This window comes from Ptychodera flava, chromosome 15, assembly GCF_041260155.1.
Source record: "Ptychodera flava strain L36383 chromosome 15, AS_Pfla_20210202, whole genome shotgun sequence".
Lineage (NCBI taxonomy): Eukaryota > Metazoa > Hemichordata > Enteropneusta > Ptychoderidae > Ptychodera > Ptychodera flava.
This window is the reverse complement of record NC_091942.1, coordinates 24,723,900-24,868,078: the sequence shown is the minus strand read 5'-3', so window position 1 is coordinate 24,868,078 and position 144,179 is coordinate 24,723,900. Positions and strand designations below refer to the sequence as shown.

The following is a 144,179-nucleotide window of genomic DNA, read 5'->3' as shown; positions in this document are numbered from 1 at the left end:
AATCTAATCAGACCTAAGTCTCATCATGATAATACCAAATACCAAATTGCATGACATTGGACCTAAGGGTTCTTAAGTTATGAGTGGAACAAAATCTGTCTACGGACGGACGGACGGACGGACGGACGGACAGACGGACGGCGGACAGACGGACGGACAGACGGACACACACACAGACATTGTGGCGACAAAGGACACCTTTGGTGCTTCGCACCACGGTGTCCAAAAATAGAAGCCAAACAAATGAGGAACATTAGAATGTTTTCATTCAGTACAACTAACAAACTGTGATAGGATTCATGACACAGGTTAAGTCTCTTACCCGACAAACCACAGAAAGATGCAAGCCAGCCAGGTCACAGAGCCCACTTTGAAGTCCACCACGGTCACTATGTTCTGCCGACAGTGCGGGCACGTACAGCTCTGCGGAACATCTCGCAACATTGAAGAATTGAACACAGCCACCGTTGCAGGCGGTGGGGCGACCACGACAGTTGTGTTTTGCATGCCAGTTGAGGTTGGATAAGCTGGCTGCGCTGGCGCATAAGACGGTGGTGGAGCAGGTGGCTGTCCTTGTCCAGGATACATAGGTGCTCCTGCCGGCGCTGGTTGCGCCTGCCCAGAAGCGGGGTATGGTGGCGGTGGTCCAGTCGGCTCTGAATATTTCGTGTTATAGTCTGTACCGTACTCCATGTTGCCTGGGTGTAAAGCAAATTAAGAATCTTGAAGGACAACTGGAAAGGTGTTTGATCCTGGGATCTCCTTAAATGCTGTGTAATTCTTTTCCCATTTGCTAGTACATCGACAACAATATGAAAAGCATAAACCTTCTGGGTTCATTGTATTTGATTGTTCTGTCAGATTACTGATATAATTTTTAATACATTGTAACGATAATTACTTTTAGGGTTCTCCAACCACGGATTTTGATGGGTTAATAACGGCTGAAGCAGCTCCATGTAAACATAGGGACACAAGTGAAGTTTATCTGGCAAAGTCACTGATTGGAAAGCTACAAAACTGTTGAACTACAAACACACATAAAATGCTGAATTAGCCATACATTTGCTCGACATTCATTGCCAATTTCTTGGAAGAGGCAATGTGGGCTGCCACAAATTTATTTGGCAAAGTCCTGCTGTGATCGGAAAGCTACAAAGAATACATATGAAATTCCAAATTAGCCTCAAATCTGCTTGCCGTTTATCACCAACTTCTTGGAAGAGGCAGTGCTTATCAAGAAGAAAATCACACAGCTGCAGATGGGGAAGACTCCCTCTCCCTTTTAAAGAGCAAGATTGTGCAGATGCATATTGTATCCTGGGGCAGATATTCTATTTGTCAGGCTTGCTTCATAACAGACATGTTACTGACATGGGCAGTGACTTACTTTTGATAATTATTGATACTTCTGTTCCAGAAAATGATACAGTGTTTTTCTTCAGCTTTTTCCACACAAGGGGAGGAACATCCCCTCCTCCTGAAAATTTAGGGGGATTTTGTTCTGATATAGGAGGAATCACAATAATTATGCAAATTATAAGATTATCAAAGTATTAACAAATTATGGTTAAAGTGTAGATCAAATATTAAATTAGACACAGTCTCTTTTTCTTCTTGTGTTGTCTGTATAGGTAGCCCATCCCTATAACCCCCTTGTGGAGAATCCTGTGATACTGTGTAATGAAGAATGGTAGTACACTTCCTCCCACCCTGGGGGAGAGACTGTGGCAATGATATTGGTGACAGTTGAGTTCTTGTCGGGACTTAAATTAACCAACAGAGCACACACATACCATGTTGTGTTCACAGGTCAAGTACAAAGAATTTTGACATGATTTGAGTGGGAAAAAGAATGGTGAATTTTGCAAAACAATACATTTGAATGGAAAGAATAAATTGAACAATGGCCTATTATAGTGGACCTTTGAGATTACTTCAGTCGAACACCTAACAACAAGTACAGTACTGTTTGTATGGGATGCTAATCTGAATATAGTTTTAAGATACCTTGGTCCATCAAGGGAGGTCATTTGGCTGATATTTATGACTTAGACTTTGGTAAAACAGTCCTACTTTCCAGCGGCGGAAGTAGAAAAAGATTACCGTTCAGAGGTGGGTACACCCATACCTCCATAGTACACCCGTACTGTATAGTTGAGTTCGAGCCAGGCTCGCTCTTGGACAGTTACGTTTACAGCCTAGCCCAGTCCTTTTGTACGGCGTTTTGTTTCCTCATTTTGAAACTTGAAAAAATAATAAAAATGTTTAATCTGACGGAACACTAGATTAATCATTTCCATTATTTTTTTCTGAACTGGAAGAACATATGTCTCCGTTGACTTTAATAATAATACGCTGTAAAGTAAATAAAGTCACGCCAGTTGTTCCGCAAGTGGCAGCAGATCATGCAGATGACCCTGTATTCTTTTATCGCATATGGGTCAAGATGTCCGAACGAAAAACACATAGGGCATACCTGTCAAGCGAAACTGATTGGGTGACACCATTTCTCTCACAGAGAGACGAAAGTGCGCTTCCGATTTTATGACGAACTGGTACACTAAAGCTTTAACGAGTCAATAATCTAACAAAACCTGTTTTTTCTGTCATAATTACAGCTACTACCGGCATATAATTCGACGGGACTTCCAAATCGGGTTGACTAAATTATTATATTAATACACGCGGTCTTATTAATAATGGCGGTCCATGGCGCCCCGACCTTTTCTCTCGCACGTCATACTTCTCTAGTACTACTGAAGGTCGATCGGACGGTAACTAATGACGCCACTGAAAGGAGAACTTCAACTTCCACTGACTAGATCTCCGCGACAAAAAGAGTGTTGCAGGGTTCTAGTTCCTTGAGGCACCGTCGCACCGAAGACGACACAAGCAGATGGCGTAGCTGGTGCCGTGCAATGGCGTAGTGCAAATAGATTTCACCACTTCCCGACAACAATAAACTGCTCCTCGCTACGCTATCGCTTGGCGCAAGGACTACAAGAGCTTTACACAGTTCTTACACGCCCTTGTCTCGAACACAGCACGCGTAGACACCAAAATGACACCAGATCTTTAGAAATACTTACTATTTGACCCAAAAGAATGCGACTTCTGGAAGTAAAATTTGGTATGTATGAAAGGCGCAGTCTCCACCTTGTACCACACAACAAGCCTATTTGTCACCAGGGGTAATACAGTCAACGAATATTGGTGTCATATTCGTGTGAAAAGTGTTACACCATTGACACAGCCCTCGAAGAGATAAAACATAATAAGCACGTCGCTTCACGTTTTTCTTGCAGCAAATTAGACAATTTTCCCCGGGAAGCAAATAATGATGTGTTGACACAAATTGCAGTGGACATATTTGCGTTCGTCTGCAGTTATATGTAAGCGTTACAGTAGCTTATACTGTGGACCCCCGAGTAACACTTTCGTTCGATCGTTCTCGCCGCGCCGGCGGTGTGTATACGTTGTTATGTAATCACTGAATAGTACCCAACGAACGTCATTGCGTTTCCCAGCCTGTGCGATCCCGGTGCTTTTTAAATGATTCATTAATTATTTACTCCACCGAGATCAGGTTCTACGTTCTAGGACTTATTATATTGCCTCATTAAATAAATATTACAGGTAAACATTTATACGAAGCGCAGGCCTTGTGTGTTCCTATCACAGGCGCTCGTTCGCTGGGTAGTCTGCTTGATCGATCGATTTTCTGCTCGATCTATCGATCCTGTACTAGATCTGCCAGCCACTGGAACCTTAGAGACTACCCAGCGAACGAGCGTCTGTGGTTCCTATACACAACATGACACATGTAGGTGGGCTACACTATCTCCGTCACTTGTAATATGTTGTAGGCAATTTATGGTGTCTTATTCGCCTTCGGTCGATCTGTCATGTGAAAACCTATCACAGATAAACTAAAATACCTGTTTTCTGAGTCTGTTAGGCAGTTTGCAAAATTTATTGAAAAAGCAAAAACGAAAAGAAATTTTGTTCAAGTAATGCCCTTACTTTCATCTCGTGCTCACTCACTCGTTTGTGTATTTTTATGCTTCTTTGACACCTTCAACTATTTGTACCGTATAGGCTAAAAGTTAATTGAATGGTGACTTATAAGCCCATGGCAACTCATAGAGTTGCAAGTCACAATAATAAACAATTAGTACTATATGTGACGTGTTTCACAAAAATCCATCTATTTCTTGAGACCATATCAGAGACTTGTTTTGATGACTCGGGCCACAGGGGGAACTGTTTACAATAATGACAGAAATTAACTGCTTATCAACAATATACTTATAAATTTGTCAATAACAGGGTCTGTACTACAACTGCGTGAATTTGGCATAAAAACTGATCGACATTCAGGATTCGAGTGCAGTTTGGTACTTTAGCACTTATGCAATAATGACAAAAATATCATTTTAATCGACAATATTGGCAATGATTAATTTATCAATAACATAGCCTATATAACTTTTTACACTTTTGTTATGACCTATTTGTGCGTGCAAGGTGTATGACTTTGACCCAGAATAATGTCGTTTCAGCATAATTTTTATCAGTCGTGAAAAAAAAATAGAAATGACAAAACGATTTGTCGAGCACTTGTGCTTGACGCTGACTGATGCGACTGTCACTTGTAACCATAAAAGACAGACATCACTCTGCCCCGATCCCACATGAAAATTCTCTGAAAATTGTTGCAGCGCCCCCTATGGGCAATATTATTTTACTTTTGTTTCTCGTTCTGTATTGTACCAATCGAATGAATCAACAAGCTTTACATCTCGAGTAACATTTAACCCAGAATGTTAGGAGATATGGTTGATGATGTGATAATGAAAAGTACCTAACAACAATCAAATTGATCCACAATATGTTAATTATAGAGATACTGAATTTTCATCAGCAAGAAAACATGTTAAATCGTCTGCAAATGCAGTTTACAGGTATCGTTGATAGAAGCACTTTGAAATTTGTTGAACAGACCATTCCTTAACCAAGAATGATGTACGGGATGGGGATGTGAGCAAGGTTCTGGGTCAGTATAATAACTGGATCGACACCCGAATCAGCGTTCAACCGCTTTATTGACTAGAACTCAACAACACTAAAACTACTACTGAACAGTAACATCTAGCACGTGAGAAAAGTATCCATTTTTGGCGGGATACCGCAACATCACAAACTCGACGTGATTGGCTAATGAATACTGAAAGCTGATTGGCTATCATAGTTCAGAGTCTGAATCCGCACAACAAGTCCACGAAAATAAACTTTCATCTCCGATATTTCTCCCGGGCCGCGGAATTTTTGAGAAATAGCTCAATCAATATATCGAATGAAACATGAACATTGCTTTATCTAAACACCAACTGAAATGCTGAAATGTGTCTTTACTCAGTTCTTGTAATGCACATTAATGAGAGCAAGAGTTAACTTCTAATGGGTAAAGTTTGTTCACGGGTCTACTTGTATGTCCCATGGCTGTCTTAATTTCCGCTGATCTTACAAGGTTGTCGCGTCCGTAGTTGAGTCTTTCAACTTTAGCCAAACTCCAATTTAGGCGTCGCTTCACGTCGTCCTGAACAAGTACTATGTCTCCAACCTTGATGGCATTTACAGTTTTTCCGGACAAGTTATGGCTCTCGCGTAGAGCTGGTAAATACTCCGACACCCATCGACGCCAGAATCGCGTGTGAAGTGTAGTTAGCAGGGTATAGCGTTTGTTTAACTCATCGTGGTTGCCATATGTAGGGTCAGTGAGTTCGTCATCATCAACAGATAGATATGGCAACGTAGTCAAGGGACGACCATGCAGTAGATGAGCTGGAGTTAACGGTATATTGTCTCTAACGTCGGCAGAGACGTAAGTTATCGGCCGGTCGTTCAGCATTGCCTCGACTTCAGTTAGCAGGGTGTTCAGCTCATCGTAGGTTACATACGCACGTCCCAGAGTTTTCTTTATGGCGTTCTTCGTCAGCCCAATCAATCGCTCCCAAAACCCCCCAAACCATGGGGCTCGTTTGGGTATGAATTTCTATTCAACTCGTTTATTCACCAAGTAGTCCTTCACTTCAGGCGCGTCGAATAATCGGTTCAATTCGTCCGATGTTGATATGAAGTTAGTCGCGTTGTCCGAGATCATTTTACTAGGAAGTGAACGTCTCGCTGCGAAGCGACGGAAAGCTTGCAGGAAACCTCTCGTCGATAAGTCAGTGACTAGCTCTAAATGAACCGCGCGTGTTACTGCACAGGTGAATAGACACGCGTACACCTTTGTGTCACGTACATTTTTCGTAGATTTGATGTACAACGCTCCAGTAAAGTCTACTCCTGTCACAGTAAACGGTGGTGTAATGTTTACACGATCTGTTTGGAGAGGTGCCTGTACTGGATATGTGTACGAAGTTCCGCTTATCTTACGGCATGTGACGCACTTTCTCAGGAGAGACCTCGCAGTATGTCGTAGTTTCGGGATCCAGAATCGCTGCTGTAAGTTTGTTACAGTTGACTGTACTCCAGCGTGAAGAAGTCGTGAATGTGCGTCGAGAATTAAGTGATCGGTAAATCGATGATTATTCGGCAACAAAATCGGGAATTTCACATCGTAGCCGATAGGCGCGTTCTGTAATCTTCCATCGCATCTCAATATTCCGCTTTCGTCGGCGAAAAGTTTCAGCTGTTTCTGCGTTGTAGCAAACTGTCCTTTCTGTTGCACTGAACGTCTGCCGTAAGTCTCTTGTTGGATGTGTTTGATCCAAACGAGTTCCGCGTGTTGTATTTCATCTGCAGTGATGGGTCCGCGTTTCCGAACAGCTGATTTCTTCAAATTCGATACGAATCTTATGACCAAGGCAGACATGCGAAGGAGTTTTGGCAGGTTGCTGTATCTGTTCGCGTCCACAATGAATTGTATACCAGTCGCTGGCATTTCGCGTTCCGGTTCGTTGACAATTTTGTTATCTCCTGTCTGATCTGAGTTACCAAGGAGATCGTCGTCTCTTGCAGCTGACAGTGAAACGTGGTGTATGGCACTGTCAAACAGTTCGCTGATTGGCCAGTCGCCGTGGTGTAACCAAGAGGGTCCATTCCACCAAAGTTTGTTTGTCTCTAGGTTACGCGCAGAAATCCCTCGGGTTAGCAAATCTGCTGGATTTTCCTTTGTAGGACAGTATTTAGCGGTACAAGAAATTCCTCTGATTTCCTTGACGCGATTGGCAATAAAGACTGGAAGTTTCTTGTCGCTGTTTAACCAGTGTAGAACTATCTCGCTGTCTGACCATAAAATACACTGTTGAATACGTAGTTTATCCATAAATGCGTTGCACAAGAACTTGATTAGCCTTGAGCCAACCAAGGCAGCCATCAACTCCAACTGAGGTAAAGTTAGTTCTTTGAGAGGCGCAACTCGAGTTTTGGCCATGACGATTGCGGTCTCGTTGCCATGACGAAGGTATGCGACCGCACCATATGCCTTCTTGCTTGCATCGGCAACACGTGTAAGAACACGTGTAAGTCGTAGTCTTGGCTGTCAGGCTGAATTGGAGAATCGAAGTACTGTCGCTTGAATTTCAGCTCTGTAGTTTTACTGATATCATTCGCTATATCTGTCCACTGTTTACACATTTCGTTACCAAGAGGTTCATCCCAGGCCAGTCCTTTCTTCCATAATTGTTGTATGAACACCTTTGCCTTGACATGAACTGGAGAGAGGTAGCCAAGAGGGTCGTACAAGCTCGCTGTTGTTCTGACGACTTCGCGTTTCGTGGTGAGACTATCGATCGGTTTGTGATCTTTCTTGGCGTACGTTAGTTCATCTGTTTCGGTCAACCAACGGAGTCCAAGTGCGTTTACGGTAGTGTCCGGTTCGAGTTTATTGTCTCTTTCTGCAAGCACGCGAATATCTTCACAGTTAGACGACCAGCTTCGTAGATTAAATCCGCACGATTCAAACAGGTGGTTTGACTCCTCATAGTATTCGACCGCATCTTCGTTACTATCGGTTCCGCTGAGGATATTATCCACGTAAATATTGTTCTCGAGGTCGGTCGAAGTTGGAGTGCGTTCGTGAGATTCTAAGTGGGTCTTTACAACCGCGTTGAGGATGAATGGGGAGCTGACGGCGCCAAAGAGTATCACCTTGAAACAATACGTTTTGAACGGACTTTCCGGGTTCATTGGTTCGGATAACCACAAGAACTTTGTAAACTGACGGTCACTTCATCCAATCGCACGTGTAGAAAGGCCTTTTCGATGTCGCTCGAAAAGGCGATGCGGTTTACCCGAAATCGAAGTAGAATTTGCGTTAGGTCGTTCAGTAGAGGCGGGCCCGTTAGTAGGCAATCGTTCAAGCTCGGAGAATCGGTCGACTGCTTGCAACTACAGTCATAAACAATCCGTATTGGCGTCGTGGCTGAATCTTTCTTGACTGGGTGATGTGGCAGATAGTGGCCGCTGCGACGCTCACTTTCATCACTGTCGTTTCTTCGATGAAATCCCGCGCCATTTGGTCGGAAATGATTTTGTCATAAGCCTTTAGAATGTCCGGTGTCAGTCTGCGAGCCATAGAACGCGTACGCATCTCCGCGATATTGTAGTTTGTAGGTAGGGCCGGGTGGTCTGGTTTCCATGGTAACCGTGCTACATACTTGCCATTTTCAATGCGTAAGTGAGTGTCTCTGTACAGTTCGAAGTCATCTTTCGTTTTATTGTTTGCGAGTAGTTCGTCTTTGATACCGATTGTCTCGAGATCCCAATAAACTTTGAGCTGAGACTCTTCTTCGCAGGTGTCTGTGAGAATGTGTAGAATCGTGGCTGGGTTTTTGGTCGCCTTTCCTGAGTGAATGGGACCGGAAAGGAGATATCCGAACTTTGAGGACACGGCGGTAGGTCCTGAGCCACGAATCACGCGATCTTCTACAAAATCCCAATAATAGTCCGCACCGATCAACACAGATATCTCGAACGAAGTGGCATCCGAAACAGGGTGAGCTAGGGTCAATTCTCGTAGGTAGGGTACATTGATGAGCGATCGTGTGACAAAGTTAGTCATTCTTGTGGTGATCTGAGGAACTATGAGCACAGAAATGTCTATTTTCTGTCCAGAGAGCGTATTCAGTGTAAGCGTGGTTACATCGATTGATCTTTCGCGAGGTTGATTGTCACCGAATGATGTCAGCCGAATTACTTCAGTGCCTTTAATCTTCAACCGAGTTTTTGTAGCGAAAGTTCTCGTGACGAATGAACGCGTAGCACCTTCGTCGAATAACACCGCAGCGTCAACTGTTTGGCGTTTCGTAGAGACTGGAACGACGGCTGTTTTGAGAAGGATTGGTCCGTTTCGCGAGTTACTGGCATTGTAGCTCTCCTCCGTCTTTGCAAATTGAACGTGTGTCTCAGTAGCTGGGGTATTTCCGGTTGCCTTTGGAGTTTTATCAGTGTTATTGTCCGTGTGATCTTGATGAAGAGACGTGTGATGTTTTCTGCGGCATACACGACAACTGAATCTTGATTTGCACTCACTGACTCGGTGCTTTCCCAAGCAATTGAAACAAAGTTTATCGCGTTTCACAATATCAAGTCGCTTGGCGCGATCTGAGACGACAATGCAGTCGTTGGGAAAATGAGAGTCCTTACAATAGGCACACGCTCTGGATTTCTTGGGTTTAGCGGGTGAAGCTTTGGCGTGAAATGCGGCAGTCATGGATGGTTTGTCGGAGGAACCACAGTCAAGTTCATCGGTTGAGTATCCAGCCTGTAGTGCGTCGATTTCCTTGTAAATCGCTTTCCGTAGATCGGCTAGATTCCATTCGTTGTTACCGTGTTCCCGTGCGATTTGTTTGCGAGTATTTACTGGAAGTTTTTCCAACACTATGGGTACAAGTAAATCTCCGTAAGATTCTTCACTTTTCCCAAGAGATTGAAGGCCACGAATGTAGCTCTCAAGGGTGTCGTAGAAATTTCTGAGACTACTGAGTTCTCCTGTAGGAGTAGGCATGTCCCACAACGCTTTCATGTAGGCGCTTATTATTTTGGTACTGCTCATTCAAAAGTTGAAGTGCATGTCCGTAGTTTGAACTTGTGAGAGATAGACCTTCGATGGTCCGAGCTGCCTCACCTTGAAGCTGAGCGCGTAAGTACTGGAATTTCTGTACGTCTCCCAGATTTTTGTCGTCATTGACAGCAGACTTGAAGGCGTCAAAGAAACTCACCCATTTCAGTATGTCCCCGGAGAAGGTGGGTAGTTGAAGCTTCGGTAGACTAGTGGTTTTCACAGAAGTAGACTGAGTCGTGGGTAAAGCTCCTCCGTTGTTAGATCTGACTGGTGATGAGCTTTCCGAATTTCTGTCGATAAATCTGCATATCTTACGTTTCCTGTCGAACACGTTATGGAGATAGTCGTCAGCCTCCTCGATGACTCCTTCGAGTGCACCCTCGTCAACACTTTCGATTATTTTCAAATCTACTGATGCAAGAATATCGTACTTAGAGTTTATCAACTCACTTAGAGTGATGAGATTGTCGAGGGCAGTAGTCTTGTTGGCTTCAGAGTCGAAAGAGGCGATGAGATTTTCGGCTTTGTTGAAGAGTTTGGTCAGCGAAGCCCGATGGCCTCTTCTCGTTCCCTTCAGTCTTGTGAGTGGTGTCGATACGGGTTGCTCCGGAGCGTCTGCCATCCTGGTCTCGGCACCAAAAATGTACGGGATGGGGATGTGAGCAAGGTTCTGGGTCAGTACAAATAACTGGATCGACACCCGAATCAGCGTTCAACCGCTTTATTGACTAGAACTCAACAACACTAAAACTACTACTGAACAGTAACATCTAGCACGTGAGAAAAGTATCCATTTTTGGCGGGATACCGCAACATCGCAAACTCGACGTGATTGGCTAATGAATACTGAAAGCTGATTGGCTATCATAGTTCAATCTGAATCCGCACAACAAGTCCACGAAAATAAATAGTCCGTGGGGTGGAGGGGCCCACCGTGCACCCCCCCCCATAAACCTACTACATGGGTATTTTTTTGTTCTTTGGGATCTGCTGAACTAGAAAAAAGATGTTAACATTGGATATTTTGGGATGCACTACCTGTCTGCACTGGTTTTTGATTTGTATGTACGGCAAAAAATGGCGAAAAATGGGTAGGGGTAAGGGGTACTATATCCTCCCCTAAATTGAGTAAACTAGCATGAAATAGCACAAACCTTACATTTTTGGAAAGCTCAGATACTGCACTTTCTGAGGAATACCAACTTTAGCAAAATTAATTTGTGTACATAGAATAGGACGACTTTAAAATGAATTTTTTTGACAATTTTGAAATTTTTTACCCAAAATACCATGTAACAATTGTGATCTACTTTTTATTAAGCAAAATTTTCACAACTTTTTGTGTTTAAATTATTTATTCCGACATATTAAACAAGAAAAAAAGTGTTAACATCAGATATTTAACTATACACTACTTCTCTGGCGTCAATTTTGAATTGCGTGTATCTGTATGGGGTGTGCAAAAGCTAGGGGTAGGGGTACAACATTCTTTCCTTGATGAAGTAAACTGGCTTGAAATGCCATATACCTTATAGTTTTAGAAAGCTTAGATACTGGCCTTTCTAAAATGCATAGGTTTTTAGTAAAAAATATGACGTCATAGAATTGGATAACTTTAAATCGATTTTTTCTGGTAATTCAGCAATTTTAACCGGAAGAAAATACGATAACTATTGTTTCCTCCCAATGAAGCAAATCAAAGAGATTTATGGATGTTATTTACTAATTGCAATGTGCTGAAGAAGAAAATAAATGTCAAAATTGGGTATTTACAATCCATTATTGTCCCTGCTCACTCAAATTGCAAGTTTTGCTACATTGGTATATCGTGAATGGGCATTTTATTGTTATGCAATGAACTAATGCACAGCCTTAAAAAGAAGATTTTAAAACGCACACACATAGTCATATTGCCATTTTCTCCTTAAAGTAAATATATTGTTGATGACTGTCTATTTTTATAATTTACTTTTTAAATATTTTCTATGAAATAATTTTGATAAGACGTATTTGGAAAATTGTGTATGCCTCCTTGTCTTACTTATACAGCAAGCATTACTAACAATCTATTAGGCCGTGGGCTAGAGGGGCGTCTACGTGCACCTCCCCCCCCCCCAACCGCACAGGATAACAAACCTGTATTTTTCAGAAGCCTTGGGATCCCTAGAATAAGAAATAGGATTTTAACAGACAAAATATAGGGACTCAATAGCTGTTACGGTCATGTTTTGAAGGGTGCCGCAAAATCACGATTTTGTGACCCACATGGATTTTTGTCAAACCTGTCTTCATGTACGTCATCTGCTGAGCTTACTGTTTAACATGACCTGGCTTATGGGGTATCATTAGAAAGGTTATGTATTCTTCTTGATAATGTTATATAGCAATATGCAATATCTTCTATAGTTTTTATGAAATAAGGCCATAATTTACCCCATACCCCAAAGTTTATGTTGCAAATTACTGTCAAAACTAATCTAAATTCTACCAATTATTTACCTAGACATAATACAAAGGGTAATGCTGTGTATTAACTTTGTGTTATTTGCTACAGGTACATGTTAGAAACCTGAAATAAACTTTTGACAGAAAAAATATTGGGATCCTGCAGCTGTAACAGTCATATTTTGAAGGGTTCCGCAAAATCACAGTATTACTGAATCACATTCGTTTTTGTTAAACCTGTCTTCTTGTAAGTCTTCTGCTGAGCTTATTTTGAACATAAAGAGGCATATGCGATATCATTTGAAAGTTAATTTACTTTTCTTCAAAATGATATATTGCAATATGCAATATCTTCTATAGTTTTCATGAAATGAGACCAAAACTTACCCCATACCCCAAAGTTTTATGTCGTAAATTACTGTCGAAACTAATCTTAAATTCTACCAATTATTTACCTAGACATTATACAAAAGGCAATGCTTTGTATCAAATTGTTTTATTTGATACAGGTACATGTTAGAAACTTGAAATAAACTTTTAACACAAAAAATATCGGGATGCTGTAGCTGTAACAGTCATATTTTTAATGGTACTGCATAATCACAGTATTGTCAACTCGCATACATTTTCGTTAAACCTGTCTTCTTTAAGTCGTCTACTGAGCTTATTTTTTATTATAACGTGGCAAGTTGGGCATCATTAGAAAGTTAATTTACTCTTCTTTAAAATGATATATTGCAATATGCAATATCTTTTACAGTTTTCATGAAATAGGACCACAACTTACCCCACACCCCAAAGTTTTATGTTCCAAATTACAGTCAAAACTCATCTCAAATTCTGCCAACTATTTACCGGGACATAATACAAAGGGCAATAATTTGTATTAAATTTAGTTTATTTGGTACAGGTTCATGTTAAAACTTGAAACGAACTTTTAACAGAAAAATATTGTGATGCTGTAGCTGTAACAGTAAATTTTGAAGGGTACCACAAAATCATGGTATTGCCAACTCGCATACATTTTTGTTTAGCCTGTCTTATTGTTAGTCATCTTCTGAGCTTATTTTTTAACATAAGTTGGCTATTCGGGTATCATTAAAAAGTTTTTTTTCCTTTGATATAATTTTTTGCCAGAAAGCGACTGACATATTGTAATATGCATTGTAATATTGTAATATCATCTTAAGTTGTAATGAAATAGCAAACATCTCATCACCCCAGCCCTTAGTTTGATTTGCAAACTACATCTGTTCTAAAACTTTGCAGTTTGCGAATTTGGGATATGGGTAAGTGTTGGTGGTCCTATTTCATGAAAACTATTGAAGATATTGCATATTACAATATGTCGGTCGCTTTCTGGAAAAAATTGTCTTTCCAATGATAGCCCATAAGATAGGTTAGAGTAAAAAGTAAGCTCATCAGATGACTTACAAGATAACACATTTAAAAAAACACATACGAGTGGGCAAGACTGTGACTTTACGGTACCCTTCAAAACATGACAGCAGCAACCATTCAATCCCAGTATTTTGTCTGTTAAAAGTCTATCTCATATTTGTGACATGTCTATGTAGCAAATAAAACAAATTTCATACAAATCACTGTCTTTTGTAATATGTCTAGGTAAAAGCTTGGTAGAATTTGAAATCAGTAGTGACAGTAATTTGCAATATAAACTTAGGGGTATGAGGTAAGTTTTGGTCTTATTTCCTGAACACTAAAGAAGATATTGTATATAACAATATGTAATATCAAAGGAAAAAAACCTTTTTAATGATACCCCAATAGCCAACTTATGTTTAAAAAAAAGCTCAGCAGATGACTTACAATAAGACAGGTTAAACAAAAATGTATGCGAGTTGGCAATACCATGATTTTGTGGTACCCTTCAAAATATTACTGTTACAGCTACAGCATCACAATATTTTTTCTGTTAAAAGTTCGTTTCAAGTTTCTAACATCAACCTGTACCAAATAAACTAAATTTAATACAAATTATTGCCCTTTGTATTATGTCCCGGTAAATAGTTGGCAGAATTTGAGATGAGTTTTGACTGTAATTTGGAACATAAAACTTTGGGGTGTGGGGTAAGTTGTGGTGCTATTTCATGAAAACTGTAAAAGATATTGCATATTGCAATATATCATTTTAAAGAAGAGTAAATTAACTTTCTAATGATGCCCAACTTGCCACGTTATAATAAAAATAAGCTCAGTAGACGACTTAAAGAAGACAGGTTTAGCGAAAATGTATGCGAGTTGGCAATACTGTGATTTTGCAGTACCATTCAAAATATAACTGTTACAGCTACAGCATCCGGATATTTTTGTGTTAAAAGTTTATTTCAAGTTTCTAACATGTACCTGTATCAAATAAAACAATTTGATACAAAGCATTGCCTTTTGTATAATGTCTAGGTAAATAATTGGTAGAATTTAAGATTAGTTTTGACAGTAATTTACGACATAAAACTTTGAGGTATGGGGTAAGTTTTGGTCTCATTTCATGAAAACTATAGAAGATATTGTATATTGCAATATGTCATTTTAAAGCCAAATAAATTGTCTTTCTAATTGCAGCCCATAAGTTAGGTTATGGTAGGAAGTAAGCTCAGCAGATGACTTACAAGACGACACATTTAACAAAAACATATGCGAATCGGTAATACTCTGCCTTCACGGTACCCTTCAAAACATGCAAGTAACAGTCATTCAACCCCAATATTTTGTCTGTTAAAAGTCTAACTCATATTTTTGACATGTCCTTGTACCAAATAAAATATATTTTACACAAAGCATTGCCTTTTGTAAAGTGTCTAGGAAAATAATTGGTAGAATTTGACATTAGTTTTGACTGTAACTTGTGACATAAAACTTTGGGGTATGGGGTAAGTTTTGGTCTCATTTCATGAAAACTATAGAAGATATTGCATATTGCAATATATCATTTTGAAGAAAAGTAAATTAACTTTCAAATGATATCGCATATGCCTCTTTATGTTCAAAATAAGCTCAGCAGAAGACTTACAAGAAGACAGGTTTAACAAAACGAATGTTATTCAGTAATACTGTGATTTTGCGGAACCCTTCAAAATATGACTGTTACAGCTACAGGATCCCAATATTTTTTCTGTCAAAAGTTTATTTCAGGTTTCTAACATGTACCTGTAGCAAATAACAAAGTTAATACACAGCATTACCCTTTGTATTATGTCTAGGTAAATAATTGGTAGAATTTAGATTAGTTTTGACAGTAATTTGCAACATAAACTTTGGGGTATGGGGTAAATTATGGCCTTATTTCATAAAAACTATAGAAGATATTGCATATTGCTATATAAAATTATCAAGAAGAATACATAACCTTTCTAATGATACCCCATAAGCCAGGTCATGTTAAACAGTAAGCTCAGCAGATGACGTACATGAAGACAGGTTTGACAAAAATCCATGTGGGTCACAAAATCGTGATTTTGCGGCACCCTTCAAAACATGACCGTAACAGCTATTGAGTCCCTATATTTTGTCTGTTAAAATCCTATTTCTTATTCTAGGGATCCCAAGGCTTCTGAAAAATACAGGTTTGTTATCCTGTGCGGTTGGGGGGGGGGGGGAGGTGCACGTAGACGCCCCCTCTAGCCCACGGCCTAATAGATTGTTAGTAATGCTTGCTGTATAAGTAAGACAAGGAGGCATACACAATTTTCCAAATACGTCTTATCAAAATTATTTCATAGAAAATATTTAAAAAGTAAATTATAAAAATAGACAGTCATCAACAATATATTTACTTTGGCAATATGACTATGTGTGTGCGTTTTAAAATCTTCTTTTTAAGGCTGTGCATTAGTTCATTGCATAACAATAAAATGCCCATTCACGATATACCAATGTAGCAAAACTTGCAATTTGAGTGAGCAGGGACAATAATGGATTGTAAATACCCAATTTTGACATTTATTTTCTTCTTCAGCACATTGCAATTAGTAAATAACATCCATAAATCTCTTTGATTTGCTTCATTGGGAGGAAACAATAGTTATCGTATTTTCTTCCGGTTAAAATTGCTGAATTACCAGAAAAAATCGATTTAAAGTTATCCAATTCTATGACGTCATATTTTTTTACTAAAAACTTATGCATTTTAGAAAGGCCAGTATCTAAGCTTTCTAAAACTATAAGGTATATGGCATTTCATGCCAGTTTACTTCATCAAGGAAAGAATGTTGTACCCCTACCCCTAGCTTTTGCACACCCCATACAGATACACGCAATTCAAATTGACGCCAGAGAAGTAGTGTATAGTTAAATATCTGATGTAACACTTTTTTTCTTGTTTAATATGTCGGAATAAATAATTTAAACACAAAAAGTTGTGAAAATTTTGCTTAATAAAAAGTAGATCACAATTGTTACATGGTATTTTGGGTAAAAAATTTCAAAATTGTCAAAAAAATTCATTTTAAAGTCGTCCTATTCTATGTACACAAATTAATTTTGCTAAAGTTGGTATTCCTCAGAAAGTGCAGTATCTGAGCTTTCCAAAAATGTAAGGTTTGTGCTATTTCATGCTAGTTTACTCAATTTAGGGGAGGATATAGTACCCCTTACCCCTACCCATTTTTCGCCATTTTTTTGCCGTACATACAAATCAAAAACCAGTGCAGACAGGTAGTGCATCCCAAAATATCCAATGTTAACATCTTTTTTCTAGTTCAGCAGATCCCAAAGAACAAAAAAATACCCATGTAGTAGGTTTATGGGGGGGTGCACGGTGGGCCCCTCCAGCCCACGGACTAAAACTTTCATCTCCGATAAATGAAAAGAGCTGGAGATACTCGCCACACTGATGCACCCCTCTATTAACCCATTGTGAGCCCACAATTCATTGCACAGAAATCTGGATGAGAGTTAAATCCACTTCAATGAAAACAGGCCGAAATTGAAACTTTCAAGAGACGTTAACAAATATGACCATACCAAGATATCCATAGCCATAGGAATGCCTTGAATATCTCAAAAACACGAGAGACATTATTTGGAAGGACTATTTTCAGACGCTTTACAATAGCCATACATTTGGCATCAACTTTGTAATCTACGTTCAGAAGTGTGACTGGTCTACAGATTTCAAAGAAACTAATCTCTTCCCCTTTTTTCAAAGTGCAATAACCACTTACTAGTTTTGACTTTTGGAAAGTTTGCTCTTTTTGTAAGATTCATTGAGTGCATGTACTACAGTGTGGTCAACAAGAGGACAAAAAAGCAACATAGAATTCGGCAGTGAGACCATCATTACAACTTTAATATTTTTTGGCATGGTTTGCAGAGATTTAAAGCTTCTCCATTTGTTACGGCGCAGCTTCTCAAACCATATTGTCTTTGAAAATTTTCACTTTTTCAATCCTTGGCAATGGATTCAGCCCGTTGTTAAGTTTGTGTGGGTGCGTTCACAGCAGCTGTATTTGATTTGAAAAGAAAAATTCATATTGTTGCTGAAATCTAAGTTGTGTGTTCATCACATTCTGTTGTCATACTTCAGAAGGAAACTTTACAGACGTTGCTTTTGATTTCACACTATCTCATTCAAAAAATTCCAAAAGATACAGCTGCTGAGGCTTTAAAAATGATCATATTACACATTTTACGGTTGAAGTCCAGTTTTCAAAAAAGTTGTGTGAGAAACTCGATCAACTGCAGAAAGTGATTTCTTATTGTTTTTGTTATACTGTTTCATCTGCAATGGAAATCAAGCATATAATTGTCATTTGCATATAAAACCAAAAGAATTGGTATGGATATTATTTAGGACAAGCATGTAATAAATAAAACCAACACAGCCTCAAAAAGGGACATGTGCTCTTGTGGTAGGCGACATTTTGCTCTACTGATGTTGGGCAAACTTCCTCTTGGGGGCTAAAATATTTAACATACACACAAACACACAAATATTACATTATGAGAGAGAGAGAGAGAGAGAGAGAGAGAGAGAGAGAGAGAGAAATCCAACTCCTCAAAGAAACATACACATTGCTGTCTGACATAAAAATGTGGTTTATTTCATCATGAGTTCTGTGCTTTTTTAAAAGTCTGGTATGAGAAATGATGGACTCAAACACTGAACAATGTTATTTGTGTAGCAACTCTGAATGTGATCATAATCAAATCCATCTTTTCAATAGCTGTTTGCACTGTGATGAACACATCTTGTAAGTTGTAGTGTGCTACATGTAACTTGAAGGTGACAACAGCAAAATTGTACTGAGAATGTTTGCTTGAGTTAAGGCAACAACATATAAACTAATATATATTTCTGGTGCACTACCTCATTAATCAATGTTCACCCATTCTTTCAACACCTGAAGAGGTTTCCCTCAGTAAGTGCTTAAATTATTCAAAAAAATAATATGCAAATTGTCAGGTGACTGTTTCTGGCCAATCAGCAGACTCAGCTGACCACTCTATTTGTTTTACCATCATATACAATACTTTACAAAGTATGAATAATTATATGTCATTTTTTATCTACAAAATTAGAGAAACAACACTAAACATTATTTAATTGTAAGCCATGTGAAAAATATCTACACATTTCCATGAGACAGTGTGGTACATACTGCAGGAGAAATCAACATGATTACCTATTCAAACCAGGCCTGCATAATGCATTCAAATATAAGGTTACATTATACCCTTGTGAGCATACAATACAATTAACAACATTTTTGTCCTTTTTTTCAGTAAATCAAAGGAATAAAATATTTTGCTTTGCGCTGAGTAAACACAATCTTGTACATCAGTCACTACGTTCTTATTGGTCCACAAAGAATCTTGTTTTTTATATTTTTATCATTCACCACACTATCACCTTTTTTACCACATTGGTTTTACCACGCCCTATTGTTATCTATGGCATGAAATATGACTTCTACAGATCAAAAATGGAGAGAAAGACTGAATTCATGTGTGCATGAATGAAATAATTCACAGACAAAGTAGTATCAGATTAGTGCAATTGTCCAACACATTCTCACAGCTGGCTGTTCTATCTGCCCTGAATGCACATTGACTCAACAACATCATATCCATGTATCATCTATGCTGACTAGACACGCCACAGACTGAGAAAAGTTCTCTAATAGACTTACAAAAATTTTACATCTCGCATATGATCTGGTATAAGGCTGACTCCTAGAAATTTTGGTAAATTCCTTTAGTCTGAGAGGTAAGCACTCACGCTGCAGCTAGGGAAACTGAACAGAATATACCTGTATCTGCCGACTGAACAAGTCTGCTAGACAATGCAAATCTTATGCTTTTTCAACACTGACAATCTTGTGAATAAGACTGAGAAAAGGAGAATATGGCTTCTGTAAAACATTTCCTTTGACGTCATTCACCTGGGTGGCAAGAGTAAGTTGTGGAAACGCCATAAAAATGTTAAATATTATAATTGGTTGCCAGAAGAGCCATGGAAAGTAGTTGAAGAACATTCCAAGAATATTTATCCTGTTTATATGCACAAAGCCTGATTCAAAAAGCTGCTGAAATTTCAATGCTCTTCTTAGAAACTTATCCTGAATGCTAGGGAGTCCAGTCGAATCATGTGATTGCACTGATAACTACAACTATGTCAATAAAATAATTAAAAGTTTAAATTCTATTTTTGACCCAAACTGTGATGTTTATCCACACAAATATACCAATGATAGATCTTCCTCTATTTAAATCTTTGTAAATAGACAGGAAGAGATAGCCATGCACAACTACAGCTGTAAAGTGTAATTCCTTCTTGTTACCCTTCTGCCAATATCCTATTAATATTAATGTGACCCTTGTGACCTGCATCTCCCTTTACTGGTTGGCCAATCAAACTATCCATTGATTGGCCAATCAAAAATACTGACCTGCATCTCTTTTTACTGGCTGGCCAATCAAACTGTCCATTGATTGGGTAATCATAATACTGATTGGAAAAAAACCCAATGTTTTTTCCATAAAATCACGTAGCAGGATGTACATGTGGAAACTACCAATCTGACCGTTAATAATGTGAATGCAGCAGTTTTGTGCCGGACTAATCCATTGCAGTCTTAATTTATAACACACTAAAAGTGTTACAATTGGTCACTTCTCTTCTCTCTGACTGACTGACTCAAATAATGAGGAAATTTACAGTTTGATCATAAATGTTCATCAATATTTGCTAGTCATGACTGTTCTTCGGATAAAAATGAAAAATTTTGAGTTGTGTAAAATATTGTGAACCGAGAAAGTAGGAAGTAGGAACTTGTCTGACTGGAGGCAGGTCAATTTGTGGCAGGTACATGGCATGAATTTTCAGTTACCTGCCCGATGGGAGAACATTATTTCTGATTTTTATTTTTGTTTCCAGTAAGCAAATTTCCACTCATTTACAGGCACAGTAAAAATCAACATTTTGGTTTACTGAGTTGAGAGGTGAGGTATATTTCTTCATACGCAAAGCATACCCAATTATCATTGGGGCAAAGGGAAGTAATACTCTGCTCGGCAAGGAGACTCTTATTCCCGTGAATTTCCTACACTGTATCTATTTACAGACAACCTTTGAAACAGCAAGGGTCCAACATAGAAAAATGCACGTAAATGTAGAGATATTCTATCTGATTTCATGATTGTAACATTCAGCTTGGAAAATCTGTTCTATTGAAAGGTAAGACCCCCCCCCCAAGAAAATAGTAGTGGGTCTTTTGTGTATAACTGTTATTTAAAACTTACTCGCATTCTGGTACATGATGTTTTGGGAGTCTATGTAGGCAATTTCGAAGTTTTGTACGGAGATCAACTTCTTACTATCGAGGTCATAGACTCAGAAGAGAGTAATGTATGACAGACGATATGACAATGGGTCAAAAGTTAACTTTAAAAATTGACAGCAGTGCGTTGAACTGCAAGCTAAATTTGAGCATGCGGGCTTTTTCACATGCGACTCCAGGTTCCAACCACTGCCGAGCAATTGGGACATCTATGTACACAGTCCTTGAAGTCGTCCATACAGAACGGTATCAAACAGCACCCCATATCACACCTGTAACAAAACGAGGCAAAGAAATCAGGCCATTAAGTATACGACAGAGGTTAACATTATTGCATGGTCAGATTTATTAAATGCTGAATGTTTCTAAGGAAAAACCACACAAGGAGGATAATGGGATCAATTGAGTTCTCAGAATCATGTTACTCAGTGGAAGTCTCATTACCACGTACACCGGTTGGTATAAGCAGAAACAAAATTTATTCTAATCAGTAATACTGAGTAAGGAAACATTGTAGAATGCGCCTCGAGGACAGATATTCAGATTCACAAACTTTTATAATTATAATTTTTTTGTCTACTACTTGAAGGGTTTCATTTTGAAGCTGATCATGGCAATAAGTTTTTACCAGCTTATTTGCATGTATGAAAATAAAAAAAATTCACTTTCCTCATAGAGTATAAACAAAAATGCAGCCATTATGAATTTCAGGTGTCTGTAATTATTGGGGAATTTGTGTCTCTTGCACCAAATTTTGCATGTTGACCCTTAATGTTTATCCTAGATTTCCAAAGGGAATGGTTTAAAGTTTTCTTAACTGAAAATTTGAGCAAACGTTTAAGAATTTCAATTTTGTGGTGCCTACTACCTTATGTGGGGGTGACATACACATAACTTACCCAACTAAACAACACAGGACACAAACGAGAATGGTGCAGGTTCCGGACTCATATGTTATATCTGTGACGATATCCTTTTGGCAATGCGGGCACCTTGTCTGTGCTGGAACGCTTGTAAAATGTGTCATGCCGGTACTGACGACCGTGGGCTGTGTGATCACCACTGTGCTGGAGCTATGCGTGTACCCTCCAGGGGGTGGCACTCCTATGGGGGGAGGTGGCGCTCCGGGCTGGTAGTACGCTGATCCAGGGGGAGGATGGCTCGGGTAGCCCGCAGCAGCAGCTGGTGGAGGCGGGGGCGGGTAACCATAGCCAGGTTGAGGTGGCGGAACATAACCTGGTTGCCAGGGCTGGGGCTGGGGTGGATACCCTGGGGGTAAGGGATCTGTAACAAACAGAAATGAAAATAATCTGCAACCATTTCAGACTAAGTTAGACGTTCCCAGAGCCAAACTTAAAGCCCCAATAGCTGTGAATTTTATGCATTATTTTAACGAGTTTATGTTCAAACCAGAGTTGATCCATGTAAATGTACTAACTGAAGGATATGTATAGAAGTGTCACTGCTTGCTGATTTTGACCATGCCTACGTGTTTTGACAGGTTAAATAATAAACTGGTGCCGCAGTCATGAATTATCACCCCACAGAAAAGTACAAAAAATACCGCAATTATACGGTGTCGCTCACATTTTATCAGAATTGGTACATATTACCAGTATGGGTACCAAAGATCAACCAGAAAAACAAGAATGACAAAAGCAAATAAGGTCTGCAACTTAGGTACTGGAGGTCATCTTTAGGAACATGCATATCAACTTCTATAGCAATGGGACAAGCAGATCCTACATATAAGCAAATGTCAACAAAAAATTAGCCAGAGAAGCTTGACAAAAAGAAAAGGTGGGAGAGTGGGGAAAAAAGAGTACATGTAGGAAAAAATATAAAAGGGATCTTTTAAAAAGGAATGCTACCTCATCAATCTTCTATCCCCTACCCCCTCCTGAATATCAAATGTTCCACCCCTTGATCATGTTTACATAAGACCAGCTGACAGTATATTTACAACTTTGCGGATGTTTTAATTAATACCATGAGTGCTATCATTCAAATGTAAACAGCACTTAAATCAGTTACAGATAGTGAAATTCCTTCCACTGTTGGGGGAATTATGACATCTGGAATTATCCTGGATCAAAATTTCTCATCAGTTCTTGTGTGTCTTACATGCGAAAGGTGCAAAAATTGATTCGCAATGACAAAATTTACCTCAGCTCTGTTTTCAGGATCAAATTTTACTACAAATTGATATTAAACAAGACAAAATTATGTTCACAGCCTTCGGAACTGTCTCACAACAAATCCTTGGTTGGTGTAGGTCATTAAAGGTCACAAAAGAAAATTACCTAAAATATAAATATTTGGGGGTTTCACAACACTTTGAGCAGAAAATTTATCTAATAACATCCCTTGGGACTTTTGTACCAACTTACAAAGCTATTGGACAAGTAATTTTGAGAACAAGTTTTCTTGACCAAATATGACAAAATTGTCTTAAAAATACAAATTTGTATATTTCACGACAATTTCCACATATCTAACTTTTGTCATCCCTGGACATCTGTACACCAGATGTAAAAGCCGTCTGTCCTGGGGCTTTAAAATGAAAATATTTTTTACGAATCTTTGACCAAAAATAACAAAATTGCCCTAAACAGTTATATTTCCAATTTTGTCGTAATTTCAACAATTAGAAGGATAACACCCTTGCAAACATCCAATCTAAATTTGAGAGCAATTGGGCTAGCGGTTTCAGAGAAGAAGAAATTTTACTTAAAATGAGAAAAATAACCAAAAAATTCAGCAAAAATATAAAATTCAAGATATCTTCACGATATTCATCAAACTGATTTGGATCAACCTTAGTAACCTGTATACCAAATATCAAAGCTATCAGATTAATTATTCTTGAATAAAAAAAATCTTGACCAAAAATTCGGAAAATTGCCCCAAAATTACAAATATAAAAATTTCAATTCAATTTGTATACACTTGACTGATGTCATCCTGAGGAACATGTATACCAACTTTCAGAGCAATCAGATGAATGGTTTCAGAGTTAAACATTTTTTTACTAAAAACTGAAAAAATTACCTGAAAAATAGGAACATGCAAATTTCATCCTAAATTTTACACACCTGCTTTAGAATACCTAAAGGAACCTGCACACCAAGTTTCAACCCTATCTGGCCAACGGTTACAGAGTTTAACAATTTGCAGGGTTTTTCCTTTTTTCCCCCTCATTTGCATATTTTTGACACTGACAAGTTCATTTGAAGAAATTCACATCTCCACCCCTAGGTGCACCTGTACACCAAATACTAAGACAGTAGGTTCTGCCGTTTAGCTGTTTTTGATGTGGACGGACATACATACATACATACATACATACATACATACATACATACATACATACATGCGTACATACATACATACATACAGACATGCAAATGGGATGCAAATGAACTGATTCAGCTTATACGATTACCTCACATTGGTATACCAAATGTGAGCTAAAAATGCAGTATTTCCTGCACATATACATCCTGATCATAAAAGAAGCAAGCATGCCATTTACCGTTAGATGCACAACACACGATAGCCTACATTTTGTTGTTGTAACCTTTATTTTCTCTGTCACATGATTAGTTTTTGAAAATGGCAGGAAATCTAAAATGATGTTAAAATATTTGAATTTACATGCAACTTTCCACACTTATGACAGTGTTATACACCTTTTTCAGTCTTTAATAGGTCTTATTCAAAGAAAACTCTTGGAAAACTCAGGATATTTTGAGCTCGGTTTATTATGCATTCACAGCTATTGGGGCTTCAACGATTGTTTTTAACAATGCATGGTCTAGATAAGGTGCTACAGAATGGTATAAGCTGAAAACAAGTCCCATATTGTCTCTTTCAAAACCAATTATTAGGAAGAATTTTAGATCTCTTTTATTTTATTTGTAACTGTTTGGACATTGTATGTGTTTCTTTTAATATTTTGAAGCTAATGTATTTTAGATTTTTTAATTTTGAGGGCCTTGGAGCCTCAGTGCATCTGCCCAATATTTAGTCCACCTGTCTCCTTTATCCTGTCAGTCCTGTACAAGCAGTCTACCACTTATTTTCATGAACATGGCATGGTATGTCAGTAAAAATCATATTTACAGCACTGTACTATCTCTGTTTTCAGGCAGCTTCAAATCTTCAATTTTTGTGAAACCGGAACGTATGGGCTATGTTACGCCTCAGAGGTTTTAACCGACTTTGACCAGATGAACTTGGCAGGATAAGGGTTTTGGAGCTAATTATTAACAGCCTAAATCCGTGGTTCTCATATTAGTATGACTCTTCTCTGCATCATGCAGTTTCAATCTTTTCAATCTTAACCACATTCACATAACATTCCCACTGCTGATTACACTCGGCAACTTACAGATCTTTAGAGCAATATTGGTGTCTAAAACGACATACATGAATGGGAACGTCACCTACCTGCTGGAGGGATGGGTGCCTTTTCACCTTAAAACAAAAAAAAGAGATGATAGGTGTCAGTAAAAGAAATCACAGACCCTGAAAAAAGATACTTTTCTCTTACTTCAGAAGTCTGACTGTCATTGTGTTGGAAAATGCAAGTCTTTCAGTATTTCTAAAAGCTACATTAAAGGGACAAAGTCGGCCATTTTTCATGAATTTTTGTTTGATAAGAGATACTACTTATATTGTTTGACATGCTGAAAGATACTGAATGAATGGGTGACTATGCATATATTCGACCCTGGTTTCAGACAAGTTAAATGAAACCATCACAAAAATGAATTAAAGGTCATCATTATTAATTCATTTTCGCGATGGTTTCATGTATCGTGTCTAAAACCGGGGTTGAATATATGCATGGTCACCCATTTATTCAGTATCTTTCAACATGTCAAACAATATAAGTAGTATCTCGTATGATCAAACAAAATTCATGAAAAATGGCCGATTTTGTCCCTTTAATGCTGCTTGTGAAAGCTAGATGATAAAAAATTAGTCTGGCATCTCAACGTCGTCTTTTCGGTCCACACTCAATTTAGTCGTGAGGTCCACTTTTAACGACGTAGAATGCAAAACTGCTCATTTACATGTGAATGGGTTTCAGCAGAGACCATGATGTCACTGGCATCCCTTTGAAAGTCAATCAGTTAAAATTAACTCTCATGTGACTAATTATGTTCAGGTTGGATCTACAGAATAAATATAATGTGCAACACCCATAGGCCAATCATCAAAGGACCATTATGTGACTGATTGATTTCAAAGGGATGCAGTGACATTATGGTGTCTCCTGGAGCTCATTCGCATTTAGATTAGCAGTTTTGCATTAAAAGTGGACCTCGCGACGACACGAAGTATGGACGAAGGCCGAAAGATGATGTCGAGATGATAGACAATAAGAAGTAATTAAAACAAGCATTAAATTTGCAAATGCTGAAAAACTGCGGTATTTTCCAGCAGTACCCCAAACAATGACAATCAGACTTTTGGATCCAGACTGGGTGACTTTTAGGTTTTGGGTGAGAGCAGTCAAAGATGGGAAAAACAATTGTACATAGCAAATAAAAAAGGGATTTTGCAGCTGAAGAGCTTTTTTTGAAAGGAAAACTTTCATATGAAGTTCAATTAACAAATCACCGAATTATGGGAAAAAGGTCACAGTACACGACCTGAAAAAAATTGTTAAATTTTAAAGTGCCCCCCAAAACGACACATCAACATTCTGACCACCCCTCTTTCATAATCTAATGATCCATCTCAAATTTCATCTCCAGTATTGTTCCAATGGTACCATTCAAAAATCTAACGTGCTGTCAGAGCAAAACATGACATCTCCTTCATACCTGTCGATCAATAAGATAAATTAAGGAGATTCACATGACAATATACAGATGATATATACCGTACATATATATATATCAAATATATATATGTATTTTGCCCTTTCTCTGTGCATCTCACAATGAAATACTTGTAGACCAGAGGTTTCAATAGTTCTATTTTTCAAACAGTGAGTGAAGCTAAATTGTACCGAGTATGTGACAGGAAAGCCAGTGTGATTAAAACGGGCCCCAAGAAATATTTTCCTTTTTTTGAAGTTTAGGTAATGATGTGATGTGAAGTCACCGATAAATCATGTGAACCAAATTATTGAGCACAGTGGTGTTGAATTAACCCTTAAAGCACCAAAGTCTATTTTTGTCACCTTTAAAAAATTTACCCTAGTCAATTTTTGTCAGATATTTGCCTAACTTTTGATAAAAAACTGTAGCAAATGAAATGTGATGCCCATTTTGTCCAAAATTATCAAAAACATTTCAGAAACATTCATAAAAATTGGTGAAAGGTTGCACAAACATTTTGGCGGGAAAAATTACAACACCCAAAGGGTTAAAAGCTCAGTTCATATGAGCTACAAGATGTGTAAGAATTTCAATTACACATAGTAATTTGAAAACTTGCATAATAAATTCTTGCATTTCTAAGATATAACGAAGCTGCTTTGGTCCCGATTAAATACAAAATGAACGAGTATTCTGGAAATTTTGACGGTGTCAATGGAAACCATGGCGACATACTGAAATGTACATAATCTGTGTGTTATAAATTTCTCTCTTCGGGAATCATTATCAGGGCTTCATTGCTGTCATCCATACATTAATAGGAACATTGAATGATTGAGTGATGATGAACGAAAATATTGGCTGCAATCCGGTGAGACACTGAAATCGGGAATGGATAATTACATCCCAGAGGATTCCTTTGTCATTCAAATGTTATTATCCATTAGTTTGTCACGACGAGCAACGCATAACACCTTCTATCAATCAGCACAGGATTGGGAAGTTATATCACAGATAATACGACTGATTAAAATCTGATGCAACTTTGAAATTGCAGTCGATGCAATTGCTGTGAAGCAAGCATTAATTACTGCCAAGTATGCATGTAAGAGTCAAGTATCTAGATACTGTCCTAGGATTGATAACATCAACTTTCAAAAGATGATACAGTGATGAACAACTTTGAGTCTAAAGTGGATCTAAGTGTCTGCATTTTAAGATAGTGGCAAACATGAAATCTGAGATTAGCTTATGTCATATTCACAGAAGAATTACACTTCGACACTGGGAATTTCAGCCAAAAAGCTATTTCAGAAATCAATTGAGGATCTGCATTTGTATGGTAAAAAGGCATATCTTTTACTATTACAGTATTATCATAGGCACTTTCAGTGGTATCTATAATTATTGATACGCATTCCAAATCAACTAGTAGTGCGTAATTCCTGTTTATGCATAATGGAAATACAGTCAAAACCGAATGTAGCAAACCTCTCAGCAGTATTGTTGATAACAACCGGCAAAATCTCCTCAATGAACTTCAAGAGCTGGATCGCAAACATATTTAAACTTCATAATTTACACAAATTAGCATCAAACTAGGCCAAGGAACCTCCTTCACAAATTTGAAAGATGCATATACAACAAGCACTTATGAAGATAACTGTCTTAATCATAAATGTAAAATAAATTATATTGGCCCAGAATATTTGCATAATCAAATTTCATGACAATTTTGACCAATGTGAATGATCTCATCTCTGAGAAAAATATGAAGCAACTTTGATAACTATCAGTCTACTGTTTTGCAAAACAAAAGGTGTTTTGACTGAACAGCAGGCAATTTGCCTGTAAATTTCGAATTTTGCAATTGTACTTTAAAAAATTGAATGACAGCGTCCTACAGAACAAAAAAAAAGTATTAAAAGCTATCTGAAAGTGACTACAGGAAAAATAAAGTTTAAATTAATGAAATACGAAGAAATGTTCTAAAAAAGTTACATATGCAAATTTACCTAATTTGAATATATGCAAATTTCCAAAATTTGAATGAACCTGAGTAAGGGCATTCCAAGGAATATATGTAGGAAAATGTTAAACAAACTGAACCTGAAGTTCTTAAGTGTTTCATTGTTATCATTTTCAAATTTTCTGAGCTCACTTGCATATTTTGGGGATTTATAATGATCATTGGCCAGAAAAGCAAATATACAAATCATTAAGTGCATGTACATTTACACCATAGATTGAGGTGATACATGCTGTGATGGAGGGACATATATACAACTGTTACGTAAGATATTCTGACATACATTGTAAACATATTTCTCACTTCTATTTTAATCCACTTCAGTTGAATTTTTAAGGAGAAGGAACTTTGAATACTTTACGGACAATTTTCTGTGGCATTTTGTTGAATTGCTATAGACTTTTTATGGCCCATGTCAAGATGCCTGTACTTTGAGTGCGACGTTTCACAACACCCTTGTATTTCTATGGAAGTTGATAAATTTTGATGGAGAATGTGAATAACAATGTCACTGACATAATATTGCCACTGAAAAAAGACAATTTCTATGAAATATTTGAACAAAGTACATGTAAAGTGACACACGTGCGAGCAGATCACCCAATGCTCTAATTCTGGACTTTGCCCTGTACAGATGAAAATATTTGATGACCTGTGAATCATAAACGTGTCATAAATACGGCAATTCATACACTACATGTGCAGATAAGTGAATGCAGTTTCCATAAATTATGAATAAAGCAAACAATTGTAAATTTTACATGACAGAATGTGATGTGTAACAAGGAGTGCATTCATGCCTGCAGTAGTGTCTCACTCACATATTTACCCTTTTCAAACCCATGCTTTGGGGCAACTCTGCTGTTTTCTGATACTTTAGATGGCGTTACATCTATACTTGAAGTAAATCTACGGGATGAAAGGGCAGTAAACTCCATGACTGTGACAAACAGTCGATGAAAACCTGAGCTGAAAAAATTTGATTGATAAAAGAGAGACTGTGAATATTGCAAATAAACAGCACTGTTTCTCATCCAAATTCTCATACAAAAAACAATGTACAATGACAGAGTTTGTGATTTTCCCTTTCTTGAGCTACCGAAATCAAACTATCCGCATGAAAAACAACTAAAATAGACTCCTTGAAATATGCAAGTTATTCCATTCCCACACCCAGAAAGATGACAATGATAAGTTCACAGATCGGAGGCGAAGACAATTTCCTCAATTTTGGCCTTAGGGAGCACCTTCCGATAATTAATTAGTTTGCGGAGTTTGATTATCAGTGACACTGGGTTATTACAATTATCATGATGAGTCTTTGCATAAATGCTTGTGGAAACTGAGCAATTTGGAAGCATTATCTTTCTCTCACAAGTCCTTGCATAATAACTGCTTAATTTGACTTTCACAGTCCTGATGAAGAATTATCTGAAATATGTAAATTGCAACAACTGATTTGTCTCAGTGAAACATACGTCCATTCACTTCTGTCCTCGATAAATCTACGTACAATATTACCTACATCGCACCATGGACTGACTTAACTATTTATTCTGCAATGCCAGCGCTGACAACGTAAAGCACATTTTCCAGGATCTTCAAGGCGAATATGACATTGAGATGACAAATTATGTTAATGAAAATATTTGACAGTTATAGTGCACATTACTTTAAATTATTCAAAAGGCCATTGTACTTACTCTAATAGAAATTTTTAACACTTACTATATCGTAATAATATCACAATTTTTTACAAGCTGCTGTGCAAAATTATAAATCTAAGTGTTATTTTACCACACACTGGGAAATACACATAATGAATTGAATATTAAATATTCACAGTAAAGCTTCGCATGAAATTAACCTATTTTGGTGCATTCATGTAAAGCCAATATTTCAAATAGACAACAAAAAATTAATAAATGTGAAATACTGCTTCCTAGAAATTTCATTTTTAGCAGACGATCACTCACTAGTTCCAAACTATACATAATACGTGTCAAAACAAAATATGCCGATTATAAAAATTGTAATTTCTAAAACCGAGAAGAGTCTTGTCTAGACCCAGGTAAAATGCTTGGTTGAACATGTCAATACCAACAATCCCATTACATGAAGTGTAATATATTGGCAATAAATTCATGTACCTGTCATTGACTCGAAACCATTCCGTGTGACACTGTACCCTTTACACTTTAACAAGCACATGCATACAATTGTGTCCGTTGAAAGAACAAGAATAATGAACACGGCTTGCATGGTTTGCTTTGGAATTTAAATGCTAACTGAAAGTGTATCAATCAATGGCTATATTTCATTACCCGCTTATTTGTCTTTCAGGTGTTTAGCGTTGTTTATTTTTTATTGCCACTAAGCCTGGCCAGAGTGCTCTAACAGCATGTCATACCGGTATGTGGGTCAATAATTGATATACAACCTACACTTGTGCCATAATCCTGGGGAATGAAGTGCTCTACAACGGTAGAAATATTTGAATTCTGACTTTACTTTATTACTGATAACAGTTACTACATATTTTATTCCTACATCTTTTTAGATAATATAGGTATATATAATCAACACCTTGGACAATATGCATGTATGTATACATGAACACATCAATGGACCTAAAGCTCCGAGTCTTGTTGTATTGAAACCTTTATATTTCATGCGAGTAACAATGTCTCACAATTGAGTTCATGGGACTTTTATAACCTGCTTGAAATTTCCCTCTTTCTCTGCAGTCATGTGGGTTTTTTTTTAAACACATTTCAAGTGTGAATGAATGGCTGGGGTATTTGAAGGTCAAGCTGGATTAGCAAAGTAATCACCGTGACAAAATCACTTTACCTTGCACTCCTGGGTAAGGCGGCGGTGGCGGGTCACTGGCCATCTTGAGTCTGTCAGTCTCTGGAAAGCAGATACAAGAGGGAACAGTACTTGAAATACTTATATTTACACACACTGCAATAATTTATACAAGCATCTGTTCAGAACAAACATATTTTGACATCCATAACAACAGACTGCAGCGCTGTATGCGCACAACAGAGTCAGAGTGTACAGTCATCAAATGCTGGCATTGGGCAATAAAACCGATGATGTCATGACAACAGATTTACTTCTGGTATGATGCATTGTGGGAATACATTGGTGACATCAGACATGCTGTTTTGATCATGCAGAGTTCAGTAACCCTTTCAGTTCTGATTTTATTCTGTAAATCAAAAGACACCTGTATATAAAGTGAATTGTTGCCAGGAAAAACTGATCAAGCTCCAGGACAGTACAATATGCTAGCTTGGTCCACCCGTTGCAATACATGTATCATAAGTCCATAGGATACAAGAATATATTCACAGTATTTTAATTTCTTATGAAAAGTGTGCATGCCACAAAATCAGTCTGATAATGAAGATTGAAGACTGCACACTCGTCTCAAGGTGACCAATGAAATGTGTCCTCTACAAAATTTGGGTTCAAAATGTTTTGTTTGGCAAAATTTTACAGCCTTGTATATTGATAATTACAGTACCAATGATCTGCACCTACCTATATACCCATACCGTATTACGCTCTCTCTCTCTATAATCACAACAATATTCACAAAATTTAATAGTTTCTTATCATGTCTTATAATCTATTAGGGCAACACTGGTCACTTTTCAATGAAATTTGTCAAAACTGAGACTAAATACATTCTTGCTTGATTTCAGTCATCAGGTTATCATCAATAATAGATGTAATGTATTACACCATGTCTGAACTGTAGAATGTGTGTTTAATAATAAAAAATCAAGTTTGAAACTGGTCATCATGTATGATTGTAATACCTGTATGTAAATTATAAGGAAGTTAATATAAGTAAATCAAACATGATGTTGCTGATCAGGTTAAGTCGAATTTTTGTAAAATTTTATGTAAAATGTCCAAAGGCTAATTGTTTTATACTACTTTTATTTTAATTAACACACAAATGTCAAATATTACAATAAATTGCTGTGTGGAAACACAGCTCACTATGGTTTGTTTGTGCCAGAGATTGCAGCACTGCATAATTGAGTTGATAACAAATTGAAATCTGACTCTTTTGTAAACCATGTTTATTTTGCCTGAATGAAACAGTCAAGCGCTTTCGGAAGGCATTTTCCTGGCAAAACGTTCCATGAACATGTGAGTGACTGATTAAACAAGAGCAAACAGATCGGATTGCTCTTTATGGAATCAATTAATAATGTTTACAATGTTGACCAAAATACTCGAAAGGTGGAAATTCGTTGCAGATACCAATGGTTTATTAGTTCAACCATATTTGAAAACTGGCTCACGCGCACACACAGACACAGACACAGACACAGACACACACATACACACACAACACAAAGGAGGCTTTGATGGGAACTTAATTATTGTGAGATCCACATATAAAGCACACGTTTTGTGCAGTGTTTCATCTCCACAGCACAGTGGTTCATGCCTCCCTTGCAGGGCCAGATTGCAATTATTGATCACGATGATTAAATCTACAATTCGCAGAAATTATTTGTTTCATTGTGACCTTTTTTATTTTTCCAGTTAAACTGGGGTGAGTTAACTGCCAAGTAATCATGTTCAGCCCCTAAAAATATGACAAAGCAAGCAGACTTGAAAACTATTCAACATATTATATTTTCAAATTAGGGCCAGTAATGCTAATGATTTTTTTCCTCATTTTTATTTTGTTTATCAAAGAATGTTGAAACACCCACTATTCAGCTTGTTAACTTGACGCGTAAATGCATTGTTATTGTTTACATCTGAATTCTAGTACGGACCAGAAGTCACTTTTCAACATAACAATGCATTTTTCACACGTACAAGCTGAGTTGACAAGCTGAACACTGTATATATCAACATACATTGGGGAGTAGAACAAGGAACTACGATTGACATTCTAAACCAAAATGGTGAAAAAATTATCAGAAGTTAGCATTACTGGCCCTTTAAGCAGGGGTATAGCATTATGTTGAAAGGAAATGTCATAATAACAAAACTATGAATGGATCAAACAGTTATTTATGTTGAGACATTAACTTTTAAAATGTACCTGCCTGGCTTTACATAGATATCAACAAGAGAATATGTGATTATTGGCCCTCAGACTGAACAACAAACAGGTAAACAAACAAACAAACAAAGTACAGATAAATAAAATATGCAATATTTACATGTTAATACAATAGACAAGAATACAATCTCAGTACGACATGGTAAATTCTCCTACAGCCAAGTGTTGAAGGAGCGCTTCAACTGATATCTACACTGAATTTTTAATGCCTTGGTCAGCACAATTAAGGCCAAACCCGGAATTCGAATCGACCACGGTACAAACAAAGCCATGTGCGCGAACGCGCATACCGTACGTGCATTTCCATACGCGTTAGTACACACGTGGGTTTGTTTGTACCGGCATCACGTGATTATTTGGGCGTACTGAGTCTGTAGAACGCATCGCGTCCTTTTTATTCCTTGGTCAGCACAATTAAGGACCAATGCAGTGTTGCGGCCAGGACGTGTCCTTGCGACAATGTCCCCAAAATCAAACCTGTTGTCCCGCATTCTCACATACTGTGGGTAACCTTGGGTGCACTCATGAGTCAACTGTGTTGGGCCACAAGGCACCAGTGGGCTGGTTAGTCTACTAGATCAATTGATTTTCTGCTAGAGCTATCGATCCCATAGTCGATATGCCCGCCACTGCAACCGTGGGTGTAGTCTGTAAAGTAATATCTGATACTGACGATGACCTTTGTTTTGCATGATTATTTTGAGGCTTATATTTCTATACTTTCCGAGCTACGATTATAAGTAACAAAAACGCCACACTTGATTTTATAACTTGCTTGTAGTCCGACGTGACTGAGCTCTCTGAATGGCGGCAGATACAAACATACTAGCTGCTACAATTGCCTGAAATTTAAGCATCGTGAAGCTTGGTTTTGTTTTGTGGAACCAAGTTGTTAGAAAATAGTACAAATTTTATTAACAACTGACGCATGTTGTCCCCAAAATGTGTCCCCAAGAATAAACTGTAGGGGGACAAAGTGTCCCCTGGCTTAGAATTCCTGGCTGCAACACTGCCAATGTCGCAAGAGCAGCTATCGATGATCTGAGTGCCATGGCCTCAAGAAACTATTTTCATCATTATACAGTGGATTTCAAATTGGTGTACTCTGCTTGTAAGACAGACACATTGTATGTAAAATGTAAACGATATAGCTTAGGTATCGCCACACATTTCAAAAGTCACTGACTTACTGAATAGTTAGATCTTGGGAGGGGGGGTGGTCAAAAACAGAAAAAAAAAATTTTCAGAGCAGAAAGTTAGGAAAAAAAAATCTTCAAACTAGTTTGCAAAATAAAAAAAAAAAAATAAGAAGACAAAGGCGTAAAAAAAAAATCTGCAAAAGTCTGTAAAATTTTGAATTTTTTTTAGATTTTACCGACAGAAAGCAACTTTCTGTATTTTTTAGTACATCCTCCCGGCACATTTTAATTTTAATTTATACATTAAGAGTGACTGTATCCCTTATACTGGAAGTTGTGATTATCTTATCTTTTCAGGACTTTTGTATTCTGATCACTTGAAAATTATGAAATTATAGAACCTGTTTTCTACTTGTTTCCTGCGTACAAACCAAGCAGGTACACTAGGTAAAACATTGAAACTATGGTATGGTTGTCAAGACAGAAAGTTGTATTTGCCTTTTAAGATCAAGGTAAACAGATGCAGGCCACATCAGTTTCATTTTTTCACAGCATTTTATTGCAATGATGAACTGCAAGAATGGGTGAACAAGTAGAAACACGTCAATAATGATAAAACAACATATCAAGTCATTATGTATTATTTTGCTTTTAAAAAGGCATTTCAATTCTTTTTTCTCAAAAAACAGCCTCAAAAAACAACAGCAACACATGTTTTAACATTCAAGAATACACTACGTAGAATGCCATCTATCCAACAAATCCCAACACAAAACACACAAAAGGGGTGAACTTTGAAAGTTTCTCGATAGCAAATACTGAATAAATCTGCATGGTTAATCGTTTTTGTGTAGCAAATTTCAAAGAAATTGGACAAGCCCTTTCAGAGAATACAGATTTTTTGACCATGAATGGCACAAATTGCCCTAAAAAGACAAATATTGAAATTTCAACACATCTATACACATGCAATCAATTTGGACATGCTGCTACAGAGAAATAGATGTTTTGATCAAAAAAGGGCAACAATTGCTCTAAAAACACAAATATGCAAATTTAACTATATTATTTAGCTTATTTTAGCTTCTCAGCTTGTCAAAATCAAATTTGAATCATGAGATATGCATGATGTTTGGTGGGGTGCATGTAGCCATTTCACCAAGCAGTAGAAAGGGAAGCCAGGAAACCAAAATAGTCAATTTTCAAAACTATAGGAAGCTACTGAGGAGCAAGAAGACCATGTTTCAGAGGAAGATGTGTAATCCGAAAAAAATGCTCCCCAAGTGCCACCAAATAACACCATTTTAATCTCTATTTTTCAAAAGCTCCAACGGCAGGAGGGGGACACCCCCTCCTGACCACCCCCCGCAAAAATACTCCCCAAGTGCCATCAAATAACACCATTTAAATCTCTATTTTTCAAAAGCTCCAACGGCAGCAGGGGGACACACCCCTCCTGACCACCCCCCCGCAAAAAAACTCCCCAAGTGCCACCAAATAACACCATTGTAATCTCTATTTTTCAAAAGCTCCAACAGCAGCAGGGGGACACCCCTCTCCTGACCTCCCCCCCCCCCCCGTGACCGCTTGCGTGGCCGCTTGTGGTGCTTGGCACCACATCTTTGCCCTCTTTATCTTCAGACAGCGACAAACAAAAAAAAATTATAAATCTGAAAATTTACTCTGAAAAAAAAATTTGCACAGCTAATCTCAAATGGAAAAAAAAAATTTCAGAAATTTACAATAGTAAAAAAAAATTTTCACAATTTCATTGTGACCACCCCCCCCTCCCAAGGTCTAAAGGTCACTGACTTACTGAATAGTTACATCATGGGGCAACTGTCTGGATCAATGGCTGAATGTGAACAGTTGGTTATTGGGTCTAAAATGCAGAAGCCTTTACAATTACAGAGAGAAAGTTAAACGATGTTTTCTCAGCGAAAAACTATCGTACACACACAGAATGTGGCAGCGAATTGAAAAACTCACTGTATTTATTGCTAGAATATCCTAGCAAGCATACTTTGTACATGTCAAATGACAATTAACAATGGAAAATGTGCATAGACCAGCAACATGTACAGCTACAGTGTGTTGTTACTGATGGTCAATCTGCATCTGACATCACTGAAACACGGCTGCAGGTGAATAAGAGATTGTTTGTTATTGGATAAAGGAACATTACCCACAGGGTAATATTTACAGATAATAAATTTAATGAGTGAAATTTATAACTACAGCTTTTCCTATACAGCTGAAATGTTATCTATGATGGGAAGTCAAGGCAATCAATCTTTTGGATCTACACTCAATAAATTGACTTTTATTGCACAAACATCAGTGACTCAGTCTATCCTACCATAATTCCAAACATTTAAGCAATGAATATCTATATAACAAACAGTTTGATGGTTGAGTAGCCTACAGGTTTGACCTATATACACAGATGATGCTTGCTCAAGCCAAAATGAGCTCTTCATTTATATTTTAATATATTTAATAAAAATATTTGAAACATATTTAAGCAATAAAATAACGTACCACACTCAGCATGGATGTACCATGAGATTTTGACCAGTTCAAAACATCTTTGCACAAGTGATAGCAAGTGCATAGAGTGACCAGTCAAAACTGAGTGTACAACCAATTTTGTTAATTTTTCTGTAATTTTTTGACGATATTGGACCAAATAAACATCACATTTTATTGGCTTCAGATCTTTATCAAAATTTTTAGCAAAATTAGACAAAAATTGACTGCTGTATATTTTGTTGTGGGCAACAAAAATTGACTTTGGTGCTCTAAGGGTTAATTTGTTGCTGCAGTTCCGTAGCCCACAACTTTCCATGACGAATTTGTGTGGTGCAGAAAGAAGGGCCTCTAAAATTCCCAACCAATCAAAATCATCGTGGAAAGTTGCCGGCTATAGGCTATGGAATAGTAGCTATGCTAAGCTATTATTATTAGCCCTGAGAACGATGCTGTGTGTTCCCGTCTGTCCACTAACGGTGGCAGGCCGTATAACTCGGGGAACACACAGCATCGTACGCAGGGCTAGCTATGGAACTGCAACAAGGCCATTTGCTTGTAGCTAGAAGAAGCACAGGAGCTTGTTGTGGCTAGTAGTAGTAGTGTACACAACGCGTACGCATTACGCTAGCTACAAAAGCTTATGAATGACGCAGATAGCAGCGCTTGTTGCAGTTCGTACAGATCGATATAAAAGAGATTTGTTTACATCCATGTTCAGATGATGTGAAAGAATATACCTGTTCAGTGTTTGTACCCAAATCCTGTAGGTCGTCTGTAAATTACGGTTTTGGTCACTGAGTTGCAACTTGACCCAATTGCAAGAGTAAACAGAAACCTTTCACGCAGATTCTGTGGGCCGGGCAATGTCAAACATCACATACATCATGTACATTAAACATAGTGTTTGCCGCAAAAGCCTCTGTTACGTATTTCCGGTCTGTCAAGTGCCAGCGAAAGTAAAATTGAATTTAGATTCGCTTCGGAGGAACTGACATTATAATCGATTGAAGGTGACTTCATTCGTCGCGAAAGAAGTCTCACGCGACACATCCCTCAGATGAAACATCAACGTCAATTTAAGATTTGAGAAATGTCTCCATCTATCCTATCTTCTATCGATATAAAAGCATCTAGTTGTGAATAAAGAGCTGAATCTGTTTCACTTTCACTCCCGATACGACAGGCCGCACAAAAGGGCAGAACTATTTGGATTTAAGGGGGGATGGAGGAAAGTGTCGGAACATTTTTTTTACATCACTGTGACTGCATTTTTTTCTGTTGTCCAGCATCAAATGATTTTGCCAGATGCAGAAATAAAACAATTTTTACTCGGTTACCTACTTGTTTGTGACGTATGGATACCTATAGGCTAGGCCAATATCAGTGGGTCACAAGTGTTCTATTAAAAATTACTTGTAGAGTTCTGTGTAGGCAGCATTTTAGTAGAAGTTTACAATCCTCATTTTTGCTATTTCAATTTTTTGTACAAATTATAGGATAACCAATAATATTGAAGAACGAGGAGCCGTATTAAGGTAGTATGGGCCTCGAAATTGAAAGATTTAAACTTTTGCTCAAATTGGGAAATCAAAAACTTAAATGAAACTTTCAACCACTCTCTTACCAAATCAACAATAAATGTCAGGGGTCACCGTGCTAAGTATGGAACTAGCGAATTACTCAACATTTTGCGATATTTGAAATTCAAAATGGCCATCATTCCTGTGTTAACTCTACAGGATAAAAATGAAACTTTGGATTTTCGAAAAACTAAGACGGTTAAAGTTTTTCTTTCTCCAAGAGCTTTAGAATGAGCCCCCACAGGTGGTAGATCAGAAAAGAATTGTAGAAATTTGAGTGCCCGAAAATCTGCCTCATAGGCGCGTTCTACCTTTACTAGTAGGCCAAGAGAACGTCTTGTATGTACATTGTAGGCCATAGCTCTGCATGGCAGGGCTGTATGTACTCAGTAACATATAGCCCTGCCATGTAGTTTGAGAGCTAGCATTTGTAGTCGTTGCAACAAAAAGTATGATTTTTTTATAATAAGATTTCCCAAATGTTGCCAATTTCATGCACATTGCAACTGTTACTTCAATCTGTTTGAACAATTTTCTACTCTTTTTTCATCTTTCACCTGCCGACAATTTTTTCCAATATAATCCCCCTTGCCCCCTCCGAAAATCGAATATCCTTCCCCAATGTTTCCATCATATTCATATTAAAATTCTTTGTTTTCCACCCTCGAGTTTTACTCAAACCTCCCTCCCGCCAGGTAAAAAAACACAAAAATAAAAAAATCTAAATACACAAATTTCCCAATGTATTACCCAGGGGTAGGCCTAAAGAAAATGTTTGTAATACCTTAAACGCTGATTTGTTTTCATCATTTTTGCGTCGCGTGAAAATCTGCCTGCCCGAGCGCGGATGGCAAATACAGATATGCTCCATATTTTCTATCATTAAAATATCAATATAAAAACGGCTTAAATCTTCCCGGGTTTTGTAGATATATGATATCGCAATTTGCTGAGTAAAACATTTTCTCATTTCTATCTTAAGATTGTATATGCCTAAGAGTGAAAGACTTAAATCTTTCCTCGTCGCTTAACATCACCTGTCATTGTTGAAATTGCGCTTTCACCAAAATTTTTTGACCCAGTCTCTTAGAAATACATGTGACCTACAACCTTGTCATATTTTGTCCCCCTAGGAAGCTGGTTTTATTCAATATGAGCGAAAAATTAACATTTCTCTCCCATTTACATGGCGCATATTACCCATTCACCTGGAGATATTGTAAAAAGTAGCATGGTGACACCCTTTTATAAAAGTGTAAACTACATGGTATTATGTCAGGATTTTATTCGCCAAGTTTGGTCAAAATGACACCATTCAAAGCGACAGGAAGAAAGTTCGAAAATTATGTAGGCCTAGTGATATAATTTCGATATCGTCATTTTGTAATCGATACTTATATTAAAATTTCTTTACAAACATCATGAAAACTATACATTCGATAGATATGGATCTTAAGTCTTGGTATTTATTAAAATTAACTCATTTGCTAAGCGTATATAATTGCTTTCTTTAGTTTAAGTGAATTATATCATTTTTATTTATTTCTAACGACGCCTTTTAACGTCCGTTTCCATGGAAACACGAGCGTGGTGACCCCCCATTTTTTATTTCATTTTTGCACTTGCACAACTTCCAAGAATATTTGTGCAAAGTTTCAAGAAAATGACACCACAACCTAATTTTGACGTTATTTGTAGTACTTCACCAAGGCGTTGAGTTTTTCTTACTCAAATGGTTTCAAAATGGGCCCCCACAAGTGGTAGATCAGAAAAGAATTGTGGAAGTTTGAGTCCAAATACTATAGGGGCCTATCTGTCCCCGAGGCGCAAAATGTAGGTCTACAGTGCAAACAATTTCCAGATAACACTACGATCGATGATGTAATGTTCAATTCCGTCAAGTAAAGCTTTTCTGGGAGCAGTGGTGTCCTATTAAACGTCCGATGGCAGGGGGAACGCTATTTTACTGTTAGCTATTCAATGAGTAATAGGCCTACAGTTACAGTTCCTCCGCAGCTGATCGAAGACACATGAGACATGCGAGCATTTGCATACTCTTATTCCGTATTATTTTGTTGGCTCCATTTAAAACAAATCTTCATATCGAAATATGAAAAGAAACACACCGGCTCAGCCAATGAATTATGTTTCCTAAAGTTGTTTTTTTTTAATCATAACGGCCACTCTAAAGAGCTAATGGTCCATCCCTTACCGGTTTATGACCGAATGCATGCCGGGTGGGGCAAATTATGTAAATCACAGGGGCATCATATCCGCATGCGCACAAATGATAACCGCCATTTTCGAAATTAAAAACAAGACGTCCGACATAGTAGAACCACGGCCATTGATATCGACAAGGTGCTACATTTCCCCTCATAAATATAGTTTCGCCGAACTTATGGAGTCGCTGATCAAAATGGATGACGATATTGAGCAGGAGCGGGCTGCTTTTTCGATGAACCTGGAGGCTAATAGACTCGCCACTTTCAAAGATTGGCCGTGCGACGAAAATTGCAATTGCACTCCCGACAAGGTTTGTGTTTGTCACTGTCTCAGTGTCTGTATGAAACATAATACATTTCAAATTCACTTTATAAACTAAAAAAAATTGTGATTGTAAACTTAATTACCGTTACACTATGACCTAGTCAGCTTGTCAGTGAGGGCTACCACTTGCTTTCCGGGCCATGGTATGATTTGAAAATGATACTACTCTACCAACCATGTATAACAATCACACTACAGCCACTGGTTTTGTAGGAAATTTGTACATCCATCCAGTGGGTAGCTCTGCATAGCAGGGCTGTGTGTTACCGTCGTTATACGGCCTCCCACCACAGAGGCCGTATAACGCCGGTAACACATAGCCCTGCTATGCAGAGCTATGCAGTGGGTAGCTGCAGTTGTGCAGCTCGAGGTTTTGCCTGTGTGTGGGTCGGACCTGGGACTAGTGTAGTTAGGTATATTCGTCCCAGATCGGACGGCAAATCCTCGAGCTACAGTACGTACAGCAGCTACTGGGATGAGATGTCGACCAGTTGTGAGTTTGGCAAGTGCATTGACACACTACAGTAGCTCAAGGTCTTGCCTTAGCTGCAAAATTGTAGCGCTACGGTGATGCGGTCGGTGATTTTTGGTTTTTGCGACTTCGCTCACCAGTAGCGCTACAAGGCCGATGGCCCTGGGGAGTATCATATAAGCGCACCCCACTCGACCAGGCGTGTTGATGTGGAATGCAACATATTTACTGCATTTGGTCGTACCGATTTATCACTATTGAAGACTAAACAGTATACTGCACTAACTTTGTCGTTTATGGGGTTTGGAATTTGTTCAAACACGACGATCGCGTTCCGAAACATTTCTGGGAGCCGTCATTACCAACTTCCGGTAATGGCGGCTCCCACAAACACCAACGCCCCACGCTCAATGTTTTCGGAACGCGATCGTCGTGTTTGAACAAATTCCAAACCCCATAAACGACAAAGTTAGTGCAGTATACTGTTTAGTCTTCAATAGTGATAAATCGGTACGACCAAATGCAGTAAATATGTTGCATTCCACATCAACACGCCTGGTCGAGTGGGGTGCGCTTATATGATACTCCCCAGGGCCATCGGCCTTGTAGCGCTACTGGTGAGCGAAGTCGCAAAAACCAAAAATCTGTGCTCTCGCTGTCGCTCGTAACTTTCGTAAATTACGAAAAAAATGAAAATTTACGAAAAAAAATGAATGCCCGATCGGCCATTTACGAACGATTTTGCTATTTTTGAAGCCTGATTTTCGGTCAAGATTGTGAATTCAGGGGAAATACTGGCATATCTCGTCTTTCAAACCTACGCTGCCCCTATCATCAGCGCATCGACACATGGTGATAGCTGGCTTTGGACTTTGACCTGTAATAACATGAGCATGCGCGAAAAGGTTTCAAGATCCCCGGGTCTTGTAATCTCATAGTGGTGTGTCATGCATTACCCCCCATTACGGTAGTTTCGAGACACCCAAACACTCACATGCTGTCAACTCTTTCGAGTGGACTGTTGAAGCGGATCGAGGGAAGCGGGCAGTTACAAATACTTTGGATTGATAGTATCCAGTTGGGAAAGAAAGTTGGGCATAAAAAAACGGCAACTGATATGAAAAAAATACGAAACAATGAAACCGCCGAGCTAGAAGAGATCAAGAACAGTCAGCCTGAAAGACAGTCGAACTACAGCAGAACTGCAGTCCGGGCCACGCATGGTTGAACATGTACTGCACAGTGTTTTTCTGTGCATGGAGGTGGAAGCGAGCGAGAAATCTTAGATGTCATAGATTTGTCATTTGACGATCTGCAAATTGAATTTTTCAGTCAGCTTGCCAATTTTAATAGGTTTCCTTCAAATATTTTACAAGAAACTGTCTCAGCAAATGTTATGAATACTGATAGTTTTCTATGATCCAGAGAAATGCTGTGCACAGTCCCATGACCAAAAAGTCTATCCAGACAAAAAAATAAATGACGATCATCTGCAGCGTTTTAAAAGTATAACTGTCTCTAAGAAAACATTAGCAGGATCACCAGTCTCAGTTTGCGTACTTAAAGGCGCCCTTCTCAATCCCAGGTTCTCGCATTAGCGAATGTTCAATAGCCCATTAACAGTTTGTCATTCTATTGTTTTCCATTGAAAATTTCATCAAGTAACTAATATTTATATTAGATAAATCTGATAATTGAGTGGGGGCTTTAAATTTGATTGAGATGAGACAAAATTTGTGCTAAACCACAGACTGCCAAATGTTCTGATCAGTGGTTGTTTAAAAAGAATTTTAGAGATGAACATGGCATAATGACTGCAGCTATAGAGGCACCACCTCGTACCTATGGGATGACATGCATACTTTAACCCTTTCACCACCATGGTTTGTCCCAAATCCATTGTTTTCTATGGTAAAGTTGGACCTGTATACAGGGAACTGGGGGTGAAAGGGTTAAAAGTAACATAGCTTTCCAAATATGAAAAACAGGGACAGATTTTCTAGCATCTAAAACTTGTGCAAACACTGATAATATTTGATAATATTAATGACCGCTTCATAAATTAATATATATAATCATCAACCACTGACTACACACACAAAGGGAGTTATGATTTGTGTCACAATATACTTGAACATGTTATGTTGTGTACTAAAGATAGAGTAATTGAATAACATTCATTGGCCGTTGACCAAAATTACACACTTTATTGAGACAAGGAAGAAATTTCAATGTTACAAGCATTCATGACCCATGATGTACTGTGTTATTCAATAAATCTTTTGAAAATGCGTATCAAAATATGAGTTTTCATTCTCAAAAAACTAAAAAGGGATTTTTCATTTTCTTTTGTCTTTAATGAAATCATTCATCATTTCTATCCCCTTAAAATCATCTATTGAGTACCAGAAGTGCTTGTTGAAAGTTGGTGGGTTCAGAATAACATAATTTGTGCTTACTAATATTTTTTGAACCCAATTCGTAAATTTACTAACAATTTCGAAAGGCCAGGGAGAGCACAGAAAAATCACCGACCGCCTCACCGTAGCGCTACAATTTTGCAGCTAGATCTTGCCTGGGACATGGATGTACAAAAATATATCTTTGTGTCTGTCTCTGTCTCTGTCTGTCTGTCTGTGTGTGTGTGGTGTGTGTGTGAGAATGATGTGCAGACTGGTTTCCATACTTACCCGGTCCAGTGAAACCCTTTGGTGTTTTCGACGTCAAAGTAGATGCCAAATATAAAATATCCATGCGCACACTGCTATTTTAACTTTCGTTAAAATCTGTTCGATGCTGGTCGATAATGGTAAAATTGTTTGAGAATGCCCTTCATGTAACTAAATGTCATATAACATTAACTGTGAAGAGGCATGTAATAAAAATATTATTGCCTGAATACATGGGTTTGTGTGCCCTCGCAGCAGGAGGAGACAATTTGCCCTTCTGGCCTCGGGCAAATTGTCACCTGCTCTCGGGGCGGGGCTCATAAACCGAAGCGCTCAGAGCAGATGTACTTCTTGAATAGATGAAGGTAGCAACTTCTTGATATTTAGGTAGTAGTTTTTTCATTTATGTATATATGTATTCTTCAAAATAACTCCAAATGTAGAACAAATGCACAGTTTGGGCCACATATACCTGTAAATCTGCGGAATTTGTACCATTGAATTGATTTGGTCAAAGACCAAACTGAGTACAATTCTCAAAGATTGAATTCTTCTTGTGCGAATATGCAGTCATCAGATTCAACATTCTTGACAATGAGTGTAACATGGCATATTTAAAAGCAAAATGGAAATTTGTTAACTTGTAAAATGAAATCTAGATGAATAGAATGGAGAGCACGTATGTTGAACTGTGAAACGGAACTTTTTACAACTGTGAAATGATGAAGTAACAGGTCGAGTAGTAGAATGTAAAATAGAATGTAGAAAGACGCAGAAAGTTGAGTTGTAAAATTGAATATAGAAGAATAATACAGAAAGTTGAGAGAAATGTCGAGTTGTAAAGTTGGATTCAGAATAGTAAAAAAGAAAGTAGTAATTTTGGCATGGATTGGACACAACACAGAACTGCATGTACCATAAAATGCTCATCTGTTTCAGATTTTGAGTCTGAATTTCACTACATGTAATTCAGTACTTGCTTCTTACTGATTACCGGTAATAATGTGTGCTTTGTCAACAGATGGCAGCAGCAGGTTTCTTCCACTGCCCAACAGAAAACGAACCGGACCTTGTCAAGTGTTTTGTCTGCTTCAAAGAACTTGATGGCTGGGAGCCAGATGATGACCCATGGTAAGGTGACCTCTTAAGTGTCTATTGCCACATCAAAATTGCCATATTTACCCAGGGATGTTGAAAATAGCTAACAGTTTGCAAAGAACAACTGGCTGTCGGTGCTGGGTGTGAAAACATCAATTTAACGAAAAATAGCGACTCTTTGAACAATTTTAATGTGCCAACACACACTACATGTACTTACAACTGCCTAGCCACTGGTAAGCAACATCACTGTCATTGAACTCAGATTGGACACCTGATTTTGATAATGTTATCTGACATGAAATTGTTCAAGGGCAAAATCTAAATAATATGACACTGTATCAAATGACATTTTTACAATTAGGATACTTCAGAGACTACAGATTTTAGCCATCAAGGTTTTTTGTTGTGGGCAAATGTTACAAGGTTATCCAAGACATTTCAATGTCTCCCTTTCCAATAATAGAAGAGTTATAATAGGGTATTTGTGTTTCAAGATGACATTCTCCAAATAAATACACCGGCCAAAGCCTATGAAATCATATGGAACAATTAGACAATATTTCACACTGACCGGATCCTTTCCGCCATGGCTCATAATTTGTCGTTCATATAAATATTTGTTAGATTACTTTACATTAAGGATGTACGATCGGAAAAAGTAAAAGTAATGTCAATTTTTTCAAATGGGGATTTTTGAATACCTACATATGTGAATAGTCCAAAACTGGAAAAAACATGGGGTCACCGCGCTTGTTTTCTTACAAAATGACATTAAAAATTCACGGTTTTTCACAAAATCACTAAAAATCAATAAAACAGGTCATCATTTTCATATTTATATCATGATTGCATTTTTCACGTTTACACTGTAAAAGAATAAAGAAATTATAAACCTAAGCTACTTTGAAGATTTTACTTACATAAAATTGAGTTAAAAAGTCATCATATTTATTTTTAACCAAAATTGCAACAAATATGGCCCAAATTTTAGGAATGGGAGAGGGTAATTTATTATTATTGATAGTTTCTACTTATGTCAATTTTCCCAAACTTTGCCAAATTAGCACTTTTTGTGAATTTTCCAAAACCACATTTTGTTTAGTAGGTCACTGAGCTCAATTTTTCACAATTTGCAAAAACTTACTAGGATTTACAGGTTCTGGCGATAAACCATGCTCTCCCGGGTTCGTCGCACGAGGGCGCTCTTCAAATGCCGCTGACCTGCCGTGGCTACCTGCAGTGGCCCTGTCCCGGCATGGTCATGATTTAAACCTACCATTAAACTTTAATGAGAGGGAAATGACAGAACAAAGCAAAGACTTTAAGGTTCTTCTACTTTTAGAGTCTATACATTAATACAGCATACAAAAAATCACGTAATATTTATTGCCGTAACGCTTATCGGTGGGATTAGGTTGACTTCGCTGCAGGCTAAGGGGCGACGTCAAAAGTTCAATGTAGGATAAAAAACTTAATTCCCTTAGTTTCCCCCCCCCCCCCTCCCCTAGAAACTTAATTGACTTATATTGAACCTGTTGCCAGGCTCTTTCTATATGTAAAGCAAAGCTAAGGATCAGTCAATTTAGAGGTGAAATAAAGTAATGCATCGTTAATAGCTGTAACTCTTGAATTTGTTGACCTCAAATTATGTACCTATTCTCTCCTCTTTGAATTCTACCCTCTGAAGAGATATGAACTTTTACTGCATTAGGAAACCATTCCTTTCAGAAACATTTGACATGTTAATTAAAATTTTAACAGTCATTTTGATTTCCCGACATTTTAAAAAATTGGTAATATTACGAAGGAATCAGAACATACAGTGTCACAGCTGAAAACATTCACCCCTATGCATTACATTGGACTGCTCTGTGCAGTTTATATGAAGATTTCAGTGCAGGTATGCATAGTATCAGGGGTTTTAGCTTTTCTGCATGGGGCTGTGATTTAATCTTTTGGGCAAACATTTAATCGCAGTGTAATCTTTATCTGGTTCAAAATTGCATATATAGCCCCGGCAGGTAGTTAATAATAAGTGTGTACACAGACCTAAAAGACTACATTGTCACCAACTTATTTTAGTTTGAAAGTAAAATCATAAAAATAATGCTAAAAGATACAGTAATAGTGGGGCTTAAGATTGGGAACACACTTTGTTATCTTGTTCACATTGGCAACCCAACTGAAATTTGGTCCGACGCAAAATAATTGTCCTTTTGGGATTAAATTTGGTCCGTGTCCACACCTACCGGTACCAGAATTAGGGCCGACGTAACTTTACCTTCCTTTGTGACCTCTGACCTGTCAAAGTTCAAAATGGCGCATTTGAATATGGCATGCTGTTTCTACTGTTCATGATTTTCCTGTGTTTTTACGCACAAGAAGGGCAAATATGACTACCACTCACCCTTTTAATCATCGGAGAGATCTTCACCATTTATTGGATGAGCATAGGTATATATAAGACCGCGGTGGAGAAAACCAGTGCGCGGCATTTTTGACATGCCTCTCTAGTCTATTACGTGCACTGTGGAATCGAATGACATGGTCTCGTTTGCGGAACAAAGGTTGGTGGGAAGTTCAGCGTACATGGGATGATATAAAATGTAAAGACTGGATTGAAAACTTTCGATAGGTGTAAACTTTAGTTTCAAACGTCGTTTGTTTTGCGCGAATAGTGGACTAGTTCAACTTCGATCCATAGCGGAGGCCTGGTCAACTGGGACCAGGGCCGACGTAACGTGTCCACACTGGCGATTTGCGTCGGACCAAATTTTGCGTCGGCCCTGAGTCGGCCCTGAACCCCCCCTTCTAACCGGGACCAAACTGAGTCGGCCCAGGGCCGACTCAGCGTGTCCACATTGGTTTTTTACGTCGGCCCCGGCCCTGGTCGGGACCTGGGCCGACGCAAAGTCGTCAGTCTGAACGTACTATGTGTTTCATCCAATGTAACTAACATACTAGCAACAAACTTGAAGTTTATCAATGAATGAACAAGAACAACAACAATAAAATCCAGGTTTCTCCTTCCAGAGGCATAAAAACTATCTCAACTGTCCTGGTGGTTGTAACAACTCAGTTCACACTGCTCCATTCAGGCGGACTACACGTGCACCAGAAATTCCGAGTGCAACCACAGAGAGTAGAGAAACTACCGTCTATGGTGCAACAGACGCCAACAGCCTGCACTGTTTACACTAACTAGGCCAGGTGCAGCTCTGCACTGTGTTAATCAACTCCCTCCGCTGGCTTCAACACGAAAGTGTGCATTTCTGCTCTATTTTTTTCAAAATATTCATTCCCCTAGCAATTTTTACCGAAATCGATTTGTAGGATAGAAACTTTTTTAGGTCAAACCCCCCCACCCCCAAACTAAAAGAATTAAGTTTTTTATCCTTCATTGAACTTTTGACGTTGCCCCTAAGTAAGTTGTCACACACTATACCGAGGCCGTGAACTTGGCGTTTCTCCAATACACGATGACAATCGTAAAGGCAAGCCCACAACTGACACAAGTGTCAAGATTTTCGGCTAGTTCACTCAAATCGACTATGCGACGGCCATTCTTCCATTCTCCGGTAGGTCTACTAGCGACACTATCATTGGAATTATAACCACGAATAGCAAATCAGACGTCACACTTCTGATTTACGCTGTACAGGCTACGGTCATGTTGCATTTTTTTTTTTTATCTCTTTGCTGAATTCTCGTACCTTCCAGCGTGTTTTGAGGGCACGCTGAACATTTTCTCGGCGCGATTTTCCTTTACCTGCAGACGACATTTTGTACAACGCAAAAACGTTCGGAACGTCACTATGCGCGCGTGGTTACTATGGATACATTTCTGCGCGGAAATCGGCGCAGTACGCTCATATTTTTCCGATCGTACATCCTTAAAGTTTTGCTAAATAATAGATGCCACGACAGTAATGCGATTTCCACATACCTGTCATACTTGTTGGTAAACATACTTTCAGACTTGTCACACTCATTGCAAAGTCAGAAAAGATATCTGATGCCAAATTCAAAAGAGATGCCAATTCAACACAGTAATAGAAATTTAAAAGAGCCACTGTATTTTCCAGTCAGAAATACAGTTGACAAAGCTTTCATTGTTACCTTCCGTATCCCATCGTCCGCTCGCACGGCTCGTTACCTAATCAGGAGTCTTCCACTAACTACGCCGTGCGTGATCACACTGGGTCGCTGATATACTGTGCGAAGGAAATCTGATAGAACTTCAAAATCAGATGGACCAATCACAGTACACGTTATATAACATAGAAATCCAAGATGACGCCAGCAAAGTGCAGAGTTCACCTGCGACATAAATCGACGGACAATCTTCACATCATCGTTTCCCAGTCACTTAATAGGCATTCTAAACGAAGTTTGTGGAGGACTTGACGATCGTGTTGAATCGAGGTACAATTGTAAACCATGTTTCGCCAAAGTAAATACTTTAGCTAAGCTGCAAGACAGTGTTACAAATTTACACTCTCGCTTTGAATGCGTACGGGAAGAATTAGAAATGAAATGTAAACAACGACAGTGATCGCTGTTTGGCTAGTTACAGGTCTCGTACAGTCCTATGGTGGCGCTTTAAAAACCATGATCCGTGGGCTCGATCAGCCAAGGCCTGATTTCGGGAAGCAGGCCTTGGCAAGCAAAGATGTCCGTATCCAAGGAGTGAGCAAATTAATTCTATATTTGGTTGTTCCCTAAACCAGTGTCAAGATAAAATCCAGTGGTCCTACTGCCGCTGGTTGTCCCTCAACATCTTTTTGTCCTTTAACCCTTTCCTATCAGACAGTATCACTTCCCATCTGCCAAGTCAGTTAAAAGCGTTATTGAGCAAAACCATATGTATTTCCACCCTCTGGGCTTGGACTGTTATAGCAGCTTTAGTCAGTAAAATCATATTTATAGCATCTAAGTTTTCAAAGGCCTTCAAATGTTCAATATGGTACATGTGCTCCACTACTTTTAACCAACTTGACCCAATTGTGAAGGTTACCGGTAATTGGTAATTTTCACAACCTCAACATGACCTTACATCCTTTTATTCTTATGGAATCTTGCATATAATAAATATTAAACTCAATAAACACAACTGTTAATGAAGCATTTTTCTCCCAGAAAAATGACAGTTAATTCTTAATCAGTGGCAGCAATGAGCATGTTACAGAATTCAACACAAATTGTTAACAGTCCCAAAGTGTGGAACTTGGATGGAGGATTCATACCAGAAAATATTTCGGGATCTGATAGGTCTGATGCAATGTAGTGGGTCATGAATATGGTCGAATATATTAGTGTTACTGTGTAAAATTTTCACAGGTCTGTCAAACCAGACTTAACCAATAAAAGTGGATGAAGAATTTGCACTGATTCGAATCAGCAGTCATTTTTGTCAAGTAACACTGTACAGAAAATTCAAAAGCTTTCCCTTTGTTACACAGGCAAGAACACAAGTCTCATTCAGGACATTGTCCATTTCTGTCAATGAAAACAAAAGAAGACTGGACAATCTCAGAGTTTTTGAAGCTTGAATCTCAGAGGCAACAAAACAGACTTGTAAGTGAACTTTTCATTGGCATCAAATCAGATGTGCTTTTCATACAGCCTTTCAGTCTGACTTTTGACTGAACATACTGTGCAAGTTATGTTTAGTCAAAGCTGAATATTGTTTCCCAGAACATTTTTCGTGAGTTATTGTTGCAAATTAAACCATTGCCGTCTTTTTATACTGCAGATGAAAGTTGTTCAAGCAAAAATAAAGGAATTCCAACAGCACGCACAAGAAGTCCGGGAACAGATGGAACTCTTGGCCTAAAACTGAAATTACAAATTACTGAATGCAAAACTGCGGTCACAGATATTCTAAGGCCTTTCCCTGTTTCTAGACAGCCTTGGATGAAATGCTAGTGATATGTGGCAGAATTATCACACATTGGTCTTTTGTGTTATATATATTTTTCATGTCTTGAATGCTTTCTTTGAAATTCAGTGCAGGATTATTATTACACACACTGCCAAATGTAACAAAGCAAGGAATTTGTGATTTTTTTGCCAGGTTTTGAAAACACTGCCAATAGCTGAATTAGATATTTGCCATCATATCTCCATAGATTATTTCTTAGTGAAAACCTGTTGACGGAATATGTGCCTCGAAACACATTTTACGCTTTTGCTCAAATTTTCTTCAAGGAAACTTTTTAAAATATTTGTAATCAAGAATAACAAAATCAGGGGTTGCTGAGCAAATTTTGAAATTAGAAAAACAAATTACATAAAACTGACTGATTTATGAAATTCGAAACGGCCACTATTGTGTGTGTTAACTCTTTTGGAAAAATTACATTTTTGAGTTTCACGAAAAGAAGGTGGTGAAAACTTTACTAGCTTCACAAGCTGCAAACTAAGTCTACAAGCAGACCAGAAAAATATTGTAAATATTAGAGGATTTAAAAAACCTCACCCAAGACACATTCTACCCTTAACAGCTGTAAGGTCTTTCCCACCAAGGCAAAACTTTGTAAAGTGAGATATTATTTCAGTTATATTTGAATAAAAATAGAATTGATAGAAATAATACCAAGAGATGTCACAGATTCTTATTCCAATGGGGCACTGAACCCCATTTCCAAGGTCATCAACTCCATCAATAACGAGCCTTTTTATGATGAATAAAATAATAACTTTTTTCAACAAAGTTTTTGCTTGAGAAACTGAACTACTGGTAATTCTTGGACCTCAAGAAATTCAACAGCCCTGGGATTTTGATGTCTGACACTCTAGGATGGCAGTGTCTTATAAATAACAGCATTTTCAGTATTATGAATCGATCCTTGAGACATCCTTTGTCAAACCACTGGAGTTTGTTTAAAGTTGTGAAAACCTGCTTGCAAATATGTTACATGAAGAAAATACACGCTATCCAGGGTTTGTTATATTTTACAATAGTAAATATATATCCCAAAGAATTTGTTTCGCAGGCCACGGTCCCTCCACAGTTTTGTGGGGGGACCGTGCTCAGGCTAATTATCTCAAGTTATTATAATTTCTATCAAATCTACCATATCATCCACTTTTTAACAAAGGATATCATACACATCACGTGACAAAAAAGGTCATCCTCTTGACATTAAAGTTTTATTCAAAATAATTATATACACAATGGGGCTACATTAACATCAAAGATTTTCTGTAAATTAGTATTTGACATGTCTTTGGCTTACTAATGTCAGACAATGATCAAAGTGTGGATGGAATTTTAATTGTACAATGATACAGTTTTTAAAAAATTGAAAATTCAAATATACCAAATAGTTTATGAAGAAAAATATATATATATACATGCATCCTCAATAGTCCATTTTGCAAGGCCACAGAACAAGTCCAATTTGGATGAGTTTCTTAAAACTATGCTCTCGCAGCCTTTGCTTGTTCAATTTTCTTTCTAAACCCATTTGTATTGAGTACAAGTTCGGCATGCTGTCTTCTCAGCGTTTCAAGTTTCTCTCTGAGTTCATCTCCTTCGTCCTTTCTCTCCTCAAAATCCCTAAGAAGAGGCTCGTTTCCAAGGAGACCGCACTTCTGCCGCAGTCTGTGGTTGTCGATCCTGAGCATGTCCCTGGCTTTCTTGGTCCTGGACAAAATGTCTCTTTTCTGCAGTTTGGAAAGTCAAGAGTAGGATTGAAAATATTGTGAAGTAGAAGTGATGATTTGCTGATGCACACTGTTGTTACTGTGTATGATATTGAAATTTCACACTGCTTGGATCATCAACAAAAATATCAGGGTGGTTTGCACCCCCCCTTTGCTCAAACTTTCACGTAAGGTTTCAACCATTTTCTTTCCAACTAAAGAACAAAAATCAGAAGTTTCCACATAAATTTGGTATTAGAGAAACAAAATACCCAATGTTATCCAATATATGGAATTCAAAATAGCTGCTATCTCTGTGTTATCTCTATGGGGAAAACAAAATCCCGATTTTCACAAAACTTTATAAGCATCAAAATGGAGCCCTCACAAGAGGAAGGCCAACACAACACTGTACAAGTCTGAGAGTCATATCTGTCCCTGAGTCACATTCCACCTTCTAGAGTGAAAATCTAACATTTGAATTTGACTTAAAGGTATACAGTCACCTGTAATCTAAATATGCCCATATATGGTCAAAGGAGCGTTCCTTGGTATTCAAAATGCTCATGTGAGGGCGCTGTTTTTAAAAAGCGGCCACCTGCTTAAAATCTGTGATTGGTTAGATTTTCTCTTTCCATGGTAACTGTTGCAAAATTGGAACAGGTGACAGTATACCTTTAATGGCTTCTCACAAAGATCTGTAAAACACCTGAGAAAGTGCCTAAATTTATTTCAATCACTATACAATGCTTTTTATTTCATATGCAGAAAAAAGAGGGTTGAAAATGTTTACTCAAAATTTGGAGATGCAGCATCTAGATCTTCACATTTTTCATAATTCTTGTTCTGACAGATGAAGTTATAAATTATACAAAGTTTGGAAGCTTGAATGGCAGGGAAAAAAATTTTTGGATGTCTTTCTCTGTACATGGCACAAATGAAAGCAATAAAAGTAGGTATGATGTATGGGGTACTGGGGTGAAACTGTGAACAGCTTGCCGTTCAAAACATTACATGTCCTATTCAAAATCAAAGGTCAAGTAAATGTACTTTAACTGCAGCTGACATTGTACCCAAGTCGTTTGTATTTTAGAAACCAGCGATTCTGCACCTTGGCCTGGGTGATTAAACCACCAACATTCACTTCAAGACAGCATTCAGAGAACTGACGGATCCACTCACCTGTGCAACTAATGCTTCCACTTCTTTCAGCTGTTGTTTCTGTACTTGGTTCTCAGCCTGCACAAACTGCAGCTTCTCCTTTAGATGTGTCAGCACTTGCACAGTGCTGGTGATCTTCTTTCGCAGTTTCAAGAGTTCCTACACAAAACAGGAATCATAGTAGTTCAGAGTGGTGAAGATTCATACATTTACATGCGTACCAATACAAAATGGGAAAACATGCCCTAAATTTTGAACAGAGCAATTGAAAATGATTTTCACTCATATTTTCATACCTATTATTCAAAGAAATGATTAATAATGCAAAAGGTATATGTGATTTATTAATTTTCTGTTGTATTTGAAAAACTCAAAAAAGAAGCAGGCAAGTTATCTGAAAAGAACCTGGAAAGTAGCAGGAGCTACAAAGCCGACAATATTTTCAAGAGACAATAAACAAAGACAATGTACAGGCAAGGGAGAAAGTTGAAGGGAATAATTGCATTAAAAAAGCAAACAAAAAATCGATCACTTCGTCCTGTGGACAATCAAGAGCTTACCTCATTTCTTTCTTCAATCTTCTCGTTGTAAGTTTGGTTTTCAATCTTCAGCTGTTCAAAATCAATGAGGTGCAGACCCTCGGCTAGCTCCTCCTTGGCTTTCAACTGCTGCTCTCGTTTCCGCAGTCTGTTCTTCAACTTGATGTTTTCCAGTCTGACTTGGACCACCTCCTGTTCTTTCTTCAGTTCACTGCCGAGATATTGCTCTACCTCCTGCAGATGACAAAAAAAAAGTTTTCACTATTTTGTAATTTTTGCCGCAAAAAAAAGCCTGGGCTAACGATAAATGAAAAATGTCCTGGTACCGGTATTAGTTTGCTAAGGACAAAAACTCAAAGTAGCATATTGGATAGTATGGTTCTCCTTTCATACAAACTATCCCATCCTATAACCTCTTATGAAAATCTATGGTGAAGCTGGGAAGCGGTACAAGAGTCAAAGGGTCATGCAACACTTTTCACTTAACACATTTATGAAACTTCTCACTCCTAAACAATGCTTTGATAGACTGCTTATACTAGCCATATACATTACCTTCTCTGAAAGTTGTTTTCCCGATCGACTGTTCATGGCCGTCAGAGCTGTCTGTTTCTTGAATTCGGTGAAGTCTCTGTGCTCATGTGTCACCATGTCTTGTTTCTCAAATCTTCTCTCTCGGATTTCTTCAATGTGTTCCTGAAACTCCTCTCTTTGGTCTGTTTCCTCCTTTCTCAACTCTTCAAGATTTGCTGTTTCAGGGAGGCAAATGTGGGAGGTAACACTTGAGAATTTGCCATCATGAGCATGGCACAAACACCTATGTCAAACTGAACATTAGGCTCAAGTAACTGCATGAGCTGTAGATAACCACTGCTAAACCTGCTCACCCCGATTTCCAATAAACAGGTCCACTCCCTCAAAATTACTGATAACAACAGATTCAGGCCAAACCATAGTGGTGAGAGGGTTAATGTTGCTACAAAGCTCTTATAACATGCTGTTCTCTGTGCATTATAAACATCGTCGTACACCACGCCCTCTTCAGCGAGTCTTATCACCCAACGTCGAAAAGGCCGTGGTATCACTGGCCACGTTTAGCGTTCACGCATTGCTGCAAGGCTCTATGATAGTCGAGGAAAAACCTACGAGCCAATCAGATTGCCCGTTACAGAGCTGATCTTGGTGCTTACCACCACACAGCGTTCACTGTCGACAAAGAGCGCGCAATGTGTAAATGTTTAATGTTTTTGGACTCAACCACTCTATTCACACCAAAAAGACGCCATTGATAATTATTTTACAAGGAAAAGATGGTTTCTTTGCACAAGGACCAGCGGTGGCAAGTCTGTATGCTACCAGGCATGGCAGGCCGTCCGGCCCATCGTGTTTCACGGGCGTTATATCGAAGGGTATCGCATAACTGGAGCAGCTGGCCCCACGCCTCGCTATGCACAGTGTCCGACCCAGACGTAGAACAACACCGCTGTGTAAAACCCGTTGGTCAAAACTATTGATCATAAATTTACTTTACCACAAGTTTATGTACCGATCTCTTCATTAAGGTTCACACTGAAAGCTTTCTTATCGTGCTGTGGGTAAACATGGAGCTAGAAACGTATGAATGGTATATTGGGCCCTTTCATTCGAGCTGGTGCTCCGCGATACAAATCACAAATGTACGCTAGGCTCCCGATCGTCTCTACACTGCCGAAATCACAGATCTCGGGAAATTGCGTAGTTGTTCAAGTCCGATTATGTTTCATTAATTCATCACAAAAGTTACGCTTACAACGGAATCAAACCAAGAGAGGTTTAGTCTGTTCCATGGGTTTGCAGTTCAGCGGGGTACGAACACGTATAAGCTTATGCGTACACTCGCTCAGTGTGACCTGGTGACAATTTTCGGACAGGGTATAGTGAATTTCGCCCAGAGCCATTTCACAAATAACGAGCAGTACGAAATCTTATTACCATACCCTTCAAAACTTTATTGTGTTTATCCTAAAACTGTTTACAGGAGGGAAGTGGTATTTGGGGGTCAAAGTTGCCAAATTGTTGACTCCATAGTGAGTGCGTAGTAATCGGACGTCGTATTTGGAATGTGATTATAGGGGCTAAATATTGATATTTTGAAACTTCAAACGCTCGTTTTTCAATTTCGATGTGTTGAGAAAACTGTTTGTAAAAATTTTGTGATAAATTAGTTACGTTCAACCCATGGACGACGCAACTATATTTCGACGTGTATGGTGCTTACATCGGATATGGGCTGTCTCTGTGTGTTGCTTTAGATCGTACGGTGTGTTAACTTCGCGAAGTTTTATAGCGCCCGAAATAGCTTCTACCGAAAAAAACTAACTATTCAAAACGGGACAGCAGCGTCACCTGACTTAATATGCGGTATCATGAATTGTAAAACGCTATCAATACGGAGCAAAGTGAGTACAACGAACAGCATGTCTTTGAATGTCCGAACCGAGATCGTCCGAAAATAGTCACACTGAGTGTACGAAGACGACCTTGCAGTGGGACCGGGTAGGGTTCGTTGATGGCCGTAGTCTGTGTACCTATCGAAGCCATAGTATTCACATGGTGTCGCCGTTGCTCTCGATCATGACAGAAAACAGTCAAAATTTTGAAAGCTGTCGGATTTAATGCAACATATATCGGAAGAGGTGCAACAGAACCAGAGGATCTCAGGCCCTGAAAGCTCGATTGTGTACACACAGACAATGAGGAGCTTACGACCCGACATGACTTTGTAAAACGTATTCGTGATTGGCTAATTCTGATGATATGTTCTCATGAATAATTAATTAACTCCCATTCATACTTCCGCAGTTTCCCGGCGTAATCTGCCAGAGCTTGATTTTTGCGTAGGTCAGCGGAGCGGAAATTATTGCTCTGGCCTGCGAGAATGATTATAAATTACCTTTCCCCAATAATCAATACTGTATATTTATGTATTGAAGACACAGCAAAAGTAGAAAAGTTACAAGCCAAGTAGACAGAAAAGGTATTTATATACAAGTGAGAGACTTTGCTGATCATATACTGCAGCCATGTAAGCTAAGGACTAAACATCTTGATGAAGTTAACGCTAATGTTCTAAACAGTTATTGACTCAAAGTTCGGTAAAACTAAGAGCTATTTGGAAATTCCAAAACTGTCTATGTGGGAACTGCACATGGATTAGAACTTACTACCCTGGTATACATGGATTTATAGACTTAACTAATACCTGCAGCAGAAATATTTTTTCACATGAAGAAGGCAAAAACAGTGCTTTAGAAGATAAATATATTATGAAAACGATTGGCACGCTAAAGGCTCCCACACTGATACATGCACATCCAACAGAAACAGACATGACACAAAGAAAGTGAAGCAGACGCATTGACAAGAACTTACACATATATTTCAAGTATCTCTGTTCCTGATCCGTGACATTCTTGTCCATTTCCTGTCTGTTGTCGTCTGTCTTCTTCTTTCTGAAGTACTCAGCAAGTTTGTGTTGTAACTGGAAATTCTGGTTGGTCAGTTGTTCTCGTTCTGACATGGCAGCCTTGAAGGACAAAACAATAAATCAATGCAATCCCGTTTCTAACAATTATGCAATGGTCCATTTCAATTCTTAATAATATGCAATTAGACCACCGTTAAATGACCCAGTCTGTCAAAACTTGAAAATATAGACAACATAGTTGTATGTGTTTTACTGGCACAAGAATAAAATTGTGTGAACAACTGAAAGAGTAACAGAAGTAGTTCACTTTACAAATTGTGAATCAACAACTCCAAAGTCACCCCTCTTGATGTAATTATAACTAATAATACAGTGAAACATGTCTAAACTGAAACCTGTCTAAACTGGAAACCTAAACTGAACCCTTTACCCAATCCCATTCCAATAGAACTCTATATAAAGTGACCTCTATAAACCAAACACACCTCTGCAAATCAAACGATTTTCTCAATCCCTGAGCGCTTCAGTTTAGACAGGTTTTACTGTATGAAACTACAGACTCAAGTCTCCGAAGCATTATGAAAATGCATCAGATAAGATTTATCAAAAACACTGCTTGGCAATATTTGAAAATGGCCATGTAATAATCTAAGTGGACCTACATGGTATCTTTCTACAAGTTCCTCTCTGCTTATCATTGGCTCTTCCTCTTCTTCTTCATAGTATTCTTCTTCATCCTCTTCTTGGAGTGGAGACTCTGTGGAAAAAACCATCATCGAGAGAGAATATTCAGTCAAATAGCTTTCAACGAGAAGTCCTCAGCAGGATGTTTGACAAATGAGAAGACTTTTTCTACAGCACAATTCACTAATTTAAACATAGGGCCAAAGTCCCTGAAGCTACTATAGACATGGATACAAAATTAAGTATTTCCTGACTGTATGAAATTATCTCACTAAGGTCATCCTAGGGACATGTAAACCACAATTAATGCTGTCTGACCAGCGGTTTTGAAAAAACAAGTGACTCAACAGTTGACAGAGCTCTGCTGTGTTATGTAGAGAATAACCTTTTGTGACACATGTATTGATGAAGAAGGTGGATATCTTTAATTGCTCATTTCAGGATGGCCTGACCAAAAATGGAAAAAAATTCCGTAAAAATACAGATTTGCTTATTTCATCAGACTATATTAGTCAATAATAGCAAATAAACGAGAGTAAATTACATTCTAATTAAAGTAAACAAGACTTGCTTAAATCAAGATTTACATCATAAAAAACAGCATACATGTATCTGTCAGGTTATAAAGAATCTTGAGCTGGTTATCTTTCAATATCAATATTTTCATCCTATTAACCAAGCACATTTTAAATTTCAAATTAACATTGTAAGTAAGTTCTGTTGAATAAGTTGAGACTGTACTTACTCAGAGAAAGCACACTGAAGAGACAAATGTTTGAAACTTAAGACGTTCAAGGTCATCAAAAGCATAAAAAGGAATCATGTTACACTTTCATTGCACTGTTTACACAGATTGCATAATTGCTATAAATAGCACATGAGGAATCTTACAGCCTAGCTTTACCATAAAAACCCTATCACTTTGACCACTCTTTTAATTGACCACTCTAGTTTTTCCTCAAAAAGTAATCTTATTTTATCCTTACCAAGTCAACCAATGGAAATTAGAACTTTCTCTATCTCTATTTATTTGACCACCCTATCATGACAAACTATTATGACCAATTTCTTTTAGATAACGTAAATGGTGGTTCAGAATATATCAAAGTTGGGATTCAGGAAAGTTGCCTTTACATGTTTAATCCTCCAAGATGTCAAAAAAGTTAACTTTCTGATAATTCCACACTAAATTATTTGGCTTTGATAATTTTCTAATTAATTCAATTATTTAAAATCATATTAATTATTTTTCTGTGAGTGAATTGATAGGGTTTATACAGTACAACAATTACATACAATGTAAGTCAAGTTTTGACCAAAAATGACAAAACAATTCCTTAAAAATACACATTTGCATATTTCATCACAATTTGAACAAATCTAAGTTGGGTTATCCCTAGGGACCTGTATACCAAATAACAAAGCTGTCTGACCAGCTGTTATGAAGAAGAAGATTTTGACCAAAAACACCTTTTTTAGCATTAATTTGCCTATTTTCAACAATATCAAAAAATTAAAAAAAAACAGTTTCTCAAAATCATATTTTTCATCTACGCAAAAAATATCAAATCAGTAAGTACTGCGGTTCTCAAGATATTTGAGTGGACGGACGCCTCACAAACGGACATACATACATACATACATACATACATACAGACTGACGACGGACGCCGGACGGATACCCATCCCAATAGCTTCTATAGACTATAGTCTATAGTAGCTTAAAAATCATATTGTTCAGAAAGGAAAATTTTTTTTTGCGCTGAATGTGTTGAAAAAAAGATTTTACACAATAGCTGATATTTGCTTGCAGAAAGTTTGAACCAATTCCTTTAAAATAAATCATGAGAAAATACATGTATTGGGGTTACCATGCAATTTTTCACGTAGAGAACAAAATTACCAAATGGTGAATATTCTCTGTATTCACCCTATTGGGGTAGGAGTGGAGGTGGTAAAAATCTCACATTCAGTTTAATTGTCGTGATGGATTCAGACATGATGTTGAACACAAAGAATGCTCAGATAATGATAACATAGGCTTCACTAAAAATATGTCCCCACAGTCTGAAATATTCTACCTTAAGCATATATTTATGTCTGTGTATGTACTAATGACATATATTGCTTCAAGTACAATAATAAGCAGTTAACCCCACGCCATAATTCTACTGTAGAGTCTGTGTCATCTCACCTCTCCTTTCAGGAGTGCCAGGTTCCAATGGTTCAGGTGATGCCCTGGGACTTGCTTCTCTAGACAGTGCCTCCCCAACAGCTGCAGCTTCAGCCACAGTCTCCTCCCTTTCCCCCTCAGCGAAGGTATCACTCTGAGGGATGGGGGACTTTTCCCTCTCCTCTGCTTCCTCCCCTTCTTCAGGGATGACATCTACATCCTTCTTCTCTCCCTCTGCCTGCTCACCCTCCTCTGCGGTGGCAGGTTTCTCTCCACCCTCCTCTCCTTCAGCTGCTGCTTCTCCCTCTGCTGGCTTTTCACCCTCCCCTTCTGCTGCAGCCTCCCCCTCAGGCTTTGCTTCTCCTTCTCCCTCTCCCTCTGCTGCAGGAGCAGCCTCAGCCTTTTCACCCTCCTCTCCTTCCGGTTTCTCCCTCTCTGCTCCCTCTTCACCTGTGACATAAACCAAGATAAACAGACATAAACATAACCAAAGGTTCTCACAAAAGCCGCTCACAATACATGACTGAGAACAAAAATATTATGATTCTGATAAAACACCCTTTTCGAAAGACCCTTACTATATAATGGGAATGAATACAAAGTGTGTGTGTGTGTGTGTGTGTGTGTGTGTATATATATATATATATATATATATATATATATATATATATATATATATATATATATATATATATATATATATATATATATATATATATATATATATATATATATATATATATATACAAAGATTAGAATTGAAATCCCTCATTTATGTCACTTTTTTTAAGATCACTTTTGATATAAGATACCCACCTTCAGCCGGGGCAGGCTGCTCTCCCTCTGCAGTTGCTGCCCCCTCACCCTCTGCTGGGGGTGCACTTTCACCCTCTGCTGGTGCTGCAGCTGCTTCCCCCTCAGCAGGTGCGCCATCTGTTGCATCACCCTCAGCAGGAGCCCCCTCTCCTTCAGCAGCAGCAGCAGCAGCAGCCTCGCCTTCGGCGGGTGCTGCCGCCTCTCCTCCTTCTGGAGCTGCCTCTCCCTCCGCTGCCGGTTTCTCCTCACCTTCTGCAGGGGGTGCATCTGTTGTTCCTGTGAAAGATGAGCGTCAAGTGAATAAGTTGTCATTATCTGGACTCTGAAGTTTTCTACATTGTCAGAATGATTATTGCACATAAATTGAATACCCACATCCTATGACAGATATCAATGTAGCACACGAGGCAATTCACAAGCTTATCTTATTGAGCAAAAAGGGAGGAAAATTGTTAACAGTTTGTCCCCTAGAAATATATGGAATGATCCACATGTTTTTACGCTCCGATATATGCATATGTATATATGCAAATGGGAGGTATTCGTATAAGGTGGCAAAATGGCGTCTGTGTGTATGTATGTAAGTGTGTATGTATGTCTGTTAGTCCGTCCACATCAAAAACTCCTAAACCGTAGCATCCACTGTCTTAGTATTTGGTGTACAGGTGCACCTAGGGATGGAGATGTGAATTTGTTCAAATGAACATGTCAGTGCCAAAAATATGCAAATGAGGGGGAAAAAAGGAAAAATCCTGCAAATGGCTAAAACTCAGTAAGCATTGGTCAGATTTGGTTGAAACTTGGTATGCAGATTTCTTTAGGTATTCTAAATTATGTGTGCAAAAATTGAGATGAAATTTGCATGTTTGTATTTTTAGGGTATTTTTTCCCGTTTTAGTCAAAAAATCTTGTTCTCTGAAATCGCTCGTCTGATTGATATGAAACTTAATATTCATGTTCCTCAGAATGACCTCAGTCATGCTTGTACAAATTGTATTGATATTGTCATATTTGTAATTTTGGGGCAATTTTCCCAATTTTTGATAAAAAATTTTTAATCCAAAAACTACTGATTTGATAGCTTTGATACATGTATTTGGTATACAGGTATCTAAGATTAATCTCAATGTGTATTGAAGGTATGTTGAAACTGGCAATTTTTTTTTTGGGGGGGGGGGGCAATTTTTGCCATATTTGGTCAAAAATATTTTCTCCTAAAACTTCTGATCTGGTAGCTTTGATATCTAGTGTACAGGTTCCTAGGGTTTATGTTAATTAGATATATTTAAAATTAGGATGAAATCTGCAATTTTGTATTTTGGGGGGCAATTTTTCTCATTTTTGGTCAAAGAATTTGTTTCTCAAAATTTACCAGTCTGATTGCTTTGATATTTAGTAAACCAGTCCTTAGGGTTTTTGTTAATAAGATATATTGAAATTAAGTTGAAATCTGGAATTTTGAATTTTTGGGGCAACTTTGCGAAACTTTCAGTTTTACTGGGATATCTTTCATTTTGTATTTTTAAGATTTTTTTGGTAATTTTATACTTACTGGAACTAAGAGTATATAATGTGGTGATTTAGTAAGCATTTGATATTATAAACTGTATTTGGTGTTGAAATGCGGTAAAAAAATCCTGGCAGATTTTGAAAAACATTTGAAACAAATGCCAATAAAAAATTCAGCCAGAGAAGGTTTGACAAAAAGAAAAGGTGGGAGAGTGGGGAAAAAAGAATGTACAATGGATCGGATAAAAAAGATAATGTACCTCATCGATCTTCCAGACACCATCCCTTATCAGATGGTCCACCCCGATGTATTTTTGTGCACAATTAACCATGCAGTGTATTTTAGTTTAAGATGTCAAGTTAGGTAAGGATTTGAAAGGAATAGTCAAGTTCACCACAGTGTAATTTTATCCCTTGTAAAATTGTAAGTTGTTCCAGATGTGGATGCACCAGCTGTTCTGGAAGAAAACAATGTTTACTTTTCCCTGTAGGTTTTCTGAGTTGATGATTGTATGTTGAAATTTCTCCATGTATCTGGTGTATGGGCAAAGTGTAAACATTGGTTGCATGTTATGTATTTCAGTCTATGTCAAATATTGTAAATGAAAAATCAAGAACAGTTTACTGTGTGCTTGTAAAAGATAACATATTTGTCAATACATAAACTGCCTTGCAGATTGATTTTCTTAAAGATTATCACAGAAGTAGAAAAGGAAAAGAAACTAATCAAATTGCTGTAACATATTCACTCTCAGTGCCTGTAAAGGCCTATACTTAACTATTTTATCATTGCATTCAGCTGTTTGTTATATCTTTATCACTCTCCATGGGCCAAGGCACACTTGGGGTCAATGTCATCACTCTGTGCCAGTCTGTGTATGTCAGTCTGTCTGTATATGTATGTCCATATTTCATACAATTGTTGACTTATTTTGATAACTATATGGGAGCGAACAGTGATGTTGTCACTATTTTTATCAAATCTTTCCATCACTTAATAGAACTATTATTTTTACTTTGATTCATTCAAAGGAAATATGTATGATTTGTCTGACACATACATTGTTACCATTCTGTGCATTCAGGATATTCTGATTATGAATCAGACTAAAATTCTCCTGGATTTTAATTGTGAAGAATTATAACAATAAAGACCATACCTAGAGTTTTGCACAATCAAAATCACATTCACATCATTTACTGACCTGGTGGTTGTTCTTCTGCTGGGGCTGCTGCAGCGCCCTCTCCAGATTCACCACCACCTCCTTCCGCTGGTGGTGCCGCCTCCTGTTCAGCAGTCTCAGCTGCTGGTGCCTCCTCAGGTGCACCGTTTGTCTCTGGAGCTGCTTCCTGGATGGATGAAGAAACTGATTAATACATGGATTTTTGCCTATCTTATTCAATGGGACATTCTTCGAAAGTCACTGCACCAAGTGTTTCAGCTGTGTCAGTCAAACATCATATGAGATAGATGTTATCAAGGGAATATCCATCCTTCTTCTTTGGCCTTTAATAACCTTTTGTGAGTCAATGCGCTGTACATGTCAGATTTGTTCAAAGCATGGAGGTACTGTTCACCCCCATGGTTTAGAGTAGAGAGATGTATACATGATGTATTATCACTCATCGCGTGTTTGTGAACTAATGGGAACGGAATGGTATTACTAGTAATACTCCCCATATTCACAGATGCAGCTGCAGTCAGCTCAATATCCAGACTGAGGGTGCATACCGCCTTGGAATACTGAAGGGAAACTCACACAGAGGAACAGTTGAATAAAGCAAAATATGCTTTACGACAGTGATAAACTGTCGGCGATTTACAATGGCAAGGGGAAACTAATTTTAATCTCACTGGCTATGAGGACTGCGACTTTTTGTACACCTATATATTTACGTTGCCCTTTATTTGAGTGTTTTGTGGAGGCATGCTCTGACACCAATTTGTGAATGGACTGCGCTGAACGGATAAGAAACGTATTTCGCAAAGAAATCGCTGCAGTTGCTTACCTGATCGTCCGCCATGTTGCTTCGATTCCCGTTGTCATGGACTATCACGTGATCAAAACAGTCAGTGGAGTCGTGATTTCCGCACCACCGAACCACTGGTTCTCGCGATACTCCTCGAGAACTTTATGTAAATTTTACCGCGAAATTTGAGTTTTTGCGCCAACGTCAACGCGTCGATCTGCGTCAGAGCACCGAAGGTCTCGTCAATTTATTCCCCGATTTTAGTCCTACTAGTTTTTCTGGCAATATGATGTCCTGCGTTAGCACTACTAATGTTGGGAGCAATTGTAAGAGAGGACAAATCCAGGTGAGAATTAATGAAATTGACGAAAATTTGAAATTTCAACTCTATGGAAATCTGCATGTCTCCACTGAAATTGATTCTGGTTTGGAAATTTTCTTGATATTTCAGAATGTACTCATTTGGCTAAAGCATATTTCACAATATATGCACAATATATTTCATAAACCCAAACATCGCGACGTTTTACCAGTAAACATTCCATACTGTACGTGTGAAGCTCAAAGATATTCAACTTCAGACAAAGGGCTTCCTATATAGTACCATTAGTGTCTGACTGACCATGGACTGACCGAGTGATCAGATACAGTAGAGGCAGTGTTCATCGAAATGAATTGAACTTTTGCAGCTGGGATAATGCATGCAAAAAATGACCGGTTAAATTATGTAAAGACAACGTTTTCTTCCTATTATTCCAGGTTATATTTGGGCCCATGTTCTCCGGGAAAACGTAAGTATGACCTCTTAAATGTTTACCGTCATTTATCAATGGACGGTACTGCCTATGCCATGGCGCCAACGGCGCGCTCTTCGTCATGAACTTGTCTGTGAATCTTATGGACCGTGGAGCTTTGTGACGATCAAGAGTATGAAAATGTTCTGTTTGGTACCATTATATAAAATAATCTACTCTGGACAGTTTTATCACGACATTAGATCATAATTTCTCATGTAATTAAACAACTTACAAATTTACATACAGTTATATGCAAATTGTCTACAGCCGGCCTTTGTTTGATATTTTTGAATGAATGGCGCGCCAGTAGCACACAAATATATTCCTGGGGTCATAGTATAGTGGAATGATCCACAACAACTTTTCTTGTAATTTACGTAAATGAAATATTCCTTTTCAAAATTTTTCCTACATCTCATCAAGGATCTCATTTTTAGACATGTTTATAACATGACAATGTACTAGTGTTTTCTCTGCATGTTCATTGAAAGCGGCACTTTGTGCTCCATTCATCAAAATTAGGGGGCAGACACATGATACAAAGACACAGCTTTGTATCTAATCAAGTTGTAAACAATTTTTAAAGGAAAACAACAATACCATTTGAAATATTAGTTAATGCTGTGAAGAACCTGTTAGTTACAGTAATTAGGGAGATGAAAGCATTGTTTATATTTTGTGGGTCATTTAATTATAATCTGCAAGATATCGTTTAATCCGCCTGAAATTATGTAACTACCTTCAGAATGAATTATTCAGATGAATTATTTTCTTTTCTAAAATATGCTACTTTAACCCTTTTCCTACCAAGTCCATATTTCACCACCAGGTCAAGATGCTTAAAATTAATGAAACACAGCGTATTCCATATGATGTATTTTAACATAATACTGTACATTTGAAGGCTGTTGAAAACATAATACTGTAAAGTTGATTTTTTTTGGACAAAAGATGCTATAACATACCAAGCCAAGTGGGTGAAAATACGTCATGTTTTGGCTCAACACCGCTTTTTACTGACTTGGCTGATGGGGAAGTGATACAGTTATTACTATCTGACAGGAAAAGGGTTAAAGCCTTACAAGACATTTCTTAGGTTTTTTTCTCTTTTTCCATTCTACCCTGCAGAACTGAACTTATCAGAAGAATCAAGAGATTTCAAATAGCTAATCACAGTTGTCTCATTATAAAGTACGCCAAAGATGACAGATATGACAAAAATGGTGTTGCAACTCATGACAGGTATGTTCTCCACGAAACCAGTCCCTATTTTTTTAAATTGAATATTATCCACCTAATTCTCAATTTGAATGGCACTACCATGTGAATCCATCAGCTGTCCTGTATATACAAAAACATTGCAAAAGTTCTTCCAGAGAGTGAGTAGAGCATTTATTCATCCTTCTTGGTTATGCTGCTGTTTCTATTACTGAAATATTCAGATCAGTTATCAAATTCTTAGTTGCTTCTGTTTGTGTCAGAGAAACATTCTGTTGATGGTCATTTTGAATTATCTTCCAGGGAAGTGAAGACAGCCGTTGCAGCTACAGAACTTTGCAATGTTAAAAAAACAGCAATGGATTATGATGTCATTGGCATTGATGAAGGACAATTTGTAAGTGTTTGATATCATAAGTATACACCATTGGTTTATTATTTTTATCTAATCTGTTTATTTTGTTGTTTTTTTATTGAGGCACAGCCCATTTCCTGACCTGAATCAGTTGTTATTATAAATGTGAAGCTTTGTCACCAAATAAATCAAATTTTACAGAAAGAAGAGGACTTTATCCCTCTACCTGCCAAGTTGATATTTCACTACCAGGTGAAGTTAGTTAATTAAAAATAGTGAAGCAAAACATGTCCCATATAGTGCATTTAAACAATTACTTGAAGATTTGAAGGTCCCTGAAAACAGAGATACAGTAAATGTGATTTTTACAGACTAAAGCTGCTCTAATATACCAAGCCAAGTTTGTGAAAATACATATGGTTTTGGCTCAATACCGCGTTTTACTGACTTGGCAGATAGGGAAGTGATACCATCTGGCAGGTAAAGGGTTAATGATGATCAAGTTTAAGGGACAAAGTTGCTCTTTTTTGAGCCTTTTTCATGAATCTTGTGTTCGATATTGAAAATAGTTTCTGTTGTGTGACCTCTTGATACTCATAGTAAAAAAAACACGTCCTCACACATCTCACCAACTGTCCCAAACGCAACATTTGCAAATGTTGTTTATGGCATTGTTATAACTATGTCTGACTTCCCAGAGAGTGTTTCAACTTTCGCAGAGTTGATTTCTTTGTGATAGACTAATGTTACCTGTCGATGATGGTTACACCTGACAGTGTTCTGTGTCTGCTTGTCTAGTTCACGTATTGCTAACGGTTCAACGCAAACCACTGTTTTTTTTGCACTATGGAAGAAGACTCATTCTCTATCATTTCTCTTTCTTATCCTTATAGCATCTTGAAACTGCGAGATTGCTATCCCTCTGCTGTATGTTTCTTTCGGACCATCTTGCATTGTCGCATAAAGTTAAACAGTGATTTTGGGTTTTTTTCATTTAAGGGAACCTCAATGGTTTTAAATTGGCAATTGTGAATCAGAATTTAAATTCAACTGCTTTAACCGAATTCACCCCAACAAATGATTTTTGTCAAGATATTTAATGCTTCGTTTATTTTGAACCATGTTATATTTACCAAAAAAATCACCAATGAAATGAATGTGAAAAAAGGATACCATGATTGTTATGTATTTACCACAGGACAAACACAACAACCACACGAAATAGGAAATTGTTAATGGAGAGAAATAAACTGGGAGACATGATGTAAATGGATCTATGTTTATATTTCAGTTCCCAGATACAGTTGCATTCTGTGAAGAAATGGCCAGTAAAGGAAAGAAAGTCATTGTAGCTGCTCTGGATGGAACTTTCCAAAGAAAAGTAAGTCTGTCTCAGCAATAAGCAACTTGGGGTACAATGCACCTCAAGGACGGATATTTGGACTCTAAATCTTTACAATATTTGTCTGGCTACCACTTACCATCTTAGTTTTTCACAGACCGAACATTTCATTTTTTCCCCATAGAGTTAACACAAGGGTGGTAGCCATTTTGAATTTGAAGTATTTGTAAAGTTAAGTCATATTTTCTCTAGTACCAAACTTTGCATGGTGACCAGTGGTGACCACTGATTTTTATTATTGATTCAGTAAGAGAATGGCTCAAGTTTTGTTGAGGAAAGTCTGTGCAGAAGTTTTTAAGTCTTTTAGTTTCGAGGTGCACACTACCATAATTATTTCCTTTTTCCTATTTTCATTTAAATTGAGTGTAATACACCAATTAGTAAGATTTATAGTCAAACTATGAACTGAAGTTAATCCTCTCGTACCAAGAGAGTAATAAATAATTCAAAACAGCAGCCAATAACATGTGTAACTTTTTGACTACTGAAACTTTTCACCGCCTCTACTGTCCAATGTACAGTGCGCCCTGTAAGTCTACATGACAGATCACAAACTCTTCCCTTGGGCTCAAGAGTGTTTCACTTCTCATCATTCTTCATATAATATGAATTTTGAAACAGCCCATTGCTCAGTGATTCCAGCTTTCATGAGCTTGTATTTTACCTAACTCTCTGATTAAATTTGCACCAATGTTTCCTTCGTCATGTCGCAAGATAAACATTTATTTATGATGCTTCTTTTTCAATCAGGGTTTCGGTGACATTTTGAATCTAGTTCCGCTAGCTGAGAGTGTGATCAAACTAAATGCAGTGTGCATGCATTGTTACAATGAAGCAGCCTACACCAAGAGGATAGGAGCAGAGACCGCCGTAAGTTGAAATTTTAGTGTTTCAAATGAGAACAATCCAAAGTATAATGGATATTTAAAATATCCGAAAATATAATTGAATCTAAAAAATGTTTCCTGAGCAAAAATGTCATGGACAATAGTAAAGCTTGTCCATGAAAACTTCACAATTCACATCATACTTACCTAAGGTAGTTCATCATCAAATATGTGAAAATTCTGAAATCAAATCTTAATGTCTTCATTTCACAAGCTTCCAGAATCCAAGGAGGAGACTGGTGTCAAGGCCAAAGTCCTCTTTTATCTCTATGCATGTATTTCTTTCTACCATAGCATATTTAACCATGGCTTTGTCACAACAGATATGTTTTAAAAGTGCCAGTTCACTTTATCCTTTATTTTGCATGCAGAGTATTGTAATTATCATAATTGCACTTCAAGAAGAACCCTGACAGAAAAGTTGCCCAATTTTGTGCATTTTTTTTCATATGTTGCATATGGTACATGGACATACTTATTTAGTGATATGATTAATGCACTTTTTATAGGTTAATAGTTGTCTGTCAATCTTCAACTATAAAATGAATTTTGTGTCGTCATAGAAATGTGCATATCATGATCAACCATGTTAAAACAATCGAATTCTCTTCTATCCACATCAGGTTGAAATCATCGGCGGCACGGACAAGTACCTGGCAGCATGCCGCGAATGCTTCAATCTGCCGATCGACTCGCATCCCACAAAGGACGAAACGCCCCTCCAAAACATCACTGGCAGTTCCAAGACCAACACAAACGTACACAGTAGGAAGTTATTCAAAGACTCCCCTAAGAAAAACAAAAAAGAGAACAGATTTGTTGATCTAGAATGTGCTTGATGATTAGTCACAGTGTTTGTTGTATTTTATTACAGTTCTTTTAAGTATTCTGAAATAATGCCAAAAGGTTTTTTTTTTTCAAGTGAATTTTTTACTAGATGATATATACAAAGACAAAGAGTGCAGCCATTACTTTTATTCCATCACCACAATGCGGTGCAACCTCAGGATGTTCATGATCATTTTTCAAACAGGATGATAGTTGATATTTTGCCAGGTGTACCTCCCTCCATGAATTCAGGATAACTGATTGCCTATATTATATAGCTGGATCAAAATTAATGAATTACTAGCGGTAGATCTGGTTTATGGCTAAAAATGAACAAACTGCAATGGTGATTAAGCCACTGGTAGACAAAGGGACCATACCATCCAAGTTTTGTATTGTGTGCATATGTGCCTCTGATCTGTTTATGACCATTTGGGCCTTTTTTTGGTCTTTATTTCTCTCATAACTGTGAGAAGAAAATTCAGGGCTATTTGCCATCCAAAGATCATGCCTTTTTTGAGCTCAGAAAGACCACTTTGTACTAGGCCCACTGACAATAACCATGTGTTCTTGGCACAGATTTACTAAATGGGACTGTTATATGAGTAAACATAAAGGCATGAGGGAATTCAACTGTCAGCAGTCTGATATGCCTCTATGAGGTAAAAACATCAAAGCTTCAATAAACCAAAGAAAATCTTTATGTATAGCTAGGGAAAAAACCCATTGCATTCTAATATCGCTATGTCAATCAATAATCAACATTCCAATAGTGCTATTCATTAATGAATTTTAATTTTGTCAGCATGCGTCTGCTTCGTAAATAGATTAGAATTTTGCCAAATGAACTTTTTTAACTCCTTAATTTAATATTTTGTAACAATGCCAGTGCTGTCTGAAATAATAGGACTTAGATCTTTGCAAAAGAGAAAATTTATAGTATGTTGAAACTTGAAAGTCAAGTTCTCTTAGCATGGTATAATTTTAGCAGGGTGTTTGTACTTGTACTTGATATTCATTTTCTTTTATTAATGTCTGTACTGTTTTTTGCTAGAATTTTCAATTCTTTAAAATAATTTGCTATCTACTTTTATCGCATCAGAAATGTTTCATAAATGTGTGTGCTTTGAATATTTTTTAAATGATACTGCCAATTTTCTGTGCTTATTTTTATCATATGTTTAAGATGAGTTTGCTTCAGTAACTGCCGAGTGTTACAGTACAGTGCACCCTTTATCAGTGTGTGTTGGCTAAAACATACCTTTATTTGGAGAAAAATTAAAAAATCATAATGGAAAAAAATAGTTGCATTTCTTTTCAGAGAAGGAATACTCCATATACCATGCAAAATATAGCGCAGCATTATTATATATGCAAACCAGGGAAGGAAATTTCTTATTTCATCAAGGGTCATTCTTTTAACTGGGATGACCACTCTCCTCAGGGCCAGTATTGAATCTTCTGTATTCTGTACGCCACTTTGTCACTGTAGATATGAAGGTTATTTGCATGTTCAGAATGTTAGTCAGGACGTCTTTGCACTGCCAACCATTGCAACTGTGACAGGTTAATTTCTGAGATGGCTTACTTTGTAATTGCATGAATGGTAGGTGAGAGAAAAAGATATTTGTTCAACAGGCCCGACTGACCCAGATTTGGTCCATTTCACAAAGCAGAGCAGAAAGGAAAGTTTATCCCCATTGAATCCATTGGTGATTTTCAAGTACTGAAGAACAGAAAGGGGGCTCAACCCTGATCAAATGCCTATCTGATTTTATTAATCATATTCATTATTCGTACCAATTATATGTTTTGCTTGGATTATATAAATGCATTGTCTACCTGTCAAAGAGTGGTATTTTAAACTTAGTGCAGCTTCTGGGGTATCAATGTGGTTTTACGAAATGTCAGTCTGTCAGAAATATTACAAAAATGAGCAATATGGAAACATGCTACATGTTGTTTGTAAGAAAGCAAAAATGTTCATACAAAATAGCTGCATGTTAAAATCTATTTGGTATATTTTACCACTAATGTGAGGAAAAAAAGTTAAGTACAATACAAAAGGCATTTTGCAAACGAACTCTGAAAAAATACTGGTACCGACTTACCTACCCAAGTTTGAAACAATCTGGACTGTTGAACAAAGTTTTTTTTTGTTTTTTTTTCTCTGCCTTACCCCTAATTCTCCGTGCAGAGGTCAAACTTCACCTTGAGAAACAACTTGGCATTATCACAGTTTGGCCAGTTTACAGTCTCCACAAAAGAACAGTCAATGATACCTTCCAGGTCTATGGGAGAGGGCGTTATGTATTGATGTTCTAAAATTAGGTCAACTGTGTGACCCTGTAAAAATATGAAATTTCAAATTGATTGTTGTCGTGTGATATTTCGCCCATTTTTATTGAATGTACACTGATCTATTTTTTATAAATTTCCTAATAAACTTTTCAAAATTTCAAATATGATGCTGTGGCCAATTCTTCACGTCAGAATATTATGAACTGACATGATTTTATTTAACATTATGGTAATATGAGTATCATTTCCGATCAAAAGTTGTACATTTTACATTTGGACAGCCATCTCTCGAAACTAGAATAATAGATGCGCCTAAAAAGTGAAAGACTAACTTTTACTAAAATTTTCCTTAAGGAATCTTTCAGCCATTCTTTCATAATCAAGAAAAAAAAATCGGTGGTCACACTTCAAATTTTGGTAAGCTTACTAGAGAAAAAATAACCCAAGATTTACCAATATTTAAAATTCAAAATGGCCGCCATGCCTGTGTTAACTGCATGGAGAAAAATAAATTTCGAATTGCGAAAAACTGAGCCGGTGAAAAGTTTTCTTACGCCAAGAGCTTTAAAATGAACCCTCTTAAGTGGTAGATCAGAAAAGAAAAAGTTTGAGAGTCCTAATATCTGTTCCCGAGGCGCGTTCTTCCTGAATAAAAGAAATCACAAAATTAATGTAGCATCAACCTACTTTAGCAAAGTTTTAATAGTGGAGCTGTTGATTGTCAAGTACACCTGCTCTCGACATCTTCAGTTGCTTTGTGATTTATTAACGTGACAACATAAAAATTGTGTTTGTCCGAAAACATGTAAATTCTTCCGTCGTCACATACGACAATCGTTCGAAACCCTAACTTTTGGAGCCGAGAAGTGTAGGTGCATGACGTAGAGTCACACGGTTCCACCAAACTGCGTTATATGTCGATATGCAAGAAAATACCATTGTAATATCGTCATTTTCTCTCGGCTTTGACCGGAGACCGTGTAGTATGTTCATTTAATTTTTTTTTTTTCAAAATTGGGTCACCATATCAGATTTCAAGATAAAATGGCAAGATCGTTTCTTTCTTCTCAAAACGTGCTGCCTCAGCTGTTTTTCGTCAAGGTGTTTGTTTGCTTGTGTTGGATTTTTTTATCATCGGGTAACCTCATACGTACGAATCCACACAGAGGTGAAACGATGATACTGCCTCAGTCTTATCCTATTTCAAAAATTTCTCATTAGGCAATATGGGCCGCAGAAAATTAAAGGGGTGAAAGGAGTTCCAATGCGATGTAAGCTTATCTTGAAACAAGACGGGCATACAAATTTCCTTATCATCTTTCTTGTGTACCAATTACCATAGACAAGTTTCTGTGCTGTTACCGACAGCAAACATAAACAAAATTACGATAGTCCTATTGTGTATAAATTTTCTACGGGAATCGAGTCTTCAACATTACATGTAATGTGAAATATACAAAAAGTATACAGTGCACGTTTCTATGACATATTACAATTGCTCTCTCCATGGTTTCTACCACACCACGGTATTATGAACTGAACTCCATAAGATGGCACTCTCAGTCACGTTTTTATTTCCCATACTGCACCATGTAAGCCAACAGTACACACAATAATAGCTAAAGATTTCTCGCCTACGCTTTCCGTGTAATAAAAAAATGCTGAAGGGGACCACTTGTGGAGAAACATTTCTATAAAAAATTTCTATACAAATTTGAAAGCGATGAGAACTTCAATTCAGGTGGCCCTTCAGTGTGCCTCCGCTGAAAGTTTTATCTTCACACAAAGTCATCATACGTAATTTCAAATGATGTGTCGATTTCTCTGGCATTGTGTTTCTTTCACCTTGCAAAGCAAGCAGATACGGAAAATTTACAATAACGGCTGTAGCTTATAGAGTCGTACACTTGAAAACTTCAGTGAACAATATCTCCCACCTCAACAACAATGGCAATACACATATAAACCTTGTAACAACATAGTCATCTTTTTTCCAGCATATTACATTAAAATACTTCACTGTCAAATGACATTTATATTTGTGTTCCAAAGTGTCTTGGCAGTACCAGATTGAGGATTTCCAATTCCAACCAATCAAATGCTGCTTTCGATAATAATAGGTCGGTTATTCAGATTCTTATTAAAATTTCGTGCGAAAAAGTTGTGACTTTCAAACTTTACGTTGCCAGAATAGCATATCACAGACTATATGCTTCCCGCTGGTTTCTGCTCCTCGATGGCTATGGCAATGTATGAAACGGCGTTTTCCTCTGTACCGACATCCCGCCGCGACCACAGACCGTCCTTGACCGGTTGGAAAAACAAAGCTATACAAATGATCGATGTCGTTAAATATTTGCCTCAAAGATCGGGTGATCGGATAACGGACACGCGGTCGCTCTGACCTCGTGATAAGTAAAAAAACCCTGATATTCATTCAAAGATCCGACCTGTTTCTCCCATATCACTTTCTTATCTGATATTTCCGTACGCACCAAATATATTATGCATATGCGCTGTCCGTCTGCAAATGTCTCGGAATGTAGAGTATTCAAGATCATTATCTCGCAGTAACTTGCTGTTGCCCTCTGCTCAGGTCTTTGCGTAGAAGTATGTTCTGAACATTATTTCAATTTCATAGGCCAGTCGTGTTGAATAAAGACCTTGTTTCATCTCGTGTTTGATCCATAAGAAAAGATTGAGCGAAGGTACTCCGTGCAAGCCGGCATGACACAAAAGTTTTTCACAAAACAATATATTGTTTCTTGGAAGCAACTAAAGCAAAGGGCAAAATCTTTTTTTACAAATCATACGAAGTAATTTTATGATAAGGAATATTGAGTAAATATATATCATCGAAGAGAAATTAATCATATAATTTTCCCACTTTTTAAAATAAAATAACGCAGTTTTTGATAAAATATTTGATTCAAGGGTATAAGTAGGTGCAACTTTTGGCATTTTTCCCTTTATGATACTGTCTTTCACTCGCGCTGTACAACAGAAACGGTGATACGCTTCAAATGATATAAATATTGTACCACAATAGTAATTGCCTCCATTAGACTCGTGCAAGTCAAAGCTCGTCGTGCATACAACACTATCTGTTGGAAATCCATGCAAGGTCGCCGAGAAACTGGCGTGACTAAGTTGTTTCTGTCATAACTGACGGAAAACAGTGCAAAAGTATTCGAGGTTTCAAAGTATTTGCGATTTCAAATTGTAAAGCGGCGATTCACAGGTATTATTTTTTGTCTGGCCCAACCCGAGTCTTTTTTGACTTGATCATCAGAAGGCACATTCGCAAGTCTTCAAATCATTGAAATGCAGGCCGCTAAGCCCCGACCGACGTCAACCAAAGCCCAGTACCTTTTGTCGATTACTTTTTAAAAATAAGTTTTAATGCTTTAAGTGGCTACGTAAAAAATCCAGATTCCTTCTTAGATAAACAGCTATCTTCGAAATTTGACAATTCACACAGTCAGCCAGTCATCAAAGCCAGAATACCTGTATATGCACATTTGTTAATGTTTATTTCAAAAATCCATATTTGTATATTTACTAAAGAAATGCTTATGTGCGAACTGACCAAAATTGGTGACTCACTTTGTATTCTAAAGTTTAAGGGAATATATGCCCTGCCAAGGCATAAATTGTTTTATAATATCTGTTATTTTAATGCCATAATTTCAATCCTCTTGTCTCCGTCTCCTCAAGATCTGATTCACTAACTAAAACCAAATGCCTCTTGAAGACAGCTCTCTTATTTAGCTCATCAGACGGTTCAAAATCTTTCTCCTGAAACTATTTCCGCTGAAGATTTAAAACACGGTTGATCATGAATCAACTTGCAAAACTCTTTCTCTTCGTCTTAATACTTATAGGTTCTTAAAGACCCAATGGAACATGCAAATCACGCAAACTTCCACAACGATATGGTACAGTCTGGTATGATATCATGTATAAATGTTCAGGCCGGAAAGTTCGATGAAAGACGTGTCACGTTTACTGAAATACACGTTTTGTCTCGGCCTGAGGATTTCATGAATGCCTTGACAACACAAACAGGAGGAGGGCGGTGCCTTCGGAGGAGAGTGATTTTTTAGGGGAGAACCATTTGATTTCTGGGGTTAGTAGAGGAAATGGCTATAATGCAGCACTTTTTCAATAGTTGTGACAGCAATATTTTTGTCTGTAAACAGTCTGTTTTTTCTCAAGGCATTGCAGGATCAAAATTAGTATTCTTATTAACCACCTGCCAACAATTTTTTTTCCAAAACTCCTCCACTTCACCTCTGGAAATCAAACGATTCTTCCCTGATTACAATTTAAGCATTGAAGTGTGCAATGGAAGACAGGCTTCGCCTTGGGGCTTGCTAGTTTGGCTTGCTCTCGAGGTACTCGGAATCTTCAAAGTATTGACTTCACAGGACATTCAGAATTTGTCGGTACTATACATAGTATTTATTTCTAGAAGACAAGCTTGTAGTAGCCCTCCATGTTTTGTCAGCGTTAGTATTGGACCAGGGCTTTGGTGTCATTCGTCTGTCGTATTGTCGAAGCATGGGGGTTTTAAACATTTCCCGATGGTAATGGCTTCAACTTGAACAATACAATAGATATGAAATAGCACTGTGTCGTCGGAACTTCCCAGGGGCCCCTACGAGTGATGTAAATACTGTATCTAGGGTACGTTGCCTATTGATGAAAGTTGACACATGTTTGCTAACAATGAATATCGTAAAATTTAAATGTTGCAGCTATGTTGAAGTTATGCATCTAGATATCTTGCATGAAATACACAGTTTCTAAACGAGAAAGTCGCACACGCACAGTTCGGGCGACCGCCCTTTAAAGGAAAAATATTCCTCCAGTCATAACTGCATGCAATTGGTACTACATAAAATGAAGGCAAAGTCACAGTATCATCCCGTGGTAATGAAGTGTGGATGATGAAAGACCCACTCATCTCAAAACCAGTGTCTCTTGTTATGAAGTGTTTATTGCCATATGGTTCCTATCAACGGCCAACACCATCAACATTTAAAACAACCTTTTACTCGTTTGATTCCTTACGGTCTGCATATCTGAGGTAGATCGTTGTTCGGAAAGGGGGGATTTTAGGACCCCGAGATGTTGTTTCATTGCCGACATTACCTTTTTGTGATATCACACTTGCATAAAGTCACTCAGTTTACAAAATGATGACAGTACATAACTGCAAAAGTGTCAAAAATTACACCTTTGCTAGATGATTTCGTCTATGACCTCTGGACAAAGTTGATTTTTCCTACTCTGACTTTTTTCCGATTAAAAATAAACATTGAAATTTGTGCACGGAACCAGATCGTTTAATTTGGTTACACACACCGTTAAATGTTTCACTGGGCGTTAGATCTTGTCTCGGTAGGCCTAAAGGTAAAATTGAAGTCGTGCATAGTTGACCTGTAATACAGCATGTTTCAAAAAGTCAAACAACACAAACTACTTTTTATATACAGCAAAATTCATGAAAAAAGCTTTAAAAAGAGCGACTTTATTGCTTTAAAACTTATATCATCCAAGGCATATCTTCTAGAAAGTGAAACTACATTGTCTTAATTGTAGCTACAGCCAAACCAGGAATTACTCAGGCTGTAAAAGTTGTTGAGGTATATAGGCTTAAAGCTTAAAATATTTCTCATATAGGTGAACTCAATTTATTATGAGTGAAATGAATTTTTTGCCCATAATACTTGTAGCTCTTTTTGATTCTACTTCAGTTTTTCAAGATGTTTAAAGACAAGTTTAAATTTCTTGATTGTTAGACGAACATGTTCACTGGTGATGTGTTTGTGTGTAACCATTCTGATTCTTGTCGCCCCGGCAGAGGCAAGCATCTTGACTTTCAAGCCACGTCCGAGTACAAGCTGTTCTTCCTCGGTTACCTTCCCCATCATGTCGGCCAAGGTCACTGCTGAAACGCCGTGGAGGTCAAGCATAACCATGTTTGAGTCTGTGTCCTCAACGCTTGTCGACACCAGAGGGCACTTCAGGTCGCGTATGCCTGTGCGGACAAATGGAGATGAATGGCGAAAATGTGTTAAAAGTGGAGTGACGAATTCTCGCGATACACAGTTCATTTGATCGAAAATACAAGATGCAACCATACTTTTCAACTGTGCTCATTATCAGCGACAAAATGGCAAAACTTTGCTGTTACTGTTTCCATTCAAGGAGGTGGGGTGGTAGTGAATCCACCTGTCAGCCGATTTTCCACAATGCAGGCTGAGCGGCATGTTGAGTGGCACTTTCGCTCGACATGAAATTAAGATTCCAGATGTGCAATAGCATTTAACGATGGAACGAGCATTGCTGCCGTGCACACGTTTCGCTCAAATCTGAAATTTACCAAACGTTTTTTTACTACGCATGCGTGAGCGTGCACCTGAACTCACCTTGTGCCAGCACTTTGGCATTTTCGTGGTCGACGTGTAGTCTTTTGACACCACTGTCCAATGCAAGCAACCCTGCCGCTGCCAGCACACCTGCTTGCCTCATTCCTCCACCCAATGCCTTGCGACATCTTCGCGCCCTATTGCAATAAAATAGAGTCGAAATACTGTATTCTCATCTAAATGAAAGTGAGATCCTTAAACACGTTCGTATATGTATGAACTATCCAATAACCGGCCGGTGAAAGCTGCACTTGCAGAACCATTCCTCGGCATCGCTTCATTTCAGCAAATATGAACAATGGCCAAAATGCCGCCGATAATATTTTCACGTTGAAAATTTTCGCAGTGCTTCTATTATTTATAATTATTATCATTATTTTTTTTCATTGCATTATGACATGGACTGAAAGCTATATTTGATTTTACTCCGTATAGAAAGCCATAAGCGTAATCGGGGAAATTCGCAAGTTATACGGATCGGCTCCTGTCGTTTTCTGCTGAGCAAATGCGACAACGATAAACGGTCAGACAACTTCCTTCTTCGGGCTTACCGCCGAAATGTCTGAGTATAATTGAGTCCTGGCATATAGAATTACGTCATTGAACATCACTGCCTCTGAAAGTTTTAAACATTTAAATATATATAGACACAATTTGGTTTCTTAGATCATGTACTAAATGCCGAATAGTCACGGATTTGTACGACTTCATGGTCGACACCTACGAAATCCGTCGCTATAACCTCAAGCAAGTATCAGAACACGATCAGTGACTGGAATCACAGATCTGAATCATAGTGCGAAAAGTTACCTTCGTATAAACTCTTCAGTGCCAGCGAGGACAGATCCGACTGGTGCCCCTAAACCCTGTGTAACATGTACATAAAATGTAACCTCGTCAGCTAAAAGACACATAACTTATCTTATCCTCACTTTTCTTTCGTCAAACCCCACTCACCGTTTACTTATAAAAAGCGGGGTATAAATATACGTTGTATCGATTCTCAAAATATCATCTCCTCTAAATATAAAATCGTAAGTCCATATTGCAGCCGCACAAAATGTTCATGTCAGGATTCAGTGAGATGGCACACAAAACATAAAATAAAGGAGAGAGGTGTTTGGAGAAAATGGTATACGACGCCGCATGTTGTTTTAGAAAAATAGAGTCCATACAGGCACCAGGTGTCTTTTTTTTCAAATGACATCAGCACATGCGGAGAAAACTTTGCTAACAGCAGAATAATATTTGGTAATAAACTCAGAAAATGCTTTAAAGGAGTTGAATGGAAAACACGCATTTTAATGAGATATGTCTAGCGTTTATATTCTTTTACCAAACGCTATACCACTGTTTGCACTGTTACATACATGTACCCAAGAGAGAGAGAGAGAGAGAGAGAGAGAGAGAGAGAGAGAGAGAGAGAGAGAGAGAAGAGAGAGAGAGAGAGAGAGAGAGAGAGAGAGAGAGAGAGAGAGGAAGAGAGAGAGAGAGAGAGAGAGAGAGAGAGAGAGAGAGAGAGAGAGAGATGAAAATAGGAACAGTTCTGGAACGAAAATACTGGTACCTACGATAATATCTGCCATGGACGTTATCAACATAGGCACAATTTGTTTTTTCTGAGCGTAAACGGGCACTTTTTCTTTACGGCTCACTGACCTTTGATAGACATGTGCTGACAGAGTCGCAGTACTGCACTATCTCTGCAACGTTCTGATTGCTAGCCACAGCAGCGTTCATTATACGTGCTCCATCTATGTGAACTTTAATGCCATGGTCATCTGCAAGGCGACGGACCTGCCACGACATCAATAAGGGAACAGCGAATTCATATTTTACACAGGCACAACAATAAATATCTTGAATTAGACAACACTACTGTCAAGTCTATCGACGGTGTTTTCATCAAAAATCAGTATACGACTTATATCTTTAAAAAATGTCCTACTTCCTTGATTGAACACAAAAAAGTCACAAATTATATTTCTGCTACATCAATATTGACACTCTAAGCTGCAAATTTGACAACGTTGACGACATTATTTAGCGCAGTCTATACGTAACAGTACACAGTAATTGACAGGTTTCGTAAAGATGAAGCGGCAATGTCACTAAAACGGATATATTTACACACACACAATATTCAATTCAATTCAATTCGATATTCGTCCTCGTGGACGCTCTATACCTCTTTGATGAATGAAAGTGGTATCACCCTGCCGCCGCATCCATTATGAGTATTCTCGAGACATACTAACTTCGTGGCCGGGAAATGGTAATCATCTGGCCTTATGTTCTCTTTGATTTCTTGAAGATTTAACGTTCCATCGGGTTGGTTGGTCAGGGCTTTCACGTGCACACCTGCGAGCTGGAGAATTCGCCGCCAGTGATGTATGGAAATTCATCGAAATAGAATGAAGATGCCATTTCAGCAGAACGATGGCGGTGATGCTCTAATCTATGAGTCTCAAGTCAAAGAGTCCCCCGAACACCGAGAGGGACCATGGCACAAGTTTTGGCCAAGGCTGCTCAATTTGTAATAATTCCAACGGTTGCAGCGAATCAGAGAATGTATAACATACTGGTCCAACACATATTGAAAGGCCAACTGACCACTGAGTGAAATTCAAAAATGCATATAGGTTAAATATCATTATCAAAAGAATCTTTGAGCGAAGCTGAACCAAGTAAAGTAAAAAAAGTACCCGAACCGTAACATACAGTATTTTGCTTCACGTTATACTGGACACCAGGGACAGTAATCATGACTAAAAATATGTTGGATGGGACGGAAATCACCTTGGGGACAATTTAACTTTGTGGCCGATGGTTTTGATAAAAAAAGTAAGTTATAAAAGGAAATTGACAATGACGTTCACTGCCAACGTGTCTCGTAAGTCCGTGTATCATGTACTGCAGTGTTCGCGACACAGGTTGAACATTCTCCTGAAATCGGTACCAAGAAGAACATGGTCCATCAATCGTCAGATCATGGACTTACCGATGAAGAACCTCCTTGTTCGTACACAAATATGTGCGACTTGTTGCCTACCAACATTTCGTCTCCTCTGCCGGTACAATGACACATAACTGTGGGCAAGATGCATTGAAACTAAGTATTATATATATTATATATATATATATATATATATATATATATATATATATATATATATATATATATATATATATATTATACTATGTAGTATATTACATATGCAACTATGTATGTATATATATTTATTTATATGCATCAGTATAGTTATATACATTACATACATATATACAAAATGTGTGTTTTCTTATATAGATAAAGATGGGGATACGGACAGACATGTAGAAAAAGGGAGACGGGGCTGCTGTATGTCCAAAAATTAACATTTTGCACAATTGCAGAGGTTTTCGCTGTGTTTATCATCAAGAAAATGATTTCCCATTCAAACGATACAGATAATGTATGAACAGAGACAACGGAAAACCATATCTTAGGTCTACGGCGATAAAGTGAACTTTACTCAGGTCATTCAATTACACAGAATAAAACATTCTCCGATGAATAAGATTTTCCCAGTACCTAAAATATTCCACTCACCGGCTATTAAATTACTCATGGTTCCAGTGGGTGTAAACAGTGCTGCCTCCTTACCAAACAATGCTGCGGCTCTCTTCTCTAGTTCTGTAGATTATAAACAGTAACAATTGCTCGTGAATTAAATGTACTAGACCAATGACGTGCAGCCATTGAAATTTCAATATAGCTTCTAAACTTTGTGTCGGGGAACTTTTCTCGAGTCTCCTCGAGTTTTCTGAAGTCTACTCGAGCATTTCATTTCATCGATAAAGTAATATATCATCGGTAAAGTTTAGCTAATAATTGAAAGACAGGGAGTATTTCAGAATATGTATTCGGCCTTTAGCGAAATATTATTGCATTGCATGGATTTGAAAGTTTGTCGTAATCCTTTTTTCAATTGGACGAAAGCAATCTGAACAAAGTCAGTGTGTTATCCCCCAGATCTTCACAATTGGAAAGTTTTGGGCGCATGCGCAGTTACATCACTGCATCACTTCAACGTCATTGCCATTATTTCCCGTGATCCTTTATCCTACCATTGACGGTTGGATCTTCTCTGAATACGTCATCTCCTACTTCCGCTTCGAACATGGCCTGTCTCATTTCAGCATCCGGTTTAGTGACTGTGTCACTTCGAAAATCAACTACTACAATTTGGTCCTCTGTGATCTCAGCCATCGTCGATCTCTCGTCGGGTTTCTACGTAAATCAAAAAAATAAATATCGTTTATGAGAAGGGGCATAGCTAGCTTAATGTGTATATTGTGTAGAGAGGAGAGAAATGTGAACCCGATTGACCTTGGGTATATACCATCGTATTAAGACCCGTGGTGGGGTATTCAATTTTACAACTAGTGCTCAGTGTGCTGCAGCGTATCGATCGAGCTCCGGTCGGGGGTCATCGCCACATAACCACTGCGAGCCAAACCATACGCTTTCTTGCATGTTGAGTTGTAAAATTGAATTCAGAATGGAATGTTGAGTTTTAAAATTTAATTTAGAATTATAGTAAAAAGGAAAGTAGTAATTTGGCATGGTATCAACTTTAATAGACCCCATAGGCATATGTCCATTGGCTGTGGCACAGTCACCTGTGGTCTATTCGGCTCTGCGTCTATCCCGGGCGTCTATGCGCCCTATAGACGTGTGTGCATATGCCTGAGACGAGAGGCATATGCACACACGTCTATAGGGCGCATAGACGCAGAGCCGAATAGACCACAGGTGACTGTAGCTATGGATCCACGGCCGTGGTGTCTTACGACTTTATAACGCTGTGATGGGTTTAAAGCTGGTAAAGTCAAAAATCAACCCGTAAAAGGCAGGGATCCCGTCGGAAAGCATTACAGCTACAGACTCAAAGCTTTATATCCTGCCATATTTTTACAACATAAGTTTGATACTAGTTTTCATAAGCTTACCTTATGCCACGACCAGAATACCAAGACTCCCTATATGTGCACTCCTAGGAGTATTAGTTACCAACAAGCTAGGTAAAAGATAGAGTTGTTCACGATCGTCTGCACGGTGTGTAGGCCAGGCCTACAACCTTTTTTGAGCGAGCACTGCCGATACGTGTACACTGTCCTAGCTGTTAACAAACTGCATAACCGTAAATATGGGCGGAGACAGTAGTGACCGGCGGGGCATGACCTTGTACGGTGACTTCAAACAACAAATGAATTTGAACCTTTGCCACATGTTTGCAACTTCATTGAAAGTATTATGATCAACATAATGAACAATATTCACCACAGATTAACTCTATAGGTCATTAAGTATTCAAATACGCAATTAGCTGAAATAGAAATAATTAATTTCTTTGACTGCTGTCATTGTATCACCTCTTTATATAGCAAGTGTAATTGCCTCTTGTCAAATCCTTCAAACTATATATTCCAAACTTTGAAAGCTCATTAGATATGCAAACTATAAATTAGCTTACATGAAAACTTAAGTGCGAAATGACTTCCAATATTAGTATAACCTAGTATAATCATCAATGTACATAGCATGTTATGCCAACTTTGATCAAATAAATCTAAGTATATATCCCTAATTTAGAAAAGTTCATTAAATACACAAATTAGGAACTGGCTGAAGCAAAAATGCTTAATGCCTTTCAATAATGTAAGCCTACATAATAGTATAGCTATATCTTTAATGTACATAGCAAGTTTCATCAATTTTGGTCATGTAAATTTAAATATATATCCCTAATTTCAAAAATTCACTAAATATGCAAATTAGGAGCTGGATGAAGTAAAATGCTTAATGACTTTCAGTATCGTCGTATCATAGTATCTTTAATGTACATAGCAAGTTTCGTCAACTTTGGTCTAGTCAATACAGATAAATATCCCTGATTATGAAAGTTCATTAAATATGCAAATAAGGAATTGGCTAAAGTTAAAATGCTTAATGACTTTCAATAATGTTCTATCATAGTATCTTTTATGTACATAGCAAGTTTCATCAATTTTGGTTATGTAAATTCAAATATATATCCTTAATTTCCAAAGGTCATTAAATATGCAAATTACGATTTTGAAGAAGTAAAAATGCTTAATGACTTTCAATAATGTTAAATCATAGTATCTTCAATACGTATACCAAGTTTCGTCAATTTTGATCGAGTATATTCAGATATATACCCCTAATTAGGAAATTTCATTTAAATATGCAAATTAGTAACTATCTTTCACGTCAACCCTTAATAACTTTCACAGGTGATATATCTTGATGTGATCAACATTTGTAGCAAATCTCATCAAATTGTGTGCAGTCGTTCTCACTGTAGGTATCCGTTTTTTCTAAAATCATTAATTATGCAAATGAACAAAAAGTAAGCAAGCCACACCCACCAAAAACTAATCAGTTCTTGCCATTTGCAAACTAAATCTATGTACAGTACCAGATTTGATTCTGATCTGATAAGCCGTTTTTGAGATATTGAGCACACAGACAGACAGACAGACAGAAAGACAGACAGACACACAGACACACAGACACACAGACAGACAGACATCGCTGCGACATATGCTCATGTGTGTCAACACGTGAGCAAAAAACCAAGCTGCATATTCATAGCAGCTTGGAATTGTAGCCAGCCCGGGGGGAAGGGCACTGGAAAAATGTACGGATAATGAATGTGTGTAGCTTACTTATGAAATACTCTATATGACGCGCCCTAGACGACTATGTCAGGTATAATCCATACACTTTCAATGATTTTATCAAGTAATGCAGAGCAGAAAAGAGGTCCACAACCCATGATGTAATACCAAAGCTGTTTTATAGATTACACAGATACTGTATGTCATAATTATGATCTAATATTATGTTTCTTAGACTATTCACTCCCAGTTCGCCTGTGCTTTATCACTGGCTTGAAACGTCAAAATCTAAATATCGCTTAGCTGTCATTTGCACCTATGATGACAAGCGATATCGTGACAACCGTGCCGAATTCTTGATGGACGAGTGACCCATATTGCGGTATATCTCGGCAAGCACGGAGGGGGGGGGGGAGGCTAAGGAAGAACAATAAACAAGGCCGAAGTATTTTATACATTGCTTTGCGTCCCTGAGCGCGTAGGCCCGGGGAGTTCTTCAGGCGAAAACAGTGTTTTTTAAGCTTTCCTGCTGTTTTCCTGCCTGGGAAAGGGACAATATAATAAGCGACGACACGTGAACAATTTGACCTCAGAGCAGAACAAAGCAGGGTTGTCACCCGAGTTCATGAATGGTCAGAGAATCTGATATCGGCATGCCAATATATGAAACGATTAAAGGTCTGTGCTAAGGGAAGAAATAGCACGTAAGGGCCATAAGGTGCCTAAATTTCAATCCTTATTCGCAACGGAAATGAAAAATCTTTGACGTATTGTGATGGTGACATGTGTTTCCGTTTGATAAGTATAAAACTATGTCGGATGGAGTAGTTAGATCTTAGATTTTTCATGTCCGAACGAAAGATGTGAGGAAGAAAACACTCTCTCTACTTTCCTAATTTTGTTGGCCGTCATGATCAGAAGTTCTGACAGTTTAAGGCTAGGCGAGCTACCACATGGAACTCACTCTCCAATGTTTTCTCGTGGGTGTATGAAAAGGAGTAAATATTAAAAACTCTGTGATTCTTTATTGTGTTTGCACAGAGCATGACGAATATTACAAACAAGCCTGCAAACAACCAGAGAGCCCGAGCCCCCGGGTTTTCACGATTAATTGCATATGCTCGGCAGAGGCAGTTGACGTATGGACGTGCATGGAGGCAGCACATAAGCTTACACCTCCCATGAACAACTTAATATGTCAGCCTACCTCCATGGGACGTGGAAGGATGTAGTTCCATCTCGGATGTACTTGCAAGGAAACCTTAACGTGGATTTCAAGGAGCAAAAGCAACGAAAATGTGGCATTCGAACTTACTGTACGGTGTAAAGTTCTGTCTGAAAGTCTACCTAGAAATTTAGAAAGCTAAATTATAATTTCTAATTTAGAAAGTTTAGATAGAGCTTTAGAAAGCTAAACTATAGTCTAAACTATCGTAATTTAGATATTTTATCCTCAATTTTAGACATTGTTCGTTCTAAACTTTCTAATCTAACTTGTTAAGAACGGTCGACGGCATTTCATTTTTACTAGTATATCGAATATATCTAATATTTTACAAGTTCTAAATGTCTTTTGAAATTTTCTGATTTAGCGCGCACGCGTTCCTTTAGGATTCCCGACATTTTTCAAGGCTATAGTATTATATAAGATATATAAGGTATACATTTAGCATGATCTAAAAATCTCGAAACTTCCCAATTTAAAGCAATCCCTAAGATTTCTTTTTTCACGGCTACATCGGATATATCCGATATTTAGCATGATATAAGCTTTCAAATGTAGCTCATTCAGACCTTGTGACGACCCACTGTAATTTTTTTCACGGCTATATCGGATATCCGATATGATATTAGCAATATCTAAATATCTTTCTAAACTTTCTAGTTCAGCTTGTTCAGAACGATTTCTCACGGTTATATATCGAATATAAGATATTTAGAACATCTAAATAACTTTCAAAACTTTCTAACAAAGCATAATATATTTAGCTTATTTAGAACAATTCCCGATAATTTATTGTGTCACCGCTATATCAGATATATCCGATAATTAGCAGCTGCAGAAGCTAGATGTCTTTCTAAACTTCGAATTCCTAATTTAGCTCGTTTAGAAGCTCTTCTACATAAGTATATGCTACAGAAGTTCATGGGATTTCCGTTTCAAAAGTTCATGTGATACACAGGTTCAAGTTCAACGTATTCTATTCGAATGTAGTCTACAAAATGACGAAAGACAAATGAGCATATTGAGATTTAAGTATAGGCAAATTCTTGAACGTTTGTCTAACCCTCTTCAGCTTGCATTGCAAATGTTGTGCTAAAAGTTGTTGGGAATTGAAAAACAGAAGTTCTGGGAAACATTCAATATTCGGGACGGGTATGGAGAAACCCTTTGTATACGACAAATATTTTTGTTGACAAGTTTCAAATTGAAAAACTGGGTTCATGTTAAAAACAGCAGCGAGGTTTGTTAAAATAATTATAATAACAAAGCATGTCATTAGTGAAATGAGATCAGACGTTCTTAAAATGTGGTGACCTAAGAGTGTGCCATTGAGAGAGTGTTATGAATAAAGGACGCCCCAAAGTGAAAGATACTATACTATAAAAGTGAGCGCCCGAGGCACCCGAAGGGAGCGTTAAAATGCATGAGAAAAATGATTGCTGAAAGTTACTGTCGGTTCGTTCTTTTTACATCATGTCTCTAGGCAATCTTTTTTTTTGTCTTTTCTATATCCTTGGCTGGATTTTTTTCCGAGGCAGCCTCTTGGAATCTCCTTTTTAAAAAATAAATCTTCAAAGCCCCCTATCAAATTGTTCACTCATTTGTTCCTGGTGGAGGCGTTTTACGTCTGGCAAAAATGGGAAAGCAACTCCACACATCGTTTATGTCTTGGGTCACTTAGTTATGCTCATATCGGATGAGAAATAAGAACGATGTTGTATTTGAACAGTGTCTTTCAAATCTGTACAGCGTGCCTCGAATCTGTAGAGCCTAGCTCAAATCTTAAGGTAGTATGCAACTCGAAAGTGAAAGACTTACACTTTTGCTCTAACTTTCCTCAAGGAATTTTTCAATCATTCTCTCTCAAAATCAAGAATAAAAATAGGGGGTCACCTTGCAAATTTTGGTACTAGAGAAACAAATTACCCAAGATTTACCGATATTTGAAATTCAAAATGGCCGCCATCCCGGTGTTAACTCTATGGAGAAAATAAAATTTTCGAATTTCGAAAAACTAAGACTGTGAAAAGTTTTCTTACACCAAGAGCTTTAAATGAACCCCCACATGTGGTATATCAGAACAGAATTGTAAAAGTTTGAGAGTCCGAATGTCTGTCATCGAGGTGCGTTCTACTCTTAAGATGGATGTTCAAATCTGCAGTGTCGCTCAAATCATCAGAGCGAAGGTCAACTCTGTAGAGAGTAGTTCCTAATCAAAGGCGTGTTGTGAAATGGGTAGTTGTAATAGTGTAGAGCTTTTGCTGCGAGTTTATGCTACGTTCTCATACGTAGACTATGAATAGTCTACACATGAGAACGTCGGATGTAGCATAAACTCGCAGCATAAACACTGCACTATTAAAACTACGCGTGTGTTCCCAGTTTGCAGTCTGGGTATAATCTGCAGAGGGCAGCTTACATCTGCAGACGGTAGCTCCCAAGTTGCAAATCATAGCTCAAATTTGAAGAAGGATATATCTGAAGATGGGGGGAGTGTCGTTTTCAGCCACCTTGTTTCCTTCAGGAAAACAGTGACACAGAAGAGAAGGTACTGGAGGTATTCACAAAGTGTCAGAAGTGTATCACACCAAGAAAGCATTATTTAATCTTATTATAAACGATTTCATAGTGTATCTTTTGACATTGTTTTGCATATTTTTTGAATGAAAGATTTTGCAAACATTCTAACTTGTTTGTGAATTTCGGCGTTTCACAGTGAGGTTGAAAATGCACGACTTTCATTTTTTAGGTACATACTGCTGGGTAGTTAATAGCTATTCAACATGTAATGCTGCTGTGTTGGGTGAACTTGGATGTCATTGTTTAAATCCCTGATAAAAACCCTTCAATAAACCTGTAGAATTCCACACTTGGTGAAACTAATACATAATACTATATACAGCTATATGCAAATTTGCTGTGACTGATTAACTGTAACACTTGAGGCAATTTTGCATTGTGTGTGTGTGTGTGTGTGTGTGTGTGTGTTGGTACTGCCCAACAAATTATGCTACAAAAGACAGTATAATGTACATGACTTTTTGAAAATCCACGTTTATTGATATTGTTGAGCATAGAATTGATTTGAATGCCATATTTTGAAAAGTGAGCCTGCATTCATATCTTGTTCAAGTTCTGAAACACATAATCATTGAAATAGCGTTGAGATCGTGATTTCAGGTTTGTTACTTAAAGGGACATTATCGCTATCTTTTGACCCTTTTTTCACCATTATTGTTGCAAACGAACAGTTGCTGATGTCGTTCGACTTGTTGAAAGATGCCTAAAAAATGGTCGACCATAGTGTAACTTTAAGTTGCCATTGTAACACTAGCAGGTTTTATTGTCGTCATTTATGTGGATGAATATTTATTTATGCATATTCATGAGAGAAAACATGACGTCATTTGCGATCTGTGCTATTCCAGATACACTTTTGTTAATACTCAAGAGGCAACTTCTGGGGCTATGTGTGTTGGTCACATCACAACAAACTGTTAAATGTAAATGACAAGATGACACAGATACAGGACGGGATCGGAAAATACCCTTTGATTGATATTTCTGAAAATAGATTTACATTCAATTTCACATTTTCAAAATTAAACATTTAGTCACATTTTGTTTTGTTTAAACAGACATATTATTGGTGCAGTGGTGCCCACTGAGAATGTTCAGTTAGGTTTTTTGTTAAGTAGAAATAGATTTATTGTTTATATTTCATAAAAACTTGATAAAAAGTACTCGCAGTGAGCATGTTCTGTCAGGTTTTAAATTAAAAAGAAATAGATTTATTGTTGATATTAGCATAAAAACCATTTATACCCAGAATATTTGGTAGGGTATTGAAGCTGGTATATAGTCGATGAGAAAGATGTCAACACCCTGTCATAAAGTAATTGTCCACACTTGGCATTATCCACTGGCCTTAGCTGAATGCCTGTACAGGTTATTCGCAACATACTCAAATTTTCGCACTGTCCACTGAACCTGTTCTGAGGTAAAATGCTTATTGGTGACAAGTCGAATCATATGAGGTCCAACTGGGAACATTTTTATCTGGAAGTTGTCTCCGATTTCTCGGCGTTCCTCATCGGTGACCTGATTCATCATTTCAGTGACTGTTGTGGCAGAGACGTCGTTGGTGGTGAGGTATACCATGTTGGTTTCAGTGTGTTCGACACTCACTGACAGAAGGGGATGATTCAACTTGTCTATACCTACATTGGAAACAATTCAATACAAAGATTTCAGGGTTACAGTCAGTCTGCCAGCATTAAGGTAGAATGCACATCGGGGACAAATATTTTGACTCTCTAACTTTTACGATTCTTTTCTGATCTTCCACTTGTGGGGCTCATTTTAAAGCTCTTGGAGAAAGAAAACTTTTAACCATCTTAGTTTTTTGAAAATCAAAAATTGTATTTTTGTACATGGAGTTTACACAGAGATGGCAGCCATTTTGAATTTCAAATATCGGTAAATTTTGAGAAATTTGTTTCTCTAGTACAAACATTTGCACGGTGATCCCCTGATTTTTATTCTTGATTTTGAAAGAGAATGGTTCAAAGATTCCTTGAGAAGTATTTGAGCAAAAGTTTTAAGTTCTTGATTTTCGAGGTGCATACTACCTTAAGGTAGTATGCACCTCGAAAGTGAAAGACTTCAACTTTTGCTCTAACTTTCCTTAAGGAATCTTTCAATCATTCTCTTTCAAAATCAAGAATAAAAATAGGGAGTTACCGTGCAAATTTTTGTACTAGAGAAACAAATAACCCAAGATTTACCGATATTAGAAATTCAAAATGGCCGCCATCCCTGTGTTAACTCTATGGAGAAAAATAAAAAATTTCGAATTTTGAAAAACTAAGCCAGTGAAAAGTTTTCTTTCATCAAGAGCTTTAAAATGAACCCCCACACGTAGTATATCAGAAGAGAATTGTAAAAGTTTGAGAGTCCGAATATCTGTCCCCGAGGTACATTCTACCTTAAGGGGGAGGGGCATATTTCTTGTTCCAACAGAAACAGAATTGCTTTTAACAAAGACTCACATGTTGATGTTTTGCAATTCATTTTTTTATCTGAGGAAAATAACTTGAACTGAAAATATTGACCAAACTTATGGGAAAACATTACCAATTTTTTTAGAATAATAAAATCTACTGATTATAATCCATGGATTGTATTAACACCATTCAATACTTGAAGAGCTACACCATAATATCCATCAATGTGAATTTTTCATCCATTTTCAAAAAACGCACCCCATGCAGTACAGTTACTGAATATAAACTACACAGAATTTAAGATTAATTCAATTATTGACGACATGCAAACCATTTACCATGGTAATAACATCGAATTTCATCATTTTGTTTTCATAAGTTGCAGAGTTCCTGTCAAAGCATTAGGGGTGATCTTACTGGAATATGAAAATCTACGATGACAAAATGTAATGGTTTTCTTTCTTATAATCTTAGGGGAAATCCAAAACAAACAAGCCAGTTATCCCAATGAAATCTGTCCTGATCTATGACAGCGTTTTCTTTTTGATGTCTATGAGTATGCATGGGTATGTGTGTGTTTGTGTGTGTGTCATTTGACTCCACCTGTGTGGAGGGTTGGCAGTCAAAACGGCAACAATATCAAAATATTGCATGGTTATTGAACCACCACTTTTAGAGGTGGGGATATAGCTGATTAGTTCAGAATGCAGATTTCTCTGCTGCAAGAGTAGGTACTATAGGCTGCAAGTTTGAATCAAACAGAAAAATTGCTAACTTAAAAATTCCATTCTACTTCTCCTTCACTTACCCTGTGCCAGTAGCTTGGCATTTTCGTGGTCGACGTGTAATCTTTTGACACCACTGTCCAATGCAAGCAACCCTGCCGCTGCCAGTACACCTGCTTGCCTCATTCCTCCACCCAATGCCTTGCGACATCTTCGTGCCCTGTATGAGAAAAATCACGTGACATAATCAGCTACAACCTTTCACCTTTGAACTTTGATACAAACCTATCACTTTCTATAGAAAAGTCTGACCTTCATACAGGACCTAAGTGGAAGGCTGCTTCAGAAATTAAGATTAAAAATGAAATGATTTTATACCACATCTAAGGAAGTGGACACTATACTTATATGATTTCTCAGACCATAAATTGTGCAAAATTCTGAACTTCTGTAGGTGCTGGCATACTTTGATCTCTATCAATTGTATGACAAGGAAATATGGAAATATTGTTGCCAACAGAAGGCCTTGTGACTGAGGATTTGAAATTATGTTTTCTCTTCCGACAGTTACTGAGTGACAGAAATTGTGAATTAAACAAAAACAAAAAGTTTTCTTTTCATGTAGAAGCCTTGCAAACTAGGCTATAGCATCATTCGGAAAACTGCTTACACAACACATGTACAACTCAATCAGACGAAAAGGGTTAACTTCTAATTGCTTACCTGAAAATGAAGTCCTCTGAGCCTGCAATGACAGAACCAACTGGGGCTCCCAAACCCTAAAATGTAGTACATGCATGTATGATGTGAGCATTCATATTTCTTCCAAGTACAAAAACTTTTTTATCTCTTGTGATGGTGTTAGCTCTCTCTATGTGAAATCAAAGTAGTTTTGTGTGGATTCTCTCTGACGTAGCCACAAGAGAATTTTATATTGTAAAATAGAACAACACCGAACTGAATGATGACTTATTTCATCACAGCCTTGCTTGTACTTGAAGATCAAAATTCTGCTGCCTGTCTGATGATAAAATTGTTGATGCTTGAAGTAGTTTTTTCAGAAATCTGTACACAAAACACTTTTAAAATGTGCAACAGAACACAGACTATGTACAGAAATTCAAGAACTGATTATTTACGTCGGATTTTGATAATCAGTGTCATGAACTTGACATTTATATGTGATGCAGGAAGTTTATGTTCTTTGTTTGTACAACAATGTATGATGGTTTGTGTCAACAGCATTGGCAAAGGAAAAATAACGTGATTTCACTGGTGAGTGCTCATATTTTAAAGGTGCTTCATGTGAATACTTGAAGAAACAAAATATAGATATGTCACGCATAGAACATAACAAGATTCAGGCAAGAGCATTGACCAAATGTTCAGCTGCAGTCCTTGGAAAAGGGCAACGTAGAGTGAAAGATCTGCCACCTGAGGGCGCTGCTATTCTCACTTCTGTGAGTAGTCAGGAGGAGCACCATTACATGTCCAGTGTGAGGGCAATGCAATGATTTAAAACTGGTAGCAAGACATATCCCAATTATGCAACTTCATCATATGCAAATGTGAAGAGTAGAGAAGAAAACCTGGGCTCTGTTGCTGAAAATCATGTTGGAATCACCAACACGAATTTCTGATGTAGTGTTTTCAATTGTGTCATAATTTTACAAAATTATAAAATTTGTTTTTTCTACATCAGGTTAAAGTAGAAAATTTGACAACATTCAAAATCTAACTTTTTACGGAAAATTGGTTCAAAACTGCAGTTTATGCTGGAAAAGGAGCACAAACTGTACTTGAGTTATAATAACACTGAACCCTAAGATAAATATTTTTCATACAAACTTTGCTTGAACAAGTTATTAACAAGAACCAAAATGATTTAAAAGAGTGTTTTTAACACTATCATCATCACATTAGCAGAATCACTGACCTTTGACAGGCAGAGACTGACAGAATCACAGTGCTGCAGTATCTCTGCGGCACTCGTATTGGTGGCAACGGCTGCATTCATTACACGTGCTCCGTCCATGTGAACTTTCAAACCATGATTATCAGCAAGGTCACGAACCTGTGGAAAAAAGAGCCACAGTCGTCTGAATGTCTTGAAATGGTTGCTTACAATGCACGGCTGTACAATGTGTTCCATACACACGCAACCTAGTAGTTAACATTGCTCTTCAGTTATCTGTAGCTGAAACAATAGTGAACAACACCATGATGTTGTTTTTGACAAAGTCATTTCAAACTTTTGTTTGCCAATTAACATGTATGACCAAACCAAACAAAGTTTGAATGAAGAGATTACAAGGATTTCACTAAGAAGTTTGTCATCAACACATTTTTATCATAATCAGAAAGAAGACATCCCTATCATAAGCCGACTTTGAAAGTCATTTGACCAACAGTTTCATTTGAAAGCTATTGGACCTGTGGAATCTGCCAGAAAGTTGTTATGACATAAAGTAACAAAATAAGCCCTAAAAAATTTCCATATGCAAATTCCATAATCCTTTAAATAAAATCCAAGTCAGTCCATCCATAGAGACTTGTAAACCAAATATGAAAGTTTTCTGATCAAGGACCCCTACCTGCTTCAAAAATGACATTGGCAGTGACCTGCCACCACATTTATTGTGCGTGTTTTCAAGACAAATCAGTTTTGTGATTGGAAGGTGCACGTCATCTGTTCGTATCTTCTCTTCGGCCTCTTTGATGTCAAACGTTCCATCGGGCAGGTTAGTCAGGCTTCGTGGATGCACACCTGCAAGCTGGGAGGGAAGATAAAATTCATGAGAAGACAAAATGCAAACCCAAAAAATTGAAGTCTCTAAATTTGCCCTTTGTTGATGTTCTTCTGAGGACTATAACTCTGTAACTTGGTAACTTTCCATTATTTTACAAACTTTTGTCAGTTATTTGGAATTGATTTAAAAAGTTCATACATGTCCGTAACACAACAGTAAATCTTATGTTGAAACTTCTAAAAGCAACTCTTCCGTATATAAATTACAAATTTAGTGTTTTGTCCTTGCTAAATACAGGGCAATTGCAAGGAAATATTCATAGATGACTTAAGAAGACCAAACACAGCGCAGTTTTTAGAGCAACATTATCAGCAAGGTAAGACAGAAAATCCAACATAACTGCTGCAAATGTCCATCTAACCAACATTGCTATAGGGCTGATCCTACTGATGACACAATTCCATCATTAATGCACAAAAATTAGTATTTGCGCAAATTTTGGTGAAACTTCTCGAAATAACTCAAATTGGCAGTGGTGAATCACTACATCAATATCCACTTTGTTATGATGGAGACAATAAAATTTACATAGTATGGGCTGCAACAATAATCAGCAGAAATAAACACTGTTGCAAAGACAAACTTCAAAATTTTGTCGGAAGAGTCTGATGTCATGCTTGTAATGTTAAATTTGGTAACAATCCTACAATTATTATCGATGTTGTTAGAATTTTACTGCTTTAATTCTGCAGAAAAAATACGTGCTTCAATGAAAACCGAGCAGACACTAGTACAAGCACATCATTTGCATGATTTTCTGTATGATTATTGAACAGATTGAAACAAGGAAGCTGAAACTTACAAATGCTGAGCCTCCTTGTTCATAGACTACAATATGAGATTTGTCTCCAACCAGCATCTCTTCCCCTCGTCCAGTGGTATGACACATAGCTATAAAACATTAAAAGGCATATTGTAATAACCAATAATGTTATACATTATCAATGTGAATGGGAAAGCCTAAGTAAGACACATGCTCCCTACAGAGGGCCTTACACTATCTTGGGTAAGTGTGTTTGTCACCTAAATTTTAAAGGTATACTGTCACCTGTTCCAATTTTGCCACAGTTACCATGGAAAGATAAAATCTAACTAATCACAGATTGGATGGCGCTTTTTAAAAACAGCGCCCTCATATGGGCATTTTGAATACAAGGAATGCCCCTTTGACTATACATGGGCATATTTAGATTACAGGTGACTGTATACCTTTAACTAAATTACAGTTCTGTCTGATGATTGTAGGATGCGTGAATTATAAGTAACATATATAATGACTTTGTACTTGAATTAATTTGTTATTATTTATAACACTGCTTTCCGCATCGAACACTGTAATTTTTCCCACAAGAACATCTACATACTTGTAAACATCTGTATATGTGAATTTCCACTTGTACAACTAGTGAAATCCTTAATATCCTCATTTGATGATAGGCTGAATGAAATGTATACACACTCACTTGAAATTAAATTACCCATAGTTCCAGAAGTCACAAACAAAGCAGATTCTTTTCCCAGTAAGTCTGCAGCTGTCTTCTCAAGTTCTGTCAAAAGCAAAGATACATCATTTCCATCGACATGCAATATGTAAAAGAGCTGGAGGAAAATACTAGATTCTACTCTATGTAGTGTACATGCATTTTATCTGTTCAATAACTTTAAGTAAACTCCAGATGATATCAAAATGCACATCAACTTTTTTGACAATTCAACACATAGTGTGCATCAAGAAAAAACGTCATTATCCCTTTCACTACCAAACTTTGGTATATTCTTATTGTGTTTGATTGAGTGGGTGGACCCATTATACAGGGAAACGAGGGATGAAAGGGGTACAACTGAAAGGTGACAGGAAAGCAAGAAAACCAGTCAGCACATCATTACATATGAGTTGAATTATTTTTTCACTTTCTTTGCACAATAGCGCAGTTCAGTTTATTTCAGTACATTTCTATTTGGCCTCTAGCCAAGATGTGCAAATCTATACAGATACCGGATAAATGATCGCCAGTAAGTACAATATACACAATGAAGGCATCACGTAAGTTTACACCAATACATTCTTCAAAATGTCTGCCATGAGATGCAATATAAAGATAATGCACATGTTAACTTAACCCTTTTACCCCCGTTCAGTGTATACAGGTCCAACTTTACCATAGAAAACAATGGATTTGGGACAAACCATGGTGGTGAAAGGGTTAAGTCTGTAAATAAGAGAGCTTGTTACCGTTTACTGTAGGATCTTCCCTGAGTACATCATCTCCCACCGCTGCTTCACTCATTGCTTTTCTCATTTCGGCATCTGGCATGGTCACCGTATCACTGCGAAGGTCGATGACCTTTGTGTCTCCTGCTACTTCTTGCTGACTGTGAGTGTAGTAGTTTGCACTTGGTTGCTTGGCAACAAAAGGGAATAACCTCCTCGTCCTCCATCTTTCTGGATGAAGATGTTGCAATGCAAGGCGAGCATACATTGTGCGTATTGACGGTATTGGAACAAAAATGACGATACTGGAACAAAAGTGATTAAAAATAAGTGACAAAATACAGTTTCTGAATAAGCAGCTAAACTTAGCAAGTAACTACAGCAATGTGCATTGATAGATACAAAGTGCATCATGCATTAATAGGAAGTCAGTAAAAAAGAACAGCAGTTTACTAAAGCCACAATAGCTACAAATGTGCAATAAACCAATCTCAAAATATCTTGAGTTTTCCAAGTTTTCTTTAAACAAGACCATTTAAAGACTGGAAAAGTGTATAACACTGTCCTAAGTGTAGGAAGTTCAAAAGTTTTAACATCATTTTAGATTTCCCGCCATTTCTCAACAACTATGTGACAAGGAAAATAAAGATTACAACAACAAAATGTTGGCCATCGTGAGTTGCACATTCAAGTAAATGGCATCATGCTTGTTTCTTGGATGGTCACGATGTGAACATGCACAAAATACTGCATTTTTTCGTACTTTTTTGTTGAGCGCCATTTTACAAGTGCGGCACCCATATATCATTTTACCTCTTAAAACGTGTAGGCATGGTCCAAATCAGTGAGCAGTGATACTTTTATACACGTCATTGAGTTAACACATTCACACCAACCAAGTTTTGGCTTGAAAATAAAATCATGAAAATAATGCACGAAATTTGCAGCCATTATGGCTTTAAAGGGACAGAAGCTGGACCTTTTGATGATTTTTTTCCACTATTTAATTTGCTTTACATGTCAAATGAAAGGTATTTCTACTCCCTATTGCATGTTGAAACACCCAGTAACCATGTCAATACAGTGTGTATGCATTTAAAATGCCAGGTTATTGTTTATACTTGAATGCCAATCAAAACCAGTCTATACATGTACAGGTTGAGTTGACAAATTGAATACTATGTATTTCAATATGCCTTGGGGAGTAGAACAAAGAACTGTGGTCAACAGTGAAAGTTCATCAAGAGTTACAGCTACTGGCCCTTTACGGTAGAGGACTATCAAGAATTGGCAATATGTCATTTCCTTAAAGGACACTCCTATGGGTAGCAATAAGGAAATAAAATGATCATGCCAGAGTGATTAAATTCTGTGTTTTGGTCCACTCAAAATATTGAAAGGTAAGTGGTTCAAAGTTCAAAGGTCACTTATTCTACAATGTAATGTAGTAGGTCTCTTATTGCATCAAGGGACCTCTGAGGGATGATGTAAATTTGTGTATGTAGGTCTCTAACTGCAACCAGGGACCTCTGATAGATGATGTCAAAAGTTCAATGTAAAAACAAAAATATTGTACCTCCTACAGTCTAGTGAAGGGTAGTTGACGCAACAGGTATAGTGAGATTTATTGAAGCCTCCTTTGAAGTGGCACGAATTATGAATGTTTTGCAGCTCTAATGTGATATTGCAACCTGAGATGACCTCATTCATTTGATTTTAAGCAATACATGGAGTTTAAAACTACCACATTTTTACATCTGCACTGCTGGATATTAACACAAACCAGATATTTTAGTAAATAAAGTGCTATGATTTTGACAAAAAAACCCTTTAAACTATCAACTTTGTCCTAAAATTTTTCAAAAGGACTTTCAAATCACATTATGTCATATTGGCAATGCCAAGCACCTGTGTGGATGCCGTTCCTGGAGCCTGGCGCGAGGTTCGAGTACGAGCATGGATGTGTTTTTCACATTCGTGGTACGATCAAACCCCCACCCCCAACTCTTGGCGCTCCTGTAATGCATTATTGATTGGATGTTGATGCAGCAAACTTCCTTTTATACCTTTGTCGTCACTTTTAAAGGATGTCCTTGTTGTCAGTGTGTCAGCACTTGACATGCATGTCGCCCTTGATGTGCAACGCCTCTCCTGATCTGACGCATGTGACGACTCTTCCGCTTCCGTCCCTGGTATGGTGGCCGAGCCAATCACACATCGCCTTAGAGGGCGTATATTGCTAGTATGAACAAAATGGCTGACGACTTCTGAAGCCCGAACGTACTCCTGTGTGGTGGAAAAATCGCGATACCAAGGCCAGGAAAGTTCGAAAGGACTTCGTAAGACTGTAGGAAGATCATGTTTTCCAAGGGGAAAAACTGGATCCAACAAGCTGTGTGGAAACCCAAAAATCTCCACTCGCTAGAACATCTCAAGTATGTATATAATCAGGCTTGGAATCGATAACAGACTACAGTGGGGAAAATGCCTCTACTACTAGTACTAGTAAAGTCATTCCTATTCCGTGTACAATCTAGGACTGTTATCTGTCAATATATTATCCAGGAAAAGTATAATTTGTCACTTTAATGATTATGGAGTTTACATAATGAAAATGCGTGTTTAACTATTTCAATTCGAAATAATGTGACTGGACAGACTTTGACATGGCATGTACGAGGGATTGTCATAAACTGACGTTGTGCACTACGTGACCAAGTCAATAATGCGAAGCCACAGAAACGGACGCGTGGACGCTGACTCAGATTTGTTTGACAGAGTATCAACGAGTTTGCCCTCTGATGACATACCCGTATTTGCCTCTCGACGGGTCCACGTTGCTGTGACTGGCCACATAGTCGGCTTGGTTTATGGAGACGATCACAAACAAAACGATTTGATAGTGGTGCTGCGACACCTCCATTGACAGAACGACCTTGTTCAGTATATCGACCGTTATCACATACGGGTGTGAAATTGATGTTTTGTTTTGTTTGTTTATTTGTATACAGCGAAAAACAAAGAAATTTACTGGGGCTTGCAGTGATAGTATAGCCAATGGGGTTGTTTATAAGTGCTGTCAAATTATCTCACACACACACCACTCTGCCGTTTCCATGTTTTCTTGTTCCGTTCCTAGTTTTGGCCACATAAAATTGTTCATGAAACTTGCAGTTCAAAGTATTTTCCACATATCAGTGCTCCTTTACCAGCATACTGCTTTTCTTGCATTGATACCAGTAATTATGTTAAAGACATCTAAGGGTATGCGACATCGCCCCAGTCTATACTTTAATGCTCAGCTTGAAAGTGTTAATTAATTATTAAGTATAAATGTGCTAAAGTATTTAGTGCACTCCATCAGTAGCGATTGTCTTTGCATTAACACTGTTTGATTAGACTGTGAGTTAGCTAATTAGCTGTTCACTTCTGTTACAGATTTAGAGAGAATTTGATTTAAGATGTAAAATAAAAGAATAAGAGTGGTAGTAGGGATGAACTATTACAGCCTGTGGAGGGGTCATTATCGATCAGGCCACTAGTCTGTTGGCTTTTCTTGGATGTATGTTTTAATGGATTTCACATTCGCCGTCCATCTTGGCAAAAGTCTGCAAAAGCATATTGCCTCAATTTTACTATCCCCTAAAAACCAACTTTAAAGTCTGCTGAAGTTTAATCCTTCAATTTATTCTGTTACGATATTTATATGAGCCCACAGACTTTGGACAAATCTTGGGTGGGCACACAAATGGAGAATAAAACATGCAGGGGAAATTGATGAAGAGCTGAATGCTGGCATACTGGCCCTCATCATAAATGGATATTCTTCTATTGTTCCCTTCATTTGTCATACTGGTATATGTATGTGGGTAGATGCATTCAATTATTTTGTTAGGGGCTGAATGTGTTTCACATTGGCATGGTCTGTAAGTTATATGACTGCATGGTATACCAAAGTATCCATCTGAGGGGACAGCGAATAAAATGCTTTTGAAATTCATTTTCAAATCAAATTTACCCACGTACCAAAACCTAAAAAGGCACAAAAGCATTGTCACGTAAGCTCAAATAACTGGTTTCAGCTCAGTCACAAGGTTTAAAGGGACAGTAGCTGTAATAGTTGGTGATTTTTCCACTATTTTTGTTTTGTTTATCAATTGCAAGTAGTTGTTCTTCTCCCCAAAGTATGTTGAAACACCCACTACTTAGCTTGTCAACACAGGATCTATACATGTAACATGCACTGATAGTGGTTCACATTTGAATTCTAGTCCAGACCAGAGTTCAATTGTCAACAATGACATTGCAGTCTACACATGCTGAGTTGACAAGCTCAGCACTGTTTTATCTCTCAATGCTTTGATTTTTGAGGAAGTGAATCAAGAAATTGTTGTTGACATTACAAACAAAAATAGTGAAAAAAATAATCAAAAGTTACAGCCGCTGGCCCTTGATTGTGTACAAAGCAAACCTAAGAATTTTCCTATACCATGTTATCACCCACAACACATATTATCCATTGATTTGGTTGTGCCTTGTTTTTGTCTATTTGTATTATTGAACAGAATGTACATCAAAATAACTGACTACTGTGCAATAAGTATTTACACTAGAAAATCTCATTGCAGGTTTTTGTATCATGTGTTGATGAAGAACCAAGTGATCACAGAACAGAATAAAAGTCTGCTTGTTGAAACCCTGCGATCAATTTCAGAGATTTTGATCTGGGGTGATCAAAATGACAGCACGGTTTTCGAGTGAGTAGAATTCCTGATTTCCTTTGGCATGAATTTAAGTAATATGTGGTGTTTCAGCCAGCTTTTGCTTGCATGGGGACACAGTGACCCATAGTAGGTCTGAATGGGGGACAAATTAAATTTTGGGGGACATGTAATGTATTTCAATAAAACAACACAGTACAGTGTCATTATGTGTCATTATGACCTGGTACTATATTTGGTGTTCAATAGGCAAGTCAGGTGAGTGCATTAACGGTAAGTATATATAGTAGGCCAATGGTGTTGTGCAAAATTGTGCCAACATGAAACTTGAAGTATCATTAAGTTTACTGCTACCATGTGGTATGCACATAAACTGTAGGGCTCCCCCTAAGTCACCAAGATGATTAGCCAACTCATTAGCCAAATCAAAATCTTGTAGCCACTTTGAACATATTTTAGGCAGTTTATGATCTCAAGTGTGGCAACAACTTTCTTGGTATTCAAGAAATGTTTGTATTTTACATTAAAGAAATATTTGTTCAGTTTTTATTGCATTAATTATCTGTGTTTTTATGACATTAAGTGATAGAAATATTTTTTCATTTCTGGTGGTAAACTTTTACCACCAGAAATAAAATTAGGTGGCAATTCTAAAAATCAGGTAGCAATGTGAAGTGTATATTAACAAAGGTACAGAATATTTCTGTAGCATTCTGTCAGTGTTCACAAAATGACAACTTAATACATTTAAGCTACAAGCTCCTAATGTGGCAAATTTATGTAGTTTTTATCACAACTGGAAGTTGTGATATAGAGGTGGTTTCAACCGGTGTTTGATGTCGTCCATTTCCGTAAACGACAAAAAGTCAAAAACTGCTGAACAGACTGCGTTGATATTTGGTACCGATACATAGACTGGTTCCAAGGTTCCAATTCCGAAAAATGGAGCCAAACGGAGCGGAGGTTATATAGTTTTGGGAAATTTCTAACCCCCCTTTTTAACTAATTGATTTTAGGGGTCTTTCATATATGTAGTTTTGGAATGTACACCAATCCTGCATTGTGGACTGTTTTATGAGTTGTTGAACAGAAATGAGGTTTTGATGAATGTTAGAAATATGCAGGATGGCTGATTCAAAGTATAAGAGATTTCTATGGTCTTTTGGGCATCAAAAGCAATAAAAAAAAACAAATTTCATAGTTTAGATTCTCACTTTTGAGATGACCCTAAGCATTTGTTATGTAACATCCTTGATTCAATATACAGACTTTGACATTCCTGAGATTAAGTATCCATGACCTCACATGTTACAGTCTTTCACTACCATGGTATGGCCCAAACCCATTGTTATCAATGGTGAGTGTGGACCTGTCTACAGGAAATTGGGGTGAACAGGTTAGACAATGCCATGACAAGTTGCAAGGTAGCACCAGCATAGAGTCCTACGCATATCCATGTGTTCTCACAGGAAATTACAGGAAAAAATTATTTGAGAAGTTTCTCTCCTTTAAATAGAAGTATATAACAATTTAAACCTGTCATGGATGGATTGCTCTCAAATGATCTGAAACACAGTTATTGCCCATTAGCAACAAATCTATAGCAAGATTTATGTAAAGTTCATGAACTTACACAAGGTATTAGACAAAAGATGACCATGACTTTGCTACTTTTCAACATTTATTTCATTCAGATTTCCTCAGCTTAGTGTATAATTTGTAATCTTAATTACTGTCAACTTAGCTTTACTAACTTATTCTAACCTCATTATTCTTACACTACTGTTATACTCTGTGCTCTCCCTGGCCTTTCGAAATTGTTAGTAAATTTACGAATTTGGTTCAAAATAAATTAGTAAGCACAAATTATGTAATGCTGAGCCCACCAATTTTCAACAAGCACTTCTGGTACTCAATAAATGATGTTAAGGGGATAGAAATGATGAATGATTTCATTATTGACAAAGGAAAGTGAAAAATCCCTTTTTAGTTTTTTTTGACAATGAACACTCATATTTTGATACACATTTTGAAAAGACCCATTAAATAACACAATTACATCATGGGTCATGAGTGCTTCTAACATTGAAATTTCTTCCTTGTTTCAATAAAGTGTGTCATTTTGGTCAACCGGCCCATGAATGTTATTCAATTAATCGATCTTTATTACACAACATAACATTTTCAAGTATATTGTGACACAAATCGTAACTCCCTTTGTGTGTGTAGTCAGTGGTTGATGATTATATATATTAATATATGAAGTGGTCATTAATATTATCAGTGTTTGCACAAGTTTTAGATGCTAGAAAATCTCTCCCCTGTTTTTCATATTTGGAAAACTCTGTTACTTTGAAAGTATGCATGTCATTCATAGGTGTTAGGTGGTGCCTCTTGGTAGCTGCAGTCATTATGCCATGTTCATCTCTAAAATTCTATCAAACAACCACTGATCAGAACATTTTGCAGTCTGTGGTTTCGCACAAATTTTGTCTCATTATAACAGCAAATTTAAGTACGCGAACTGAGACTGGAGATCCTGCTAATGTTTTCTTAGAGACAGTTATACTTTTAAAACGCTGCAGATGATCGTCATTTATTTTTTGTCTGGATAAACGTCACGGTTTCGTCTTGGGACTGTGCACAGCTTTGTCTTTGGATCATCAAAGAAATCTATCAGTATTCATAACATTTGCTGAGACAGTTTCTTGTAAAATATTTTGAAGGAAACCTATTAAAATTGGCAAGTTCACTGAAAAAAATTCAATCTGCCGATCGTCAAATGACAAATCTATGCAGTGTTCTCCCCAGGCCATTTTAGCGTAGCGGTCCCGCTACGCTTTCGCCTCTCCCCGCTACGCTTTGATTCTCCCCGCTACGCTTTAAAATATTCCCGCCATCCTTTAGTTCACACGCTAGCGCTCTGCGTAGCTACCAGCTGTTGCATGCATTGTCTACACATTAGCGCTCACTGCAACTTTCAACCTGGTGAAAGAGTGGAAGGTGTGAAGTACGGTATGCGTCCGATAAGTTGTCCGTAAGTGTTGAGAGGAACGTTAAAACAATAGAAGAATCGGCTGGGTTGTTCACAAGTTTTCATTCTACAACGACTATTACGACCAACAAAAAACTTTAGTCGGTATACATCGTCCTGGACGGCTCGAGGACAACTGGACAAGTATTCACAGAGTTAGGCGGTGTAGCACTAGTGGGGCCTTTGATCACATTCCCATGCTTTGATCAACGAAATGGACCGCAAAAGAAACAAAAGAAGCAGTTGACAAGTGAGGTTGATTATGATTTTACAACGATGATCTTTTTTTTTGTCCGAGTACGATCACGATCGCGATCGAGTTCACATTGCATAAATTCCAATATGGCGGCGGCCATGTTGGCCGACGTGTTACGTGTTGACATTGATCCTGGCGTCGCGTGTGGTTCCACTCTGACACGTTCTCTGAAAGATTTTACACCTGATTTTCGAGTGATTCTAGTCGTACTTAGTTCATGTTTTGTGATCATCTTGGTGGTATTTTTAAAATCAAGAATCGAACGACGATGTTCAGTGGCAGTGATATACGCGGGGGGGGGGGGGGGGGGGGGGGGGGGGCGGCGGCTGGTTGAAATTGATCCCCGTGATGAAACATTATTCGCGGTGTTTGTCGTTCAAAAATGATATAAAACTCAAATACATTTGAATTGTGTAAAGCTTAAACTTATGAATTTTCCTCTTTGTTGGCAATTTTTGACAATTTTATTAGCAATATATGTATTAATGAAACTCCAATCAGACGAACCATTTCTTGCTTTCAATCTAAACTTGTGTTACTGTTTGAATCTTCTATTTTAATTGCAATTGTACTATACTGTGATGATTATTTATGTAATAAAGAGTTTCCATGATGTTCAAATTGCATACTTGTGTGTTACCATTGCATTTTGTTGTGAGTGTACATGAATGCTTGGGTGCATGTGCAAGCTTATATCCATATGCAAATATAAATTAATGATATGCAAATGATTATGCAAATTAGCCGCTACGCTTTGGCTTGATCCTGGGGAGAACACTGCTATGACAACTGATTTTCCGGCTAAGATTTCCGGCTCGTTTCCATCTCCATGTACAGATAAACACTTGTCTTTCGGCTGACTAGCTGTCTTTATCTCTTCTCGGCGGTTTCATTGTTTCCAATTTTTTCATATCAGGTGCCGTTTTTATGCCAAACTTACTTTCCCAGCACCAGCTGAGGATGCTATCTATCTCATGTATCTGAAGCATTTGTAACTGCACGCTTCCTCGATCCGCTTCACCCGCGTCCATTCGGAAAGTTGACAGCATGTGAGTGTTTGGGTATCTCGAAACTACCGTAATGCATGACATACCAGCATGAGAGTACACGACCCGGGGATCTTGAAACCTTTCACGCATGCTCATGTTAGCACAGGTCAAAGTCCAAAGCTATTACCATCGTCGATGCGCCGATGATAGGGGCAGAGTAGTTTTCGAAGACGAGATTATGACAGTATTTCCCCGGAATATTCATAATCTTGACCGAAAATCAGGCTTCAAAAAATAACAAAATTGTTCGTAAATGGCCGATTGGGCGTGTATTTTTTTCGTAAATTTACATTTTTTGTCGTGATTACGAAAGTTACGAGCGCGAGCGAGAGCACAGTACCTTATAACCACAAAATTTCAAGAGATGCATATATGATTGTCACTTAACAAACAATTTACAAATATGTCTTCTGCTGTTTTCTCCATATACATATACATGTCCCTTTTCTCATAAAAATGGGCTTAAAATCGCAATGTGAAAAATAGTCTTTCAGCTGTATGTTGCTCATTGACTTCGTGGTCTGTCTAATTAGTCTCCACGGACACCGTCCGGGGGGACTTATAGGTTTGGTCATGTCCGTGTGTGCGTGCCTGCGTCCGTGTGTGCATCCGTCCGTCTGTTCACGCAGATATCTCAGACATGCCCGGGTCAATTTCTTTCAAACTTTGCACAAGGATAGTACCCTACCCCATACAGATACACGTCGATTTGCCATGTGGCCATGTTAGAGGACTTTTTAGTTTACACCACCATAGACTACCATGTATAAGTCAGCTGTCTATAGAATCCCATGTATAAGGCCAAGTAAAATAAAAATTTAGTTTGTCATCATATTCATATTGCAAAAAGGATTCAGTGACACAGTTTTTAGTCCCCATGGATGAAGTCCAGGGCCTTATAGATTGGGTCATGTCCCTCCGTTCACGCAGATATATAAAATATTTTGACAAAATCTCCCGTGACCTCGGTGACCTTTGACCTCAAATATACATATTTGTCCATAACTCAGTAACCACAAGTGCTACACCCTTCATATATGGTATGATGGGACACCTTATGACGCCACATATTGTACCTCATTAATTATGTGCATATCTAATTTTGAGCGAGCCAATAGAGTTAGGTCTGATTTTTGGTATATAGGGATGACTTAGCAATTCAATTTTTTTGACAAAATGTCACATGACCTCAGTGACATTTGACCTGAAATATACATATTTGTCCATAACTCAGTAACCACAAGTGCTACACCCTTCATATATGGTATGATGGGACACCGCATGACGCCACATATTGTACCTCATTAATTATGAGTAGTTTCACAATGTGCCAGTGTGATCAAGTGCCATTGGCGCTATTTTTAAAAAAAGTTATGATGAAAATTTTGTGAGCCACACAGATAAAAATTTTCCATGCAGAAGAGAGCATTGGGTAGCATAGTGGCAATGTAGATACAATTATTGTGGTGTTTAAGGCCCTGGTGTTGTGTCATAGTTGTGATCAAGCAGGCTCAATAGCATCTTAAGCATAAGTATTTTTCTTGAGACAAAATGGTTTGGCCAAACCCAAATCCTGTAAAACAATACACAATATTGATATTGTTCATTTAATTTCCCAATGTTTTAGAGTAATCATTGTTTCAAAGATTATGATAACACTTTTAAGCCCAGAAATATTTTAATTTTTTTTTGATATCATCAAGAAATGTCTAGTGATGTTCACTATTATATCATTAAACTGGTGGAATCTGCAGAAATATTAAAATCATTCAGAATCACACCATTTCTTGTATAAGTTATAGCGGTTTGAAATATGCCAAATGGACAATTTTAATAGCTCTACTTTTGAATTGTTGCTTTGATGTTAAGTTACCATGCAAAATTGCAGCTCTCAAATGTGAAGATTTGAAAATGAATATGCTTACTGCAAGTACTGTTGACAATTTCCCTTGCCATGACTCTTAATAAAGTAGAATTTAAAACTGACAGTCAAGCTAAATGCCATTTAATTGGAAGGCACCAAGAAATTCTTTTTAACATAAGATTGTACCTATTGGCCCTCCCTAGGTGGTTTTCTTTTGAACCATAATTGTGTACTTAAAGGGTCTTCATTCATGACATCACGTGAAATGACCCAGATTTGACCTTTCAGAAAACCTCAGTTTTTCTCCTTTTCACTTGTACAATGACTCTGTTTGTGAAAGTTTCCTTAGAAATTATGGTTTTTACTATCAAACTGAGTAGCTGCAGGCCAAATTTTGATGCAAGCAATGTAGGTAAAACTTGAACTCAAGGACGACCGGTACGCGGCACTCACCTATGCAGAACCAAGCCTCAGTGTATTCATGGACGTTGTGCGTCCGTGATGTATTGTAGTATCGAACAGCAACAATGTTTGTTTTACGTACCAGGGAATTTGTAACTTTGTAGAAAGGAGAGTAAACTGTTTCAATACATTGCAACTTTGTAGGAAGGAGGGTAAACTGTTTCAACATCTTACAACATTTTATTGTTAGCCGTAGTTTTCTGTCCAGGAGGCACTGTCTAAAAATTCAATACCACTAAAATATGGCCTACTCAGATTGCGTCATGGTGACCCACAACGGTTATTTTATCGGGACAAAAAAAAAAAATTGCGTCAAATGTCGCAATGCCGCACGCTGGCTGAATCTAAGTAATATGTGGTGTACACCTACAAAGCCATGTTCTTAAATTGGGTGGATAATCCTATATACAGGAAAGCGGAGTTTAACCGCTTAGAGGCTTCAGGAATTCAGTCGCAAAAAAAGCTTAAAGGTAAAAGATTATACAAGGGGGCGTAAGCGTAAGGCATAGTGACAAAGTCCACTGATCATATGTCATCATTGATTTGTTAGCTCTCACAGTACATGTATCTTCCTCTATCCTTGTTGGAGGGTAGAAATTCATTGTTCTAAAAGTCTGTATCATTGTTTTGTATCCTGCACCCTTCACTTCCGTTTCACAACTTTGACCATGACATTGAACTGTCCAAATAAGGTCAATGTTGGATTGCTGACCTTGTGTCTATCCAAGGAAGACCTCAAACAGGATTCATACAAAAAAGGAAATTCAAAGGCGTGCCTTATATCATGTACTGCAATGGTGACTTTTATTCATGAGGTCTATTTCAACTTTATCGAGTTTTCATAATTCACAACAACACTATATTATGTGGCCGTTTTCAAATAAATGGTTAAACACTCCTCCCAAAATGTCATTTTTCTCATCTTACAAGAGTGTCAAAATTCTTTAAAAATGTGTCCGGCCTTGATGCGTCTCTGATTTCTCTCTCTGTATTTCAGCTTCTTCCTTGAGAAGAATATGCTTGCCTTTTTCCTGCGGATACTACGGCAGAGGACAGGTCGATACGTCTGCGTACAAGTCCTGCAAACACTGAACATATTGTTTGAAAACATTAGAAATGAAACGTCACTTTGTAAGTTGAACTTGATTTTCAATATGCTTTTATGCTTGCTCTGTGGATGAAAGGCTTCTGGAATATGCATTAAGGTAGTGCACCCCTCCACAGTCCCTCCATAGGAAAGACAGTGACCCTCAAAACATCAAGTTTTTAAATTTTCGAAATTTCAAATTTTGCTCTTTCATATAATCAAGAATTAAAAGCAGGGCTCTCCATGGGATTAGAGAAAAAATTTCCCTTCAATTTCCTCACATGATATTTGAAATTCAAAATGGCAATTGTACACTGTGTTAGCTCTGTGGGGAAATTTATGGGGAAGTTTATCTTCAAAAAAGACAAGACAGTGAAAACTTCATTTACTCCAGAGTTCAAAAGGAGTCTTCACTAGAAGCAGACCAGAAAAATATCATAGAAATTGGAGTGTCTGTAAAGATTGACTCCAAGTTCCATGTGAATGTCAAAAGTGAAATACTTAAACTTTTTCTCAAACTTTCGTCAGTGAAACTTTTAACCATTTCCTTACCAAATCAAGAATAAAAATCGGGGGTCACTGTGTGAAGCTTTATACTAGAGAAACAATTTACCCAACATTTACTGATATTTGAAATTCAAAATGGCCACCATCCCTGTATTAACGCTATGAGGAAAAGTAAATTTGCAATATTTAGAAAATCTAAGATGGTGAAAATCTTTGAAATTTCAAGAGCTTTAAAATAAGCCCCAACAAGCGGTAGATCAGAAACGAATTGTAAACAATTGAGATTCCGAACATCTGTCCCTGGGGCACATTATACCCTAATTTATTTATTTTACACTTGATATTTTCTATCACCGGTGTATGTCAGTTTTGTTATTGTTCATATTGTGGCCTTGGTTGTATGAATCAAGTCTTGGATTAATACATTACATTTGTTATGTCAATATTTCACCCCTTTCTCATCAAATATGCCAATGCTCTTGAGTTGAAAAAAAATCTTTTGACATCAACAACCATTGTGACTTCTTTTGACAAAAGATGGCCATGTTTTCATTCATTGATGGTGTTCCCAGTGCAGTCTCCAGGGGTGTCAAGTGAAAGACATTAGTGATATTTTCTAAAAATACCGCAAGCTTTCAATGTGAAATTTCCTTTAAGCTTCAAGGTCTCAGCAGAAAATGAACACATTTTGTTCAAGATAAGAAAATAGTGAATGAGATATTATATTCAGATTGAAAATTTACAGAATGCTTCTCAATTTGGTTGGCGGTGAATGGATGACCTACCAAAACAAATAAAATAAAGTGAAGCTAGTTGCAGCTCATAAGACTTACAATATCCGGGGGAAAAAATCACAGAATTTAGAGTAAATTCCACTCGGAACTGAATTGAAACTCCCATGGGAGAAAGCTAATGCATTTTATCTGTAAAAGTGTGAACAGTAACTGCGCGGGACTATGGGAGATTAAATATACTCAACACTTATCATTTGTTAATAAAACATTAAAATTGACTCTGATGGGTGATGGTTGCAGGAAGAACATTAAATTATTGAAAAGACTCTATTAATTGAATTGAAGAGTAATTAGCGTCAGTGCCTGAAAAGCCAAAGAAAAGGTTTAATAAGTGTCCTGTGCCATTTATATTGTCAGGTTGAATTCCAATACAATACATGCTGTAGATGCGTCAAAGTGTCCTCTAATGACATTGCAGAACTCTGTTGTGTCAATTTAGAAATTTCTTAAAATAATTAACCGTATGCCTGAATGTGTAAAATATGTCAAATTTCCTGACATCTTAGGGGATTCTCTTGATTCAGTGTAGACAGGACAAGCTGAGTTGCATGCATTGTTTTTTCACATATCTATCTACCACTTTTTGTGCGCACATTGCAATAGATGCATTGATTTCCTATCAACACGGTTGTCTTGTGATCTGTCAAAATTCCAAATAAGGAAAGAAATCAACTATTCAATCTATGTGCCTCACGAGGAAAATTGCATAATCTTAAAAAAAATACTTATCAACTGACTGTATGATTGTGCAAATCACAAGGATGATTGGATGTGGCTGTTAAATTTTAGTGCAGGAAATTGTACTGGCAGTAAAATATGCTATGAAGTGACTTGTGGAGAAAATTTCTGAGAATGTGACAGGATATGATGTTACATTCATACAGTTCTTGTAAATCGGTTGTGACTAAACCCATGGGCAATATTAATTTGGCAAAATAACAAGTTTGTCTGGCTGTTCTCTACATATGGTTACATTTGTATCATCTCCCTGGGTGTTGGCCATATTTCTTTAAAGATTTGATTCTCAGGAATATTTAACCAGGGAATAATGTATTACCCGGTAAAGTTTTTTTACACCCAAATTTAAGGCAGGCAAGTGGTAGTATATGTAGCTGTTAACACTGTTGTCATATATTGTGCATTTTTTGTGAAAGCAAGAAGTAATATATATATGTATGCAGTGATAGAACTCATTTTAAACTATGGTTGTGTCGACTGATACAGACACATTCTACAAAGTGAAATATCTCATTTTTCGGGTGAAGTAAACGTCTGAAATTCACATCACCACCTCCCCTGAAATGCAACATGTGGACTAGTTCTCGCATGTTACCATTTTACAAGCGCGAATAATACAAGTATACTTAGAAACATGTATCGTGTCGTTGTGATTTAAATTTTGTCGTTCAACACAGAGAGATGAGACAGTATTTTACTTTTAGGTAATCAGTTTCATGAATGTGGTTCACACACAGAACTGTAGCAGGCCAGTATCAGACATAGCACAAAAACACATCACACACAATCTAGTTTCATCAAACACACTTACCGATGTCAAACCATCTAACAACTTCAACATTCACTTCTGTACATTTCATGGTACAAGTATTGTTATTTTGCAACTTTTTTGTCTATCCTCACCGTCACAAGATTTAAGATCAACTCATGTTTTGCATTTCTTTAATTCAAAATATTGAAAACTCATTTGGATGCTACAATTAATTGACAATTCTCACACTATTCTGTGTGTATTCTTTATTTCAGATTATCTTCTGTCTAATAATCATGTCAATTGTATCATCGTTCATAAATTTGATTTTTCCGACGAGGAGGTAAGTCATAGCCCATAATACAAAGTCAAGAGTTTTGTTCACCAGAAAATATTTCCCTTCTTACCACATTTTTTCAGTTTCATTCCCATAATCCTTTGTAATAGGTCATTGGCATTCATAAGTGTCATCTTTTCTATAGAACATACTGAAGAAATGAAAATTCGCCAAAAAATTTTAAAGTGAAAAGGAAAGATTAATCACAACACAGCACTTTATGAGAACACTGAAATATCATTGGCTGTTCCCAAATCTTTTGTGTTTATGTGTGGGAGGTGAAACTTGGACAACATCAAGCATAGTCTGAAAGAGTTGAATTAATTGCATTGGAATCAGAACACAAGACTGGTGAATTCATATTATGAGTTGTCAAGTCCAGTCACGGTTATTAACTTACATTACCGTACACAGAGCCACATCCTGTTAATTTCATTGCAACTTCACATATATTTCCATAGTAACATTTTCATGTGGAGATTTCCAAAACCTGATTATTGTTTTGTTTAATCATCAGATCTATGAGTATGAACAACTTCTCGACTTTATAATCTACATTGAAAATGCATTTCCTTATAATTTCATTTATTTTATAGTTAACACCAACTATAATTGGCATTTTACTTCCTACTCGGTGATAAAAACCAAACAATTCGCAGGTATTGAAAACACCACATTATAACATTACTACTGTAATAGAAACACGTTGCAATCAAATTTACACAATATAGGCCGTGTATTGCAAGTCGATCAGTGATTTTAAGAAAATTTGCAGGCATGATGGCGAAGTTTGTTTTCGAGAGTTGAAAAATGGTGAACAATATATGTTGTCATGACATTTCACCTGATTTACTTTACCCACAGATTCTTGCCTATTATATCTCATTCTTGAAGACGCTGTCACTGAAACTGAATCCACACACAATACATTTCTTTTACAATGAGGTAAGTTATCCTCAATGTTTCAGAAATGTTTTCATATGAACAATAAAAAATGTAGCAGCTATCACGAATGACACAGAAAGAAAAAGCAATAAAGGCCAGGAACAGGTACTTACAGTACCAGCAGCTGTGAGACCCAATTATGAATTTGCATGTTGGATGCAAAAAACTCAACGTGAGCAGCATTATAAAACTATCAGTATATACTTTCAGTTACTCTGATCAGCTAGGGTGTGTAAAATGACAACAGTACAGTCACTCATGACCAATGAAACAAGAAAAAATCTTGTCTAATTCCTTACTTACACAATAGAATTGTAGTGCCCCCAAACAAAACTCAATATTTGATTTTGCAATGTGTTTTCTGGTTGCAGTGAAGTCATGCTAGATTGTACAAATACAATGTAAGTTATTCTTGTCACATCAAAATGTTATTTTTATCTTGTTTCACCAGCATACCAATGATTTTGCCCTGTACACAGAAGCCATCAAATTTTTCAACCATCCTGAGAGCATGGTACGGATTGCAGTCCGCACCCTCACACTCAATGTCTACAAAGGTAAAGCTACACAGTGGTGCTTTTAGAGTTTTATTTCACCAAAAACCTCAAGAAACATACTATAAGCTGAGCATTTCACTGCTTTATAGAACCACAGTGATTTCCCCACACTCTCTCCATTGGAATTTGCAACTTTCATAAATGTACTTCAATTTTAATGTTATATGTTTAATATATGCATATAAGTAATCATTGTTATCATGTCATATGTCATGACTGCTGTCTCTACTGTCTTTTGTATTTGTGTGGTTTTGCCAAAATTGTGAACTGAAAGATCTTTTCAATATCAGTTTGTCCCATGCTGCAAGATTAATACTACAATGTTAGCACCATCAACAAATCATTGCCCAGGCCTGGTCACAGGTTGTCTTTGACTTACAATTGTACACTGAATTCACCAAGGTTACTGAATTCCTTGCATTTTTCCAGTCAATGATAAAGCCATGCTGATGTACATACGGAATCGTACCGCTGCTCCATATTTTTCCAACCTAGTGTGGTTCATCGGGAATCATGTCCTGGAATTGGACAGTTGCGTTAGAAACGACACAGAGTAAGTCATATTCCAATTTGAAAATTGAATGTTGCTTGCTTTATTTCAATTCTAGAACACAGTTACAGAATACAGACACATTTATGCATAATCCTAGGGGGTATGGTCTGATATATTTACTGAGAAAGGCACCCTAATACAGGCAGATTATACCATGGTTTCAACAATCCCTCTTACCTGTTTGCTTTGTACTGACATAACCTTACCTTTAATATTTATTATGAGAGAGTGATTATATGAAGTGGATTCTCAAATAGTGGAATGCCAAAGGTTGTACTCAGCACGTGGCTCCGATGTTGTGCTGCTACAAAGTATAATCCAAACAGCAAAATGTCACTAGCAGATGTCAATGCTTCATTGTTGAGAGGACTAGGAACTTGCGATATGCCAAAGTTTACACGTACAATTAAGGTTTTGCAGTCATTTGAAGATACTCATATACTGATATATAGCATTGATAGTGCGTGACTGTCAGCAAATGACAAACAGACAAAATGGCCATGCCAGTTGAGATATTTCACTTTTTACAGCAGGGACTTCTTGATTTTGAGAATAAGATGTTTAAAAAGCACATCCTTGTGTGAATATGAAAATTTCCCCTGTAACAGTCAGCATAGATTTAAAATGCGCACTATATATGTTGTTGCAAAGTTGTCAAAAGGAAAGCAAAATCAGGTTGAAAAAGTTTAGTGTTTGAAAAATGGCAATGAAATCACAGGGGAAAAAAATGAAAGGTGATAGGCTGACATTGTGATATCCAGTTTGATAACATCTAACAGACTATGAAGTTCTTTGTATGTCTGTTTCAAAATTTTTGTTTTCTTCAGTGTGCATGTTTCATTGGATTTTGTCTATTTCAGCATCAAAGTCCATTTCAAAACATTTTATTTTACCATGTTTGTTTCGTGGCATTTTATTTACTTCAGTCACCAGAGTAGAAACCGACTGTCAGACTTGGTGGCAGAACATCTGGATCACCTCCACTATCTCAACGACATTCTACAACTGAACATAGAATCGCTGAATGAAATACTGACTGACCAGCTGTTGAACAGATTGCTGGTCCCACTGTATGTGTTCTCACTCACCAAAGACAAGAAATATGATCAAAAGGTGAGGCAAATTTTGCATGTGTTTTGCCCTTTGAATTCTTCCATACATGAAGCATGCTGGTGGTTTGTCAAACTCTGCAGCTTGCTATGAATTCATCGGTATGTGTGAACTTCATAAACCATTCCGGTTTTCGGGTCGCTCTGTCCATTTTAGGTATAGCATTGCCCTATAGAAGTAGATGAAGGTGATAATAGTACATAATCCTGCTGTTTATCATTAAAATAAATTGTTTTTATTAGCTCATATTTGGTTTTATATATAAATACCAAAAAGAGCTTATATGATGAGTCGGTGGCGTCTGTATGTCTGTATATTTGTGGGTATGTATGTGCGGATGTATGTCCGTCACACACAAAGGCTCCCATACCGCCAAAGCTACCGTCTCAGTATTTGGTGTACAGGTAGATGTAGGGGTTGAGATGTGAATTTGTTCAAATGAACACGTCAGTGTCAAAAATGTGCAAATGAGGTAAGAAAAAGGGAAATCCTGCAAATGTGCAGGAGTGGTGGCAGTGAACTGAATCAGCCCACACATCTGAATAAGAGGATTTTGACCTTTAACCTATTTGTATGCAGGGTACCTATTATGTTTTGGAGTGGTAGCAGTAACTGAAACAGCTAATTGGTCATTTCCTGTCATTGTTTATGAACTGTGACATATTAACAGATCTGCTGAAACCATGGATGTCTATTTTTGTACATCCATGGTTGAAAGATTCTCTGCTATGCATGTTGCCAAAGTTGACCTTCAGTACCTAAAGTTTCAGACCTTATTTACTTTTGTCATTCTTAATTTTCTGGTTTAAATATTTCTTGTTGTTTTTCTGGTTGTACTGTGCAGAAATTGTCATAACATCAACGTATAATTTTCCTGCACTGAACAGATAGAAATAACACTTATTGTTGATCTTTGGTATGTACCAATTCTGATCAAATTTGAGCGACACCGTATAATTGCGGTATTTTTCTTTTGTAAAAACAGGAGGAGAAGCCACACGTCAACTCCGTGGTGTCATTATTTCTACTCTCTCAGGTAAGTGCTAACAGTTTTTCAACTTTTGAGAGAAGTCCATGCCTTGAAGCTGAAAAGACTTGAGACTTTTGCTCAAACTTTCCTCAATGAAACTTTCAACCATTCTCTTACCAAATCAAGAATAAAAATAGTGATCACCATGCAAATTCGGTACCAGACAAACAGATCAACAAGGTGATTACTGCAACATACAAAAAGTGACACTTTGACATCAGTTTGATCACTCATCTTTAATAAAACCACCACAGCAAAAATTGAGTGTCATCATGCATAGAATATGTATAACTTGCAGTGTGCCGTAGAGTTTACCCTTGACATAATCTGCCATGCTACAGAAAATGGCTTCATTCATACATTTAGTATGGTACTAAAATAGAGGTCTAACAGTGACAGAACAGAATCTTAGGTCACACCAAAAGCAAGTTATTGCAAGAGATACCGGTACTTCCATTTCTTCAAGTACAGAAAGTTACGCACGATAAAAATAAAAGACCACCATCCATTCACCAAATCTTGATGTTTTCAGACAACTTACGATTATGTAACCACAGTGTCAGACAAGCTGGGTATTTAAAACAAAGTGAGACCAGTGAAAACAGCCAAACATGACTTTTTCAGGTGGAAATAACACTCTTTTCCTTCCTTCTTTTTTCCAGGTTTTCCTTATCTTGTCCCATTTCCCAGTCATCAACACCCTGGCAGAATGCATTCTGAATGGAGACGTTGAGATGATAGCTCAGCAGACAACAGACATCGGAGAAGGAGAGGTAAGGGGTCCCTGAAAAATTCCGAAAATAAATTGTATTGTATGTCACAGCATTTCTGATTGCCATACCTGTATGGGAAATGTTCATTTATGTGGTACCGGTATGTCCTATGCTCATGTGACCAGCACGGTTATATGTAATCAGTTCATTACTAAAATCTCTTATACTTTGTGGAATATCTTTTCAAATTATTAAAAGGTAACACCCTGAGTATCAAGATGCTATCTATTTTGGATACCAAGATAATCTGGCAAGACTTGAGATTAATGGATGCAAAGAAATCTTGTTGAATTACCGTCACTTATTATTTAGAGCCCCCTAAGAAAATTACTCTGAGTTCGCAAGCAAAGGTGTATCCACTAATCTTCAGTTGTCATGATAATCCACAGTGTGTATTTACTCTACAACAAGAATGAAGACTACTGGATATAAACCTTGAGATATGAACAAAAAAGGGTTTTCCTAGGGGACCTTCATGTACTCTATCCCTAACTGTAATCCCAGTGACTCCCTATGTTACCAGTGATTACTGCAAAACACTATCTTTGCTCGCCGATCGGCACTCTAGCCTACTTTATTAATGAAGAAAATCTCCTTTTAAAAAAAAGATGACCAAAAGGGGATTTGTGCCTCCCTCTGAAACTCTTGAGAAGTCCCTAGAGTCTTCAAAGGCGTCTCCAGCACCTTACCCAGAGCAGCGGGTTCCTCGGTTCCGGGATTCCTCCCCGGAAGACGAAGGAGGTGAGAATGAATCTGATGCTGAGGCCGAGGAGAAGGGGCAGGCAGGAAAGGCAACATTCAGGGAGGAATATGGTAGTGATGAGTGTGACAAATTTGAAGACACTTCACCAGGTGAAAATTTTGCTCAGGACTTCGATCTCTTTCCTTTTCTCCTTTAAATCTCTTTTAAAGCTTTATTTAAAAAAAAAAAAACACCTTATGCTGTAGTTTTCTGCCAATTTGTTTCACAAATGTTATCTGTTTGTGTTTTTCATTCCAAATATTTTAAATAAGCCTACCAATTTTACTTTGAAAATCACCATTCCCAAGAATTCAAAGTTTCTTTTTGTAGATTTCCATGACAATTTTCATTCAATTCATCTCATTGATGGATGTGCCAGTGCATGCGCACACATTTGTCTTTTTTTTGTAATTCAATCACAATTGATTTCTGTGTGTAGTTTCTTTGTTTGATTTCTGCCAGCCTTCCTCCCTCTCCTCCTGTCCTCTCATTTTCATTACAAGAATTATCATCTTGTAATTCTCTTCTTTGTGCATTGGAAAATGCTTATCATGTTGTGTCGACCCGTTGCGTCACTACACTGATGCCAAACTGTATGGCTGACATTCATGTACAGAGGGTGAGAGAAAACATTCAACGATAAAGTACTTTTTTTACATGCATGATCCATGTGAATTTTGTTATTTGCACAAGCCATCGTTGTATCATGTGACGAGGATTAATTTGAAAACATCAAACTTCACAGTCCTATGATTCTGACCGCGGTCCCTCCACATTGTGTTCTGACATACTCTCTGAATGACAGAGTATGGTTTTGCAATCAGTGTAAGTTGAGAGTCAGGTGGTTGTCTTCATACCATTACTATGGTGACAACAGTACCGTGCTAAAATATTTTTGAAAAAGAACAGGCAAAAAAAAAGATTTTATGACGCAAACAAGAAATATAGTTGGTAAGGGTTTTTCATATATTCATTCATTCATACATACATTCAATCATTCAATCAGTTGGTTACCATCCTCCAAAGTGATAAAGGATCTGTGCACAAGAGTGTCTCATTTATGAATCTGTTTCTAATGATGTGCAAATGGAGAACTCCATTCAGGTACTCTGATTATTGTGGTTTTATGCTTATTGCTGCCATATTTATCCCTAGTGTTGTTTGTACATTTCTAGATACACCCAGCGGTGGGTCAGACCATGTTTTCTACAAAATGAATGAACAGAACTCCACAGATGAAGAGAAATCTCTAGGTGTGGCTGGCAGAGAGAAGAAAGATCTACCTCAAAAAGAGAGGTAAAAGGCGAAACTTTCATCTACAAATCTTATCAGCAAACCATAGGGAACATTTTGTCAGAAAAAGTAGCTGTCATGGTCCTTCTGTTCTTCACAGCTGAAATCTTGATGAAAACAGTCAATCTACAATTTCTTGACTTTACAAGATGAATTTTTGACCGCTGACAGGCTGGCCATTATACAACAACATCCTTCTCAGGACTTTAGCAAGTTCTGAATCAGCTTGCCATGTTGAACAGCGCCACCATGAGTCATATTTTGTATTCCTTTGTTTTTCAATATTACACTCTCAAAGTACAGTGTGTAGAACATAACTGCCTTTGTCACCAGCCACCTCAGAGTCCTTTGGAGTGCTGATTAAAACAAAATGTTCCACACTTTTGTGCAGTTTTTTCAGCTTGTTCAGTGTATGAGTGATAAGGTACAGTTATATGGCATTTTTAAGAGATGAAAGTTGGAGGTTTTAAAGCTGTACTGAATAATATCGGTAGCATTCCATAAGACACAAGTTTCCCTATCTTCTATTACAGACCCTACTGGACTGCCATCATCAATGCACTGAGTTGTAATGATAGCGATTACAAGGCTCTCTTCGCTTTGTGTCTTCTCTATGCCATGGGTACAAACTCCGGAGTCAAACCAGAGCTATTACAGTATGTGAATCTTACCACTGTACAAAAGGTATGGTATCCACTCCCACCCCCTTCCTTCAGCCATTCTTCACTAGAATCATACATGTGTGCCCTTTTGTGGCTTTGATAAGTAACAAAACAGAATTCAGAGGATCTGACCGTGTGGTGAAAACTGTATTAAAATCGTGCGTATGCAAAGTTCTGCTAGTAAGTTGATCCTCTCAGAATGACAAAGTTAACGTCATTTTGCCTGGTAGTGGTTTCAGGCGGAGGTACCAACATTATTTTTCAGTCAAACTCAATGTAGCACCTCGCACGGTATGACGACAAATAAGAACTTCTTTTACAGACTTCTAAATAGTGAGACATAGTCAAGCATGCAAAGAGAAAGCCCCTCATTTATGTTTTATCATATGGTGAACCTGTCGTAGCACAACACTGCCTGAAGTTTTGATTCTTCCTAACCAATCAGCTTTCAGTAATTTGTTTATGTCGTCATTCTCCTTGTACTCAGGACAAGAGCAACTACAATGTAAAGCTAGTGGAGCGACTGATCACGACGATGAGTCAGAGTTGCCAGTACAACAGTAAAGTCAGGCCAGCTACCCTGCACATGGCCATCATCTTGCTGAAGGAACTTGTCTATGGAGACAAGAAATGCTTTCTGCAAGATATGCACCTTGCATGTGTTGAGGTAAGTGTACTGTTGCTGAGACATCTCTCTTTCTCTCTCTCTCTCTCTCTCTCTCTCTCTCTCTCTCTCTCGCTGTCTTTCTATCGCTCTCTTTCTCCTAAATGAATGGAATCAACAGTTTAAATACTGTCATTATAACCAACATGATCATCAGTATTTTTGTCAACAGATTATGTCTCTTTATCAACAAACTTATTCAAGGGCCAGTCACGCTAACTTTTGATGATTTTTTCACTATTTTCATTTTTATTGTCAACGATTATTTCTTGTTCTACTCCCCAAAGCATGTTGATATACACGGTATTCAGCTTGTCAACTCAACCTGAACATGTCAAGATTGCATTGCTATTGTTCACTGAATTCTGGTCCGGACTAGAATTTAAATGTAATTGTAAACAATAACATTGCATTTTACACATATACATGCTATGTTGACAAGCTTATAATGGGTGTTTCAACATGCATTTCGGAGTTGAACAAGAACTTGCAATTGATATACAAAATAAAAATATTGGAAAAACATAGTTTTTTGCCCTTTAACCTTTATTTCTGAGAGTTATATATTAAGTAGTTAGTTCTTGCATGTAACATGAGACCGCTTTGAATGCCAAGATTTTGAAGATTTTTCAAAATGAGATTTGTTGAATTGAAAAAAGGTCTTTTTTGTGTCACTTTCATTCAAAGGGTGCGAGGGAAGAAAGCAAACTGATGCTGAGGAATTTCTACAAGGGTGATGAACTCTTCCTGGACATGTTTGAAGACGAGTACAAAAACCTGCAGGTATGTCAAGTACTTGATGTGAATGAAAATCAGATATGCTTTAACCACTGCTTGTTCTTGTGCTTAAAAGCACACAACATTGATATTCAAGACAATATACAGTAGTATCAACTATTTTTGGGCCAAAGGTTTGATGAACCATTTGTATAGGCTTTATTTCTTCACTCTGAAGAATTATGTTGTTGGTTTGAAGTTCTCTGCAACATTAGAAAGAGACACAATTAGTCATTTTAACATTCATAAATAAAAAGTGGAACATAATTTTTGGGTTCCACTCGAACTTGTTTCAGGTAAGTGTGTGTAGAAATTAAATTCTCTATTTATTACAAGTTTTTTTTACCTCTATTCAGTGCAAAATTATGGGATCATAATGGCATATTAAATGAAAGTTTGAGTTTAATTCATGAGAGACCTACTTCATATTCTAACATTTTCCTGGTTGGCTTACTTTCCACAGATGAGACCACTCAATGTTGAATTCCTGATGATGGACGCGTCAATTCTACTGCCGCCCACCGGGACTCCCCTCACCGGTATTGAGTTTGCCAAAAGGCTGCCCTCTGGAGACCTAGAACGGACACGGCGGGTAGGTAATCAGTCGGCTGCGTAATAGGCCTGCTAGTGATGTGCAGCGGTTCAGAAGGTCATATCTGATTGGTAGAATTAATTATTTACAGCAATTTGAAAAGTCTGAAATTCAGTCTATGGTGTAGCTGATAGCTGTTTGGGAATGATTCAATGATGACAGTGATATTCAGCGAGCAATCTCAGAAAAGAACTACACCGTACTGGTAACTCGGGCATTGTCGCAAATCAAAGTTGGGTTAGGATGTGAAAAAAAAAATGTTTAAAAAACCTAATGCTTATGTTGATACATTTTTAGGGTTGGGCCATAGTTCAATCTGTCAGTAGACAACAATCTTTGAAAGGATAGGGAGTCCAATCGATGTAGTGCCGTGAAGTGTTTGCAGTGTGTTCCATTCGTTAACCCAGTTGTGGAAGTCATCAATCACAGCAACCCAGATACACTTTTAGTTGATGAGTCTGTGTCGCCATAGCTTTACATTGAAGGTCACCGGGTCAATCGTCGCCATGATCATGTGAACACCAGTAATGAAAACAGTGCTGTTCACCTAGTTGAACCACATCTCTTGTATATGGAACATATAAGATGCAACTGAGAATCCTTGAGAATGCTGTGCAACTGAAGTATTGATGAAATAAAGGGGGGGGGGGGACTCCTCATCCACAATGGCACGATTGACCCCCCTCCCCCCCTCCCCATGGTTTTTTTTGGAAGTGATGATTTGTGTATACAAGTTGTGCCACTGGGATAATGCACACAGCCAGACATCAAAGAGGGTAAATTACATTACATGAGAGTGTAGGCAAAGTTTAGGCCCTTTGAAGGTGCAATGCTATCCGCCCAAATGATGTTTTTCTGTTCACTTTGTGTTGGATTGTATGCAAGTATATCACCCTGATGAAATTTCAGAAGATTGTTTACATCGCCGAAGGTGTGTTTGTAAAGAGATACTGAGAGTTGAACGCAGTCACTGAAGTTATTGTAAATATGAAAGTTTTTGAGTTCTTTGCTCTGTAGTTACATCAGCCGATGCGCTGTGTAATCTTTTGGTGTAGAATTGTAACATCTGGTGTTTTTCCCCAATGAAACTCGAAAACAGCCGCACTTTTGTGCCCTGTCAGAATTCCAGGAAATTTGGCGACTGAGCGGCTTATGTTTTCCGCCTTCCCCTGAGTAAGCTATTGAAAATCACCCACTCAATATGGATAATCCCTTGTCTTGGCTTCAGGCGATCCGTGTGTTTTTCCTCCTCCGGGATCTGTCTCTGACACTTAGCGGAGAAGAGGAGACGAGACTGCCTTTGACTAAACAAGAGGAGCTCGTCAAGATTGCAGACAAGTTAGATCTCAGTAAGTTTTTGCATCGTTGTCAACAGTCCCAATGGAAAGCAGTTTTTAACCCTTTCACCACCATGGTTTGTCCCAAATCCATTGTTTTCTACGGTAATGTTGGACCTGTATACAGGGAACTGGGGGTGAAAGGGTTAAGTTTCAACTTACATTTGTAAGGTAATACATGTCTCAAAATTCAAGAGTTTAAAACCCTCGCTCAAACTTTCCTCAAGGCGACATTAAACTATTCACTTCCATAATCAAGAAAACAAAAAAATCAGGGTCACCTTGCAATTTTGGTGTTAAAGAATCAAATTTCCAAAGCTTTACCAATATTTAAACGTGGATTTTCACAAAAGCAAGACAGCAAAAACTATATTTCCTGTACTTGCTCCAAAATACTAGTGAATCCACACAAGCACAGACCAGAATAGTAATGTGTATATTCAAGTGTCAAAAACTCTTGTCTCAAGGCGCATTCTGCCATAATTGCCACTTGCTCTTTCTGCTTGTAAAGTCAAGTGGGTCCTCCTTTTGCGTTTAGAATTGGTTCCATGTTGAGCAAAGGGGAAATTTGTGAATAGCTCCATAGCTCGATTTTTCTTAAACCATTGTTTCCTTTTTTCAATGATTGATTTCGGTGAAAATTTTCATAACATTAGGGTAGGTACACGACTATGCAGACATTTACCAGTGAATGAGTGGTGTAAAAAATAGTCTTTGTGTTATCTAGTTTAGTGAAAAAGATTTTATATATGAAAAGTAGAGAGCCCTGTAAAACCTCGATCATATTAAACTGTAATAACTATTCTTAAATAATCACTGTAATAACAGTGTTCCCCACATAGGTATTTCAGGGATCTGAGTTGAACACAGTTTCACAACAATACAATTTGTAAATTGTACATTGTTATGTAAAATTTACGTTGCTTTCCCAAACTGTAAAGAACACTAAATAAAAAAATACTTCCAATCACATGTCACACTGATCGAAAATGTATTCTCTCAGGGAAATATCAAAATGTTAGCAATGGGTTTGTACTCGTGTGATTTCTCGCCTCCAGTCCTGATCCTTATATACCTTCTCTACTCATGTTCTCAGATAACAGAGATCTCATAGCTTGCACTGTGATTCACAAGGACAAGGTGACAACGTAAGTTATCTCTTCTGTAATCTCTTCTTTAATTTACCAGTTCTACACATTGTCATCTGATCTAATCCGGCTAACATGCCCCGCATGGTATCCTGGAAAACAGATTTGTGACCCCCAAGGGAATAACCTTAAGTCCTGTGATGGCAAAGACAAATTTCATCCATGATTCCGAACGGTCATGTTACAACTTGAAAAACATGTTGAGTTGCACCTCAGGAAAGCTTAAATGTAATTTGCTATAAAGCTTCCAGTTCATTTTCCAAAGTGAAATTTATTCCCTGAATGCCGGAAATTTGTGCTGCCACAATGAATGCCATACCGGTATGCTGTGAGTGCTGGAAAATTATTTTCAGATCCTGCAATATGTTCATAGTGTGTTTGGTATGTACATGTAGGGTAACACTAACAGTAAAGGGTTGAACACAAAAGCTGTGCATGAAGATCAAATAGTTTTCTGACCCATCTACCCTACATTTTCCAAGTTTGTGGTTTAACCATTACATGTCAGTCATGAAGTTAGATCCGTCTAATCCCAGTCTGGGGATGGAAGGGTTTTAATGGGAAGGAAATACCATGGATAGAATATTTTCACAGGTGTTGCTCCTTGTATGCTGCCAATAACACATTGAGAACTCCCAACTAGAACCAGTGTCCTAGAATTTGTGATATTCTTAAAAGGTACCTTTGCTATGTGTCTTCAAGCATATTAGACTGCAACATTCTACTTTTAATGATTTATTTATTTACTTGTAATACTGGACTGTAATATTCTGTATATACAAGTGAGTTGACATGATGGGTTCCAATGCTAAATATAATTTTTCATCATGATGCAACCTACCCTACATAATGTGTGATTGTGGAATTACCGGTAACCCTTTGAGTGCCAAAGTCTATTTTTGTCCCTTTATAAAATAACCGTGGTCAATTTTTTTTCAGAGTTTTGCCAAAATGTTGAGAAAAAAATGTAACCAATGAAATGTGATGTCCATTTGGTCAAAAATTATAAAAAAAGTACAGAAAAATTCATAAAAATTGGTAAAATGTTGCACTAAAATTTTGGCGGGAACCAAATTGTAGTGCTCAAATGGTTAAGCACCTAGCAATGTTATGCCCATCAACGTAATGTGTAGTTTAGCTGTATTGTATTGTAACTTTTTGTTTAATTTCTCAGCCCAAAAAGACAGCGACGTTTCCTGGTGATCGACCCGCTACAACTGATACTCGTTGAACCAGATTCCAAGAAGTTGGGATGGGGCGTAGGTTCCTTTGCCGGGCCATTACAGGTAGGATGTCCAGATGTAAAACAGCAAACTCTGCATTATAGCGTAAAGTTTATATCATACAGTGACAATGTGTTTGGTAGCTTCTAAGCACAGATCAGAACCACCCTAATTGCACAAAACTACACCACAGCCTCATCCTTGCCTCCAACATCATTGCTACACTCATGTGCCAACATATACTGGAAAGGCAGTAATTGGAATCTGAGAGGGGCTAGTTGTTTGGTCTGATGAATAATAATCCATGTTAATCTGACAACAGAAAAGTTGTGGATGAACCAGCTGAGAAGGAAAAACTAATCTATTAGTAAATATCATATTATAGTGATAGTAATACAGACAAATTTGTTGTATTTGACATTCGTGTGTCATAAATTTTATTTTTTGAGTGACAAACTTTATACCCAAAACATAAAATCATATCAAAGCAAGAAAAGTGGTGTCACTGTTTTCATGTGTCATCCTTTCCTTAACCCTGTCACCAGCATGATTTTGCCCAACCTGCCCATTTGTTTACCGCGGCGACTGTAGACCTGTGTACAGGATAATGGGGGATGACAGGTTTAGAAATCGTACGGACAGTGTGCTACATCTACACTTGATCTTGTCTTTCACAGGATGTTGAAGTGACAGGTGACAAGGAAGACAGTCGGTCACTGAGGGTCACCATTCACAAGAGGGCAAACAGTGCCCACGTGAAGCCGACTCCACTGTTGGCGGCACGCTTCATCTTTGACGATCACATCAGGTGCATGGCTGCTAAGCAGAGACTCACCAAAGGTGAGGGACCTCAAATACAGCGATACTTTCCAACAAAACTTTTTTTTATTATTTGCATTGTTGTGTGCAATTTTCTCAGAAGTGGTGATGGTTTTGAAAGCAAAACAGCCCATGTTACACAATGGAGACCCTTCTACTCTTAAAATTTGCTAAGAAAATGTCAGTTTTGCCACCGCAATATCATTACAGTGTTATGAGAAGAGTCAGTCAAAGAACAACCATAGAGTCATAAAAAGAAAATAGGAACATGCCATAGCCATTGTAGATATTTACAAATATTACAAGAAAGTTCAAGCAGGCACCAATCTCCAAACACCCTTCATTGTAAAAATCTTTTAAAAATTAAAAAAAAAAGATGGTCAATACTTTGCCATGCTTCATACAGCAGTGTTGTGAAATTTCTCACAGGTCGTACCAGGGCACGACAGCGGAAGATGGAATGTATAGGAACCCTGCTGGACCTGCCAATGCAAAGCTTACCCAGCACACCACAAACACCGACGTACCCAGGGCCTCTACAACACGTCTCCTCACATCCAGGCATGGCAGTGCCGGCCAGTGCTGTCCAACAACCACAGCCATTCAGGGCATACTCAGACCACGGTTTTAGAAGGTAAAATCTTGTTCAAGTTAAATATGCATAACTTGTTATTCTTCTCCGTTCAAGGACTCACTACCTTACATATTGTCTGCTGGACTAGTGATGACATTGTACTCCAGAAAATGTATGCATTACTTCTAAGCATGGACAGGAGAATCATTAGGTTTACCCTGATACCATGTAGAGGATCTCTGAACACAACCCTTTTCCCATCATGAAAAGAACATCTACTCAACACCACAAACAGTCTGGTGCAGAGGTGAAATAGATTACACAATTTTTTTTCGCCCTTACACCATTGCTACACAATAGTTTTATCACCTGTTAAATACTGCTGGTAAATTTTCTCAGGTGTGTGCTTGGAGTAAAAAATTAACATCACAATGCCAGACATTTATTGTCTGGGGATTATCTAGGGGGGCAAGACAGCTGGTTGGAGAAGACCCTATCAAGGTGTTAATAGGTCTGAAATGTTTTGCGTGATGGAATTTTAATGAACCTTTCACTACAAATATGACACACATGACATGAACGTGGCATTGCCCCAGTGAAAAGTAATCCTAAGTTCATTCCGCATCAATGCATTATTGCACAGGAAACAAACAGCATTGCTCAGATGTGTTAATTTCCATCAGACGTGATGCTTTTTAGCTTTGTGAAATGCAGCAGTGTTTGATGTCAGCGTGTCTTGTTTTTTCACCTTTCACCTTTGACCCATTGCAGGTTATCAGGTCAACAACAGCCAGAACAAAATGTCAAGAAGCCAGGCATTGCCTCAGCGGAGAAACTGCCAAACTTTGAATCTGGTCAGAGACATTCGGTGGAGTTTGTGAGACAAGTTCCAGCCAGCAGCATGGGTGAGCAAAGCTAGTTGTTCTTTCCTTGCGATGTGACATTGACATTTCCACCTAAATCAGTGAAGTAGGTGAAAAATGTTGCTTTCCTCCAAACATTTACACCTGTCAAAGTCCTTCTTAGTTTATCTTGTCAGAATTGTTCATGTTGTAATAACATCCATTCGAAAATTGTTGTCAGAAACAGTCTAATATCTCTTTACTGTTGATCTACATCTCATGTGTACCCACTGAGAAATGAAATGTGAGGTAAAAGGTCAAGGTTAGCAACAGAAATGTCTTTGGCAATGAAAAGAAATTACAACCCAATTCGAGTTTCACAACGTCAAAAATTTTATTGTTACTCCAAACAGAACTATTATTATCAGTGTTTGCACCTTACAGCACCTCACAGCAGTCACCGACATGAGTGTGTTTTTGCGAGTTTTTCGTACTGTGAATTTCAAATAAATCTGCTTAGTATTTGTGACAGAAAGTGTACTAGATGAGGTTTTTATGAAACTGATAACACATTTACAAATTCTTTTCTCAAATCAGGTATGAGAATGTCAGCTCCCGTCCCAGTACGCCCTTCTTCATCTCAGCCCACTTCTCATGGTTACTTGCCACAAGCCGCTGCATCAGCATCACCTGAAGTGGAGCAGGCCCTTGAGGCAACAGCGCCCTCAGCGTTTGCCTCCAGTGTAGCCGATGTGAAAAGAGGACCACAGACAGGGGCTGCTACAGCACAGCAGCACGACAGAAGTATAACAGCGCAGGGACAAGAACCAATTCAGGACTCTGAAAGTTTGGCAATGTCTCCGAGCCTGTCACCTGCCAAAGCACCGCCCACGTCACTTCTCAGCAATCGGCAGGAACCTGATAATGAATGCGGATCCCCAAAAATACTGCCCCCAACGTCCACAGAAAGAGTACGAAGCCTGAGCAATGCATCTGCGGGCTCTGAGGGCGCAAGCTATTCTCAGAGTAATGCGGAAAACACCCAGAGGCTTAGTTTCGGGAAGTCCCAAGCGCAGATTGATGTGAATCCGGCCAATGCAAAGGGTGCGTCGTCATCACCGGGGAAAAGCCGGATCACAGACATTGCCAAGGATTCACTGACACGGTTTACGCAAAGAGAAAGGAAGCCTTCCACGGAAGATGTCGACGGAATCGAAATGACCAGCTTCAACATCACCGCGACGGCGAGCAGTTTGAGCCCCACTGATGAGGATCAGTTGGATGTTGGAATTCGTGACGGATGGCAGCAGTGGCCGCGTGAATCTCCCGGGAGGGCTATGATGGCCAGAAGGGAGGAATCACTTCCAGAGGTTGAACAGGAGACCCCCGGTGAGGCATCCGTTACAGGAGGCAGTGTTGGTGGCACAGAGTACACTCAGGGATCCAAACACACAGGCGGACAGACTACAGCTGAAATTGGCGAGGATTTAATGACCGACAGCTCCACAGACGGGGGAAATTACGATCCTGAGGGAACTGTAGAAACTAGCAGTGGTACCCGTGATATTGAATCCGACCACTCGAGCGATTTTGACACCATTATACAGGACATTGTCAAGCATCAGTTGTCAAGAATGCAGGAATCTCACGTGCCAAGTGGGGACTTGAGACACAACGAGGGCCTTGGAGAAGGCAGTAAGGAGGACAAAGATGCTGAGCTGAGGAATATCTCTGCAACTGAGACAGAGGAGAAGGACACAGGACTATCAGATGGTGACTGCGTCAACACCCAAGTTCAGGATGAGCTGCCTCAAGGCTACGTTGAGGGCGCTGTAAGCCCAGGTGACACAGGGGAGAACAGTCCATCATCACAGACTTCAACAGAAGATGCCGAGTATATAAAAGCAGAGTCAGAGAAAATACCAGATATTCAGAAAGACATTTGATAGATACAAAAACACATGTGCAATGACCAAGTGATATTTCTACAGTCACTGTCCAAGCTTATTGTATAGTATACAATCAAAAGTAAATAATATTTTTCCATGGAATGTGGTACTGTTAATATAGTCTCACAAATATGGACTAAGTCTTGTACAATAGTGGATAGACTTCAGTTTGTATCAGGCAGTCAAAAGAAAGAAAAAAATTCTTGTTTCCTGCTCTTTTCTGATACTGCTCAACAGCAATCTGCAGAATTCTGCTAATCTTCAGTAACTAAATTACGCCATCAGTGTCCCTCTCTGATAAGTCAAGGGATTGATCTTCAGCACCTGCAGGTCAGAGGTGAAATGTCAGAGGTCAGTATTTAGGTTGATGAATGATGTGTTTTGATGAAATGAGGTCACAGAGACAACATATCAGTTAGCGATTGCGTGTTTACCGAGACGTCGGTCTTAACACAGTGCTGCAAATGGCAAATGCAGGTTTTCAACCTTTCCTGTGGATGTCTACAGTTCATTTTTAATTTTCCTTTTTTTTGCCGCTAGATGGAACTTAGATGGAACTTGTAACTTTGCCAGATAGGTACCATGACTAGAGCAATGTATATAAAAAACAAATATGATATAAATAACTGTACAGTTGTATCAAAAAGCTGTCATCTCTGTGTTTTCGTAAAATGTTATCTATCTCAAACACCGGTCATAAATATTACAAGTTATTAAACAAAGCATTGTCTGTTTTCAAACGTTATGTGAATGATATAAATCCATCACCCAGACTGAACGCAACATGTCCAATGGTGTTGGATTTGGCCAATAGTCTCACTCTCAAAGCAATTCAGCTCAGGATAATCATGTTTGGAGCTATGAGTTAACATACTTACACAGTGTGTCAGGCTTTTTTGGCTTGTGATCAAATGTATTGCACTGAAAAAACAGACATATTCTGGGTAAGCCAACTTTCCCCGTCAAGAATTTCAACAGAAAAGGGGATGCGATAGTATGCAGGGCATTGTACAGATGAGTGACGCAATACAGAGAACTTCTTCAATTGGCCGTTACTTCAGGGGTGCGAGGGCTTATTTTACATCCACAGAACACTGAGTGTTCCAGTGCCAGGCCATGCATTGCTGTACAAAACCCTGTCTGTCTTGCACGGAGCAATAGTGCATAGGGCGCGTATACGTACGTGTAGTTTCACACTTTCAACCTGATACCGGTATCATGTCACATACCGCCATATCAAACAACTGATAATCTAGATAAGCTGTTGGCCTCCCTTCCCTGCTCCTGCCTCGCATGGTATGTGCATCTGTTAACGTATGTAAAGGAGAAAAATTAAGAGTACTTTTTCATTTTTTATGTTTAAACGGGTGTGACGCATTAACCAAACAGCAAATTTGGCAAAATCGTGCATGACTTTTGAAAAATGGAAAACAAATCCAGGGTCTGAGGGTTTTAAAATAGGGTAGGGTGGGTAACTTGAAATGAGTAAATATTTTTTGTTTGACCTAAATAAGCATATTGCATCATGTTTCAGTTGTTTGCAATGGTAGGGCTAGGGTTTTGTCTTTCTCTGTACAGCTGTGGTTGCATGTTTTATCAGAGAAAACTCAAAACACAAATACAATTGGCATGCATTGATGCTACTAGACGCACACCCGTAAGCGTACTATGATGTGAATGCACATTTCCGAAGAACATTTGATGAATTTAGTGGAGGGACAGATTTTCAAAAACTTTCTGGCTTGTCATACTTTTCCTCCCATGTTAAATTGGAAATGAAGTTATTTCTCTAAACTCTGCAGGGTATGTGTGTATCATTTTATGTTCATGAAACTAAACGAGAGAATGGCTACCGCTTTGAGTTTCAAATAGACAGTGGTCAACTTTTAATAGCCCATTTTATTCTCCTTAATCAAAGATTTTATATATTCAGTTTCCTTCAGCAAAGTCGACACAAATGTCTCCCCCTTCAATGTCCTGACGGAAAATATCTTGTCTGCAATAAACTCTGTGTAGTATGGCTGTGTGTTATTGGCTATTGGAGGCCTACAGCCGGTAACATAGCCCAGCTATGCAGAGCTGGTCTGCAATATACCGTTAAAGTCATTTCATAAGACGCGTCTTTTATTATGATGTTGCAAATTTTGAACCCGAATTATTTCTCAAGAGTTGGGGTGCAACTTATATGTACTTTTTGCAGTTTTAAAGGGGGCGTGCCAGTAGTAACATGGAAATTCTCGGATTATTTTTTTTCGAGGAGTGGGGGGGCCTACTGATAGAAGTTTGCCTATATTGAATAAAAAACTTTAAAACATAATTAAAAGAAGAGTTTGCTTTCTCTTTTGGAGGATGTGGTTGCCCATGGTTGAGAAACATATGAAGTGATACAATTTTATTGAACCCCCAAGGAATAACAAAGTTTCAACTTTTGATGAATAGAGCCAACCTCAATGGTGGCTGGTAGTGTGACAGCTGTACTGGAAAAGGGGTTCGACTTATAATGCATACGTTTTCCATTTTTGAAAATTTAAGGATTTCATCCTACTCAAGTCAATCAAACGAGGGTGTGACTTATAATGCAGATGCGTCTTATAAAATGACTTTAACGGTACTTGGCCACAGCTAGAAACCTGTATTTTGTGATACTATGGAAGTTACCATAAAAGACATCTGGTACATATCATAGCGTACTTTACAGCAAATAAAGTTTTATCACGGTTGCAAAGATCAGAGATATCAAAACCTGACATACCATAAACTGAGCAAAATGTGATTCTGGAGATGACCCCCGGGCGCTGATATTCATCCAGGCCTGGGGATACTCTGATGTATCAAGCACTTCACTGTTTCAAGCTCTTTCTTGTTGGCTTTGTGGGCGTATTTTTAAATAGCCACTCTCCAGTTTTCTTCAAGAGAGCATGCTGATTTCATGATCAGTATTGTCTTTGACCCTGCAACCAAAAAACCCCAAGATACAGATTTCAAGGCTTTAGTGTCTGGCATGACCATTCATTGCCCTGATACTTCTGGTTTGATTTTGTTTAGTCCCCACGGACACCGTCCGGGGGACTTATAGGTTTGGTCATGTCCGTGCGTGCGTGCGTGCGTGCGTGCGTCGTCCGTCTGTGCGTCCGTCCGTCCGTTCACGCAGATATCTCAGATACGCCTCGAGCGATTTCATTCAAACTGGTACATAGATTACTTCATATGTCATACATATGCACGTCGATTTGTTTTTTGATACGATCCAATATGGCCGCCAGGCGGCCATTTTATTACGATTTTTTCATGTACAGAGCCATTACTCAGGCATATCTAAACCGATTTTATTCAAATTTGGTACAAGGACATTGACCTATGTCATACATATGCACGTCGATTTGTTTTGTGATACGATCCAATATGGCCGCCAGGCGGCCATTTTATTACGATTTTTTCATGTACAGAGCCATAACTCAGGCATATCTCAACTGATTTTATTCAAAGTTGGTACAAGGACATTGACCTATGTCATACATATGCACGTCGATTTGTTTTGTGATACAATCCAATATGGCCGCCAGGAGGCCATTTTATTACGATTTTTTCATGTACAGAGCCATAACTCAGGCATATCTCAACTGATTTTATTCAAAGTTGGTACAAGGACATTGACCTATGTAATACATATGCACGGTAATCTGTTTGTGATACGATCCAATATGGCCGCCAGGCGGCCATTTTGTTATGATTTTTCATGTACAGAGCCATAACTCAGACATGTTTCAACCGATTTTATTCAAAGTTGGTACAAGGACATTGACCAATGTCATAGACATGCACGTCAATTTGGTTTGTGATACGATCCAATATGGCTGCCGTGTGGCCATTTTGTTATGATTTTTTCATGTACAGAGCCATAACTCGGGCATATCTCAACCGATTTTATTCAAAGTTGGTACAAGGACATTAACCTATGTCATACATATGTAAGTCAATTTGTTTCATGATATGATCCAATATGGCTGCATGGCAGCCATTTTGTTACAATTTTTTCATGTCCTTAGCCAAAACACGGGCACGTCTCAACCGATTTTATTCACCGATTTTATTCAAACTTAGTAAAAGGACATCACAGACCAAATTCATGAAGAGGACTCTATCCTCTCTGAGGACTTGTAATCAAAGTACCCATTAACAAGTGGGGACTGTGTCATCTACGATGACTTGTTTTTCAAAACAAATGGCACACAGACAAGACGTCATGTTTGATGGCTTGAATGCGCTTGTAAAAGATAACCTCACACAATCCAATATGGCGGCAACACTCTCATACGTCCCATAATCAATCTGATGAATACACGCCTTGACCAGTTCATTTCAAATTTGCCTCAAGGACATACTGTGAGAATGTGACATGTTATTTCTGTGGAACTTAACACCCACACAGTGCATCTATGTGACATCCTCCCCTAGAATGTGTGATTCATATTGTCATACAATATAATGTAACATTCAGTCGGCAAACTTTTTTAGGGGGGGGGGGGGGGAATCACCAACTGTGTAAAACAGTTTCTGTTGATGTAATTGCATTATCACTGACTGTGACAGGTCATCAACTTTCTCCAGTTCAATCATGATTTTGTGTTTCATGCCAAAATGTTATCCAAATGGTGGATTACCTGATAAACCAAATATAAAATATATATAGCAAGCCACAATGAGCGATTTGCATTGTCCATTAAACAGTGTTAAACAGTGTTTGTTATGAACATGCCTTATACCTTGTTTCAGACTTCTGTCTTTTCTGGACAAAATTACAAAGGACGAGGCAGAATTGGCCAGTTTTCACATGATTTTTCTTACTTGAACCCCAGTTACGGTGCAAAATGTTCAGAGCTGTCGTGGAACACCATGTAGTCCTGTGAAATTAAAAAAATGCAATGTTTAATCATTTTTGCATTTCCACAAACCATTATCAAATACCTGGATTAGCAGTGTGCCGAGAAAAGTCTGCTTGCTAAAATATTGACAAATGTATTATTTTAAAAAATATGACGTGTTGTTTCTTTTCAAGAGCTTGTTTGAAGTTCTGACAGACATAAATCTCCTGATAAGTTTTATCATTGATTTCAGTTCTGTGTGGCAGTTATAATTTTTCTCAGTTCTCTTTGTTGGACCAGCAGCTGTAACTTTCAATAGTTTGTTTTTAACTATTTTTGTTTTGTATGTCAACAGTAAGTTCTTGGTCTACTCCCCAGTGATACACAGACTCACAGTATTGAGCTTGTCAACTCAGCCTGTACATGTGTACATTGCATTATTATTATTGACAAGTGAATTTTGGTCCTGACTGAAATTCATATGTCAGTAAATACATTTAACACCTGTCCATGCTGTGTGGACAAGCTCAATAATGTATGTTTCGGCATGCATTGGGAGTTGAACAAGAACTTGTTACTGACATGCAAAACAAAAACAGTGAAAAAAAATTGTTGAAAGTCACCGTTGCTGACTCTTTAATAATGGGCAACATGCCCATTCAGTCATCAGTTGATTTCACTCCATTGTGTCTTGTCAATTATATTTTGATATAAATTATGGTTAATGTTAAATGTTAATAATGTCACTGTGCATGTATCAAATGAGTTTGATAATTAAAATTATCAATAGTGTATGATGTCGTGCCCTGTGGTTTGTTAATTATCACCTTCAGTAATAATAATGTGAAATAGCTACAAAATTATCACTACACACAAAACCCACAACCCTTTTTCACCACTAAACAGCAATTTACATGTGCTCTGATCAACTCGAATTCGCTGTTTAGTCTATTTATAATTTACGCTCATTGCATGCGACGCCACTACATTATATTCTTATTTGTAAAAGCATGTGATATGGTACATACTTCATGACAAAAAAAGGACATTAAGAAACTGATAACATTGAAACTCGGAAGAAATCTCTGATGTAACTAGATGCCATTGACCCACTTCCCTGCAAAAATTTGGTACAAATCCATTGTTCTCTATAACAAAGAGGGACATTTGTAATATGGGAAATTGAGGTGAAAATGTAGACCTCTATTTACTAGGAGAACACCCCCCCAAGCCAAACTTCAGAAATATTTCATCTCAGTTGAATTTTTACCAAGTTGGAAAAAGAAAATCGCCAATTTCTTGAAAATTTTAGTTTGCAGGAATATTAGCTGTAACTGTTGACAATATTTTTGTTATTTTTTTTTCTGTAAAGCATCAACATTTTTTATCCTTCTAAATCAAAAGTATCCTAAAATACACAATGTTGGGAAATTTAATTCTTGTCCGGACTGAACTCAGTAGTTACATCATTATCATGATTGGACATTACATGTACTCACAATTTTGACCAGCTGAGGACTAGTTCTTTTGAAATTTCAGGAGGAATACACAAAATGGTGCACTGAAACACTGTATACAGAACAACATCACAGATAGGCAGCTTGAATATTAAAAATGCTGAAAGTACACTTTTATATTTTTTCTCCCCTTGAAGAGAGTAGTCGTGACAGAAACATTTTGACAGGCTTGAATTTCCCCACACAGCTGATTACTCTATGGCTCAGCACAGGGGGCTGTCTACATGTCCGTCCCCAGGGGTGGGTAGGTGTTTCGTTGTATCGCTAATAAAGATATATTCTACCAACCTTTGGTGTTTCGGTCTTAACTTAGCACTGCCCTTGACAATCTTGCGTATAGTACGTTTTATCAACATGCTGCGTCTATTATCTGACGAGTTTGAGTGCCTAATTAGCCAAAGTAATCAAGGGTGAATTACTAATCTGTGGACGCTCTCACCAGATTATCACCGGATTAAATTTGACAAAGTCAATAACGAACGCACCAGCAAGGTATAAGTCTTCAGTTATACCTTGCTGGTGCGTTCGTTATTGACTTTGTCAAATTTAATCCGGTGATAATCTGGTGAGAGCGTCCACAGATTAGTAATTTACCCTTGATTACTTTGGCTAATTAGGCACTCAAACTCATCAGATAATAGACGCAGCACGTTGATAAAACGTATACGCAAGATTGTCAAGGGCAGTGCCAAGTTAAGACCGAAACACCAAAGGTTGGTAGAATATATCTTTATTAGCGATACATCGAAACACCTACCCACCCCTGGGGACGGACATGTAGACAGCCCCTGTGGGCTCAGCCTGCTTAGCCCTCGCTGCATGATCACAGACATAACAAAAGACGCCCACGGCCAATCATGTCGTGCTGGGCTCCCCAGTCTGATCTGGCAATCTCATCTAGATATGTAAGCATCCACCAGCTAGTCCATGAAGAAACGGATTTTGTGTATAATTTACCGAATACCTTTTCCATAATTTTTGCTCACAGCCATATACGTGACAGACATCTTAGCGAGCACTTTGTAACAGTCGTGACATGCGTGTTAAAACAGATTTCATTTGACATTTCGCAAACAGCTTGACAATTGCCCTTGCCTTACATTTCTGCGTTTTCTATAGTCGGATCTGCATAAATCCCAGGCCCATCGCCCATCCAGTCGCTATAGCGCCCTCTATCAAATGTTGATCATCAGTATTGTGAAAATCAATCTGTACCATTTTGTTTGTCACCTAGCTCATAAGGTCTTGAAAATCATAGACCCTGGAGAAAAACGAGGGTCTTTGTGAAAATATGGCACCTGAATCTTTTCAAGTCTAACACTGATGGAAACAGGAAATTACAAATTCAGAAAACAGCTAAAAATAATGCCATTAATGCATCCAAAAGATATAAAATCCGATTCAGTGGTTAGCATATTAAAATACCAATTAAAATTTAGTCTGTTTCCTTTCTGTGTGTACATTTAGTGAATAGAAAAGTGTTAGGTTATGTGAGCATACTACAAACATGGTTTATGCACAGTTAAGACAATTAAATTTTGAAATTTCTCCTTATCAGTGAAAATTCCTGAATTTTAGAACAACTGTATGCACCCCATTGAAGTCCCCTTTTTGCGATAAGTTTGGTTTTCGGTAAAACAGTGGAGAACTTACAATCTAAACAAAATTATAATCATGCATTTGAATCCAATATGACAAGTCTTTCAACATTCACTGGTTGAATGTTTTAAACCTGAGAAGTAAGGTGGCGCTGCACGTAACACAGCGTATTTTGCACAAAATCACTTTTCTGCAAAGATTAAGTAATTTGTTAACCCAAGATAAAAAAATTGGTTGGGTTCACTTTTTAGATTTTAGCTTGTACTTTTTATTGTAAACAGTCGTAAGCTGGGTGAGAAAGAAGTGTAAACTTATGCAAATTTATGCAAATCATCCTACTTCCTGGCTTCTCTTTTCTCCCAATTTCCAAATAATTTAGATCTGGCTTGGTCAAATTTTCTGAAATTTTCACATTATGTTCTTTTGATATTATTTAAGACACAACAGCTCTTTTGTTTGGCAATAGATATTTTACATTTGGAATAAGAGGCATTTTAATTTTGCTTATCATGATTTTAATCACTTTTTAGTGTCAGTCTTTCAACGCCCGCCATTTTAGAATAAGGATCGACAATGCAAAATAAAATAGTCGTTTTTTATCTAAATATAATCTTGTTTCAAATGAAATATTAAATTTCAGAAAATAGTTATGTTTTTTACTTATATTAATTTTTATTTTTAATGCTAAAATTGAGATTTTCTACCCCGAATATATATATACCCCTTCATGATTCGAGTATACTATTGCCACGCTAGACTTTAGATTCTCTGCTTTTTGAAAATATATAGTATGAGAGGGTTTCCTTGTCATCTTTGATCAGAAACATTCCTTTGAAAAAAACTTTGCTGGTTACATGCAGTTCCACTTTATTATTGTGTTCTATGATTTGCAAACAATCAAGTGTAATTCTGGCACAATATTACGTTTTCTACCAAGTCATTAAGCGATGATCGGTCTTTCATAAAAGCAGGCTTCACACGAGGACCTTGAAGTTGTTTATAGTGAGTGCTATATTTGTCACGCAATATTCTGACTCTGATTGTCATGAAAATATTAAAGACACAGTTTTTTTTTTTCAATCTTCTTCATAAATTGTGTTCCGAAGGTACAAAAATTGGTCAAGATTACAACTGAAGATTCAAGAGTACAAACTGACTTGTAAAAATTGTGCAAATATAATTAATTGCAATTTGTCGTTGTCCATGACGTGGTCAGACTATACCCTTGGAGGTTGTTTGTTGCAGTACAGGAAGAGAGTATAATTTGTACCATGTAAATTCTGAGAAATATCCTGCATACGTGACAGCCAACAGCTGAGTGCACTATTTTTACTTTTCATGCAGAAAATTGATTTCCTTTCTGTGATATCATGGTCAAGATACATGTTGCAAAGTGCAACAACATTAAGCTGTAAATTGTTATAAAACCATACATGTTGTTTTTATTTTGCCTTGTAATGTTATAACAGCTAATAGGATAAAATTTGTGGTTGTGACTGTTTTGCAGTAACCACAAATGTTTTTGCCCATTCATTTTACTTAAAATACGGCACTCCAACGTCGTTGTCTTTCTTAGCTAGATTTTTTACCTATAGCATCTTGCAAATCCAAGTGTATAGCTATCCAGCCTATATTTTGATGAATGTGACAAATCAAAAGTGTCTCTTCAACATGTACTCCAAAGAATGTCTGAACAAAGTCAAATTTGAATGAAAATTGAAAAAAAAGTCTTTGCAACTGTTTCATGGATGGAAAACTTCCTCCTTTCCACAGGTATAATGTAATCCCATATCTCTCCTAACCAGAATAAATTTGCCAATAGACTTGAATTACAGGTACCCTATAAAGACTCTAACACTGCGTACTTTCCGCCATCTGATATTACCATCACTATCAGTAATCTCTAGACTTAAGGTAGTATGCATCTCAAAAGTGAACTTTTGCTCAAACTTTCCTCAATGAAACTTTCAGCCATTCTCTTACTTAATCAAGAATAAAAATCAGTGGTCATAGTGTAAATTTTGATACCAGAGAAACAAATAACCCCAATTTTTCCCGATTCAGTTATTTGAAATTCAAAATGGCTGCCATACCTGTGTTAACTCTATTCAGAAAAAATAAAATTTTCGATTTTCGAAAAACTAAGCCAGTGAAAAGTTTTCTTACACCAAGAGCTTTAAAATGAACCCCCACAAGTGGTATAGCAGAAAAGAATTGTAAAAGTTTGCAAGTCCGACTAGTCCCCGAAGTGCATTCTACCTTAATAAGTTGCCCTAAGTCTGTGGTCTTTAACTAAAATCTCAACAGAGTAAACTGAAGGAATAAACTTCTATATTTATAATAAGCAAACTTTGTGGCATGTATGCATGGCGGTGAGATAAAGCCTGTACTCTGAGTATAACGTATGGGGATAACGTAATGTACGCCTGAGCAGTAAGATACAAATTCAATATTAAACTTTTACAGACCATTATGTCAAGCGACTAGTTAATATATTGATTATTACGGTACTCATTTAGACTCAAATTAAGGTACTTGATCCATTAATCTGTTTGTAACATATTTTTCTAAATCACGAACACTTAATACAGTCACGAAAAATTAGTGTTTGTAATTGCTATGGTTTCTGTCTTGAAAAAAAAATAAGAAAATAAGGTGTTATTCAATGGCTCGTGTAGACATATACAAGTTATGGCTGATGATGTGCAGGGCTTAATCGATAGCTGATGATGCACTGAGGTCTTAATCAAACCACATCCTTCCTTAAACGACTACTCATATAGCGACACAAAATACTGATGTAAGAAATGTTTTTGTTATTTTCACATCTGTAACTACATTACGTGAGCTCAAAAAGATAACAATGGGAAAAAATGTTACTGTGCGCATCATTTTTTGTCAGAAACCAGGATATGTGAAACAATGGACTTAATCTATGTTTGTGGCCTTGACGAACTTAACCTTGTATTGAAATAAAACAGCTTCAATCATATGAAAGTGTACGTGCATGCTTTATTTTAAGATACCAGAATTATTGCTTTTCGGAGAAATGAAGCAATTGCATCCTTACAAAACGTGTACTGGTGGCCGTGAACCTAGAAAATTTAAGGCAACTGCAATTGCATGGTTTGATCTCCTTGGAATGTATCCAACTTGATTTAAATTGTATTACCTAAATTGTACGAAGGCCATTATTGTGTAATGTTTGGCACAAAATTGTGTTTTGTGAACAGCTAGTCCACACTGCCCTAGGACACTATAAGCTCAATCTGATCATCCCTCCAGATTTCTCTCAGCTATCACAACCCCTCATCGACTGCATGATTGCTGCGGTGCTGAGCATCAGCCAGGCTTTCCATTAGCTAGCTGTTACATATATTTCCTTCATTCAGTTCTCGTTGTTTGCTGTTCAGTTTACCTGTCCCCCAGGAACGCCGCAGGCTTGGCCTCAATTCAGATCTCCTGGGTTGAGTTTTCTCACTCACTTTTAATTCATTTCTCCACCTGCATGGGCTAACACAGTTTACATTTCCCCCAGGCCACTCCTGTAGAAGGCCCATTGCACATACTTTTAGTTGATTCCCTGGGTTTTGAGTTTCCATATCACTATACCCATATCTCGCATGTCTCCACCTTGACTCACAGTTTCCTCTCCCCAAGATGCTCACTGCTCCAGTCCTGTATATTAACTATATTATGTCCCCCTGAGTCTGAGTTTCCATAAAGATCTCCCTGTTATGTCTCCACTTTGAGCCGTCGATTCGACTGATCCATTAGTTCAGTTGGTAGAGCATCCGTAATGTATACAG

The 144,179-nt window shown here is 37.8% G+C and overlaps 10 protein-coding genes across 12 annotated transcripts in view; 3 read left to right on the top strand and 7 right to left on the bottom strand.

Annotated features, from left to right (window-relative positions):
- The window catches only part of LOC139151640 (lipopolysaccharide-induced tumor necrosis factor-alpha factor homolog), a 17,432-nt gene extending 14,254 nt beyond the window's left edge, over positions 1-3,178 (bottom strand). Inside the window, exons 1-3 of the mRNA XM_070724568.1 lie at positions 3,093-3,178; positions 1,391-1,504; positions 323-698 (exon numbers count right to left, since the gene is read on the bottom strand). Coding sequence (XP_070580669.1) covers positions 323-693 — 371 coding nt within the window. The 5' untranslated portion in view covers positions 694-698; positions 1,391-1,504; positions 3,093-3,178. The remainder of the gene's footprint in view (positions 1-322; positions 699-1,390; positions 1,505-3,092) is intronic.
- Positions 3,179-6,058: 2,880 nt separating this feature from the next.
- Positions 6,059-7,387, bottom strand: LOC139152313 (uncharacterized). Its single transcript, XM_070725455.1, has one exon. The coding sequence runs from the start codon at positions 7,385-7,387 to the stop codon at positions 6,059-6,061; it is 1,329 nt and encodes a 442-aa protein (XP_070581556.1).
- A 981-nt stretch (positions 7,388-8,368) lies between these two features.
- On the bottom strand, positions 8,369-10,697 carry LOC139152312 (uncharacterized). Its single transcript, XM_070725454.1, has 2 exons — positions 10,139-10,697; positions 8,369-10,002 (listed from the first exon to the last, which is right to left on the bottom strand). The coding sequence occupies exons 1-2, from the start codon at positions 10,695-10,697 to the stop codon at positions 8,369-8,371; spliced, it is 2,193 nt and encodes a 730-aa protein (XP_070581555.1).
- A 7,864-nt stretch (positions 10,698-18,561) lies between these two features.
- LOC139151639 (cell death-inducing p53-target protein 1-like) lies at positions 18,562-38,882 on the bottom strand. The gene is made up of 5 exons (XM_070724567.1): positions 38,706-38,882; positions 32,041-32,100; positions 25,774-25,800; positions 22,221-22,605; positions 18,562-21,593 (listed from the first exon to the last, which is right to left on the bottom strand). Exons 2-5 carry the CDS (start codon positions 32,081-32,083, stop codon positions 21,485-21,487), a joined length of 564 nt encoding a protein of 187 aa, XP_070580668.1. The 5' UTR covers positions 32,084-32,100; positions 38,706-38,882; the 3' UTR covers positions 18,562-21,484.
- A 2,946-nt stretch (positions 38,883-41,828) lies between these two features.
- LOC139151638 (baculoviral IAP repeat-containing protein 5-like) lies at positions 41,829-52,937 on the top strand. The gene is made up of 4 exons (XM_070724566.1): positions 41,829-42,084; positions 46,261-46,370; positions 51,803-51,917; positions 52,096-52,937. Exons 1-4 carry the CDS (start codon positions 41,836-41,838, stop codon positions 52,174-52,176), a joined length of 555 nt encoding a protein of 184 aa, XP_070580667.1. The 5' UTR covers positions 41,829-41,835; the 3' UTR covers positions 52,177-52,937.
- Positions 52,938-53,476: 539 nt separating this feature from the next.
- Positions 53,477-66,427, bottom strand: LOC139151636 (cilia- and flagella-associated protein 184-like). The gene is made up of 10 exons (XM_070724564.1): positions 66,349-66,427; positions 65,544-65,688; positions 62,830-63,105; positions 62,035-62,463; positions 59,819-59,913; positions 59,102-59,255; positions 56,246-56,439; positions 55,712-55,924; positions 55,173-55,310; positions 53,477-54,011 (listed from the first exon to the last, which is right to left on the bottom strand). Exons 1-10 carry the CDS (start codon positions 66,361-66,363, stop codon positions 53,766-53,768), a joined length of 1,905 nt encoding a protein of 634 aa, XP_070580665.1. The 5' UTR covers positions 66,364-66,427; the 3' UTR covers positions 53,477-53,765.
- A 35-nt stretch (positions 66,428-66,462) lies between these two features.
- On the top strand, positions 66,463-74,259 carry LOC139151637 (thymidine kinase, cytosolic-like). Its single transcript, XM_070724565.1, has 7 exons — positions 66,463-66,655; positions 67,069-67,100; positions 68,235-68,348; positions 68,628-68,721; positions 69,971-70,060; positions 70,832-70,951; positions 71,592-74,259. The coding sequence occupies exons 1-7, from the start codon at positions 66,596-66,598 to the stop codon at positions 71,805-71,807; spliced, it is 726 nt and encodes a 241-aa protein (XP_070580666.1). The 5' UTR covers positions 66,463-66,595; the 3' UTR covers positions 71,808-74,259.
- Positions 74,260-79,603: 5,344 nt separating this feature from the next.
- On the bottom strand, positions 79,604-85,732 carry LOC139151635 (L-allo-threonine aldolase-like). The gene is made up of 9 exons (XM_070724562.1): positions 85,530-85,732; positions 84,645-84,807; positions 84,127-84,210; positions 83,536-83,624; positions 82,723-82,902; positions 82,194-82,331; positions 81,345-81,400; positions 80,535-80,671; positions 79,604-80,143 (listed from the first exon to the last, which is right to left on the bottom strand). Exons 2-9 carry the CDS (start codon positions 84,784-84,786, stop codon positions 79,851-79,853), a joined length of 1,119 nt encoding a protein of 372 aa, XP_070580663.1. The 5' UTR covers positions 84,787-84,807; positions 85,530-85,732; the 3' UTR covers positions 79,604-79,850.
- Positions 85,733-91,487: 5,755 nt separating this feature from the next.
- LOC139151633 (uncharacterized) lies at positions 91,488-101,383 on the bottom strand. 2 transcript variants are annotated; one of them, XM_070724561.1, is made up of 9 exons: positions 101,269-101,383; positions 99,224-99,507; positions 98,454-98,537; positions 97,793-97,881; positions 96,775-96,954; positions 96,117-96,254; positions 94,904-94,959; positions 94,264-94,400; positions 91,488-92,669 (listed from the first exon to the last, which is right to left on the bottom strand). In XM_070724561.1, the coding sequence occupies exons 2-9, from the start codon at positions 99,468-99,470 to the stop codon at positions 92,365-92,367; spliced, it is 1,236 nt and encodes a 411-aa protein (XP_070580662.1). In that variant the 5' UTR covers positions 99,471-99,507; positions 101,269-101,383; the 3' UTR covers positions 91,488-92,364. The 2 variants fall into 2 exon arrangements, with proteins under 2 accessions (XP_070580662.1, XP_070580661.1); XM_070724560.1 differs by lacking the exon at positions 101,269-101,383 and adding an exon at positions 101,111-101,254.
- A 48-nt stretch (positions 101,384-101,431) lies between these two features.
- LOC139151630 (protein CLEC16A-like) lies at positions 101,432-133,117 on the top strand. 2 transcript variants are annotated; one of them, XM_070724556.1, is made up of 23 exons: positions 101,432-101,637; positions 103,831-103,959; positions 111,586-111,719; positions 114,741-114,808; positions 115,667-115,747; positions 116,199-116,304; positions 116,734-116,857; positions 117,784-117,970; positions 118,953-119,003; positions 119,660-119,770; positions 120,379-120,622; positions 121,688-121,808; positions 122,339-122,489; positions 122,955-123,134; positions 123,819-123,914; positions 124,372-124,500; positions 125,729-125,849; positions 126,934-126,985; positions 128,160-128,271; positions 128,886-129,048; positions 129,457-129,661; positions 130,373-130,506; positions 131,041-133,117. In XM_070724556.1, the coding sequence occupies exons 1-23, from the start codon at positions 101,561-101,563 to the stop codon at positions 132,387-132,389; spliced, it is 4,125 nt and encodes a 1,374-aa protein (XP_070580657.1). In that variant the 5' UTR covers positions 101,432-101,560; the 3' UTR covers positions 132,390-133,117. The 2 variants fall into 2 exon arrangements, with proteins under 2 accessions (XP_070580657.1, XP_070580658.1); XM_070724557.1 differs by having other exon boundaries at positions 101,434-101,637; positions 120,379-120,511.
- Positions 133,118-144,179: the final 11,062 nt, after the last annotated feature.

Excerpts from the sequence above, each read along its gene's own strand:
- LOC139152313 (XM_070725455.1), bottom strand. The coding sequence starts at position 7,387 with ATGGCTGCCTTGGTTGGCTCAAGGCTAATCAAGTTCTTGTGCAACGCA.
- LOC139152312 (XM_070725454.1), bottom strand. The coding sequence starts at position 10,697 with ATGGCAGACGCTCCGGAGCAACCCGTATCGACACCACTCACAAGACTG. Across the intron at positions 10,003-10,138 it reads CTTACGCGCTCAGCTTCAAG|GAGAACTCAGTAGTCTCAGA; the intron begins GTGAGGCAGCTC and ends CTACTCCTACAG.
- LOC139151639 (XM_070724567.1), bottom strand. The coding sequence starts at position 32,083 with ATGGCCAGTGACCCGCCACCGCCGCCTTACCCAGGAGTGCAAG. Across the intron at positions 22,606-25,773 it reads GGCACCCATCCCTCCAGCAG|ATCCCTTACCCCCAGGGTAT; the intron begins GTAGGTGACGTT and ends TGTTTGTTACAG. Across the intron at positions 21,594-22,220 it reads GTCCTGTGTTGTTTAGTTGG|GTGTGATATGGGGTGCTGTT; the intron begins GTAAGTTATGTG and ends GTTTTGTTACAG.
- LOC139151638 (XM_070724566.1), top strand. The coding sequence starts at position 41,836 with ATGATAACCGCCATTTTCGAAATTAAAAACAAGACGTCCGACATAGTA. Across the intron at positions 42,085-46,260 it reads GCAATTGCACTCCCGACAAG|ATGGCAGCAGCAGGTTTCTT; the intron begins GTTTGTGTTTGT and ends CTTTGTCAACAG. Across the intron at positions 46,371-51,802 it reads GAGCCAGATGATGACCCATG|GCAAGAACACAAGTCTCATT; the intron begins GTAAGGTGACCT and ends TTTGTTACACAG.
- LOC139151636 (XM_070724564.1), bottom strand. Across the intron at positions 59,914-62,034 it reads TGGCACTCCTGAAAGGAGAG|AGTCTCCACTCCAAGAAGAG; the intron begins GTGAGATGACAC and ends TTTTTTCCACAG. Across the intron at positions 59,256-59,818 it reads AACTTGTAGAAAGATACCAT|GCTGCCATGTCAGAACGAGA; the intron begins GTAGGTCCACTT and ends TTGTCCTTCAAG.
- LOC139151637 (XM_070724565.1), top strand. The coding sequence starts at position 66,596 with ATGATGTCCTGCGTTAGCACTACTAATGTTGGGAGCAATTGTAAGAGA. Across the intron at positions 67,101-68,234 it reads CCCATGTTCTCCGGGAAAAC|AACTGAACTTATCAGAAGAA; the intron begins GTAAGTATGACC and ends TCTACCCTGCAG. Across the intron at positions 70,061-70,831 it reads ATGGAACTTTCCAAAGAAAA|GGTTTCGGTGACATTTTGAA; the intron begins GTAAGTCTGTCT and ends TTTTTCAATCAG.
- LOC139151635 (XM_070724562.1), bottom strand. The coding sequence starts at position 84,786 with ATGGCTGAGATCACAGAGGACCAAATTGTAGTAGTTGATTTTCGAAGT. Across the intron at positions 84,211-84,644 it reads AGAAGATCCAACCGTCAATG|AACTAGAGAAGAGAGCCGCA; the intron begins GTAGGATAAAGG and ends TATAATCTACAG. Across the intron at positions 81,401-82,193 it reads TCAGCACATGTCTATCAAAG|GGTTTAGGGGCACCAGTCGG; the intron begins GTCAGTGAGCCG and ends CATGTTACACAG.
- LOC139151633 (XM_070724560.1), bottom strand. The coding sequence starts at position 101,229 with ATGCATTACAGGAGCGCCAAGAGTTGGGGGTGGGGGTTTGATCGTACC. Across the intron at positions 94,401-94,903 it reads TCAGAGGACTTCATTTTCAG|GGCACGAAGATGTCGCAAGG; the intron begins GTAAGCAATTAG and ends TTTCTCATACAG. Across the intron at positions 92,670-94,263 it reads TGCCAAGCTACTGGCACAGG|GTATAGACAAGTTGAATCAT; the intron begins GTAAGTGAAGGA and ends TTTCCAATGTAG.
- LOC139151630 (XM_070724556.1), top strand. The coding sequence starts at position 101,561 with ATGTTTTCCAAGGGGAAAAACTGGATCCAACAAGCTGTGTGGAAACCC. Across the intron at positions 123,915-124,371 it reads ACGAGTACAAAAACCTGCAG|ATGAGACCACTCAATGTTGA; the intron begins GTATGTCAAGTA and ends TACTTTCCACAG. Across the intron at positions 126,986-128,159 it reads CACAAGGACAAGGTGACAAC|CCCAAAAAGACAGCGACGTT; the intron begins GTAAGTTATCTC and ends TTAATTTCTCAG.